Below are 144,179 nucleotides of genomic sequence, written 5' to 3'. Positions count from 1 at the left end.
CAACTCAGTGAGTTAGTTCGTCAGTCACTCGGTCAATCAGGGAGATAGTTAGTCGGGGAGTGAGGCGGTCATTCAATCAATTACTCAATGAGTTAGTTCGTCAGTCACTCGGTCAATCAGGGAGCTAGTTAGTCAGTGAGTGAGGCGGTCATTCAATTAACTCAGTGAGTTAGTTCGTCAGTCACTCGGTCAATCAGGGAGCTAGTTAGTCAGTGAGTGAGGCGATCATTCAATCAACTCAGTGAGTTAGTTCGTCAGTCACTCGGTCAATTACGGGGGAGTTAGTCAGTGAGTGAGGCGGTCATTCAATCAACTCAGTGAGTTAGTTTGTCAGTCACTCGGTCAATCAGGGAGCTAGTTAGTCAGTGAGTGAGGCGGTCATTCAATCAACTCAGCTAGTTAGTCAGTGTACGTATATCATTCAAGCATGCGCAAAGAGGACTATAGACTTCCTTTCTCAGAGACAAGTACAGCAAATAACCGCATGTTTGCCTTTTTAGCTTCATGCATAAATTATGAAAAAAAATGGCATGATTTTTTCTTGTTGTTGGTCTTCATTTCAGATTCCAAAAATACCAACAGCAATGGGATGGTGAATCACAAATTTTCTGATTACCATTTTAAATCTGAAGCTAATCTGAATTTAAATCTATAGGAATTAGCAATTAACAACACTTGATAGGTTGTAACGATTGTGAAGCTATCAACTGTTTTTTCTGACACAATCTCCTATGGAAAATATTTCCTTGCTTTGCCATTACTTCAAAACTTGCTGACATCTGTTTTCATTTACAAGACATAATATTGTAAAGAGTTCCAAAAAAACTGACCTGTAGGCCAAGGCCACTGGAAGAAAATATAAAAAAATAATGCTATATATGATCTGAACTAAATACAACCATGAACACTCATTCTGTGTGGTGGGTCTTAATTAATTCAGTATCATAACGCTTTGTAATCTTGCTCTTGATTGCTGTTGAATAAAACGATTTTGTGTATCAGTTTTTGCGAGTGAATTATCTATTTACAACGTGCTATTTTCCTGGTTAGTTGTTAGTTTTACTTTTGAACAAAATTTCCATTCAAACTAAAAAGAAAAAAACAAGAAGAAATGTGAACACTACTTAACGGCAAGACTACTAAAGCAACAAGGGTATAACAGCCTCGGCCCTCCCACTCCGGACGTAGACGTTCATGTCGTTATTTTTCTTTATCACCCAAAAAGATTTTGCTTCTTATACATAATTTTAAAAATTCTCCAGCATTACAAGGTGTTCACTAGAGGCAAAACTTCTTTTCCGGTCAAGGAAAATGCAAGGAAAGCAAGGAAAATGCATCTTTGATTGAATACTTTTGTTGCGATGACTGCAGCAGAAATATAGACTCTGTCCTTCATGCAAAGATTATTATATAATAGATTATGCAAATATGGCGCACATGGCCAATCGAAATCTCGCCAGCAACCCGAACAGCTGATATGTGATTCGTGTTGTTGCTAAATCGGCTGGAACTGGCTTCGGGCCATAGCCGAGAAAAGTGGGGAAAACAGACAGACAGGGCGGGCAGGCGAGGGGTTAAAAGAGAAAGTAGAAGTTGGGATGAACTTTTTAAAAATGTTCTTTCGATATCAGGTTCTATTCAAATTACAAACCACACACACGTAAAATCCAACACTAAATTGTTTAAATTTGTCTTGAAATACGCAAACAGTTGACCGATTTGCAAGAGAAATATAATGGCAGTGACTGATGGGATCCAATTTAAGGGACCTCATTTTCTAGAGGAGGGCACTCAACTGTTTTTACAATTTCAACGCTCCTTTTAGCCCCCCCCCCCCTAAATTCTAAGAAGGTGGGGGATTCACGGGGGAGGGGCATAGGCCATGAGTGGGGGTAGGCCTTACATACGCCACTAGAAAACTCTTGATATACAAAATTGTCGTTTGAATGCCTTGTTGCTGGGTAGGCATATCTACAAAGCAAAATACTTAAACTATAATTTTTTTTTAAATTTTAATATGTTATTGCGAAGATGAACTAGCCAAAAGCAGTTAAAGGTGTATTTCGAGTGTGACCCCGAAAACAAGATGTCATTTTCTATTGCTGTTTTCCTAGCGACATGAAAGTTATTCACTTTTGAACGAGACATCGAACGAAAAGTCCACCAGGTTTAGTTATGGAATTATTTCTTCACAAATTTTTCAGCAATACAAATTGTTGACAAGAGGCAAAGCTTTTTTTCAGTCGGTCGTTTCAAGGTTGGGGGTCATTTGACGCCAGAGGGCGCTTTTCCTCCTTTCCTCATCTGAGTTTCTATAATTAATATTTTACAAATGTAATTGTTGAGAGAAGGGGGATCATGAATCGAGTATTAGTCGTCCTCTTTTGGTTTAACGAGATATAGGTTGATTTCAGCGAATTCTCCGCAGTCCAAATTCAATTGATAGTCGTGTAGTACCGGTATAGGACAACTCTATTTTTTACAAGTTCCGTTCACAGCTGCTTATGATTAATCAAAACCCTGCCCTCTTTCCAGAAGATATTATGATCTTTGCGAATTGATGATTCCAAACATATCAAATAACTTTTCCTGCTTGTATTATCTGTTCATCGCCAAATACTTAGCTAAAATATTAAGCCTAAACATGAAGTGTCTTTTCGTTCTTATATTGAACGGAGTCCTAAACTGCACTATTGCAATTCATTTTTTCCCGACATAAAGTATTTCAAAATGACTATCGCAAAAGATTGTATATATAGTACGGCAGATATGTGGAGGGATTGAGCCTTTGATGATACAAGAATGGCATTTGGCGCACAAACAGAGTATGTTATAAGAAAGATAGCGGCTACCGAGCATAGGGTCATCGCAGATATGTCGTTTGAAAAAAATATAGGTAGAATAACAAGCAATGGCCGTCATTTTGAAAATGGGGGCGTTGTTCAACCGGATGATCATGGGTACTATAAGATAATAGGTGGCGCTTTTCAGGGCGGCACAATAGGCGAGTTCGGTATTCCAACTACGTATGTGCACATCAAGATTTGCCGAATTTTCTTACGGGAAAAAAATCATTATATGCGCGCAAAAGCATAGCGGGGTACCAGCAAATTTGAAGAGAGCATCGTGCTATAAAGTTTTAATATTTTGAAGAAAAAAAACCTTTAGAAAGCAAAGTGTTTTAGGTGTCTTGTGTATGAAAATGATCTTTGCGAACGAAAGTTCCATCTCTTTTCGATTGCCAGAAAAAAATTGCACAGAATAAGACCGATTACTTCACAGGTGTCGTGTGTCCCCTCTCCCTGAAAGCAGTGACGAGAATCTGGCAAATGAGTTCTGCTGTTCCTTCACTGAGAAGATCCAGAAGATTCGCCAAGGTTTCAAGCGTGTTACTACTGATTTGCCGCATGAGGAAGAGCTCTGTGCCTCACATCACCTCACATCATTTCAGCCAGTTACAGAAAATGATGTGTCTAACATTCTCAGTAAATCATCATCTAAATCCTGCGAATTAGATCCAATTCCATCATCCCTGTTTAAGAAATGCTCAGCTTCCCTTGTGCCGGTTTTCACTGGCATCATTAATGACAGTTTACTGTTTGGTGATGTACCGGATGATATGAAAGTTGCTCAGATACGACCTCTTTTAAAGAAGCCGCATCTAAACAAATAGGAAATGAAGAATTACAGACCAGTCTCGAATCTTTCCCTTTTGAGTAAAACCCTTGATAGGGTAGTCTTAATGCAACTCTCATCTTTCTTAATTGAGAACAATCTACATGACCCGCATCAATCTGCCTTCCGTGCTAATCACAGCGTCGAGTCTGCCACCCTCAAAATCCAAAATGACCTGTTGCAGGCTATGGACAAGCGCAGGATATCATTGCTCGTGTTGCTCGACCTATCAGCAGCTTTTCATACAGTTGACCATCCCACATTATTCAGCCGCCTCAACACTCGTATTGGGATAGATGGAGTTGCATTAGACTGGTTTAAATCATACCTTAATGACCGATCTCAATTTGTCCGGGTCAATGATTCAAGTTCATCTACTGTCTCTCTTGATTTTGGGCTACCTCAAGGATCAGTCCTAGGGCCCGTCTTGTTCTCTCTGTATACAATGCCACTTGGTGAAATCATTCGAAAGCATGGTATATCCTATCATTGTTATGCAGATGATACCCAATTATATATGTCAGTAGACCCTCAACAACACAAGGTTGATTCAGCAATCCAGCAGATGGAAACATGCATTGATGACGTACGTTCTTGGATGACTCACAACTGGCTCAAATTCAACGATGAAAAGACCGAATTTATCATCATAGGTTCAAAGCAGCAATCGTGCAAAGTTCATGTTCCATCCATAAGGGTTGGTGATTCAACCATCATGCCATCAAATCAAGTCAGAAATCTTGGTATTATCTTTGATTCATCTCTATCCATGGAACATCACCTTACATCAATCTCTAGATCAGTCTGCATGTCGATCCGTAACATCGGACACATACGAAAATATCTTGACAAACACACAACTGAAATACTTGTTCACGCTTTCATCACATCCACAATTGACATGGGCAATTCACTATCGGACACATACGAAAATATCTTGACAAACACACAACTGAAATACTTGTTCACGCTTTCATCACATCCAAAATTGACATGGGCAATTCACTATTGTATGGCATTAACCTAAATCAACTAAACCGTTTGCAGCGACTACAAAACATCAGTGCCAGACTAATCTCTCTCACTAGTAAACATTCTCACATCACTCCTGTACTAGCAGATCTCCACTGGCTTCCAGTATCATACAGAATTAAATACAAACTTGGCCTATTCGTTTACAAAATCCTCCACAACAATGCGCCGGAGTATCTCATCGATCTCATCAACCCGTACTCAACAGCACGCACCGGACTTCGCTCCAGTGAGCTCATGATGCTTCATGAGCCCAGGACCTCCACTCTGTGGGGTGACAGATCCTTTGCTGCAGCGTCAACCCGAGTTTGGAACCAACTCCCTCTGGCTATCAAATCATCTCCATCCATCACAACATTTAAGACAAACATAAAATTTCACCTGTACAAACAAGCTTACTCTCACAACACACAATCTTAACTTGACTTTCTCCTCGAGCGCCATGAGCGCCTATTTTTGGCGGATACCGGCGCTTTACAAATGTTCTTTTATTATTATTATTATTATTATTAATTAGTTACCACGACCCTCATAGCCTTGTGTGCATTTATCTGCCCCTGTTATCCTGCAAAAAAAAAATCCAATCTTGCTGGGCACTAAAAAAAAAAGCCCGCTGGTGACAAAAAAGGCACTTGTGTACAAAATAAGGGCACTTGCGTAAAAAAGAAGGGCACTCTTTACAAAATATATTTTTTGGGGGAGGGGTAGAGTCCCCCCCCCCCCGTGTTATGATTATGAATTTTTGCTGACACACACTGCCAGCAATAATTACAAGCAAAGTAACGACGTGTTCGAGGGCACTGGTTTTCATAAACTCACTAGAATGGATTACCTCGTAATTGGATATGGTGCTTGTTAATCAATAACGATCTAATTTATGAGGGTCCCTGTTCAATGAAAGATTATTAGACAGTGACAATGGAACGGCAGCCTAATTATCTTTTTGCATCCGTTCCACGAGTTTTCTTGGATGCAAATTGATGAAAATATACCAAAATCTCCCAGGCATGGGAAATAGGGGGATACGGATGTAATACATTGTGTAAGAGTGAACTTTTTTGGTCCATTTAGGCCGCTTGTATTTCAGTGTATTTCATTGTATTTTAGGCCGCTTTATTTGCACGACTTTTTGCACAAATAGACCCGCCCGTTCAGCAGACTTGTTTACGTTCTGTATATTATCGATTATGATCGGGGCAGGGACCAATCCTCCCGGCGTGAACTGAATTATTGTCGGATTACAAATATTTTGAAATGTGTACATTATTTATTCCTTCCCTACACATCGGCTTCATTCGTCCTTTGATTTCTATTTCTCAAAATGGAAAATGCTTGTCTTTCTAGGGACAAAACACAGCAATACGAATCTGCTTGTTTTGTAAAGGGACGAGGTGAACTCAACATTAGCAATGAAAACGCATCTTTCATTGATTAATTTTGTTGTGATGACTGCAGCAGAAATATAGACTCTGTTCTTCATGCAAAGATTGTTATAATAGATTATGTAAATATGGCACACATGGCCGATCGAAATCTTGCCAGCAACTCGCACAGACATTTGATTCGTGTTGTTGCTAAATCTGCTGGAACTGGGTTCGGGCCATAGCCGAGGGGGGGGGGGGAACAGACAGGGCGGGCGAGGGGTTAAAAGAGAAAGTAAAAGTTGGAATGAACTTTTATTTTTTCTTGAGATATCAGGTTTAATTCAAATTACAAACCACACACACTATCCAACACTAAATTGTTTAATATGTCTTGAAATGCGCAAACAGTTGACAGATTTGCAACAGAAATACAATAGGAGTGACTGATGCATCGATGGGGATCCAATTGGACCTCATTTTCTGGAGGAGGGCACTCAACTGTTTTTACAATATCAACGCTCCTTTTAGCCCCCCCCCCCCTAAATTCTAAGAAGGTGGGGGGGGGATTCACGGGGGAGGGGCATAGGCCATGAGTGGGGGTAAGCCTTAGATACGCCACTAGAAAACTCTTGATATACAAAATTGTCGTTTGAATGCCTTGTTGCTGGGTAGGCATATCTACAAAACAAAATACTTAAAAAGTTTTTTTTAATTTTAATATGTTATTGCGAAGATGAAGTAGCCAAAAGCAGTTACAGGTGTATTTCGAGTGTGACCCCGTAAAAGATTTAACTTTCAATTGCTGTATTCCTTGCGACATCATAAGTTATTCAATTTCGAATGAGACATCGAACGAAGAAGTCCACCGAGGTTTAGTTATTGAATTATTTCTGTAAAAAAATTGAATTATTTGCTGCTCGATAATGATTCGGCTTTTGGAGGGCGTTTTCATTTACACGCAAAACAGAAACGTCCATTTGCGAGGGCTGCAGACTCCTCAAATCGGGAGAAAAAAAATTCCCTGATATCAGTAAGGCCAAAAAAAAAAGTCTCCGGTTTCTGGTATGGAGCTATAGTGGTGCGGCGACGCGGCTTTTTTTTTTTTTACCTGACTTTTTTGCTCCAAATGTCGGCTGATGACTGCAAATGGTGCCTGACTAAACTTAGTGCAAATATATGGGAGTCCAGAGAGGCCACATAAAGCTTATTCTCGATCATAACCCCATCTAAAAACACGTTAAAATCGTGCAGCAGCAGTATTCCAGTCAAACCAGTGAGTTTGGCGGTTTTGAGACATCATCTTTCATTGAAAGAAAAAACTTTTTCATTTTGCCGACGCGCATGGCTACGGCGACGCGTGCGCATACCAGAAACCGGAGACTTAGGGGGGGGGGGGCCTAACATACAAATTCAAAGTTTGTTAGAGCACAAGCATACTTTTTTAACTCGAATATTATTTTGTACGTTCATATATTCTCTCGCGCCGTATTCATTTTGTTTCAATCACTTGTTTTAATGAATGGTTCAAATTCTACTTTAGGAAATAAAAAGAGGACTTTACCCATGCAGTCAAATAATTACAAGGCTTTGTAGATTATCATGCATGGATATAGCCGACGCCAAGTGAAGATCCCAGGGATCCAAAGCGTCTTGGATGATGTACCAGCAGGTTTCTCCCCTGAAATGATAAGGGAACTAATTACTGCATTGGAATTTTTGTCCTTGCATTTTATAATGCGGGATAGCGAAAAAAAAGGATATTTTCACTTGTGTAGGGCCGGGGGGTGGAGAACAAGATAGTCCAGGTCATTTTATGCTGTTTATTTTTGTGGATTTTTGACAAAACTGGGCCTTAAAATGTCAGATCCGTGCTCTATGATACGTCTCCGTTTACAGTTCAACAGCACCCCAAGTGTCAAGTAATCATAGCTGCCTCTGGACAAAATTCCGGCGACGTTCATGCCGATGGGATTTGGAAGGGTTCGGGGTGATTCGAAGAAAACGGGAAATGGTGTAAAAATGATGAAACACCGGGCGCGGTTCCAGAGGGGGGTTTGGGGGTCAAACGGGATTACACAAAACGGTGGAGGGGGGGTCTCAACTGAATATTTAGTGTAAAATACTTTGTTTTAATATTAACTGTAAAGTCGAAAAGATTAATTTTGAGTTACTGATTTCATGGTAAATATTTCCAAATTACCTTTTACTGATAAGAATAATTATAGGAAATGACATTTAATCGACTCTTGTGATAGAGAAGACGTGTCTTTTCATTACACAATATCAAGATTAAATTGTAATTTTGTTCTTTGCCTCTGATAGCCCAACACAGGAACCGGGTGTATGCATGTCATCAAAGGTCTCAAATTGGGGGGGGGGGGCGGCCGGCCGGTCCAAACTAAAAATATCCACAGGTTCTGCAGGAGTTGCAGTTATTTCCAAAAATAAATATGAAAATGGGGTAACGTATCTGTTTGTTCTTAACAAGAGTATTTGAAAAACTTAACTTTAAGGAATGCTGATGATCGCTTCATTGTTTTTCGAATAGTTTATTGTTTATTTTGTCATTTCTTGGACGGAAAGTTAAGTTTTTTGATGAGTCATCAACCAAGAAACCACGATCTATAGGCTAATCCATTAAGCCCCGCCCACTGAACACGTGGGCAACAACACGTGACCCCATCCAATGCCACACTGCATGTTCCAGCTCGTGCGTCAAACGCACGCGCACGCATGGCGGACTTTAGTGCACGCATGTCAATATTTAATCGCAGCTGTAACTGGTCAAGAAATCGTGTCAATGGATCGGTGTTTCAATGGAGTTCACATCTTATAATTTTCAGCCAATCACGAACGTCTGCTGATTCTCCTCACACGCTATCGGTCCTTCGATACCACTATCGTAAGCTCTGCACCGTCCATTTACATCCAAAAAGTATAAAAAGTCTGTTTCGTTCTTCAAATAGTCATTCCGGCGATTGTCGTCAACTAGCAAGCTTATCTCTACTTCAGGAGCACAACAGCATCAACTTCATGTAAGTAGCTTACTTTGTCAGTATTTTCAATCCATCGTCGAAATCCGCCCTACCTTTCACGGCTAAAACGACGCGACAGCTTGCATTGTGTTAGCTTATCTGTATAAGATGCCAAAACGTTCGTCTTACAGGCCTGTCACGACCAATACACGACTCCATAAGAATTACCAGTAGGTAACTGGTTCGTTCAAGTGGTTTCAACTGGTTCCTGTTGATTCCATCAGAATGACCAGTTATTACTCGGTCGTTCAACTGGTTTCAACTGGTTCCTGCTTATTCCATCAGAACTACGTACAGTTATTATTGGTTTGTTCAGTTGGTTTCAACTGGTTCCTGCTGATTCCATCAGAACTACCAGTTATAACTGGTTTGTTCGGTTGGTTTCAACCGGTTTCTGTTGATTCTATCCGAATTACCATCTGCCTTTATCCGAGTTAACTCGGGGAAGCTATTCGAACGAATTCATTTAGGGAATAGACCCTAGACATGATGACGTCACGATTTGCTAACGCGCGCTTTCCTATGGGTGCCAGTTCTGGACGAGCTCTATTTTAAGCCATCGTGAGAATAATGCACCCGCGAGTACGGTGGTAGGTTTTCCACGTTCCCGCCGTCCTCCGAGTCTGCTAGTCACCGCTGATCTCGTTCATGTTCGCTGCAAAGCTAGATTGTGAAAAGTCCATCCTCTGCAACATTAAATTACATTTGCACGCACCGGCGAGTGTCTGCGTACAAAATCCGTCCAATATGAGAGCACGAAGAAAATTTGAGTTGACCTGCGCGCACAGCGATGGATGGATTTTGGTACCTTTCGGGGATTTCGTCAGCTTTTGCACCGTGTACTAGGTGATTCAGTTTCCATTGTGAACATGTATTAAGTCACAAGTGTATTTACGTTGATCGTTAACCTGATATTCGTTCAGTCCAATAGCTCTCTTTAAATCATTTGATTTGACGCCATAGATGCTGGAGTCGCGTTTTCGGAATTTGTAGATCAAGATATCTGCAGATACAGATTTCAATTTATCTTGTTAACCACCAGCTAAACTGAGTCATTACACCTCTGGCATTATCATGATTAAGACAACATGGCAGGAAAACCCATTGATGCCCGATGCATGCAGGTATATGGAACTAGTACCGTTCTTGTTGTGTATATTTGTATTATTCTGGGTTACCGTATCTTTATGCAGTCAAGATGAAGGCTTATATCTGCTTGGTCGTTCTGGTGTGCCTGGGCTCTGTCCTCGCGGCCGAAACTAACGAAGGTAACATTTTCTTTCTATTTCTCGTTTTTGTTTTTGTTTTGTTTTTGTTTCGCCGCTTTGAATGCGGGCAAGTTAAACCACGATGGCCTTGGTGAAAGGCTATGGTCGCTGCTGATTGTAGATGAGCAAAATGGAAAGAACAAAATTAAAGCAAAACTTACAAACTGAATTCGAAAATCTATAGCACCCCGTGGAAGTTGTGAAAATTCTACCTTAATTCAATAAAGATCCTTGTTTTCTGTGTAAGAAATTTTCTGTGTAATATCTAGCGTTACAATTTGTTATCCAAATGGACGCACTGAACTTTCTTTCTTGCTTTCTTTTCAGCCGACGAGTTTGGTGTCAAACAATATTTTTGTAAGTTTCTGCAGTTGATTTCTTCTTAATTTTCCTGTTAATCAGATTTAATGTTCACATTCAACACGCTTCCAATGTACCGATGCATTGTATAATATTGCGATGAACTTCATATTTCAATCCGATTGCTTTATTCTCAGTCTGTGACATCAATAATCAATGGCCGTACCAGTGCCCTCCCGGCTCGATCTGTGTGCCAGCACCCACTCCCACGGGGGGCAAGTGCGCGGCTTTTAAGAAGAGAATGGCAAATGTTGAAGGTAAATTTCACTTCTCCCGAAAAATTGACTTAACAGTCGTTATAGGGGTGTTATTGTTACCAAGACGTAAATTTCCGATAATTATTCAATATTAATATGAGGATTTTTTTTGGGGGGGGGGATGTTTTGTTTCAAAACTGGGATTTACTGTAATTGACTTACCTTGAAGCCAATGGAACCCTATTTTAAAATAGAATCATTGGAAAGCAACAGTGTGTCCCGTTTCCTTTATAAAGAGCACGGGGCACGCATCTGTAACGCAGTGAACATAAAAGGTGAACAGTCAACATCTTCCCGCTTCATTGCTCTTCAGTTGACAAGTTGGGGCAGCTCAAGCGGAGTAGTTTCTCGGCTTATTTTCCTCTTTTTTGAAGTATGTTCCTTTAAACGGATGCAGCTCAGTTGAACCACATCCATATTTAGCATCAATATACAATCCACCAATCGGACCAGTAGTAAAGTATTGACACGTTTTAGTGGCCATTCGACCTTACCTTAATAAAGGTCCTTGTAATTATCTGTGTAAGATTTAGTGTTGACATTTTTTTTCATCCAAACCGACGCACTGATCAGGAATAAAATGTACTTCCCTCTCTCTTTCTTCCTTTCTTTTCAGCCGACGAGTTTGGTGTCAAACAAGATCGTAAGTTTTTGCAATTGATTTCTTCTTAATTTTCCTGTTAATCAGATTTAATGTTCACATTCAACACACTTCCAATGTGCCAATGCATTGTATAATATTGCGATTAACTTCATATTTCAATCCGATTGCTTTATTCTCAGTCTGTGACATCAATAATCAATTGCCGTACCAGTGCCCTCCCGGCTGGCTCTGTGTGCCAGCACCCACTCCCACGGGGGGCGAGTGCATACGTTTTAAGAAGAGAATGGCAAATGTTGAAGGTAAATTTCACTTCTCCCGAAAAATTGACATAGCAGTCTTTATAGGGGTGTTTTTGTTACCAAGACGTAAATTTCCGATAATTATTCAATATCAATATGAGGATTTTTTTTGGGGGGGGGGATGTTTCAAAAATGGGATTTACTGTAATTGACTCACCTTGAAGCCAATGGAACCCTATTTTAAAATAGAATCACTGGAAAGCAACAGTGTGTCCCGTTTCCTTTATAAAGAGCACGGGGCACGCATCTGTAACGCAGTGAACATAAAAAGTGAACAGTCAACATGTTCTCAGTCTCATTGCTCTTCAGTTGACAAGTCTGTTTGTTTAAGTTTGTATCAATATAGTCTGAAACATGTATTCCCCCTGCTAATTCGTGTTTCATCCCGAAAGTAGATTTTTTTTCAATTGCTATTTTCCCTCGAGTATAAAACAAAGACACACCGAAATCAACCGACGTTTAGTTTATTGAATTATTGCTTTAACAAATTCGACTTATTTAGGACCCGACAATAACTCGGTTCCATAAAGCTCAATTAAATTAAGTTTAATATAGCTCTATGGTCGCAGCTGATTGTAGATGAGCAAAATGGAAAGAACAAAATTAAAGCAAAATTTACAAACTGAATTCAAAAATCTATAGCACCCCGTGGAAGTTGTGGAAATTCTACCTTAATTCAATAAACCTCCTTGTTTTCTGTGTAAGAAATTTTCTGTGTAAGATCTATAGCGTTAAAATTTGTTATCCAAAATGACGCACTGAACTTTCTTTTTTTCTTCTCATTGCTCTTCAGTTGACAAGTAGGGGGCTGCTCAAGCAGAGAAGTTTCCAGGATTATTTTCCTCTTTTTGAAGCTATTATTCCCTTTAACGGATGCAGCTAAGTTGAACGACCCTTATTTAGCACTGAAGTAATGACACGTTTTAGTGGACATTGAAATGAACGAAAAAGCCAACGTAAAAGTGGAATATCTTCTGCATGCATTCCACCCATCGGACCAGTCGAGTACGTTTTCGTGGACATTCGACCTTAATTCAATCAAGATTGCTGTAATTTTCAGTGTAAAATCTAGCGTTAATACCGTTTTTTCATACAAACGGACACACTGACCAAGAATAAAATAATTTCGCCCCCTCTCTTTCCTTTCAACCGACGAGGTTGCTGTGAAGCAATATCAAATATCCAGTTCTTAAAGCTGTATTCCCCGAGCTAATTCGTGTTTCACCCCGAAAGTAGATTTTTTATTTCAATTGCCATTTTCCCTCGAGTATAAAACAAAGACATACTGAAATCAACTGACGTTTACTTTATTGAATTATTGCTTTAACAAATTCGACTCATTTGCGGCCCGACAATAAGTCAGTTCCATAGAGCTAAACCAATACCGAAAAAGTGATTTTATTTTCCTCATTTATTGTTTTGTTTTTGGTCTTCATTTCAGAGTCCTAAATGCCAACAGCCTCGGGATGGTGAAGTCGCAATTGATTAATTATTACGGTGAAGGGTTTAAGTTGTATTGTCTTTGCCTTGTTCGAGTTAAATGAGACTTTTTAAATTAACATGTAGTTGAAATTCCTCCCAAAGGAAGAAACTGTTGACAAAGCTATACTACCATGAGTAAATCACACATTGTCAAAATTACCATTTTAATCTGATCCTAATCTGAATCTTTATCTGGAAATGAATATTAACAACACCCGATGGGTGTCACGATTGTGATGCTACCACTGCGAGTTTTTCTGACACAATTTGCTATGGGAAATGTTTCCTTTGCATCGCATTCATGTATCATTTTGTGTTGTTATTAATAAGCCAATGAGGCCTTCCTTTTAACCCTAAAAGGGCCGGGGCGGAATCCACCCCGCCCCCTCAACTTTTTCCGCGATAGCCTTGAATTTTTTTTTCGCGAGACGAGCTGTTCTGACTTTTTAGCCTCGAGTCTTGCGCATCTCTTGATTCCAAAAACATAAAATTCGGACCACGGGTTGCCACGCAGCGAAACTGAATATCCCCATATACGTATAGTGTACACAAAAAAGCAGAATTACTATTCGTACATATGAATAATTAATTAGCCATAATTCCAAAACCCTTTGACCTATAGTCATAACATTTCTTGGGTATGTTTACGATAAGTTGTTCTATGCGTGTTCCAAGTTTCATAATTGTTCGTCACTCGATGGCTGAGATCTTAGAGAGATGTTTGATTCCGGCTGGGATAATAACCCGGCCCTTTTAGGGTTAAACTTGCGATGTAGGCTAATGGAAAATCATACGCTAATATCTGAACTAAACAAACGCATGAAAGTCATTCTAGGTGGTGGGTTTTAATTCGTTCAAATGTAATCACATTTAAGATTTCTGTTGAATAAATGCTGTTGGCATGGTATGAGCTCCTGCGACTAAAGTTATCTCGTTGTAGCCTGGGTTTTTATTGGTCACATATAAATATGTCCTTTTAAATAATTGTAGAAACTGTAGAAGTTAGCAAAGTTGCCGTTGTCGTGTAAAGCCAACCGAGCAATGTACTAACTGAGCTGGCTGGAGCATGAAATATGTGGCTTCGATCGCCATCTTCAAGCATAATTTGTTCGCCTGTAAAATGTTGTCTATTCAGTCTAAAAAGTCCCTGATCACATTTGACCCTAGCCTTTCGCCAAGTCCATCGTGGTTTAACTACTGGGGCGGGACGAAACGACTGGGGCGGGACGAAACGACTGGGGCGGGAGACCACACACGCGAGTAGCAAATCCACGAGGCCTTTTCCAACTTGTCAAGATTTTCTTACGTTTTTCTTTGTAATCTCGATTTTTGCTACCCTAAAAGGGTCATTAGCCTTTTAGGGCGCACGTGGCTTCAACCCAGGCGCGCGCGCACCCCGGATGCTGACACAAAATTAAAAAAAAAAAGCGAGTCTAGTGTTCATTTTCCACGAGATCGTGACTGCGCAATGGTTCTTTCATTATCTTATTACAATTTTACTTATATAAGCATTTCAAGAAATTATTTTAGTGTATGAACTTATTTTGTTTAGTTATTTCCTCTTACGTTTTTTCGAAAATCACCCTTCTTTCACAAATGGACGCAACTCGGCAAAATCTGCGTTGTGATTGGTTAACCTTTCAGCACTCTACTTATTTGCATAAAAAAATATGAATAATTCAACAAAACAAGTTAGAAAAAGCATCGTGGCTTCGCCACTCGTGCGTGCTGTATTAGCCTTAAGCCACAATAGCCTTGGCGAAAGGCTAATTTCACCCGGAATGCGAGCCATATGATACCTTCCCGGGTCTCATTGAAAATGTTCCGGGTCAAATGATCCAAAAAACTGATCGAGAGAAGTATCATTGCGACCTGGACAAGTATCGCTTTGACACGAAAAGTATTATTTTGACCGAATGTAACCTGACTTGGTATTTTTTCTGAGTGTTTAACAATAGTGTTGTATCTTTTTGTTAAGATCACACAAAGGTGATCATCTTTGGATGGAATTTTCTCCTAAAAGTCATACAAAATTAAAGATTCGTAAGATGATAAAATTAAAGATGATGAAAAAAAATTAAATTCGAAGTGTGTCTCAATAATTTTGGAAAGTGCGCGTAATTGCACTGAGGTCTATGTCAGTCTATTTACTGGTCTGCGCAACCTTTAATTAAAAATGGCTGCCTCCATGATGATGCAGTTACAGTGAGGTCGCTCTTTCTCATAATGACAATTTTCTGGTGAAGGGCAAAATTTGGATCCTTGATGGACACTGAGAATTTGTTAGGGGGTGTCCCCCCCCCCCGCGAATCTTTCTTTTTTTCAAACAACAACCGCCTTCCATCTTCTGATTGGTCCATTACATGCATATATAATGCCTTGTTCTCCACAACAAACCCAAGATAGGCTTTTACGTCTTGTGAGAAATGTTCCTTCTCCACTTTAGTTATTTAAGGTAAAATGAGAGGACGTGAACAACGCTCACTGGGGATCGAACTCGGATGACCTGATTAGAAGTCAGGACTACTTCCAACCCGTCCACAAATCCGGGGTCAATCGTCGGAGATTTAAACACCATTATTCCTTGTTATTCTCTAAAGCCTGGACATCATGAATATACATAACGCAGAAAGAGCGCCCTCTCTTGATATTGTCCGATCTCGTTTGGGAAAAAAAAAATCGCCCCGGCTACGTAAGGAGCTGCGAGGTAACATAGTTTAAACCTAAGAGGGAATTTAGACTCCAATTAGAGAGCGGGAAATCTTAATGTAAACTTCATTACACAGCGAGGCGTACAAGCTGTTGAATGTTCAAGCCTGTTTAGACATTTGTTTTATGAAATATGATTCATGGGTCCTTCCTTTTGCCTGAAATGTGGCCTGGTTGAAAATTGCAAGGTTTTGCTAAATGAAGGGGTGAAGGCCAGTAAATAGGCCCGAAATTGCCTACGCCTGCCAATTCACGATTTGCATGCCCTCAGAGCACTTTCAGGGCTGTTTTTTTAGTTCACGTCGTTATTTTTTTTAATCACCGAAAAAACCTTTTGGCTTTTTATATAAAATTATACTAATTGTCCAACAATACACACATTGTTCACCAAGGGCAAAACGTTTCCCTGTCAGTCGTTGAAGGTTGGGGGTCATTTTCACGCCAGAGAGCGCTTTTCCTCTTTTGCTCATCTGACTTTCTATAATTAATATTTGACAAATGTAATTGTTGAGAGAAGGGGGATCATGAATCACACCGAGTATTAGTCGTCCTCTTCTGGTTGAACCAGATGATATGGGTTGACTTCAGCGAATTCTCCGCAGTCCAAATTCATTCGGTAATCGTGTAGTTGAGGACACCTCTATTTTTTTTTACAAGTTCCGTTCAAAGCTTATTTGTGATTAATCAAAGCCCTGCACTTATATATCCAGAAGATATTACGCTTCTATGATCATCGCCAAATATTTAGGTTTGAAATCCTAAACATGAAGTGTCTTTTCGTTTTTATACTGAACTGGGTCCTAAACTACACGATTACAATTCATTTTAATTCATTTTTTCCCGACATAAAAGTATTTCAAAATGACTATCGCCAAGTATGTAGGGTGGCAGATAGGCCAATGTGGAGGGATTGTGCATTTGATGATATGATACAAGTATGGCATTTTGGCACACAGTCAGAGTATGTGATAAAAAAAGATATCGGTTGTAGGGTCATCGCAGATTTGTCCTTTGAAAGGGGGCGGGGGCTCGTACCATACTTTCAATGGGGGCGCTGTTCAAATCCGACGATTATTAACACTATATTGCAGAATAGTGTACATATACACCCTAACCAAGCTGGCTCTGTCAGTATTTTGTGCAAAGGCGGACATTATTACCAGTATCATTTTTTGGATGTCAGAGCAGGGGGGTGTTTTGCATTATTTGTAATGAATTTCTGTGAATTTGTTTTTTTGACATAGCTGTTTCTTTTTAACCCCCCCCCCCCCCGGATCCGAGCCTGGAAGGAGGTTAAACTCAAAAAAAGCAAGGAAAATGCATCTTCGATTGATTAATTTTGTTGTGATGACTGCAGCAGAAATATAGACTTCATGCAAATAATTGAATAGATTATACGAAATTAATATGGCGCACATGGCCGATCGAAATCTCGCCAGCAACCCGAACAGACATGTGATTCGTGTTGTTGCTAAATCGGCTGGAACTGTTTTCGGGCCATAGCCGAGAAAAGTGGGGAAAGCAGACAGACAGGGCGGGCGGGCGAGGGGTTAAAAGAGAAAGTAGAAGTTGGGATAAACTTTTTTTTTTTTGATATCAGGTTTTATACAAATTACAAACCACACACTCACAAAATCCAACACTAAATTGTTTAAATTTGTCTTGAAATGCGCAAACAGTTTAAAGATTTGCAACAGAAATATAATGGCAGTGACTGATGGGATCCAATTTAAGGGGCCTCATTTTCTGGAGGAGGGCACTCAACTATATTTACAAGATCAACGCTCCGTTGAACCTCCCCAAAATTCTAAGAAGGTGGGGGATTCACGGGGGAGGGGCATAGGCCATGAGTGGGGGTAAGCCTTTATATACGCCACCAGGAAACTCTTGATACACAAAATTGTCGTTTGAATGCTTTGTTGCTGGGTGGGTTTATCTTCAAAACAAAATACTTCAACTATATTTTTCTTATTTTAATATGTTATTGCGAAGATGAAGTAGCCGAAAGCAGGTACAGGTGTATTTCGAGTGTGACCCCGAAAAAAGATGTTATTTTCAATTGCTGTTTTCCTAGCGACATGAAGGTTATTCACTTTTGAATGAGACAATAATTAGGTTTGAAAGCCTAAACATGAAGTATCTTTTCGTTCTTATATGGAATGGTGTCCAAAACTGCACTATTGCAATTCATTTTTTCCCGACATAAAACTATTTCAAAATGACTATCGCCAAAGATAGTTCGGTAGATATGTGGAGGGATTGAGCCTTTGGTGATACAAGAATGGCATTTGGCACACAGACAGAGTATGTTATAAGAAAGATAGCGGCTACCGAGCATAGGGTCATCGCCTATGTCGTTTGAAAAAAAAAAAAAATAGGTAGAATAACAAGCAATGGCAGTCATTTCGAAAATGGGGGCGTTGTTCAACCGGATGATCATGGGTACTATATATAATACAATAGGTGGCGCTTTTCAGGGCGGCACAATAGGCGAGTTCGGTATTCCAACTACGTATGTGCACATCAAGATTTGCCGAATTTTCTTACGAGAAAAAAATCATTATATGCGAGCAAAAGCATAGCGGGGTACCAGCAAATTTGAAGAGAGCATCGTGCTATGAAGTTTTAATATTTTGAAGAAAAAAAACTTTACAAAGCGAAGTGTTTTGGGTGTCTCGTGTATGAAAATGAACGAAAGTTCCATCTCTTTTCGATTGCCAGAAAAAAAATACACAGAATGCAGAATTAGTTACCACGATCCTCATAGTCTTGTGTGCATTTATCTGCCCCTGTTATCCTGCAAAAAAAGTCCAATCTTGCTGTGCACTAAAAAAAAGCCCGCTGGTGACAAAAAAGGCACTTGTGTACAAAATAAGGGCACTTGCGTAAAAAAGAAGGGCACTTTTTACAAAATATATTTTTGGGAGTGGTAGAGTTCCCCCCCCCCCCCCCGTGTTATGATTATGAATTTTTGCTGACACACACTGCCAGCAATAATTACAAGTAAAGTAACGACGTGTTCGAGGGCACTGGTTTTCATAAACTCACTAGAATGGATTACCTCGTAATTGGATATGGTGCTTGTTAATCAATAACGATCTAATTTATGAGGGTCCCTGTTCAATGAAAGATTATTAGACAGTGACAATGGAACGGCAGCCTAATTATCTTTTTGCATCCGTTCCACGAGTTTTCTTGGATGCAAATTGATGAAAATATACCAAAATCTCCCAGGCATGGGAAATAGGGGGATACGGATGTAATACATTGTGTAAGAGTGAACTTTTTTGGTCCATTTAGGCCGCTTGTATTTCAGTGTATTTCATTGTATTTCAGGCCGCTTTATTTGCACGACTTTTTGCACAAATAGACCCGCCCGTTCAGCAGACTTGTTTACGTTCTGTATATTATCGATTATGATCGGGGCAGGGACCAATCCTCCCGGTGTGAACTGAATTATTGTCGGATTACAAATATTTTGAAATGTGTACATTATTTATTCCTTCCCTACACATCGGCTTCATTCGTCCTTTGATTTCTATTTCTCAAAATGGAAAAATGCTTGTCTTTCTAGGGACAAAACACAGCAATACGAATCTGCTTGTTTTGTAAAGGGACGAGGTGAACTCAACATTAGCAATGAAAACGCATCTTTCATTGATTAATTTTGTTGTGATGACTGCAGCAGAAATATAGACTCTGTTCTTCATGCAAAGATTGTTATAATAGATTATGTAAATATGGCACACATGGCCGATCGAAATCTTGCCAGCAACTCGCACAGACATTTGATTCGTGTTGTTGCTAAATCTGCTGGAACTGGGTTCGGGCCATAGCCGAGGGGGGGGGGGAACAGACAGGGCGGGCGAGGGGTTAAAAGAGAAAGTAAAAGTTGGAATGAACTTTTATTTTTTCTTGAGATATCAGGTTTAATTCAAATTACAAACCACACACACTATCCAACACTAAATTGTTTAATATGTCTTGAAATGCGCAAACAGTTGACAGATTTGCAACAGAAATACAATAGGAGTGACTGATGCATCGATGGGGATCCAATTGGACCTCATTTTCTGGAGGAGGGCACTCAACTGTTTTTACAATATCAACGCTCCTTTTAGCCCCCCCCCCCTAAATTCTAAGAAGGTGAGGGGGGGGGGGGGGATTCACGGGGGAGGGGCATAGGCCATGAGTGGGGGTAAGCCTTAGATACGCCACTAGAAAACTCTTGATATACAAAATTGTCGTTTGAATGCCTTGTTGCTGGGTAGGCATATCTACAAAACAAAATACTTAAAAAGTTTTTTTAATTTTAATATGTTATTGCGAAGATGAAGTAGCCAAAAGCAGTTACAGGTGTATTTCGAGTGTGACCCCGTAAAAGATTTAACTTTCAATTGCTGTATTCCTTGCGACATCATAAGTTATTCAATTTCGAATGAGACATCGAACGAAGAAGTCCACCGAGGTTTAGTTATTGAATTATTTCTGTAAAAAAATTGAATTATTTGCTGCTCGATAATGATTCGGCTTTTGGAGGGCGTTTTCATTTACACGCAAAACAGAAACGTCCATTTGCGAGGGCTGCAGACTCCTCAAATCGGGAGAAAAAAAATTCCCTGATATCAGTAAGGCCAAAAAAAAAAGTCTCCGGTTTCTGGTATGGAGCTATAGTGGTGCGGCGACGCGGCTTTTTTTTTTTTTACCTGACTTTTTTGCTCCAAATGTCGGCTGATGACTGCAAATGGTGCCTGACTAAACTTAGTGCAAATATATGGGAGTCCAGAGAGGCCACATAAAGCTTATTCTCGATCATAACCCCATCTAAAAACACGTTAAAATCGTGCAGCAGCAGTATTCCAGTCAAACCAGTGAGTTTGGCGGTTTTGAGACATCATCTTTCATTGAAAGAAAAAACTTTTTCATTTTGCCGACGCGCATGGCTACGGCGACGCGTGCGCATACCAGAAACCGGAGACTTAGGGGGGGGGGGGGCCTAACATACAAATTCAAAGTTTGTTAGAGCACAAGCATACTTTTTTAACTCGAATATTATTTTGTACGTTCATATATTCTCTCGCGCCGTATTCATTTTGTTTCAATCACTTGTTTTAATGAATGGTTCAAATTCTACTTTAGGAAATAAAAAGAGGACTTTACCCATGCAGTCAAATAATTACAAGGCTTTGTAGATTATCATGCATGGATATAGCCGACGCCAAGTGAAGATCCCAGGGATCCAAAGCGTCTTGGATGATGTACCAGCAGGTTTCTCCCCTGAAATGATAAGGGAACTAATTACTGCATTGGAATTTTTGTCCTTGCATTTTATAATGCGGGATAGCAAAAAAAAAGGATATTTTCACTTGTGTAGGGCCGGGGGGTGGAGAACAAGATAGTCCAGGTCATTTTATGCTGTTTATTTTTGTGGATTTTTGACAAAACTGGGCCTTAAAATGTCAGATCCGTGCTCTATGATACGTCTCCGTTTACAGTTCAACAGCACCCCAAGTGTCAAGTAATCATAGCTGCCTCTGGACAAAATTCCGGCGACGTTCATGCCGATGGGATTTGGAAGGGTTCGGGGTGATTCGAAGAAAACGGGAAATGGTGTAAAAATGATGAAACACCGGGCGCGGTTCCAGAGGGGGGTTTGGGGGTCAAACGGGATTACACAAAACGGTGGAGGGGGGTCTCAACTGAATATTTAGTGTAAAATACTTTGTTTTAATATTAACTGTAAAGTCGAAAAGATTAATTTTGAGTTACTGATTTCATGGTAAATATTTCCAAATTACCTTTTACTGATAAGAATAATTATAGGAAATGACATTTAATCGACTCTTGTGATAGAGAGGACGTGTCTTTTCATTACACAATATCAAGATTAAATTGTAATTTTGTTCTTTGCCTCTGATAGCCCAACACAGGAACCGGGTGTATGCATGTCATCAAAGGTCTCAAATTGGGGGGGCCGGCCGGCCGGTCCAAACTAAAAATATCCACAGGTTCTGCAGGAGTTGCAGTTATTTCCAAAAATAAATATGAAAATGGGGTAACGTATCTGTTTGTTCTTAACAAGAGTATTTGAAAAACTGAACTTTAAGGAATGCTGATGATCGCTTCATTGTTTTTCGAATAGTTTATTGTTTATTTTGTCATTTCTTGGACGGAAAGTTAAGTTTTTTGATGAGTCATCAACCAAGAAACCACGATCTATAGGCTAATCCATTAATTTTCCTGTTAATCAAATTAAATGTTCACATTCAACACGCTTCCAATGTACCGATGCATTGTATAATATTGCGATAAACTTCATATTTCAATCCGATTGCTTTATTCTCAGTCTGTGACATCAATAATCAATGGCCGTACCAGTGCCCTCCCGACTCGATCTGTGTGCCAGCACCCACTCCCACGGGGGGCAAGTGCGCGGCTTTTAAGAAGAGAATGGCAAATGTTGAAGGTAAATTTCACGTCTCCCGAAAAATTGACTGAACAGTCGTTATAGGGGTGTTATTGTTACCAAGACGTAAATTTCCGATAATTATTCAATATTAATATGAGGATTTTTTTTTGGGGGGGGGGGTTTTGTTTCAAAACTGGGATTTACTGTAATTGACTTACCTTGAAGCCAATGGAACCCTATTTTAAAATAGAATCATTGGAAAGCAACAGGGTGTCCCGTTTCCTTTATAAAGAGCACGGGGCACGCATCTGTAACGCAGTGAACATAAAAGGTGCACAGTCAACATCTTCCCGCTTCATTGCTCTTCAGTTGACAAGTTTGGGCAGCTCAAGCGGAGTAGTTTCTCGGCTTATTTTCCTCTTTTTTGAAGTATGTTCCTTTAAACGGATGCAGCTCAGTTGAACCACATCCATATTTAGCATCAATATACAATCCACCAATCGGACCAGTAGTAAAGTATTGACACGTTTTAGTGGCCATTCGACCTTACTTCAATAAAGATCCTTGTAATTATCTGTGTAAGATTTAGTGTTGACACTTTTTTTCATCCAAACCGACGCACTGATCAGGAATAAAATGTACTTCCCTCTCTCTTTCTTCCTTTCTTTTCAGCCGACGAGTTTGGTGTCAAACAAGATCGTAAGTTTTTGCAATTGATTTCTTCTTAATTTTCCTGTTAATCAGATTTAATGTTCACATTCAACACACTTCCAATGTGCCGATGCATTGTATAATATTGCGATTAACTTCATATTTCAATCCGATTGTTTTATTCTCAGTCTGTGACATCAATAATCAATGGCCGTACCAGTGCCCTCCCGGCTGGCTCTGTGTGCCAGCACCCACTCCCACGGGGGGCGAGTGCATACGTTTTAAGAAGAGAATGGCAAATGTTGAAGGTACATTTCACTTCTCCCGAAAAATTGACATAGCAGTCTTTATAGGGGTGTTTTTGTTACCAAGACGTAAATTTCCGATAATTATTCAATATCAATATGAGGAATTTTTTTTTTTTTTTGGGGGGGGGGTGTTTCAAAAATGGGATTTACTGTAATTGACTCACCTTGAAGCCAATGGAACCCTATTTTAAAATAGAATCACTGGAAAGCAACAGTGTGTCCCGTTTCCTTTATAAAGAGCACGGGGCACGCATCTGTAACGCAGTGAACATAAAAAGTGAACAGTCAACATGTTCTCCGTCTCATTGCTCTTCAGTTGACAAGTCTGTTTGTTTAAGTTTGCATCAATATAGTCTGAAACATGTATTCCCCCTGCTAATTCGTGTTTCATCCCGAAAGTAGATTTTTTTTCAATTGCTATTTTCCCTCGAGTATAAAACAAAGACACACCGAAATCAACCGACGTTTAGTTTATTGAATTATTGCTTTAACAAATTCGACTTATTTAGGACCCGACAATAACTCGGTTCCATAAAGCTCAATTAAATTAAGTTTAATATAGCTCTATGGTCGCAGCTGATTGTAGATGAGCAAAATGGAAAGAAAAAAATTAAAGCAAAATTTACAAACTGAATTCAAAAATCTATAGCACCCCGTGGAAGTTGTGGAAATTCTACCTTAATTCAATAAACCTCCTTATTTTCTGTGTAAGAAATTTTCTGTGTAAGATCTATAGCGTTAAAATTTGTTATCCAAAATGACGCACTGAACTTTCTTTTTTTCTTCTCATTGCTCTTCAGTTGACAAGTAGGGGGCAGCTCAAGCAGAGAAGTTTCCAGGATTATTTTCCTCTTTTTGAAGCTTTTATACCCTTTAACGGATGCAGCTAAGTTGGACGACCCTTATTTAGCCCTGAAGTACTGACACGTTTTAGTGGACATTGAAATGAACGAAAAAGCCAACGTAAAAGTGGAATATCTACTGCATGCATTCCAACCATCGGACCAGTCGAGTACGTTTTTGTGGACATTCGACCTTAATTCAATCAAGATTGCTGTAATTTTCAGTGTAAAATCTAGCGTTAATACCGTTTTTTTATACGAACGGACACACTGACCAAGAATAAAATAATTTCGCCCCCTCTCTTTCCTTTCAACCGACGAGGTTGCTGTGAAGCAATATCCAATATCCAGTTCTTAAAGCTGTATTCCCCGAGCTAATTCGTGTTTCACCCCGAAAGTAGATTTTTTATTTCAATTGCCATTTTCCCTCGAGTATAAAACAAAGACACACTGAAATCAACTGACGTTTACTTTATTGAATTATTGCTTTAACAAATTCGACTCATTTGCGGCCCGACAATAAGTCGGTTCCATAGAGCTAAACCAATACCGAAAAAGTGATTTTATTTTCCTCATTTATTGTTTTGTTTTTGGTCTTCATTTCAGAGTCCTAAATGCCAACAGCCTCGGGATGGTGAAGTCGCAATTGATTAATTATAACGGTGAAGGGTTTAAGTTGTGTTGTCTTTGCCTTGTTCGAGTTAAATGAGACTTTTTAAATTAACATGTATTTGAAATTCCTCCCAAAGGAAGAAACTGTTGACAAAGCTATACTACCATGAGTAAATGACACATTGTCCGATTACCATTTTAATCTGATCCTAATCTGAATCTTTATCTGGAAATGAATATTAACAACACCCAATGGGTGTCACGATTGTGATGCTACCACTGCGAGTTTTTCTGACACAATTTCCTATGGGAAATGTTTCCTTTGCATCGCATTCATGTATCATTTTTGGTGTTGTTATTAATAAGCCAATGAGGCCTTCCTTTTAACCCTAAAAGGGCCGGGGCGGAATCTACCCCGCCCCCTCAACTTTTTCCGCGATAGCCTTGAGGGTTTTTTTTCGCGAGACGAGCTGTTCTGACTTTTTAGCCTCGAGTCTTGCGCATCTCTTGATTCCAAAAACATAAAATTCGGACCACGGGTTGCCACGCAGCGAAACTGAATATCCCCATATACGTATAGTGTACACACAAAAAAACAGAATTACTATTCGTACATATTGTAACGGGAATCCGGGGCTCGATATACCCAGGGGTACAACGAATCCCTAAAAACCCGCCGGGATTAATAACCAGGAGAAATCGGTGATGTATGGCTGAGCTAGTGCTTGACCGGGACCAGCGTTGAGGGCGCCGTCACAATCTCAGGACGTCAACCTGACCCAAGTGGAGTTCGTCTGGTAGCGTAGCTTTCTTCAAGGCCTCGATGACTTTATGGATAGGGGAAGGGTAAGGGGAGGGGTTGGACTATAACTTGGCGCGCAAACGCAATAGAAAAGGGAAGGCTGGGGTGGAGGAGGCAATATAATTTGAGTCTGTCCTATAGGCCTAAAGTCTGGCTCTTAAGTCTTTCCCTATAAAGTCTGACCCTAAAGTCTTGCCTAAAAGTCTGACCTAAAGTCTTGCCCTAAACCTTTATTCTGAGGCAGATTACTTAAAAAGACAATAACTGACATAAATCAGTCAGGCAGCAGAGACAAGTGGCTATAATTCACAATCAAACTTCTTGTTTGTTTTAATCAATCACCATCAAATAATAATAATTAAACACTTCATCAGATTGGGTCACTTTAGTTTGCATACGCACATTCTAATTGCTGCCGCTTAAACACAGTGCGCAATTGGACTGATAGCAAGTCTAATTAAGCATGTTTTGTGCGCGGATATGTACACACAGTACATGGCGTATATGCATGGGCTGTCGTTGGCCGTTGTACGTTGCTTCCTTTTCCGTGTGGACATCGGTATTATTCTTCTTCGTGCTTCGTCTCTTCTTATCTTCTTCCTCAGGCTACTTCTTCAATTCCTCTTGTTTCTTCATCTTCTTGCTTGTTCCCTCTTGCTTGTTCCTTCTTCTTCTTCCGAATCCTGACATCCGCTTTGTTTTTCCCACAGGGCTTGTTCTGGAGGCGAACAGAGCGCTCGATTGCTGTTCCAGCTCGCCTTTTATGCACTTTTGGCAGGGCTGAATCTGGGGCGCAGTGAGCGCGCGCGTCCCAATAGGCTAAAAGTGCGCGTAGCGCGTATCGCGTATGCAAAACGAGTCACCAACCCTGATGATGAAATCTCTGCATTAGTTAAGTACATCATTAACCTGTGTACAAAAGTCAATAACACACAAACAATGGGTGCATTCAATAACACTTTGCACATACGTCAAATGCCTTGAACGTTATAAAACTTGCATAAGTACCTGGAAGAAACAACAGTGTAACGCAAAGTTAATGGCTTCTTCACATCATTGTGGAATTATTCTATAAATACTACGAATATTTGGTAAGTCTAGTAGGTGAATAAAGTTGGATTTGAGGGCTGAAAATGGCCTAAAATCAACAAGTTTCATCTCCATTCTGTAGTCCGAGATTCATTTAAGGAAACCAGACTATTCTCTAGTACGGAAAGATTATTTAAAGGAAAAGCTGATTTTTGTCACAATATGAATAATTAATTAGCCATAATTCCAAACCCTTTGACCTATAGTCATAACATTTCTTGGGTATGTTTATGATAAGTTGTTCTATGCGTGTTCCAAGTTTAATAATTGTTCTTCACTCGATGGCTGAGATCTTAGAGAGATATTTGATTCCGGCTGGGAGATGGTCAAAATAAACCGGCCCTTTTAGGGTTAAACTTGCTATGTAGGCTAATGGAAAATCATACGCTTTATCTGAACTAAACGAACGCATGAAAAGTCATTCTAGGTGGTGGGTTTTAATTCGTTCAAATGTAATCACATTTAAGATTTCTGTTGAATAAATGCTGTTGGCATGGTATGAGCTCATGCGACTAAAGTTATCTCGTTGCAGCCTGGGTTTTTATTGGTCACATATAAATATGTCCTTTTAAATCATTGTAGAAACTGTAGAAGTTAGCAAAGTTGCCGTTGTTGTGTAAAGCCAACCGAGCAATGTACTAACTGAGCTGGCTGGAGCATGAAATATGTGGCTTTGATCGCCATCTTCAAGCATAATTTGTTCGCCTGTAAAATGTTGCCTATTCAGTCTAAAAAGTCCCTGATCACATTTGACCCTAGCCTTTCGCCAAGTCCATCGTGGTTTAACTACTGGGGCGGGACGAAACGATTGGGGCGGGAGACCACACACGCGAGTAGCAAATCCACGAGGCCTTTTCCAACTTGTCAAGATTTTCTTAAGTTTTTCTTTGTAATCTCGATTTTTGCTACCCTAAAAGGGTTATTAGCCTTTTAGGGTGCACGTGGCTTCAACCCAGGTGCGCGCGCACCCCGGATGCTGACACAAAATTTAAAAACAAAATAAAGCGAGTCTAGTGTTCATTTTCCACAAGATCGTGACTGCGCAATTGTTCTTTCATTATCTTATTACAATTTTACTTATATAAGCATTTCAAGAAATTATTTTAGTGTATGAACTTATTTTGTTTAGTTATTTCCTCTTACGTTTTCCGAAAATCACCCTTCTTTCACAAATGGACGCAACTCGGCAAAATCTGCGTTGTGATTGGTTAACCTTTCAGCACTCTACTTATTTGCATAAAAAAATATAAATAATTCAACAAACAAGTTAGAAAAAGCATCGTGGCTTCGCCACTCGTGCGTGCTGTATTAGCCTTAAGCCACAATAGCCTTGGCGAAAGGCTAATTTGACCCGGAATGCGAGCCATATGATACCTTCCTGGGTCTCATTGAAAATGTTCCGGGTCAAACGATCAAAAAAACTGATCCAGAGAAGTATCATTGCGACCTGGAAAAGTATCGCTTTGACACGAAAAGTATTATTTTGACCGAATTTAACCTGACTTGGTATTTTTTCCGAGTGTTTAACAATAGTGTTGTATCTTTTTGTTAAGATCACACAAATGTGATCATCTTTGGATGGAATTTTCTCCCAAAAGTCATACAAAAATTAAAGATTCGTAAGATGATCAAATTAAAGATGATGAAAAAAAAATTAAATTCGAAGTGTGTCTCAATAATTTTGGAAAGTGCGCGTAATTGTCACTGAGGTCTATGTCAGTCTATTTACTGGTCTGCGCAATCTTTAATTAAAAATGGCTGCCTCCATGATGATGCAGTTACAGTGAGGTCGCTCTTTCTCATAATGACAATTTTCTGGTGAAGGGCAAAATTTGGATCCTTGATGGACACTGGGAATTCCTAAGGGGGTGTCCCCCCCCCCCGCGAATCTTTTTTTTTTTCAAACGACATCCGCTTCCCATCTTTTGATTGGTCCATTTACAAACCCAAGATAGGCTTTTACGTCTTGTGAGAAATGTTCCTTCCCCGCTTCACTTATTTAAGGTAAAATGAGAGGACGTGAACAACGCTCGCTTGGGTTCGAACTCGGATGACCTGATTAAAAGTCAGGACTACTTCCAACCCGTCCACAAATCCGGGGTCAATCGTTGGAGATTTAAACACCATTATTCCTTGTTATATAACTTATTCTCTAAAGCCCTGGGCATCCTGAATATGCATAACGCAGAAAGAGCGCCGTCTCTTGATATTGTCCGATCTCGTTTGGGGAAAAAACCAAATCGCCCCCGGCTACGTAAGGAGCTGCGAGGTAACATAGTTTAAACCTAAGAGGGAATTTAGACTCCAATTAGAGAGCGGGAAATCTAAATGTAAACTTCATTACACAGCGAGGCGTACAAGCTGTTGAATGTTCAAGCCTGTTACTAACTAGACATTTGTTTTATATAAATATGATTCATGGGTCCTTCCTTTTGCCTGAAATGTGGCCTGGGTGAAAATTGCAAAGTTTTGCTTAATGAAAGGGTGAAGGCCAGTAAATAGGCCCAAAATTGTCTACGCCTGCCAATTCACGATTTGCATGCCCCATAAATTATGCGGGTTTTTTTTTTTTAGTTCACGTCGTTTTTTGTTTTAAATCATCGAAAAAACCTTTTTGCTTCTTTTATAAAATTATACTAATTGTCCAACAATACACACATTGTTCATCGGGGCAAAACGTTTCCCTGTCAGTCGTTGAAGGTTGGGGGTCATTTTGACGCCAGAGAGCGCTTTTCCTCTTTTGCTCATCTGACTTTCTATAATTAATATTTTACAAATGTAATTGTTGAGAGAAGGGGGATCATGAATCACACCGAGTATTAGTCGTCCTCTTCTGGTTGAACTAGATGATATGGGTTGACTTCAGCGAATTCTCCGCAGTCCAAATTCATTCGGTAATCGTGTAGTTGAGGACACCTCTATTTTTTTTACAAGTTCCGTTCAAAGCTTATTTGTGATTAATCAAAGCCCTGCACTCATCTATCCAGAAGATATTACGCTTCTATGATCATTGCCAAATATTTAGGTTTGAAATCCTAAACATGAAGTGTCTTTTCGTTTTTATACTGAACTGGGTCCTAAACTACACGATTACATTCATTTTAATTCATTTTTTCCCGACATAAAAGTATTTCAAAATGACTATCGCCAAGTATGCAGGGTGGCAGATAGGCCAATGTGCATTTGATGATATGATACAAGTATGGCATTTGGCACACAGTCAGAGTATGTGATAAAAAAAGATATCGGTTGTAGGGTCATCGCAGATTTGTCCTTTGAAAGGGGGCGGGGGCTCGTACCATACTTTCAATGGGGGCGCTGTTCAAATCCGACGATTATTAACACTACATTATACAAATATTGAATGCTTCGAGTGGTGTAGTAAAACTAGCCTCCCTCGGTGATCCATGGACCATTCTATTTTCCCGAGGCGAAGCCGAGGGAAAATAGAATGGTCCATGGATCACCGAGGGAGGCTAGTTTTACTTCACCACGAGAAAAAGCATTCAATATTTGTTTTATAACACTTCACCCACAGATTCTGCTTGATTTTAATATTTTACATTATTTAAATCTGAACACAGTTGAAATAAACTTCAATTTCAATACAAAATTGGTGGAAAATGTATTTCTCTCTTAAAAACTAACCCTTCACGAAATGTTTGAACCCAAGTCTGCGGCGCGCTCTCTTTGGAATAATACGCGCTACGCACAACGCGCAACGCGCACACCAGCATGCATCACTGAGAGATCAGTGGCATGCATTTGCACACAAATACCGCGCCGTGGAAATAGTACTTTGGTTGCTAATGGTATAGTACTTCGGTTGCTATGCGCATAGTGCTTTTGGCCGTGCACAGAAAGATAGCAAAATTAGAAAGTAACATGTGACTCGCTCTCGGCCAATCAAGACACAGAATCTGTGGGTGAGGTGTTATAATACAGATTATCTTCAAGCAAACTTGATTCCTCGATCCTGATTGGTCGATCCATGGCAACAAGCCGTGCTACAATAACCATACCGCACGGCCCATAGATATAGAACTTACAAAAGTTTTTTTAAGTTCTATATCTATGGCACGGCCACGGTCCATACCGCACTCCGCGTATTGCGCTATTCTAAGCATAGATATAGAATAAAAAGACAGCCTACGTGACGCGATTAGTGCTGCACAATATTCACTGTGAATTCAAAAGTTGCGCGTAGGTTACAGCATGCGTGTTCTAACTTTACTGTGCGTCAAGTTTGCTTGAAGATAAATTCGTTATCACGCTCGCGCTCGTGGAACACGGAAAATGTAGTGCGTCTGTGTCCCACATACCACTCGGCCTTCGGCCTCGTGGCATTTGGGACACAGACGCACTACATTATTCCGTGTTCCACTCGCGCTCGCAAGATAACTCATAGTGTACATATACACCCTAACCAAGCTGGCTCTGTCAGTATTTTGTGCAAAGGCGGACATTATTACCAGTATCATTTTTTGGGTGTCAGAGCAGGGGGGGGGGGGGGTTGCATTATTTGTAATGAATTTCTATGAATTTGTATTTTTGACATAGCTGTTTCTTTTTACCCCCCCCCCCCCGGATCCGAGCCTGGAAGGAGGTTGAACTCAAAATTAGCAAGGAAAATGCATCTTCGATTGATTAATTTCGTTGTGGTGACTGCAGCAGAAATATAGACTTCATGCAAATAATTGTATAGATTATACGAAATTGATATGGCGCACATGGCCGATCGAAATCTCGCTCGCAACTCAAACAGACATGTGATTCGTGTTGTTGCTAAATCGGCTGGAACTTTTCGGGCCATAGCCGAGAAAAGTGGGAAAAGCAGACAGACAGGGCGGGCGGGCGAGGGGTTAAAAGAGAAAGCAGAAGTTGGGATCAACTTTTTTTTCTTTCTTTGTTTTGATATCAGGTTTTATACAAATTACATACCACACACTCACAAAATCCAACACTAAATTGTTTAAATTTGTCTTGAAATGCGCAAACAGTTGAAAGGTTTGCAACAGAAATACAATGGCAGTGACTGATGGGATCCAATTGAAGGGACCTCATTTTCTGGAGGAGGGCACTCAACTGTATTTACAATATCAACGCTCCGTTGAACCTCCCCAAAATTCTAAGAAGGTGGGGGATTCACGGGGGAGGGACATAGGCGATGAGTGGGGGTAAGCCTTTATATACGCCACCAGGAAACTCTTGGTACACAAAATTGTCGTTTGAATGCTTTGTTGCTGGGTGGGTTTATCTACAAATAAAATACTTCAACTATATTTTTCTTATATTAATATGTTATTGCGAAGATGAAGTAGCCAAAAGCAGGTACAGGTGTATTTCGAGTGTGACCCCGAAAAAAGATGTCATTTTCAATTGCTGTCTTCCTAGCGACATGAAAGTTATTCACTTTTGAATGAGACAATAATTAGGTTTGAAAGCCTAAACATGAAGTATCTTTTCGTTCTTGTATGGAACGGTGTCTAAAACTGTACTATTGCAATTCATTTTTTCCCGACATAAAACTATTTCAAAATGAATATCGCCAAAGATAGTCCGATAGATATGTGGAGGGATTGAGCCTTTGATGATACAAAAATGGCATTTGGCACACAGACAGAGTATGTTATAAGAAAGATATCGGCTACCGAGCATAGGGTCATCGCCTATGTAGTTTGAAAAAAAATATAGATAGAATAACAAGCAATGGCAGTCATTTTGAAAATGGGGGCGTTGTTCAACCGGATGATCATGGGTACTATAAGACAATAGGTGGCGCTTTTCAGGGCAGCACAATAGGCGAGTTCGGTATTCCAACTACGTATGTGCACATCGAGATTTGCCGAATTTTCTTACGGGATAAAAAAAATCATTGTGGGGGGCCTATGCGTGCAAAAGCAAAGCAGGGTACCAGCAAAATTGAGGAGAGCATCGTGCTCTGACTTTTTAACATTTTGCAAAAAATACTTTGGAAAGCGAAGTGTTTTAGGTGTCTTGTGTATGAAAATGATCTTTGCGAACGAAAGTTCCATCTCTTTTCGATTGCCAGAAAAATTGCACAGAATGCAGAATTAGTTACCACGACCCTCATAGCCTTGTGTGCATTTATCTGCCGCTGTTATCCTGGGAAAAAAAATTCCCAGGCGTGGAAAATAGGAGGATACGGATATATTACATTTTGTACATGTGTACCTTATTGCTCATTTACGTCGTTTGTATTTAGATTTTAGAGTTTAATGGCAATTGTTTTATTGTATTGTTGTTCTTGGGTTTTTTTGGTGTGGGGACCTTTTTGGGATACTACTCCCGTGATACGGATTTTGCTTCTCCTGATGATTTTTCAAATTTTATGTCCTTTTATGTCTGCAACCCTTCTGAATAAGGGATTTTATTTACACTACTTTTTGCACAAATAGATCCGCCCGGCCAGCAGACTGGTTCACGTTCCGTACATTATCGATTATGATCGGGGCGGGGACCAATCCTCCCGGCGTGAACTGAATTATTGCGGGCTGCAAATATTTTGAAAAAAGGCACCTGTGTACAAAATAAGGGCATTTGCGTAAAAAAGAAGGGCACTCTTTACAAAATATATTTTTGGGGAGTGGTGGAGTTTCCCCCCTCCCCCCGTGTTATGATTATGAATTTTTGCTGACACACACTGCCAGCAATAATTACAAGTAAAGTAACGACGTGTTCGAGGGCACTGGTTTTCATAAACTCACTAGAATGGATTACCTCGTAATTGGATATGGTGCTTGTTAATCAATAACGATCTAATTTATGAGGGTCCCTGTTCAATGAAAGATTATTAGAAAGTGACAATGGAACGGCAGCCTAATTATCTTTTTGCATCAAACATTTTCCACGAGTTTTCTTGGATGCAAATTGATGAAAATATACCAAAATCTCCCAGGCATGGAAAATAGGGGGATACGGATGTAATACATTGTGTACAAGTGAACTTTTTTGGTCCATTTAGGCCGCTTGTATTTCAGTGTTAAATGGCAATTATTTTCTGCATTTTATTTAATTTTTTTTGGGGGGGGATTTTTTTTGGATATTTACTCCCATGCTACTCTACGGATTTAGTTGCTTCTCCTAACGATTGTTCTAATTTTACGTATTTTGTCTGCAACCCTCTGAAATAGGCATTTTATTTGCACGACTTTTTGCACAAATAGATCCGCCCGTTCAGCAGACTTGTTTACGTTCTGTACATTATCGATTATGATCGGGGCGGGGACCAATCCTCCCGGCGCGAACTGAATTATCGTCGGATTACAAATATTTTGAAATGTGTACATTATTTATTCCTTCCCTACTCATCGGATTCATTCGTCCTTTGATTTCTATTTCTCAAAATGGAAAAATTCTTGTCTTTCTAGGGACACAACACAGCAATACGAATCTGCTTGTTTTGTAAAGGGACGAGCTGAACTCAAAATTAGCAATGAAAATGCATCTTCCATTGATTAATTTTGTTGTGATGACTGCAGCAGAAATATAGACTCTGTTCTTCATGCAAAGATTATTATATAATAGATTATGCAAATATGGCGCACATGGCCGATCGAAATCTTGCCAGCAACTCGCACAGACATCTGATTCGTGTTGTTGCTAAATCGGCTGGAACTGGGTTCGGGCCATAGCCGAGAGGGGGGGGGGGGGAACAGACAGGGCGGGCGAGGGGTTAAAAGAGAAAGTAGAAGTTGGAATGAACTTTTATTTTTTCTTGAGATATAAGGTTTAATTCAAATTACAAACCACACACACTATCCAACACTAAATTGTTTAAATTTGTCTTGAAATGCGCAAACAGTTGACAGATTTGCAACAGAAATACAATAGGAGTGACTGATGCATCGATGGGGATCCAATTGGACCTCATTTTCTGGAGGAGGGCACTCAACTGTTTTTACAATATCAACGCTCCTTTTAGCCCCCCCCCCTTAATTCTAAGAAGGTGGGGGGGATTCACGGGGGAGGGGCATAGGCCATGAGTGGGGGTAAGCCTTAGATACGCCACTAGAAAACTCTTGATATACAAAATTGTCGTTTGAATGCCTTGTTGCTGGGTAGGCATATCTACAAAACAAAATACTTAAAAAGTTTTTTTTAATTTTAATATGTCATTGCGAAGATGAAGTAGCCAAAAGCAGTTACAGGTGTATTTCGAGTGTGACCCTGTAAAAAATTTAACTTTCAATTGCTGTATTCCTTGCGACATCATAAGTTATTCAATTTTGAATGAGACATCGAACGAAGAAGTCCACCGAGGTTTAGTAATTGAACTATTTCTGTAAAAAAATTGAATTATTTGCTGCTCGATAATGATTCGGCTTTTGGAGGGCGTTTTCATTTACACGCAAAACAGAAACGTCCATTTGCGAGGGCTGCAGACTCCTCAAATCGGGAAAAAATTCCCTGATATCAGTAAGGCCAAAAAAAAAAGTCTCCGGTTTCTGGTATGGAGCTTGCCCAAAAAGTGGTGCGGCAACGCGGCTTTTTTTTTTTTTTACCTGACTTTTTGCTTCAAATGTCGGCTGATGACTGCAAATGGTGCCCGACTAAACTTAGTGCAAATATATGGGAGTCCAGAGAGGCCACATAAAGCTTATTCTCGATCATAACCCCATCTAAAAACACGTTAAAATCGTGCAGCAGCAGGATTCCAGTCAAACCAGTGACGCCAAGTGAAGAGTTTGGCGGTTTTGAGACATCATCTTTCATTGAAAAAAAAAACGTTTTCATTTTGCCGACGCGCATGGCTACGGCGACGCGCGCGCATACCAGAAACCGGAGACTTTTTTTTGGGGGGGGGGGCCTAACATACAAATTCAAAGTTTGTTAGAGCACGAGCATACTTCTTTAACTCGAATATTATTTTGTACGTTCATATATTCTCTCGCGCCCTATTCATTTTGTTTCAATCACTTGTTTTAATGAATGGTTCAAATTCTACCTCAGGAAATACAAAGAGGACTTTACCCATGCAGTCAAATAATTACAAGGCTTTGTAGATTATCATGCATGGATATAGCCGACGCCAAGTGAAGATCCCAGGGATCCAAAGCGTCTTGGATGATGTACCAGCAGGCTACTCACCGAAAATGATCAGGGAACTAATTACTGCATTGGATTCTCTTTCAACCTCGGTATTACGTAATTTTTGTCCTTGCATTCTATAATGCGGGATAGCGATGAAAAGAGGATATTGTCACTTGTGTAGGGCCGGGGGGGGTGGAGAACAAGATAGTCCAAGTCATTTTATGCTGTTTATTTTTCTGAATTTTTGACAAAACTGCAAGAAAGGGGCCTTAAAATGTCAGATCCGTGCTCTAAGATACGTCTCCGTTTACAGTTGAACAGCGCCCCAAGTGTCAAATAATCATAGCTGCCTCTGGACAAAATTCCGGCGACGCTCAATGCCGATGGGAGTGGGAAGGGTTCGGGGGGATTCGAAGAAACGGAGAATGGTGTAAATGAAACACAATGAAGTAGATATTATGTGTTTCTGTGTTTTTTTCCCATGTCACCATCCAAGGTGGGTTTCATGAACAGTTTCTCTTTCATTACACATGCCTGCATATCACAGATAACTTGAACATTCCAATAGTTCGTAGTACGCCCTTGTCGATAATAACACACAGTTCACATGACATATAATATGCTAGATACGTCACAAAACGGGATTATACAAAACGGTGGAGGGGGGGGGGGTCTCAACTGAATATTTTGTGTAAAATACTTTGTTTTAATATTAACTGTAAAGTCGAAACGATTAATTTTGAGTTACTGGTTTCATGGTAAATATTTTCAAAATTACCTCTTACTGATAAGAATAATTATAGGAAATGACATTTAATCGACTCTTGTGATAGAGAAGACGTGTCTTTTCATTACACAATATCAAGATTAAATTGTAATTTTGTCCTTTGCCTCTGATAGCCCAACACAGGAACCGGGTGTATGCATGTCATCAAAGGTCTCAAATTTAGGGGCAGGCCGGCCGGTCCAAACTAAAAATATCCACAGGTTCTGCTGGAGTTGCAGTTATTTCCAAAAATAAATATGAAAATGAGGTAACGTATCTGTTTGTTCTTAACAAGAGTATTTGAAAGTCTTAATTTTAAGGAATGCTGATGATCGCTTCATTGTTTTTTCGAATAGTTTTTTCGAAATATTGTTTTTTTTTGTCATTTTTTGGACGGAAAGTTAAGTTTTTTGATGAGTCATCAACCAAGAAACCACGATCAATAGGCTAATCCATTAAGCCCCGCCCACTGAACACGTGGGCAACAACACGTGACCCCATCCAATGCCACACTGCATGTTCCAGCTCGTGCGTCAAACGCACGCGCACGCATGGTTGACTTTAGTGCACGCATGTCAATATTTAATCACAGCTGTAATTGGTCAAGAAATCGTGTCAATGGATCGGTGTTTCAATGGAGTTCACATCTTATAATTTTCAGCCAATCACGAACGTCTGCTGATTCTCCTCACACGCTATCGATACTTCGATACCACTATCGCAAGCTCTGCACCGTCCATTTACATCTCCAAAAAGTATAAAAAGCCTGTCTCGTTCTTCGAATAGTCATTCCGGCGATTGTCGTCAACTAGCAAGCTTATCTCTACTTCAGGAGCACAACAGCATCAACTTCATGTAAGTAACTTACTTTGTGAGAATTTTCAATCCATCCTCCCTAATTTCCACGGCTATTACGAAGCGACAGTTTACATTGCGTTAGCCTATGTGTAGATGCCAAACGCTCGTCTTACAGACCTGCCACATACAATACGTGGCTCCATTAGAATTACCAGTAGGTTTCTGGTTTGTTCAACTGGTTCCCATTGATACCATCAGAATTACCAGTTATTACTGGTTTGTTCAGTTGTTTTCAACTGGTTCCTGTTGATTTCATCAGGATTACCAGTTATTACAGGTCTGTTCAGTTGGTTTCAACTGGTTCCTGTTAATGTTGAGTCCATCAGAATTACCAGTTATTGACTGGGTTGTTCAGTTGGTTTCAACTGGTTTCTGTTGATTCCACAGGATTACCATCTGCCATTATTCGCGTTAAATCTGGGAACATATTCGAACGAACTCATCGGGCAATAGACCCTAGACATAATGACGTCACGATTTGCTAACGCGCGCTTTGCTATGAAAGCCAGTTGGGGACGAGCTCTATATATTAAAAACGTTATTTTAAGACGTTTATCATTCGAATTCACCGTTTCTAATATTCATTTTCGTCCGTCACCATCGATTTAGTGCACTTCCAACGTTTAATTTCGTCTTTTGTGTGTGACAGCATAAAATTCAGTTCAAGCAATTCAAACAACAAGTACACGTTTTCGGACCGGAGTATCGATTTCGTCTAGTCTACGCCAAACCTTTTTAGTCAAGAAATTACATTAATTTATTATCAACGATTTCTAAATGCTGCCATTCGGCAACAGCTTAGACGAATTTGATCTGTAATGATCTTTTTTTCAAAGGGAAGTTGAAAGAAGTGTTATCTGGCAAGCGCTCATTGCGTGCGAAAATGGTTCTCACTGTATCAATAGAGGGCCCTGTTTCTTATTTATTTTTTTCTCATGCAGAATTGTCGGCGTTTTTATCCCAGATTTTCTCATTCCCAAACAAACTATGGATCGGGAATCAATGTTTTTTCGATATGGTACATCATGATCTACATGTCTGTGAAGTTTTTTAAAATTCGGCGGACCAGATCGCGTATCTCGAAAACTAAAGCGTTTTCGGCCTCTCGTCCAACGGACTATCAGTCTAGCAGCCATTTTTTAAATCATTTGATTTGACGCCATAATTGCTGGAATCGTGTTTTCTGAATTTTTAAATCTAGACATCTGCAGATATGGAGAATTCAATTTATCTAGTTATTCACCAGCTAAATAGTCATTACAACTTCGGTATTATCAATCACAACTCTTCCTTACGACCATAATCCAATACACAAACTGATACTGTCTATATGTTTAAGTTTGCATCAATATAGTCTTAAACATTTATTCCCCCTGCTAATTCGTGTTTCATCCCGAAAGTAGATTTTTTTCAATTGCTATTTTCCCTCGAGTATAAAACAAAGACACACCGAAATCAACCGACGTTTAGTTTATTGAATTATTGCTTTAACAAATTCGACTTATTTAGGACCCGACAATAACTCGGTTCCATAAAGCTCAATTAAATTAAGTTTAATATAGCTCTATGGTCGCAGCTGATTGTAGATGAGCAAAATGGAAAGAAAACAATTAAAGCAAAACTTACAAACTGAATTCGAAAATCTATAGCACCCCGTGGAAGTTGTGTTGTTGTTGTTGTTTTCTGTGTAAGATCTAGCATTAAAATTTGTCATCAAAATCGACGCACTGAACTTTCTTTCTTGCTTTCTTTTCAGCCGACGAGTTTGGTGTCAAACAATATCGTAAGTTTCTGCAGTTGATTTCTTCTTAATTTTCCGGTTAATCAGATTTAATGTTCACATTCAACACGCTTGCCTTCCAATGTACCGATGCATTGTATAATCTTGCGATAAACTTCATATTTCAATCCGATTGCTTTATTTTTAGTCTGTGACATCAATGATCCATACCCTTACCAGTGCCCTCCCGGCATGATCTGCCTGCCAGCACCCGGACCAACAGGGGGCGAGTGCATGCCTTTTAAGAAGTGAATGGCAAATGTTGAAGGTAAATTTCACTTCTCCCGAAAAATTGACACAACAGTCGTTATAGGGGTGTTTGTGTTACCAAGACGTAAATTTCCGATAATTATTCAATATCAATATGAGGATTTTTTTTGGGGGGGGGGTGTTTTGTTTCAAAAATGGGATTTATTGTAATTGACTTACCTTGAAGCCAATGGAACCCTATTTTAAAATAGAATCATTGGAAAGCAACAGTGTGTCCCGTTTCTTTTATAAAGAGTACGGGGCACGCATCTGTAACGCAGTGAACATAAAAAGTGAACAGTCAACATAAGACAGTAATTAGCGTAAACGACAGGATGTTTTTGTTGGCAAGGCGTATAGTTCCGATCATTATTCAATTTAAAGAGGGATTGTTTTGTCGTTTGTTTGTTTTTCATGTCAAAACTGGATTTTACTATAATAAACTTACCTTAAAACCAGCGGAATACAGGTGTGTTATTTTCTTTTTCTAACGACGGGTGTGAAACACGCCCTGGGCTTGAACTGCTTATGTTGGTGGGTGGGTGGGTGGGTGGGTTGGTGGACAGTTAACTCGGCCATATTTTGTATGCATGAAACTCGAGCTGAACAGCAATGCTTGCGAAGGCCAGTTTTGATAACACTGATGTGCGCGCATGCGTCAGATTTGCATATTTTTGCATATTAGATCATTGTACTCTCGAGGTACCGGTACGGCCCGGGTGCGCGCACAGACGGTGCTGTAAGCCGTCTTTACACGTTACCCAGCCGCCATGGGTTGAACCACTTGGTACTTGTTATACAATCATTGAAACGCAACGTTGTGTCCCGTATCCTTTTTGAAGAGCACGTGGCACAAATCTTAAACACGCTGAACATAAACAAAAATGAAAAGTCAACATTTTCCCCGTGGCCTCATTTCTCATAAGCTGACAAGATGGAGCCAGCTCAAGCGGAGAAGTCTCTAACGCTTCATCTGTTATGCCAGTGCATTTTGAAGAAAAATACTGTAATTGGTGTACAGTCTCCAACATTTCGCGAAAATGTTTTTTTAAGTTTCTTTACTGATCTTATTGGATCTTACAAATTACAATGCCTCTCATTTACGGAAAAAAACGTTTAAACCCCATATGTTTACATTTGACGTGGCAGAATTTTCTACGCTTGATTTTCCTCTATTCATTTTGAAGTTATTTATTAAACGCATGCAGCTAAATTAACCGAAATATTTTTTTAGCAATACGATGCAACCCATGGCGCCAGTATGGTGAAGGAATTTACATTGTTTTGACAGCATTGTGGACGTTAGACATAATACGCATACAACATTCTTGTACTTTTTCTGTGCATTTGATTTTTTGCGCTGACATTTTAAGCAAGATAAAGGACGTGAATACCGAAAACGTATATGTTCCTCTTTTTTTCAGCAGACGAGTTTGGTGTAAGCTTGGCAGTTAAAATAACATTATTTTCTCTTCTTTTGGTCTTCATTTCAGTTCCAAAATGCCAACAGCCGTGGGATGATGAAGTCGCAATTGATTATTTATTACGGTGAAGGGTTTAAGTTGTATTGTCTTTGCCTTGTACGAGTTAAATGAGACTTTTGAAATTAACATGTAGTTGAAATTCCCACAAGGAACAAAATGTTGATTAAATAGCTAACTCCCGTGAGTAAATTAATGACACATTTTCCGATTACCATTTTAATCTGATCCTAATCTGAATCTTTATCTGGAAATGAACAACAACACCCGATGGGTGTCACGATTGTGAAGCTACCACTGCGAGTTTCTCTGACACAATTTCCTACGGGAAATGTTTCCTTTGCATCACATATATTCATCATGTTGTCTTGTTGTTATTCAGCCAATATTAGGCCTCTCTTTAAAACCTGTTGAAATCAGTTTTCACTTACAAGACATTATACAGCGAAGACTTCAAACTGACCTGTAGTCTAATTGAAACTCATAGGCTTACGCATATCTGAACTAAACGAAAGCATGAAAAGTCATTCTGGGTGGTGGGTCTTAATTATTGTAATCACACTTTTAAGATTTTCTGTTGAATAAATGTTGTTGGCATGGTATGAGCTCCTGCGACTAAAGTTATCTCTTTGCATAGCCTGTTATTTTGTCACAGGTGAAATGCCCTTTTTAATCACTGTAGAAACTGAAGAAGTTTGCAAAGTTCCATTGTTAAGCAAAGCCCACTGAACTCTATACTAACTGAGCTGGCTGAGTTCGAGTTACTCTGTGCACGTGATGAACAATCAGTGACGTCACTAAAAATGTCACTATAACAGCACATTATACGTACATGTCAAGTTATAACCAAATCGAACATAAAGGTCTGTAAATCTAGGCCTATACAGAACAAAATGCCCCTTTAAGGGACGTCACATGACATTTGATGATGACATCACTTGGATTTTCATCTATAACACATCTCGGCATTGGTAGGATCACGAATTTCTTCAAGGACTATCTGTGGGTGGTAGTCTAAGTGTGTACCAAGTCTAACGTCGATCGGATTTACAAAAGTGCCAAAGTAGAGTGTTTTCAAACGTGTACAAACCCTATGGTGAAAAATGCATCTTTAATGTGATGTAACCCAACACCTGATGACGTCACGATCACAAATTTCTTCTAGGACCATCTGTGGGTGGTGGTCTAAGTATGTATCAAGTCTGAGGTCGATCAGATTTACGAAGGTGCCAAAGTGCAGTGTTTTAAAACGTGTACAAAACAAATGGGGAAAAATGCATCTTTAATGTGACGTAACCCAACACCTGATGACGTCACGATCACAAATTTCTTCTTGGACCATCTGTGGGTGGTGGTCTAAATATGTATTAAGTCTGAGGTCGATCGGATTTATGAAGGTGCCAAGGTGGAGTGTTTTAAAACGTGTATAAAACCTTTGGAGAAAAAGTCTGAAAAAGGAGAGAAAAAAAACGAGAAATGTGTTTGTGGACAAACACAAGCTGTTTCGGATATTTGAAATACTCTGTGCATGTGATGAACAATTAGTGACGTCACTACAAATGTCATCTATAACAGCACATTATAATTATGTACACATCAAGTTACATCCAAATCGAGCATATAGTTCTGTAGATATAGGCCTTTAATAGAAAAGTGCCCCTTTAATGGACGTCACATGACATTTGATGATGCCATCACTTTAACTTTCATATGTAACACATCTAGGTATGGGTATACATATCAAGTAACAATCCAATCAGAAATATGGTTCCGTAGATATAGGCCTGAGAAAATGCCCTTTTAATGTGACGTCACATGAAATGTGATGACGTCATGATGACGTTACTTCAATTTCCATCTGTAACACATCATCGCGGACCATTTTTGGCTGCTGGTCTTAGTGTGTGCCAAGTCTAAAGTTAATTAGATATGAAAGTGTCAAAGTGTATGGTTTGAAGAAAAACGTGTACAAAACCTATGGGGAAAATGTGCATCTTTAATGTGACGTAACGTGACACCTGATGACGTCACGATCAAGAATTTCTTCTAGGACCATCTGTGGGTGGTGATGTAAGTATGTACTAAGTCTGAAGTCGATTAGATTTACGAAGGTGCCAAAGTACAGTGTTTTAAATCGTGTTCAAACCCTATGGGGAAAAATGCATCTTTAATGTGACGTAACCCGACACCTGATAACGTCACGATCACAAATTTCTTCTAGGACCATCTGTGGGTGGTGATCTTAGTATGTACCAAGACGGAAGTCGATCGGACTTACGAAGGTGCCAAAGTACAGTGTTTTAAATCGTGTTCAAACCCTATGGGAAAAAAATGCATCTTTAATGTGACGTAACCCGACACCTAACGAGTGGGGACGTAGTGGTGGCGACCCCAACGTCTATCGTCCAGATGGGCTTTTTATTCCAGCTTAAGCCTTGTCAACATTAACATCTGTGTGCTTTGAATACAAATAATATTATGGATACTGTGGCGCAACGGTGTGCTTGCAGCGAGTTATTTATAGAGCGAGCTGCAGCGAGCTTGCGCAGCGCCCTCTGTTGTTGGGTCCGTTCGCGCGTTCTAAAGCATGAGTTGATCACAGCGCGTCGTTGAGAACGGACGTGAATTGCGACGTCTCGTGGAGAACGGACGTGTGTGTGCGTTGTCGTGTTGCTGCACTGACGACTGGGCGAGGACAGGAGGTTAGTAGCCGGAGACACACCGGGGATCTGCTCTATGGTCTGTGTGTTGCTACCTCGTGGGCTGTGTCCACTGGGGTCTCGGGAGTCCTGCCGCCGGTAACTTGGGGTTGCCTGATAGGAAGTCGCAAAAGAGCGTGGGGGAGCGCTGCGAATAGTCCACCCTTGACGCAGGTGCCGTTTCATTAAAGAGGTTGTGGAATGCTCGAAGACATCTCCGTCATTGTTCGGGTATATGTAGCCTAAGGTGTATGCTACTGTGCATCGGGAGTCCTGTTTATTACGTCACGATTTACTGTGTTTTGTTTGCTGCCCGCAACGACGACATTTACACAGTTGCACGTTCGGGTCGAAACTGGACCTGAAAAACAGCTCTCAAAAGTACCTTTTGTACTCATTTCATGACAGAAACAATAGTCGTTTTTATTTCATCACACCTTAGGCTACATATACCCGAAAAATGACGGAAAAGTCTTCGAGCATTCCACATCCTCTTTAAGTAATTATTGTTGATTAACTCCTACATTATAATTGAACCAATAGAGAATTAAAGAACTTGATTGTCGTTGTTATCTGATAAATAAAGGTGTCAGTGTCTGTTCCTTCATCGTTTGTTCAGTCTGCCAGTTGGAGTCCCTCCCTTAAGTGTACACCCTTAAGGAGACTACTTTGTACGTGTTGGCGGCATATGGCCTTCCGTACGGACGCATTCCCTAGGTCACCTAGATCACCGCTCGTCTAGGCTTACCAAAGGTTTAGTCAGGAGGCCAGGGCGACCTGAGTTTGGGGAGCCCCGGTTCAATCAGCGCCACAATACTTACACAGAAAAATTAGGGGTTTTGAATTTTCAAAGAGGGAAATCAACCTTCTTTTTTTTTTAAGAGATAGGCCCTACTAGGTACGAAGGTTCCAGGAACACAAATCGAAACTCGGACTTGAATAATTTGATTGTGCTAAAAAACATAAGTCGGATTTTCGTTATAAATAAAGGCTCGATCATCCTGTTGTTCTTGAAAATGTGATCTTCACTAAGTGTTAAGATACAGTGTTTTTTGTATTTAGGTTGAAGGTAACGTTGTAAAGTAAAGTTCTTGTCATTTTTGTCGTAATTGTCTTTTCTCATTTTTTGATAAACATTGAATTAAATTAGAAACAATTTGTGTTTTGACAAAGTATTTTTTTCATTATTGACTCCAATGAAGGTACTATTATTGCGAGTCATATAGTTACATCGTTCTCTAGAGTAGTAAATCTACACATACATCAAAAAAATAATTTTGCAAGTCCGCAGGTGCACAAAAATTCATGAAAAAAATGCCAACCCCCCCCCCCCCCCCGCTCTAACACACAGTCTGCCTTTGGACAAAATAGCGACAGAGCCAACTTGGTTAGGGGGTATATGTACACTATTATGTGATGTAGTGTTGATTTTAACAGCGCCCCATTAAAAGTATGGTAAGAGTTCCCCCCCCCCCTTCACCCACCTATTGGTTTTTGGAGGCAAAGTGCCTGGAGAAAAATCCTTGTCTACATTTAAGATTGTTTTGGCCGATGAAAACCCCATTTGCGAACATTCCTGGATCCGCCCCTGGTCCGCCAACGTGTTACTTTGAGATGCCTAGAACTGTGCTTGAAAAACAGAGTGAAGTATCGGGAGGGGTTGGGGTGTATGTATTCTCGTCCACACACTGCAAGCAAAAAGGCAAAACAAAAATTCTGCGAGAGGTTGACCTTTAAATAGCCTTAGGATCACGAGAGGGCGGGGTTTGATCGCTATTAGCAATAACAACAGAGGGCGCTAGGTGACCTCTCGTTGCACTCACTAGTCATCCTGTAGTTAAGGGTGCAGTGAACAAAATTAATTCAAGTGAGAATTTCTACGCGAGCTGATTAGCATAAAAAGTGACCCCACAGTTTCTTTTGAACACGGAGACCGTTTGGCTTTAAAAACGGTGGAATTGTGTAAATGTAGCCAAGAATCAACTCCCTTGTTTTCGGGCTTCCATCTGAGGGTAGGCTTGATAAAATTACGGTTGAAGAATGGGTCCTATTTGCCTGAGAAAGTGGAAGGATGCCACTAGTATATATGCAGGCTCGGGAACTATCACTTTTCGGGAGGTGATTACGGCTAGTCTACCCAAAATTGAAAAGAAATGAAAAGATGAAGTACAAGACAATAATTTAATTTTTGTTTGAGAAACCCCAGTGTTGTCGGCTTACATGTTATTTCGCCCTGAACTTTGTTGATTTTAAACTCTTTTCAATGGGGCTTGAATTGGCTCAGTGCACCCTTAACCAGGGGCTTTGTCAAGCATGGCCATAATTATGTAAACGACTCTGCCACTTCCCCCATAGACGCATGCGGTACTCCTGGCCGTAGCCACGTTATTCCAACGCGTCCCCACTCAAACGTGTCCGATGATTGCATGCTCCCATTCCAGCTGGTTACACTTAATATGAGGCTTGAGTTGTTGGAAGATTTTTGACAGACAAGTTTAATCAAATATAGCCCTCAACACTCCCCTTAGTATGTCTGAGGGGTGACGTGGGAATTTCGCCACATTTTCCAGTACTGATTGTCAAGACACATGAGTGTCAATATGAATGAATATAGCTTAAAATCGGAAGGATTTTATTACAATACAACAAAACGAATCCTAATATATACTCAGTGGAAGACGCTCAACACAAACAAGTCAGGATTCGAAAACTAATCACATTTGCTTAATTTGTATTAATTTTCACTATTCGGTACCCATTTGCGATTAGTACCCATTCGCGATCATCGTTGCCAAAAATAACATTAGGCATCCTAATGCTGTCACGTCATCAAACCGGAATTTACCTCTATAACCAATTTTACACATTTTTAAATGTTCTTGTATTTTAATATTTCGATACGTTCATTTCATTTTATTTTGAATTAGGTAACCTGTCTAAACCGAATCAGTATTTTATAGCACATATAAAACTGATGACGTCATCAAACCGGAAGTCCCGTGTAAATAATATGTAAAATGAAATATATCGATCCCAAGGAATATGTTGTTCAAATGAAGAAGTTGTTAAACCGGAAAAGGGTTTTAAGATCAATAACTTGCGTTCCTATTTTTGCATGAACAATTTTTACAACCGAAATGGACAATGGCCAATGAAATACTTTCGAGCCCTTTCACCCTGCTACGTTTGTCACAAAACAAAAACATCAAACCTCTGGTTCATTTTGATGTTGAGAAAATAATTATATGCTGTAAAAGTGTGTAATGTGACGGATGCGGTGCCGTTGAAATACAACAAGCCTTGCAAAAAATGCAAAGAAGGAAAAGAAAACAAAGCCTAGTAAAGCTGGTCCCTGACTTATTGTGTCCATTGAATTGGTCATCCGAGTCAACTTCGTGGGAGAAGTGATACTGAAGGAAGTCTAATTCACAAGTTGACGGGGAGTCAGTCAGTCAGTCAGTCGGTGAGTCAGTCAGTCCGTGGGGAGTCAGTCAGTCAGTCAGTCAGTCAGTCGGTCTGTCGGTCGGTCAGTCGGTCGGTCGGTCAGTCAGTCGGGGAGTCAGTCGGGGAGTCGGGGAGTCGGGGAGTCAGTCAGTCAGTCGGTCAGTCAGTCGGTCAGTCAGTCAGTCAGCCATTAAGATAAGTCGACAGAAAACTGCGCAGGTTGAGCTTCGGGGACAAGCAAACATCACGATATAACTACGTGGAAGGTGCTTACCGTGGTTTTGTGTGTAGTTATTCAATATGGGACTTGCTCTGAAACCAATTGCAATATTCTCCGGGAGGGCAGGCCCCTAAATAAAGACAGACTGAAAGGAGAATAATATAAACTAGACTTATGTTTGTGGACAAACAGAGGGCTGTTTCGGTATTTTTTGTGATATATGACATGTAAAGTTTGAAGTACAAGTTCCATCCAGGAAGAATGTGTAGTTCTGTTGATAATAACTGGTGGCATGTAATATGTGATTACATTCCCATAGGGCTTTGAATTATGACGTCACATGTGACATAATGACGTCATGATGACGTCACAACAATTTTCACCTACAACTATATTTTTGTTTGTAAATATTAAATTAGCCATAGCATACATCGTTGAAAGCAAGTTCACATCTTTCACCAATTTTAAATAACAAGGCACTTCCGGTTTCAACTGGAAGGAAGTGTCACGTGATTTTGCACATAATATATAAAAATTAAGATCCTGGATTATTCTATCGATTCCTGCAAACGTCAAGTTCAGGTCTCTCACGGTTGAATTTATATTGATTTTCAAAGATAATATGTGATTACATTCCCATAGGCTTTGAATTATGACGTCACATGTGACGTAATGACGTCATGATGACGTCACATCAATTTTCATCTATAACTATATTTTTGTTTGTAAATAACAACTTAGCCATAGCATACATCGTTGAAAGCAAGTTCGCAACTTTCACCAATTTTAAATTACAAGGCACTTCCGGTTTCAACCGGAAGGAAGGGTCACGTGATTTTGCACATAATATATAAAAATTAAGATCCTGGATTATTCTATCGATTCCTGCAAACGTCAAGTTCAGGTCTCTCACGGTTGAATTTATATTGATTTTCAAAGATCTAATAATCTTTAACGTGACGTCACGTGACCCATGATGACATAATCATAATGTCACTTCAATTTCATCTATAACACATCCCGGTCTAGGTACATACCAACTTTCAACCAAATCGGACCTGTAGTTCAGGAGATATAGGCCTTCAAAATATGTTTATTTTATATGACGTCATATTCATCTATAAGACATCCCGGTCTAGGTACATACCTACTTTCAACCCAATCGGACCTGTAGTTCTGGAGATATGACCCAATCTGTCAGATCTAGCCGAATTCTGCTAGAAAATGGTCACAATAGAAAAATCGCATATAATGTTACGTCACGTGACTCGTGATGACGTCATGATGACGTCAATGTTCGGGGCACATATTCAGATGCTGGTCTAAGTGTGTGCCGAGTATAAAGTCAATCGGATTGATTTTAGTGCCCAAAGTGCCTTCCACTGTAAAAACGTGTACAAATGCTATGGGGAATGGCTGAAAAAGAAGGAAAACTAGAGCTGTATGTCTGTTTGCAAACAGAACACAGGGCTTTTTCGCATTTTACAAATATTTGTTTCGTTTGTCCTTTTGCAGTCACTTTTCAGAATACTTCATGCAGTGAAAGGTTGTTCAAAACGCTTAGAATAATTCCTAAAGTATAATTTTATCAAATGATGTCACTTGCCCTGCAATGACGTCATCCTTAAGACCCTTCTCAATGCACATTTTGTCATTGTGATTTTGGTTTGAACCAAGTTTAATGTCAATCCGATGAAAGAAAGTGCAATTTGTGGAAGTAGAATAAAATTATAAATATCTAAAAATTATAAAAACCAAACGATGACGTCATCGTGACGTCACTTTAAACTTTGTATACTAGTACCATTATTTACCTACCCACTAAGTTTCATGACAGCCAGACCTTTCCTTATATGTATTTTGAAAAATCGCATTTTTATGACGTCATAATGATGTCAGATATTGTTTTCAAAATTTTGTGCAAATACCTTTTACCAAATACTTTTTTTTTTTTTACCTATAACACATCCCGGTCTAGCCACATACCAAGTTTCAACCCAATCAGACTTACAGTTCTGTAGATATAGGACATCATAATATGCACGTAAATTTTCAAAAAATAAGGTGATGACGTCATCATGACGTCATAGTCTAGGCATAATTTTTGTATGAGGGTCTTCCTTGGCTGTAACATTGATGACGATTCCAGATTGCCAAGTTAAAGAAATGGTGGCTTGAAAACGTGTACAAAGTCAATGGGCTAACACGTGTACAACGTTAACGGGCTAAAAAAAATCCCATGCAGAGAAATTGCACCTTTAAATTTGTAATTTGCCTTTGAACTGAAACATTTTTATGAAATATTACTTGATATTCTGACCCTTAGGAATATGTTCAATTGAATGACAGCCCGAAAAAAAACACGATTTCTCTTTCCTTCTCATAGTAATTCTCGGCTGAAGTTCAGAACTACTCAGTAAGATATCAGTGTTGTATAGGAAAAGACTTGTGGAAAATCCCACTGCAGAAAAACTGCACCTTTAAATACGTAACGTAGGGCTTTTCGGCATGATGATTTTTTATTATACGTCCCTGACTATGCGCATGCATGAACATAAAATCTGTCAAAGTTAGCTGAAAATCGGCTAAAACGGTCACTGTGATGTGGACAGGATTTGACCTCGGCAACACGTGCTCTGCAGGCTGACTGACATACGATGTACATGTATGTGCGTAACGTACGTGTATGTACATATAGGCGTTCTGTGCATGTTTTAGAGCAGAGGTATTGTCAACCTGATCAAAGTTTTAAGCGTGCGCAGGGCATGTTCGAGTTCGCTTATTGCCTCGAAGCCTTGAAATGTTTTAGACCTACCCTTAAATCGACAATTAAAGTAAAAACTAACATAAAAACTGCCATGGTTGATTTTTCAGGAATTTTCAAGTGAAAAAGGGTATTTTTATTATAACTTCCGGTCTGATGACGTCATTCGCCTAAAACTTCGCACACACCTTTAGTGGGTCAAGGTCATCATATACACTAATATTTAGGCGATTCCAACAAACTTCGCCACAGACATCTATTCAAAATACATTTTTGCTAATTTTCAACCTGTCGCTAGAGGGCACTCGAAGATTGCATGACGTCATTGGTAGATGATTTGAAGAAAACTTTTAGCCAAGAGACTCACACCGTTAAAAGCAAGTTCATATCTATTACCATTTTTAAATAAAAGGCCACTTCCGGTTTTGGCCTTTTTCGACCGGAAGCAAGGGTCACGTGATTTCACGCACACTGAATGAAATAAAGACCTTAACCTACTCTAACACTTGCCGGTAACAGAATGCTGCGGACGCGTACGGTTGATTTCTTATGCATTTTTAAATATTAAAAGTGTCACAATTTAATTGCCTATAAATAGACACCGGATGACGTAATCATGACGTCATCATTACACAATATTGTTTGAATTAGGGTCTTTGCTTGGACAAAGATTGGTGCAAATGAATTACTGGCAAAGAGTCAAAAATGCCCTTTGAAAATCGACAATTTTTTCTAAATTTCTGTGTACAAAGTCTATGGGAGAAATTAAATATTCAAAAATCTATAATAAATTAGTCGATGACGTCACCATGACGTCAATCTTCGGGACACATCTTTGCTATTGTGACTATGCTTATGCAAACTTAGAATGATGTATGACAAAGATTAATGCCAAAAGTGGAGGCCAGAAAAAACGTACACAAAGTCTATGGGGTTTAGGCGACAAAAAGAAGAAAGAAGATGATGAAAAAAAAAAAAAAAAAAAAATGAGAACAAAAAGAAAGGCTTTTTCGCAAATTTTGCGAAAAAGCCAAAAAATAAAAGACTAGACATATGTTTGTGGACAAACATAGGGCTGTTTCGGCATGATAATTTTTTATTATACGTCCCTGACTATGCGCATGCATGAACATAAAATCTGTCAAAGTTAGCCGAAAATCGGCTAAAACGGTCACGGTGATGTGGACAGGATTTGACCTCGGCAACACGTGCTCTGCAGGCTGACTGACATACGATGTATGTGCGTAACGTACGTGTATGTACATTTAGACGTTCTGTGCATGTTTAAGAACAGAGGTATTGTCAACCTGAAGTTTTAAGCGTGCGCAGGGCATGTCCGAGTTTGCTTATTGCCTCGAAGCTTTGAAATGTTTTAGACCTACCCTTAAATCGACAATTTAAGTAAAACAAACCTTAAAAACTGCTATGGTTGATTTTTCAGGAATTTTCAAATGAAAAAGGGTCTTTTTATTATAACTTCCGGTCTGATGACGTCATTCGCCTAAAACTTCGCACACGTCTTAAGTGGGTCAAGGTCATTATATACACCAATATTTAGGCGATTCCGACAAACTTCGCCACAGACTTCTATTCAAAATACATTTTTGCAAATTTTCAACCTGTCGCTAGAGGGCGCTCGAAGATTGCATGACGTCATTGGTAAATGATTTGAAGAATACTTTTAGCCAAGAGACTAACACCGTTGAAAGCAAGTTCATATCTGTTACCAATTTAAGATAATAAGCCACTTCCGATTTTGGCCTTTTTCGACCGGAAGCAAGGGTCACGTGATTTCACGCATACTAAATGAAATAAAGACCTGAACCTACTCTACCACTTGCCGGTAACAGAATGCTGCGGACGCGTACGGTTGATTTCTTATGCATTTTCAAATATTAAAAGTGTCACAATTTAATTGCCTATAAATACACACCGGATGACGTCATCATGACATCATCATTACACAATGTTGTTTGAGTTAGGGTCTTTGCTTGGACAAAGATTGGTGCAAATGAATTACTGGCAAAGAGTCAAAAATGCCCTTTGAAAATCGACAATTTTTTTTTGATTTCTGTGTACAAAGTCTATGGGAAAAATTAAATATTCAAAATTCTATAATAAATTAGTCGATGACGTCACCATGACGTCAATCTTCGGGGCACATCTTCAGATGCTGGTCTAAGTGTGTGCCGAGTATAAAGTCAATCGGATTGATTTTAGTGCCCAAAGTGCCTTCCACTGTAAAAACGTGTACAAATGCTATGGGGAATGGCTGAAAAAGAAGAAGAAAAAAAGAAGAAAAAAATAAAAATCTTAACGAAAACAAAGGCTGTTTCGGCAAAAGTGCCGAAACAGCCAAAAATAAAAATCTTAACGAAAACAAAGGCTGTTTCGGCAAAAGTGCCGAAACAGCCAAAAAGTAAGGAGTCATCTCAATCAGCATCCAGGACAAGATGTGGAGATGTGTGTCCGACTTAGGCTCATCGTATCGGGTATTAAATGGATTCCTTCCGCAATGAAGTTACACGCAAACTTCGCCACGGGGGCAATTTGAAACATTTGAAATAATTTGTTTTCAATTGCTGCAAACGGGCTGCTAACTGAAAACAGGGAATATTCTGCAATATTAGTGTGATGGGTATGGCTACACATCATACCAAGGACAGAATACCCGCCTGAACAACCCGCATTAGGGGCGGATCTAGCTTTCAGGAATGGCATGGAGACCGGGGGCGGGGGTTGATATTTGAGTGAACGCTTGCTCCTGCTATAGGGGGTGTGGGGGAATGCCACATTTCCCATTCTGAGGAAAGTTCAGAATAAATTGAGGAACTTTGAGTTACTTTTCATTTTTTTGGCCGCATTTTACAATTATCATGAAAATAGTTTCAGCGGCTGAACGGGGTTGGGGTGTGCAACACTCCCCCTCGATCCGCTACTGCACATTCGTTTCACAAAATAATATTCTTAAAGGGTATAGCATGGCAGTGAACTGCTTAAACAAACAAACGAAATCTTACATCGTCCACGGGGCTCAAGATCGTTAATTTTCTCATGAAGTGCCCGAGGAGATTCTGAAATAAAAAAAGTTTTCATTTGAATAACTTGCAATGTCGTGGTGTAATTTGTAAGATCAAAGAAAAACTGATCGGGCTGCAACAATATCACTTCAAGACGCTGTCGGTTTTGTTTTGTGTTTTTACAAATTACCTGGCTTGGCTGCGTCTGCGAAGACGACACCCAGGCACACCAGAAGAACCAAACAGGTAAAAGCCTTCATCTTGACTCTAAGTGTCAAAGGAAATGAAAATCGTGACGAAAAACTGAAACCGGGTTTGGCCATAACATTTTGACAAATCTCAATGAATGAATTTAAACGTAAGCACTATTTTAAACAGAGAGAAGGCGTTGAAATGGAAACCATCAAACCATATACCGGTATTGATATGCCAAGGGTAACTCGACCCTGGGCGATAAAGTGCTAAATAGTTGGACCCCAAACCTTCTCTTTTAAACATTTCGTGTAAATACTTCATAAGTGTCAACGCTAAAAAAAAACTAAAAAAAGAGACTTTTTTAATACTTTGTCGATGAAAGGACTTGGGGAGTAATTTACCAAAATATAATTTTTAAATCCACAGCAGGTCCGTTGCCTTGGTAACGGGCCACTATATGTTCTGGCCATTTGGGGCCAATTTTGAGGCTGTAAAAATTCATTCATTCATTCAAAGGTCATCAGGTCAAAATGCGAAGTAATGTCACAAAAGTAACTATATCGTGACAAAGAATCATCCCTACCCTAATACCAGAAAAATAGAAACATTTTGAAAATTCACCTTTATATTACTTTTAGGCCCTACAATGCAGCATGTTTTTGCAACCAACAAAATTGCCTTTTTTTACCCCATTTCTAACCCTCCAAAATACCACTTGCCAGGGCACTCAGAATAATTTCCTTTTGCCTAAGGCTAGTTCAGACATTCGTGTTTTCATATCTGTTGAGATTTTGGGACATTTTATACCCTTTGTGCAGTAGCTCTCCAAACATGGTGATTTTCACCCCCCCCCCCCCTAAAAGTGTAATTTCATTTTTTTTCTTTGTTTTGAGTAATACACGTATAATTGGAAGTGTTCCTGAATCTAGCACATTTTCACAAACAAAAACACCCTGTGTATCCCTGTCAGACAAATGGATGAGTAGTGGGAGCCATAGTTCCGCCCCCAACACCGTGCTAGGCCCAGCCCAATCCCCCGTGCCAACGAATTTAGATCTTGTCTTTTTATATATTTATAACGAAAAAAATGTAATAAATATGTTTTCAAGTGAACACTTTAAATTACACATACTGCCTTTTCACAACCTCCCCTGCCCCCACCAGGTGCATTGTTTGGAGTTGAGGGTGGGGTGTGACCACCCATCATATAAAAAAACCAGTAATTGTACCGACAAAACCAAGTGATTGGTGGACGGTCATAACCCCAGTCTCAAACCCAAGCAATACCGCTGGGAGCAGGGGAGGCTGTAAAAATGCAGACTGTGTAATTTGTGGACTGAAAAAGTATTTATTTACATTTTTTGTAATGCAAATAACAGACAAGATCTGAATTCGATGGCACGGGGAGTGGGCGGGCCTATTCGGGTATGGGGGGGTTTGGAACTATACGACCTACTCATCCACTGGTCTAACAATGATACACAGTGTGGTTTCGTTTGGAAAATGTGCTAGATTCAGGAATGATATTACTCAAAGGAAATAAACCCCTGAAAATACAACTTTTAAGGTTTTTGTAATAATCATCATTTTGGGAGCGATACTGCACAAAAGGTATACAATGCCCAAATATTTTCTCACTATAGATGAAAACATCAATGTCTGAAGTAACCATATAGCCAAACGGATATTATTCTGAGTGGCATTTTGGAGAGTTGAAAATTGGGTTAAATATGCAATTTTGCTAGTTGTAAAAACATGCTGCATTTTTTCATTTTATTCTGGTAAGGGTAAAATGATTCTTTGTCATGATATAATTACTTTTGTGACATTACTTCGCAAGTTGGCTTCATGGCCTTTGAAAATAAAGCAAACAATTAATTTGAGCAGTCAAAATTGGGCAAAATATTAATTTAAAAATTCTGTATAAATTAATTCGATTTTATAAGCTTGGACACTTATATGAAGTATCTACACGAAATGACTCTTAAATGCCGTGAGAAGAAACGTTACAGGCAAGTCGTATGTATATACGAGTATCGTAAAGAAACCAAGTCAATTTGTAAAAACCAATGGAGAAACCTTTTTTTTGCACAGTGTTTTATGCTATGAAATCTAGTCAAACCGATTACTTTTTTTTCAAGAAGACAATTAATTTTGCTGAATAATTGATTATCAAGCAAACTTGGGTTTCTCACCAGTGGAGTGTCATGGCCTAGCGGTTAAGAGCACCGGACTCATGTTCTGGTGTTTCAGAGGCAACAGTGGCGTGGGTTGGAGCTCAGGTGGACACTTGTGTCCTTAAGCAAGGCACTTCACCATTATTGCTTCGTCTTTCGGATGGGACGTAAAGCCGTAGGTCCCGTGTGTTATGTAAGGCAATGCACGTACAAGAACCCAGTGACATTTATCGCTAAGAGAAGGGGTTTGCCCTGGTGGTTTCTGGCCTCCTGTTAAAACGCCCATGCGGAGTATTTCGGAGAAGAACCAACCAAGAACCAAGAACCAGAATGCCGTTTAAGACCGGCCACGTGACGGGCTCTCGACCAATAGAAATGGGTAAACTGTCTTAGGTATTTATGAATGAATAATCAAATATACGGTAAGCTTATTAAGCTAAAAAGGAAAAGGTGTTTAAAATCAAATGATACTCACATTGCGCTGTTCTCGAGAGCAACTTGGTCGGTCGGAATAACGGCGAGAGGACGAACAAGTGGCTTTTATAAGATTGAGGCAGCCCTAAACAGTGTAGTGGCGAAACTTCGGAGGGGGGGGGGGCGGAGCCTAAGTCATGATGGATCAAAATGTTTCACATAACTGGCTCGCGTGTCATATTATCCTTGATGATGAAATATGGAATGGAACTGCAAACTGATAAAAGAAATATTGAGTATGGACATTTTTTACTAATAAATTCATAATTATGCACGCATGCGCATCAAAAGGCCTATATCGCGGCGAGCTTAACCGTGGCTGAATCATGGGCTGATTCAGCTACGGTGAAGCCCGCCGCGATTCAGTTAGGCGATTCGGCCTGAAATTTGGTGGACAGGTACCTGGAAGCACACAGTTATTTTTTTCCATTCGTGCGGAAAGAGCCCTGCTGATTTCTTTCGTCCTCGTGCGCACAGGACGGAAGCAATTTTGAGAAAAAAATGGCTATTGTGGAAAAGCCAAAAATTGTTATTCTGTGTCCTAAAAAGACCCCACTTAGGACAGAAAGTAATGCCTTTGACGATTTTAATGGCTTTTCTAGATAATAAACCCTACAAATGCTCAAAAATTGAGAGAAAATCACCCGCATATTTAGACACCTGAACATTTTGAATGAAAATGTTTATGCATTATTTTCATATTTTAATTAGCATGAATCCCGCAATAGGGCGACAAGTTGTGCGGGACTTCCCCTACATTAGGGCGACACACCGCAATAGGGCGACAATTTTCTATTGAGGTAACTACCCTTTAGCGAAGGAATGTTGCTGTCGCAAATGGGCTAGATAGAATGCTCGTGGTTTAAAACGTACACATACCAAACTTGGTTGGGATCGGAAAAGGTAAAATTGGGTTAGGTCATATTAAAGTTTGAAAAATTGTGTGCACGTTTCTATGGAAAGGTCGCCCATCATGCAATCCAGAGTTAAATTTATCATTTAATCCGTATCCGTATCAATATTCAAATAAAATTATGCCGATACTGCTACTATTTTTGAGTAGCAGTATGCTTTATGTGCAGCACCAGAAAAGCGCTTCAAAAAGTTAGATTATGTCTTAAATATCTTGTTTGTTTTTGCATCGGCATACTAAACTTCTGCTCTTAGCTGAAGAACTTGTTTCGTGTCTACACGGTACAGAACAATAATTGCCTGCATGATAGGAAAACATGTGAAGTAGGGCCACCTAAAAACATAACCATTTGAAAACACCATTTGGAACCATACGGTACTCCATTTATTGAAAAGCTATAGTCCAACTGATAGTTACTTAAATGTTGACCATAAATTGCTTATTATTTGATACCTGATGACGTAATGATGACGTCACAAGCTTCATCACATCTTCGGACGGAGGTTCAAACTCACACAAGGTTTTTATCATCATCGCGTGAACTGTATTAAAAGAGGTATTTCACCAGAATTACAGCAAATTTGTCACAGGCTCACAAAAAAGAGGGACCACAATTCAGTTCAAAAAGTTGTAAATGAAAGTATTATTTTAATTTTAAACTTTAAATCGCTTGTAATTTGATATACCGTGACGTCATGATGACATCACAAAAGTCCACATTTTGGATAGTTATTTCAACGAGGTTTCGTCTTCATGCCTTGATCCGTATTCGAAGAATTCAGTGTGTGTTATCTTGAGGTCCCCTTCGTTCGTTGGCTCTTGCCTCGAGCTTAATTTTTGGGTCGACTCGACTCGACTTGACTACACACTGTGACTCGACTCGACTCGACCTTCTTGACCTAATGACTCGACTCGACTCGAGTCACTTCTTTAAAATGACTCGACTCGAGTAACAAAAATCAGTGACGCGTTACAACGCTGCGTACTTTAATTATCGAGATTATGTTTCCATTTCTCTTTTTTCCATTTTAGCGTGTGATCCGTGGAATCCACATAGTTGGCCTTACCACCTTGTTTGCGTGCATCCTGGCTTCTGCGGTCGCCAATATGATTAAACACGCCGTCTGCATAAGCCAGATTTCTCCAACGCTGGTCGGCCGACCAGCGTTGTGATGACGTCACAAACAGTGATGACGTCACAAACATGTCCAATTTTTGGACAGTTATTTATGCAAGGTTTCGTCTTCATGCCTTGACCCGTTTAGTAGAATTTCGTTAATAAAGTTGTTTTATATTGAGGTCCCTTTAGATCGTTGGCTCTTGCCATTGTCGACTACAACAATAATTTATGTTCTGAGCATACAGTTATTCAACACATAATCACATGGTGCTGCACATAAAGCTTATGGCTGCTCAAAAATAGAGACAGTACCAAAAGACTTCAATATGGATTTTGACGGAGCCTGTAACGTCCTTGGAGTGTATGCAACAATATGCTCGTCATCTAAAAATAAATGTTATATGGCTTTTTTGTTTTTGCATGGGCATAATAAAGTTCTGCTCTGAGCTGACGAAAGAATGGTTCGTGGCTACGCTGTTCGAAATAATACTTATTTTTAGATGATAAGCATATGCTCGTTTGCAGAAAATATGCAACATATTCTTCTAAATATTTTAGAAAATCTTCTTTATTTCTGTATGTCTTGAATGGGAATACCTAAATTGTGCTCTGAGGGAAGAACCTGGTCCGTGGCTACACGGCACAAAATAATAATAATCATTGCCTGCATTAAGATGTGATGGATAAATATGTGAGGTACGGCCACCTAAAAATAACTTCTGGTCTGATGACGTCACCATTTGGAAACTTTGCATATTAATTTGTTACTCTCCAATGAATGTTCATCACTACTAAAGAGAGCGGCACTATAGGGTGCCCCTTCGAGTGGTGTCACCATGATCTTTTGTTTTAACCGCATTGAACATTTGAATGATTTAGTTTTGATTATAATTTTCTAATAATAAAAGTTGTATTCATTGACCACTGCACTTTCAGTAACATGGAAGTAAAGATTGAGAAGTATTGAGCCCAAAAACTAAAGAAAAGTTTGCAAAAGGCAATATCTAACACTTCACAAGAAGAATAGGCTACTCAAATCAGTTCAAAATTTACAAATGAAAGTAGAGCGTCAATTTTAAACCTTAAATCGCTTGTAATTTCTGTATCGGATCAAAAAATGTGAACAAACTTTCTCACCGTTTTTGTACCTAAGTTATTACAACAATAGTTTGTTTTTACTCAACCCACTTATTATTGGTATAAGATGACGTCATAATGACGTGACACTACATCTTGCTTTCAAGGTTAATGTAAACACCAATTTTCAGCTTTAGGCGTCGATCCGTTAAAAAGGAAAAATGCTGAAAAGTATTGGCCAGAAAAAAAACAGAAAGGAGAAGCAGCACTAAACAAATATGTGATGGGGAATCAGCCCCATTTCCTCAAAAGTCAAACATTAATTTCAAAACGGTGATCGGATTGATGATGGATGACCCCATGACACCGTGAACAACGAACGAAGGGACCGCAATAAACACAATATAAATGGATACCTGTTGACGTCATGATGACGTCAGGAAAAGTATCACGTCTTTGGATGGACGTTCAAGTTCATACCAGAATTGATCGTCATCCCGTGAACCGTTTTGAAAGAGGTTTTTCGCCGAAATGAAAAACAAATCTGTCTAAGGCTCACAGAAAAAGAAGAGGGAAATCAATTTAGTTCAAACAGTTATAAATGAAAGTATTGTATTAATTTGAAATTTAAATTCGCTTGTAATTTGATATACGGTGACGTCATGATGAAGTCACAACATGTCCACATTTTTGGACAGTTATTTCTACAAGGTTTCGTGTTCATTGTTTGCCCCGTTTAGAAGAATTCCGTTTGTATCATGTTGAGGCCCCCTTCGTTCGTTGGCTCTTGCCATTGACTACAACTATAATTTACGTTCTGGACATAAAATCAGCAAGGCATCACTAGATTTTTGAAGCGCCGTTCTGGTGCTGCACATAAAGCTTATGGCTGCTCAAAAATAGAGACAGTATCAGTAGAATTCAATATGGAGTTTGACGGAGCCTGTAACGTCCTTGGAGTATACGCAAACGTATGCTCATCGTCTAAAAACAAATGTTTTATTGATTTTTTGTTTTTGCATGGGCATAATAAAGTTCTGCTCTGAGCTAACGAAAGAATGGTTCGTGGCTACACTGTACGAAATAAATGCATATAGATGATAAGCATATGTGCTGCATCTCCAAAAATATCTTTATTAATTTTTCTGCAAAGGCAACATATGTTTTGTTTGTTTCTGTCTGTCTTTGTAAGGGTCTACACCAATTCTGCTTTTTTCCGAAGAAACTGTTGCGAAACTGTCACCATTTTTGTTACTCTCCAATGAATGTTTAATACCAAGAAGAGCGGGGCTAAGAAAAACCAGCACAAAACGAAAATGTTATGGGGAACCAGCTCCATCTCCTCAAAAATCAAACTTTAATTTCAAAACGGTGATCAGATTGATGATCGATCACCCAATGACACCGTGAGCAAAGAATGAATCGAACAGTAACAAAGGGTGATCGATATCGGCCCGATCACCCAATTCTTACAATTAAAAAAAAATAATATTGGGTTGTGCTGGATCACCCAACAACAAGAAAGAAACAACGAAAACAAAACCAGATTAATTGTGATTGATGATCAACCCGATAACACAATCAATCGAGAGGCTTGCTTACACTCTCCAAAACACTTTAATATTTGCAAAAATAGGCCTGTATTTTGGCCGCGCATATTTTGTATATCATAATAATTATCGAATAATCTCAACAAAATTTGTTTTGTTTTAATTAAAGGTGATTTTCTTATGTTTATGTTTACAGATACTGATGAGTCAGAGGCTGATCTGAAGTTTTGACCGGTGGTGGGATTCATGTTACTCTCTTTATCGAACAATTTATTTGTTGTTTTCCACAAAAATATCAGATATGTACCTCACAATTGTGCCTATAGAAGACAATTAAAAACGCGTAACTGACAGATTTTACTGGATGTAACAACAGTGGGCATGAAATTTATATTCCGTTGAGAGTATAGACTCTTAACAGGATATGAATTTCATCGAATTAAACAAAACACTTCACGTTACACAATTATACCTGAAATGCTGATGAAAAAAATATCCAGACCAAAAAACCTTTAGGTAAACAACATCCATATTCTATAGGAGTCCAAAATTTGAACAAGTTATTTGTCAAGATATCTTTGATTTCCGCTTTAAATTGATTTCAAAATACAATGCATGAGCTCAGCAATGAATAAAATTGATCGAAAAACGTATAAGTTGTGTTGGATTTTGCTTCTTGAGTTTGCGACTCATCTATCAATAGCCAGTTAATATGTATGTAGAAGTGACATGTAAAAGATGTTCTTTTTTCAGTTCTCATGCAGACACAACTTCTGCGCTAATCATCTAAGCCAATCCAGTATGCTTTCTTTCAAAGTTTCAAAGTTGTAGGCAGTAAAATGACAATCCCATTTAGGTGAAGGGCCCATACAGTATAGAGATAATTTCTCAGACGGATTTCTCTTACGCCACAAATACGTTTCCCCACCCCCACCCCACACCCACCCCTACCCCCTCCTACTTTCGGGAAAAATCCTGATGTCGCCCATGTTGAAAGCTTGTTGGAAAGGGACGACCTTAGATAACGGTCATGTCCGCATAGGCCTATCATTAACGTTTATGCCTATCATTAATATTCATCTCGAGCTTCAATCCGAATGCTTAGGCCTTCTTTATTGGCGACATGTTGCTTTGTCATTGTCATTCTAAGGTTTTAACAAAGATTTGGTGAAAAATAGTTATTATACAACTTAAAGATGCATATACCCCGTGCTCTTCAAAAAAAGCTCTTTGTTCTCCTAACAAATTTTTAATTTGTTTCACGTGCAAACTACTGTTTTCCGAGTATTTGCAGAACACCCCCTCAACTCCAAAACCACCTACTAGAAATCAATGGCTACGCAGTCAAAGGAGATTACAAAAAACAAATGAGGGTACACCCGGGATAAAAATTCCCATGGACACCAGTGCTTTGCCCATACCTCAAAATTCTTTTTAAAATACTCAAAACTGAGGTTACATAGGATAATGATGATCGACACGTCATCTTTCATCTTCTTTCCAATTTTTGCTGGGTTGACCATTGACTTTTCGAAAAATTCTAACCCGAAAAAGGCGACCCCTCAAACAAGTGATGTTTTCCAAAGTGGAAAAGAAGCCATCTTGAAAAAGGGCCCCGCCACAATATGGCTAAATAGTGTCTTCAATTCCCCAATTCCATGGCTGTCAGAACTCTCTAATATAGCAGATCTTGAGTGTATAACTTGTATTCATGAGCTCGGTGGACGGATTTTTGGCCTATTAGGTAGGACCCCTAAGTCCCATGTAGGGGATACGGAGTAGGAGCGAGTCGGGGAGGACCGAAGAGAGGGCGCTATTTTCCATTTGAGAAATCCTCCAAGCGAACGATTCAGGGCTTCACACCAAGTACAAAAATTCCTAAAGACACCAATGCCAAATGCCCATACTTCAAAATTCTGTTTTGTTTAGAGTGGCTATTGGGGCCCTAGGCCTAACAAACTGGTATAAAGTTTTACACTCAATATTTTACGAATCCAAGACACATATGTAGTGTTTGTTTTTATTTTGAGGATTTAGGCCCCCTGAAATTGATTTCTTAATATTTGTGCACATGCACATGCTCTCTCTTGGGACCTATTGATTTATTCCAGCTGGGTTTTGTTTTGGTATTGTTTTGTCTGCTGCTGGCTTAAAAATAAATTTAAAACATTCTGGATTTCATGATTTGGGTCAGACCTTTCATAAAAGGACAACAATTCTAGCCTAGAAGACCGAAGTTTCACTTCTTGTTGACTGTAAGTGATACAAATTCTCTCTTGTCTTTATTTGTTATTATAGTGTTCAAATATTTCTTGCCTCGAATTTGCCTCTTTCATTTTGTCGTGGGTTCTGGTTTCAGATGGCGTTTCGTCTAGTTATGATTTTGCTCGTTGCCATGGTAACTCTGGATTCCGTGCGCAGTGATTTCACCAAACTTTGCCCTGAGTTTCCTGGTAATAAAAAGCATTATCAGCAAGAAATATTAAATATTAAAATTTGTAAAGAAGGAGTTGAAGTGAGAGTGTCACTTAACAAGATGCAATCACATTTTCTCTCGAATTTGAAGTTTATACTGTATTTAAAAAAAAACTCATAAGATGGCTATACTGAGTGCATTGTTGCCGGGGTGCGTAATTTATATTCCCAGGACGGTTGGGGCCAATTAGTCATGAATAATTCAGTAGTTTCGATCGGGCCAGTATGTTTATTCATGAGAACAGAACAATGGTATCAAGAGCAATGTTGTTATTTAGTCAACCAGTTACATTCAATTAAAGTACGGTTGTGGTCAAGTTAAACATAGTGGATAGCGAGATGAGCTACGGATGCAAAGATCCCTGGTTCGAACCACGTCGTCGCTGCTCTTTTCATCGAATGTTTCCTTCTCTCAATTTATCGTTGAAATATATTTAGTTTTAGGAAAAAACGAGAACGAGAATAAGTGTCTTGCAACGATACAAAGGAAAAACTGAATAATCCATGACTTGGCACCAACCCTCCTTGGAAAAAAATCAATAAACCGTGACCGCGGCGTTATTTGACCCCGAGGTGGCGCTGTTGAATGAAAAAAGACACTTGTGAAACACGGTGGCGCTGGGTAGAAAACACTGGAAGCTGGTTAATGTAGATGGGTGCAACCCTGCAATAAAAATCTCATAGACACTAGTGCTAAATGTGCATACTTCAAAATTCTTGTAAAAATACTCAGCACTCTCACAGCTATTCAAGCTGTACAGAAAAATGATGATCAACATGCCATCTTTTACTTTCTTTTCATTTTTGGTGGGTTGACCATTGACTTTTCGAGATATTCTCACCCAAAGAAGACGACCCCTATTTTCCCGAAAGCGGAAAAGTAGCCATCTTCAAAATCGATCCCTCCAAAACATGGCAACTTCCGAGCCCAATCACATCCAAAATGCTCAGAATTGGAAGCCCCAAGTCCAGGCCAGAGGTTCATTACCATATCTCTTCAATTCCCCAATTTGATGGCTCTCAAAACTCTCTAAAATATAGAATATTTTGAGGGTATAACTTTTATTCATGAGCTCGGCGGACGGATTTTGGGCATATTTACAGGCATGCACCCAGATGGTTGCAGACCAGAAAATATACTGCCATAGGCCTCGGTGATAAAATACCCCCACTTTTCAATCAGGAAATAAAAAACTCTGAAAGTGATTGAGACACTCATAAAAAATAGAGCTTATTTCAGTTTTAAGGGTGTTTTGGGGGAGAACTCCACCCAAAGAGGATCACCCCTAAAAAAGTAGTCCTGAAGCCCATCGCAATTTTGAAAAATAATGTTCCTACGTTCCATGGCAAAATGAAGCAAAGTTTTTTAGGGCCTAATTTCATCCAAATTTCCCATTCACTGTTGCAGTCCTGATTATTCTTATATCAGGTTAATATACAGCTACAAGCAAGGCTCTTCAGAACAATATCCTCTTTTTTTTGTTTTTGTCTTTCTGCAGGAAGTAGACTTTTCTTAAGCCCTGGGTATTACTCGGACTTGGTGTCAGCCCGGACACGCTGCGATGGATGTGGCATGAAGCTCTGCTCACTCGAGCAGCTGGAGACGGCCTATAACTTATATATGGAGGAAGACGAATGGGGCTGGGTGGACCACGAAGGAACACGCGCGCCTTGCCCTGTGCGGGGTGGGGAGGTGTTTCAATACCAAATTCATGTCGGGGAAGCAAGTTGGTTGGATTCCGTATTCTGACGACGCTAAACTTGAGAGGGCATATTGCTGTAACAAGTCCCTTTGAGCGAAACTATAGTCAAAATAAAAAAGGAAGACAAATCTTCACACTAATGTTGCACTGATAAAATTCTGCTAACAAAATTTTGTTCATTGCCTATCGAAAACATTATTTTACCTCGCGCGCTCATGCATCATCTAAACACCTTTGTTACTTTACACTGGGATACTAATATAATTTGTTAGTAAATAGGTATTACACATTTGTTGGATTTAAGACGTTAATTTTCTGGTCATTCTGACAAGTTAATCTCCAGTTCCTGATTACAAAATGTTTAGCACCGAAATCAAAATTAACAAAGGCTACACAGTTCGATTAAATTTGTTAAACCGCTTTTAGCAACTGTCCAAATAATTTCTTCCTTAAAAATAAATGAGGTTCCTACGGCACCAGGCAATTTCTCATTTTGATATTCTCGTTTTCATTACCTTTTTTATAACAATTTTACTTTTGTAAATTTTATAATTAACACCACGTAGCTTACATTTGAATCTGTTAGAAATGAAATGAGAAGCCAATTGAAATTAAAAAAGTAAAATTGTACAGAAAACACTACGATTCCCTCTATTATTTGTATGAGTTACTTTGTGTGTTGTTAAGCAAAACTAACGCTACTCCCTTCTCCAACTTCTAAGTGGATGTTCGGGGGGGGGCAAAGCCGTCATGTAGACAGAGTCCTATTATTTCTGAGGAATGTCTGTTTGAAAAGCTGCCCTTGTGATCTTCAGCATTCCCTAACCACGTCCAGAATCAGAATTAGCATGAGATACTCTGAACATGCCTGGCGTTGATCGAGGACACGCCACAACAATAATACTTATAGACCTTTCTGCGCTTGGTTGGCAAACTGCATTTTTGCCAACCACGGCCTGCAAAACTATGGAAGGTCCAACACTGCAAAAATGAAGAAGAGTTATTACAGATCACCAAAATATTATTTGATACTTGAAAATACAACATTTTCACCAAAGCTACAAAATAATTTCTACATATGCCTTTTTACTATGTGTTGAAGGCGTTATGAGGATTTTTTTGGAAAAATATGTTGCCAACCACGGCTTCAATTTATGCACTTACGGCAGCCCATACAAAATGGCGCCAATGTTTACAAACAAAAGAAAGGCCTATTAGGTAAATATAATACACATTTGGCAACGTGGGAAATAGGCCTATTGATCGCTGCTGATTTCCGTCTTTTAGCCACTGCAGGGTAACGTACTCAAGAAGCAAAACCGAACGCAACGGGTAAATCTTTCGATAATTTTATTCATTGCTGAGTTCATGCATTGTATTACTACATCAAATTAAAAGCAGAAATAAAGAAATCTGGACAAATAATACAATTATGTTCAAATTTTGGAATACGGATGTTGTTCATCTATAAGAGTATATTTTCTGGATAGTTTTCATTAGCGGCATTTCGGATATTATTGTGAAACTTATAGTGTTTCTTTTTATTCAATTGAACTCATGTCCTGCTGAGAGTATACACCTAGTTTTCACATCCAGTAAAAACTTTTAGTTAAGAGTTCTTATTTTGTTCTGTAGCCGAAATGTTGAGGGACATAGCTGAAATTGTTCCATTAATAGATTAACATGCATCCCACCACCAGAAACAAATAAATCCCGTCGGTCAAAGCTTCATATCAGCGTCTGACTCATCGGTATCTGTGAACATAAACATAACAAATCACCCTTTATTAACAAAAAAATTAAGTAAAAAATAAAGCTTTATTTTGATTATCAGATGATTACTATGATATAGAATAGGCGTGGCCAGCGGGGGGTAAGGGGGTATTTAACCCCCCCCCCCCCAATAATTTTAAAGACTGCCCTTTTCTATTCAAATGCCCTTTTTTCACCCGCGCTTACCCCCCCCCCCCCAATATTTTGTAAAGAGTGCCCTTTTTTTAACAAGTGCCCTTTTTAAAAGTATGCGGTTGCCTTTTTGGTGCCATCGGCCGTTGCGGTGCCTTTTTTTGTTAAATTCCCGCATGTATCTCCTTTAGAAGCACCATATATTGTCCGTTAGTGTGCATAATCGTCGGTTTTGAACAGCGCCACCTTCGACAGATGGTACAAGCTCCCCCCCCCCCCCCCCCCACACACACACACACACACACACATACTTGTTTCACATGACTAGTGTGGACTCTCCATTGCTTTCGTGTAGTTAAGAAAAACCAGTGAAAAAACTCATTTTTCTCAAACTGTGAAAACTCTTTCAACCCAATTTTTTTTCTATGATTCCCTTTAGTGTTTCTCTTCATTCTGCTACAGATAAACCTAACCCAAAAATGCCTCTAAACCTGTTTTCCAGAAATGGGGAAACACTGTGTGGACGTGGGCAAGTCCACACAACGTCGGTGCTACCTACATTATGTGGACGTCTTTTGTTCGGAAGTCCACACTGCGTATGTAAGACAAACTCACACTATTTGATTTTACGGAGGCCAAGTGTCTGGGGGAAAAAAAGTGTCTACATTTCAGCTCGGATGTGCAAGTGCCCTTTTCAAAAAAATTACCCCCACCCCAATAAAAATGACCGTGCTACGCCACTGTATAGGGCCTACACAACTTTGCTTGGCCAAAATGCAGGCTTAGTTTTACCTTTTCTTTTCGACTTTAAAATCTTTAAGGGTTTTTATACTCTGTGAAACTGATTCCAAACTGTGGTCGCAGGGGCGGATCCAGGAATTTTCGCTGCGGGGGGGGGGGGGGGGGGGGGGGGGGTTTCATCATCAAAACATTCTGAAATGTAGTCAGGTTTTATTCTCCGGACACTTGGCCTCCGAAAATCAATAGGTGTGTGTGCGTGAACAAACACTGCCTTATGGGGTACCGGAACAATGGGAGGTACCCCACAAGGAATACCCACCGACTTTGGTACCCCACAAGTTTTTCACGAAATAGATATATGGATTTTATTCAAAAACTAGGAATTTCCAAGGTGGGTTGATCCGTCGCGAATGGAAGAGTTTTAGAAAAGGGATATTAAGTCCGAATTTTAGCCCAGGAAATTAATTCTGGTTAAAATAAGAGCATTTTGACATTAGTGTGCGACATTGCAAAATTTTAGTACACGAGAACAAAGGAAGTACCCCACTTCTATGCCTGTGTGTGTGTGTGTGTGTGGTTGGGGGGGGGGGGGGTAGGGTTAGGTTTAGGGTTAATATACCCCCCTCTGAATCCGCACCTGGGTCGATGAGTGGTATTCTGTGAAAACGATCTTCAAATGCAAATTTGAGAGCATGTTGGCGAGCAAGGTTTTTCTTATTTAGAAAACTTAAGACTTAAAAAAGAGGTTCCGTAATCCATTTGGTTTATGGGGGTCGTCTTAAAGTCAAACTGTTTGGCCAAGGTGAGTCTTAAGCACGCTTAACTACAAGTGACATTCAGTTAGCGAGTCAGTGAGCCAGTTAAGCCCGGCGCACATCTGTCCGTTTTTGCCGGTTCACCGGATCTTCGGGTCATCGTACGGAGGTGTGCGCTAAAAATTTGGACCGATCCGACCCTACATCGGGCGACCGGATGATTTTGTTCGCATCCGATTTCACCGGATCCGATTTCACAGGACGCAATATTTATGTTAACCAATCAGATTTTACGAAGGAAGTCACATGGTTGTCATCATGTGACTGGTCATCATGTGACCGATTTTTGGACGGAATCGGGCATGTGTGCGGGTAACGTTGTGGTCTAACCTCCGGTGAAAAACAATATAGGTCTACCGGTGATGCGGTGATCCGGAAACCGGTAAAATCGGGAAAGTGTGCGCCGGGCTTTATAGTCAATAAGATAAATAGAAAGTAGGCCGAGCTTTCGGGATCAACCAAAATCACGATATTACTATGTGGAAGGCATGCACTTACCGTTTGGTTTTTTTGGCGGCCATCGACGCACTTTATGCAGACGGCGTATTTAATCATATTGGCGACCGCAGAAGCCAGGATGGTTGCAAACAAGGGGGAAAGGGCAACTATGTGGATTCCACGGATCACACGCTAAAATGGAAAAAAGAGAAATGGAAACAACAGTCATCTCAATAATTAAAGTCCGCAGAGTTGTAACGAGTCACTGATTTTTGTGACTCGAGTCGAGTCGAGTCATTTTAAAGAAGTGACTCGAGTCGAGTCGAGTCATTAGGTCAAAAAGGTCGAGTCGAGTCGAGTCACAGTGTGTAGTCAAGTCGAGTCGAGTCAACCCAAAAATTAAGCTCGAGTCAATTCAATGGCAAGAAATATTTGAACACTATAATAACAAATAAAGACAAGAGAGAATTTGTATCACTAACAGTCAACGAGAAGTGAAACTTCGGTCTGATGGGCTATCTGGTTTGGCTTTGGGTCCAGAATTGTTTTCCTTTTATGAAAGATCTGACCCAAATCATGAAATCTAGAATGCTTTAAATTTATTTTTGAGCCAACAGCAGACAAAACAATACCAAAACAAAACCCAGCTGGAATAATTCAATAGGTCTCAAGAGAGAGCATGTGCATGTGCACAAAAATTAAGAAATCAATTTCAGGGGGCCTAAATCCTCAAAATAAAAACAAACACTAAATGTGAGTCTTTGATTTGTAAAAATTGTGTGTGATGCTATATACCAGTTTGTTAGGTCTAGGGCCCATAGCCACTCTAAACAAAACTACGCAAAATAAGCTAATAAATAAAGAAAATCTGGGGCAACTCGGTCAGGGGGCGACATGACACAATCATCTTACCCTCTTATACCCACCCCTTTTCTTTTTTTTTCACTGAATCCGTTCTCCATGCTCGTCTGGCTGCCCTCCGCTCATTTTGTTCTGTTTTTGCCCTTTTGGCTATTTGTTGTATTCGGTTATTCGTTCTTTTGTCATTTAATTGTTTACATTTTGTGCCGTTTTGATTGCTTGTTGCTGTTCTGTTGAGGTCGAATAAATAATAATAATAATAATAATCTCCAGACATGCTTTTTCTTCATCGTTTTCGTCCGATAAATCCCCATGAATATCCTAATTATTCATTATTCACCTAAACACATCAGCTACAGAAAGCCTACCTTTATACCTGCTACTGAAAACCAGAAGTGGACAAATCCTCAATTTTGAGCCAAAAAAAAAAAAATCAAGGAACATGACGGAGAAAAATGTTGCAACTTGACGCCACTTTTTTTTTCATTTCTTATAGTTCGAAGTATTTCAACTAAAGAGCTGCAAGCTGAAAACAGGAACAATTCTGCGATTTTACTGTGATGAGCATCGCTACCTAGTTTTACGAAAAGCATAAATGAACCAAAACCAACAACATACCACCTGGAAAAACCCGCGGTTATTTCACAAAACATTCAAAAAAGGAATAGTATGGCCAGGAACTGCTTAATGAAACAAAGACCAGCGAAAATGGCGGCAACGGTATCTTACCTTGACGGGACTCAAGATCGTCAGTTTTCGCATCAAATTGCCGTGGAGACTCTGAAATAAAATGAAAAGGCTATCTTGTGAATGACGGAGGCAACATTCTACTTTCAATACCGTGATTACAGAAGACCCGATCTAGCTGCACCAATGCCAATTCTATATTCTTCGGTTTTGTTTTGTTTTTACAAATTACCTTCCATGGCTGCGTCTCCGAAGACGACACCCAGGCACACCAGAAGAACCAAGCAGGTAAAAGCCTTCATCTTGACTCTATTGTCAAAGGAAATAAAAACCAAGACGATTAAGCAGCATGGTTTGGCCACAATATCCACAGATCACAAAAAATACATTAAAGCGCAGGCACTATACAAAAAGAGAAGGCATCGGAAGTTCTAAACATTTCGCCCAAACCTTCTCTTTTAAACACGAGTGGTATGAAACCAAGAAGAGCTGGAAGCAAGTCGTGTGTGTATTCGAGTATTGTGAAGAAACGAAGAAAATTTGTGAAATTATCAATATAAGTAATGATAACTTTAATGTAAACCTAAGGAGGAAAGGTATGGCACAGTGTTCCATGCTATCAAATCTACCCTACCTGATGGTCTGAACTGCAACAGACGATTGTTTTAAGCAGACAATTTGCTGAAATGTAGATCATCAAACAAACTTGGGTTTCTCACCAGAATGCTACGTTGGGCGATGATAATGCATAATCAATGGTTTGCTTTTTAAAACACATCTTAAGGCCAAAAAAAAAAATAAGTCGGTCTCTGGTCTGCGCGCGCGTCGATTTTAATCATGCGCGTCAATCTTTTTCTTTTTTTTCTAAAATGTTCCGCGGTAGCTCCAACGGCGCCCTCAATTGCCGCACCTCCTCATTTTTTTTTACCAAAGAGCACCAAGGAATGGGAAATTGCACCAAGGCAAATGATCGAGAGCACCAAGGCAAATTATGGAGGACACCAATGTACACGAGGACACCAAAAAAGCAACATAGTACCCCACCTTGTCTGTACAATCCAAGCTTGAAGAAGAAAAAAAAAGCCGAAGTCCCCGCGTCAATTCAGGAACTTTGATCTGACCAGAGACCGAATATTTTTTTTGGCCTAAAGTAAGAGGTGTTTAAAAATCGAATAACACTTACATCACGCTGTTCTTGAGACCACGTCGGTTCGGAAGAGGAAAAATATATGTGGCTTTTCAGTTGTCGACGGTCGGAATATTGGAAAGCGGACGAATCCGCGGCTTTTATAAGTCGAGGCGGCACTGAACAGTGGCGTGACTGGGGGGGGGGGGGGGGGGGGAGCCAAAGTAACGATGGCTCAAATGTTATGATAAAAGTATCATCTACTTGTAAAACTAATAATATGTCCAATTCTGGGCTATCACATAACTGACTTGCATGTCATGTTATCCTTGATAATGAAATATGGAATGAAACTGCAAACTGATAAAAGAAACAATGAATGATATATTGCCCTGGCGTGAGGTATGCATGGGCGTATAGTAACTTTTCACCAAAGTTGCCCACAGTGGCGTATGCAGGATTTTGTCAACGGACTTCAAACTTTTCGTGCCGCAGGGGGGGGGGGGAAGTGTAGGTGGGGGGATTACCATTACCGAAATGTAGACATTTTTTTTCTCCGAACACTTGCCCTCCCTAAAAAACTCATTATTATGCATAATGCAAATTATATGCCCATTTTCAAGGCGCGTTGTAATGGTTGTATGAGCGGGTTTTATTTTGTGGATTGATGTCAGAACTCTCTTACCATTTTATTAAAATAATTGTTGAAAAAATTACGTGTCAAAAAATCCGCCGGGGAGGGGGGTGGGGGTGGGGGAAGTGTCCCCCTGCCCCCTGGATAGCGACAGCTCTCATTGGTTTTGTACACGATTTGAGATCATGGACGTTCGGTCAATCGTGGACGTATTGTTTGCGCCCACATTCTTTTGTCCTACGTCCACGATTGCCGGTGTTTACACACGCACCCACACACACGCTTACATAGGCATAGAAGTGGGGTACTTCCTTTGTTCTAGTGTACTAAAATTTTGCAACGTCGCACACTTGTGTCAAAATGCTCTTATTTAACCATAGTTAATTTCCTGGGCTGAAATGCGGACTTAATATCCCTTTTCTAAAACTCTACCATTTGCGACAGATCAACCCACCTTCGAAATTCCTAGTTTTTGAGTAAAATCCATATATCTATTTCTTGAAAAACTTGGGAAGTCGGTGGGCATTCCTTGTGGGGTACCTCCCATAGTTCCGGTACCCCACAAGGCAGTGTTTGTACACGCACGCACCCACACGTACGGCAGCACAGCCACGTCTAGCTACGCCCGTACAGACAAACGTATATGTGCTATACTTCTTGGGGGCTATGGTGCCATATATGCCCTAAATACGCTAGCTGTTAAAAGTAGTGAAAACAAAACGTATACATTGTAATGGCAATGACAACGTAATATATCACCAAAGCAACCATTTTGTTGTCATATTCAGTTTCATATTCAAATATAGTGCCCCCGTGAAAACCCCAGTGAAGAAAATATCTGTTACCATTTAATGGGCCATAACCCTTGACTTGGCTTGTCACTAATGTTTCAGTGAGCATGCGCGATATAACCAAAATGGTCTTGAGTAGTGGGGTCCAATGACCGATGTATTTGCAATTATGTTGGCATAGTACTATAGAAGATACATTGATGTTAAGTGTATACACAAAGTTTTAACTGAATCAAACGAATTGTTTTGTGATAATGATGGTCAGTAATGTTCCACGCATACATCCGAGCAAGAGCGCACTTTCATATACGCACCGTCACTAAAAAAAAGAAAAAAAAAAGAAGATTTGCCAGTGCAGTACGCCGGGTCAATATTCGACATTTTGCGTGAACGATAAGAACAATTTATTCTTATGTTTAACCATATACATGAATATTACACAATTGACCTTTGAAATAAACTGTTGCCACTTTTCTGAATGATCACCTATATATGTCAAGGATGTGATACTTTAGGTGGCTTTAAAAGGGAAGTCACACATATACATTGACGCCAATATATATTGACGCCAATATTGCCGCCAATATTCACGACATGGACCGTAGTCGCAAATATTGGCGTCAATATTAGCGTCAATATTTGCGACATGGAGGCCATGTCGTGAATATTGTCGTCAATATTTGCGACTTGGAGACCATGTCGTGAATATTGGCGTCAATATTGACGTCAACATTTGCGACTTGGAGACCATGTCGTGAATACTGGCGTCAATATTTGCGACATGGAGTCCATGTCGTGAATATTGGCGTCAATATTGGCGTCACTATATATGTGCGATGTCCCTTTAAAGCCACCATAGATACTAGCTCTATAGCCTATGATAGTCTGTAGAAACGCATTTATTTGGACTTAAGTCATGCCTGATGCTCATGAAATGGTATAGAAAACCTCGATTGTATACTCAAGAAGCAAATTATAACACAACGGGTGTGTCTATCGATGATCAATGTTCTTATTCATTGCTGAACTAATGCATTGCGTTGGCAATCAGCTTCAATTGGAGCTCCAAGAACCCTTGACAGTTTCCATTTAGGACTCGTGTATAGTTTGGATGAAGTGCACCTATGGCCTGACTGGGGGGGGGGAGGGGAGGGGTGGCGCCAAGTTCACGATGGATCGAATAAGTTTCATAATACTGGTAAAACTAATAACGTGTCCATTTCTGGGCTATCACAACTGACTTGCATGTCATTTTATCCTTCATGATGAAATATGGAATGTAATTGTACACTGATGAAAGAGACAATGAATGATATATTGCCCTGGTGTGAGGTAAAATAGGGATGAAATTCCTCAAGACAGATGGTATATATTTTCTTTTATTGGCATAAGGCCAAAAAAAAGTCTCCGGTTTCCATAGCCATGCCGTAGCCATGCGCGTCTGCAAAATCAACTATTTTTTTTTTCAATGTAAGATGGTGTCTCAAAACCGCCAAACTCACTGGTTTGACTGGAATCTTGCTGCTGCACAATTCTAACGTGTTTTTAGATGGGGTTACGATCGAGTATAAGCTTTATGGGCCTCTCTGGGCTCCCATATATTTTGAACTAAATTTAGTCGGGCACCATTAAGGAGACGGGTGTTTTAATTTTGTAATTGTGCATCTGGAAGCCAGACTGAGGGGCGGTGGTCGTGTATCTGGAACCTGAAACGCTTTTTAATAAGCGCAATATTATGTAAGGGTGCAGACTAATGACCAGCCAGGCAGCACACGGTGTCTTGCACGATGTCGATGTCGCTCTATGGGCATACGTAAATACCATTTTCTCTGATTTTTCTCTTGACTATCCAAATTTACTGAAGAACGTTCGTGCGCGGTTGAGATCGTAAGTGGATGCAGAATTATCAAGCCTTATGGCCTTGTGAGGTCACCTGAAGCTCCACCGTGAAGGACATTTTTTGAGAGTTTTAAGGGGATCGAAGCGCCATCTGCAACATCAGCTGACATTTGAAGAAAAAAAAGTAAGAGAAAAAAATACAGCCGCGTCGCCGCACCACTTTTGGGGCAAGCTCCATACCAGAAACCGGAGACTTTTTTGGGCCTAACAGTAGCTTCTCACCAAAGTTGTCCAGTGGGTACACATGCAGAAGTTTGTCCACGGGGAACCAAGCAGACTTTTCGTGGCACGGGGGTGGGGGTCTTAACCCTAAAAGGGCCGGGTTATTTTGACCATCTCTCAGCCGGGGAGGGGGCGGATTCCGCTCCCCCTAAGATCTCGGCCATCGAGTGACGAACATTTTTTAAACTCGGTACATGCATAGAGCAACTCATCATGAACATACCCAAGACATTTCGTGACTATAGGTCAAAGGGTTTTGGAATTATGGCTAATTAATTATTCATATTTACGAATGGTAATTCTGCTCTGTGTACACAACGTATATGGGGAAATTCAGTTTTCACGGCACGTAGCGCCGGACATTTTTTTTTCAAAGCTATCGCGGAAAAAGTTGGGGGGGGGGCGGATTCTGCCCCGTCCCTTTTAGGGTTAACATCATCTGACTATTAGGAGCGATGATGATCTTGGACACTATCGAACAATAGGTGGCGCTCTTCGTTAGGGCATACACAGTTAGTACTGAGGATCCACCCCAGCAAACAGGAAAAATCCGTCCGCCGAGCTAGCTCATCAATAATGTTATACACTCGAATTATTCTATACTAAAGAGTTCTTATAGAGCCAGCGAATTGATGAATTTAAGAAATATAGTAATGCACCACTGGCCCGGAATTTTGGCTTCACAATTCAGAGCATTTTGGATGCAATTGGGCCCAAACAACTCCCTCGTTTCGGTCCTCACCGACTCGCTCCTACTCCGTATCCCCTACATTGGACTTAGGGGTCCACCCTAATAGGCCAAAAATCCGTCCGCCGAGCTCATGAATACAAGTTATACACTCAAAATCTGCTATATTAGAGAGTTCTGACAGCCATGGAATTGGGGAATTGAAGAAATACGGCAGTGCATCTTTGGCCCGGGCCTGAAAGTGACACTATTAAGCCGTATCCCGGGTGTACCCTCAGGTTTTTTTTTGTAATCTCCTTTGACTGCGTAGCCATTGATTTCTAGTAGGTGGTTTTGGAGTTGAGGGGGTGTTCTGCAAATGCTCGGAAAATAGTAGTTTGCACGTGAAACAAAACAAACCAATTGAAAATTTGTTTGGAGAACAAAGAGCTTTTTTTGAAGAGCACGGAGTATATGCATCTTTAAGTTGTATAATAACTATTTCTCACCAAATCTTTGTTAAAACCTTAGAATGACAATGACAAAGCAACATGTCGCCAATAAAGAAGGCCTAAGCATTAGGATTGAAGCTCGAGATGAATATTAATGATAGGCATATACGTTGATGATAGGCCTATTCGGACATGACCGTTATCTAAGGTCGTCCCTTTCCAACAAGCTTTCAACATGGGCGATATCAGGATTTTTCCCGAAAGTAGGAGGGGGTAGGGGTGGGGGTGGGGTGGCGGTGGGGAAACGTATTTGTGGCGTAAGAGAAATCCGTCTGAGAAATTATCTCTATACTGTATGGGCCCTTCACCTAAATGGGATTGTCATTTTACTGCCTACAACTTTGAAACTTTGAAAGATAGCATACTGGATTGGCTTAGATGATTAGCGCAGAAGTTGTGTCTGCATGAGAAGTGAAAAATAACATCTTTTACATGTCACTTCTACATACATATTAACTAGCTATCGATAGATGAGTCGCATACTCAAGAAGCAACATCCAACCCAACTTATACGTTTTTCGATCAATTTTATTCATTGCTGAGCTCATGCATTGTATTTTGAAAACAATTTAAAGCGGAAATCAAATATATCTTGACAAATAACTTGTTCAAATTTTGGACTCCTATAGCATAGGGATGTTGTTTACCTAAAGGTTTTTTGGTTTGGATATTTTTTTATCAGCATTTCAGGTATAATTGTGTAACGTGAAGTGTTTTGTTTCATTCCATGAAATTCATATCCTGTTGAGAATATAATTTTTATGCCCACTGTTGTTACATCCAGTCAGTTACGCGTTTTTAATTGTCTTCTATAGCCGAAATTGTGAGGGACATATCTGATATTTTTGTGGAAAACAACACTTTTAAATTGTTCGATAAAGAGAGTAACATGAATCCCACCACCAGAAACAAATAAATACTGTCGGTCAAAACTTCAGATCAGCCTCTGACTCATCAGTATCTGTGAACATAAACATAAGAAAATCACCTTTAATTAAAAGAAAAGCATTTTTTGTTGAGATTATTCGATGATTATTATGATATACAAAATATGCGCGGCCAAAATACAGGCCTATTTTTGCAAATATTGAAGTGTTTTGGAGAGTGAAGCAATGCAAGGGATGGCAGGCCATGCACCCAGTATGAAACTGATTTTGAGCGGTTCATAATCATTTATAGCTGGTCGATGAGTGATATTCTTTGAAAATGATTTTCTAATCCGAGAAAATTTGAGAGCAACGTTCACTTGGCGTTCCTGACGGTTTTCAGAAACAATGCTCGGAAAGCGGGTCCCTGATCCATTTGGTTTAAAAGGTCTAGGTGGTCGTCTGAGTCAAAATGTTTGGCCAAGGTGAGTCTTAAGGAAGTGTAATTAACAAGTGACAGTCAGTCAGTCAGTCAGTCAGTCAGTCGGGGAGTCGGTCAGTCGGTCAGTCAGTCGGGGAGTCGGTCAGTCAGTCAGTCAGTCTGTTGGTCGGTCGGTCGGTCAGTCGGTCAGTTGGGGAGTCGGGGAGTCAGTCCGGGAGTCGGGGAGTCATTCGGGGAGTCAGTCAGTCAGTCGGGGGGTAGTCGGGGAGTCAATCGGGGAGTCGGTCAGTCGGGGAGTTGGTCGGTCAGTCAGTCAGTCCGTCAGTCAGTCAATCAGTCGGTCAGTCGGGGAGTCAGTGGGGAGTCGGGGTGTCAGTCGGGGAGTCAGTCAGTCAGTCGGGGGAGTCAGTCGGTCAGTCAGCAGAGATGATTGTATGCTGGCCCTAGGCCCAGCAATAATATTTGTTGTCGGGCTACCGTCATCATCATTATCATTCTGCTATAATCTATGATGGGGGACTATGAGCCGCCCAGACCAAGCGATCAGATGCAGACTGCCACAGCTGTTGCGCTCGTGTCGTGTGGCCTACTTCTAGCTGGCGCATCCAGGGTTTGCAAGGTCGGCCCTGGGTCTCTTCCAGGCAGTGTCAGGGCTACCGTAGTAGTGAGTACATTTCTACTGATCTTCCTGCCAGCAATTATTACAGGTATGCGAACGAAGTGTTCAACGGCACTGGCTTTCATTAAGGGCACTGGCTTTCATAAGCTTTCATGCCAGGAAAAACACTGGCAAGGATTACGTATGGTACTTTGAAATAATGCTTGTAATCAATAATGGCCTTGCTTATAACGGGTTCATGATCGATGAAAGATTAAGTATAGATAGTGATATTGGAATCGCACCCTAATGCGCGTGTTGCATCAAAGAGTTCTGACGGATACTTGGATGATGAAGAAATTCCCTAGAATTGTGCAGGTGTTGAAAATGACGGGGGGGGGTACGGGTATTGACTTCTCTATACCTTTTTGTCCGTATTCTCGCTTGTATTATATTAATTAAAATCTCGGAGTTTACGTTGGAAATAAACTCTCTCCATACACTTTTCAAAATTGGAAGTATTATGTTGGCCTATTTTAATGAAAATCACTTTTTGTTCCTCGTTCGGAGTTTGCACTTGCAAAGAGATCCGCCTTGCCAGCAGACTGATTCCCCGTTCCGAACTCTATAAAGGTTAATAGGGGCGGAGAACAGTCATCCCTGCACTAACTAAATTACAGTCAAGCCGACAGAGTTTGAAATTTGTTAAGTGTTTATTCCATAACTAAGCATGGTCCTATTTCTTCCTTCGATTTCTTTTTTTTTTTCAAGATGGAATATCTTAACAATGTCTATGATTGAAAACAGCGATCAAAATCAGTTTTCGCTGGGTGAAAATCGGATATAGAGTAAAGTACATCTTTGATTTTACAAAATGCTTCGAAGAAATATACATTTTCTCCTGGATACCAAACTTATACGCGATGAAGAAAATATGGTTTCTTTCGCCTTTCGTGGCCGGTCTAGAGCATGCCAGCAACTCCAACAGAAATGTGATTAACAGAAGCGTGTTGCTGCTAAATCAGCTGGAAATGGCTTCGGGTCGTAACCGATGAAGAAACAGAAAAACTAAAACTTTGACAGGGGGATTGAAAAAATGTATGGCAGTGAAGTGACTGGGGTCCAATATTTATGAGACACTTTACTGGAGTGGGAAACTCAAGGTTTTTTTTGCCAATTAATAAAGAACACCCTTCTTTTAACCTCCTCTGAATTCTGAGCTGGTGAGGAACGCACGTAAAGGCACATGCCTCTAGTGGGACGTGTGTGCACTTTTCCCTTAGATACACCACTGCCGAAGCCCGTGATCTACATACATGTCCAAATAATTACATTGTTTTGGTATAAGTATTTCTATCCAAAAAAATAATAGGCCTACTGAAAGGGTCCATGAAATGTTACCGGGAACATATTTTGTGCATTTTTCTACTCCTCTTAAATGCATGAAACTATTTGCCATCCATTTTTGGATTGATATTTTATTGAGAAGTGCAATTTTATTTTAGCATTTAAAATTCCCCATGCTTTTCCTGACAAATAAGGGCGCTGTACTGTGATGTTAATTCAGGAAGACACTGTTCAATTTAGGGGTTTTCTATTCAAATTGGGAACCCAAAACTTTGCTCACTGAAAACATTTGTGAGAAACTTTTGCTCATTGGCTTACTGTCATTTACTGAGACAGCAACGAACCACCAAAGACAAGAACATTTACTGCAGAAAATATCCAAAAGAAAATTGACAATTTTGGTGCTGGAATAGCTGTGACATATAGACTTGGCCAAGTCTGGGTTGCGCTCGGTCTGTGCCTATATACTAAATCCACTCACAGCGCATATCGCATATTACAGTACATAACACACGCCCTCATGCGTCGAATCCGGACCATCATGTTAAAAAACGTACATGTACATGTTATTTTCAAGTGATGCAGCAACCCATTGCTAACTTTAGCACCACATGTATGCACATGCTCTGCAATACATGCACACACATGTACTGTACGTGTAATGCGCATTGTTATACGGCACTGAAGTGGAACGCGCGCTGAAGTGTACCTTGTCGGGCATCTGGAAAGACGTAAACTAAGTGATTTTTGCTACTTTTGTTAAGATACCGACTTAAAGCAATTCCAACTTGAGTCAAGTCTACTGTAACATTGAAGTTTCTACGATTTGTGAGAAAAAATGTGCTCATTAGCTTACTGTCATGAACTCAAACAACAACGAATCACAAGTTGACGAGGAGTCAGTCAGTGAAAGAGTCGGTCAGTGAGAGAGAGTCGGGGAGTCGGGGAGTCAGTCAGTCAGTCAGTTGGGGAGTCGGGGAGTCAGTCAGTCAGTAAGACAGGCGGTCAGTCTGTCTGTCAGTTGGTCAGTCAGTCAGTCAGTTGGGGGGGGGGGGGGGGAGTCAGTCAGTCAGTGTGCAAAGAGGACTGTATGCTTGCCTTCGAGGCCCACCAATAATCCACATTAACAATTTTTTGTGTCGGGTTTCGGTCATCGTCTTTCTCCCAATCCATCATGGGTTTGGGGGGCCGCCCGGACGTACCGAGCGATCAGATGCAGACTGCCACAGCTGTTGCGCTCGTGTCTTGTGGCCAACTTCTAGCTGGCGCATCCAGGGTTTGCAAGGTCGGCCCTGGGTCTCTTCCCGGCAGTGTCAAGGCTACCGTAGTAGTGAGTACATTTCTACTGATCTTCCTGCCAGCAATTATTACAGGTATGCGAACGAAGTGTTCAAGGGCACTGGCTTTCATAAGCTTCCATGCCAGGAAAAACACTGGCAAGGATTACGTATGGTAATTTGAAATAATGCTTGTAACCAATAATGACCTTGCTTATAACGGGTTCATGATCGATGAAAGATTAAGTATAGAAAGTGATATTGGAATTGCACCCTAATGCGCGTCTTGCATCAAAGAGTTCTGACGGATACTTGGATGATGAAGAAATTCCCTAGAATTGCGCAGGTGTTGAAAATGACGGGGGGGGGGGGGGGGTACGGGTATGGACTTTTCTATACCTTTTTGTCGTTTTTCTTGCTTGTATTATATTAATTAAAATCTCGGAGTTTACTTTGGAAATATACTCTCTCCATACACTTTTCAAAATTGTAAGAATTATGTTGGCCTATTTTAATGAAAATCACTTTTTGTTCCTCGTTCGGAGTTTGCACTTGCAAAGAGATCCGCCTTGCAAGCAGACTGATTCCCCGTTCCGAACTCTATAAAGGTTAATAGGGGCGGAGAACAGTCATCCCTGCACTAACTAAATTACAGTCAAGCCGACAGAGTTTGAAATTTGTTAAGTGTTTATTCCATAACTAAGCATGGTCCTATTTCGTCCTTCGATTTTTTTATTTTTTTTCAAGATGGAATATCTTAACAATGTCTATGATTGAAAACAGCGATCAAAATCAGTTTTCGCTGGGTGAAAATCGGATATAGAGTAAAGTACATCTTTGATTTTACAAAATGCTTCGAAGAAATATACATTTTCTCCCTGATACCAAACTTATACGCGATGATGAAAATATGGTTTCTTTCGCTTTTCGTGGCCGGTCTAATGTATGCCAGCAACTGCAACAGAAATGTGATTAACAGAAGCGTGTTGCTGCTAAATCAGCTGGAAATGGCTTTGGGTCGTAACCGATGAAGAAACAGAAAAACTAAAACTTTGACGGGGGATTGAACAAATGTATGGCAGTGAAGTGACTGGGGTCCAATTTGCGTGAGACACTTTACTGGAGTGGGAAACTCAAGGTTTTTATTGCCAATTAATAAAGAACACCCTTCTTTTAACCTCCTCTGAATTCTGATCTGGTGAGGAACGCGCGTAAGGCACATGCCTCTAGTGGGACGTGTGTGCACTTTTCCCTTAGATACACCACTGCCGAAGCCCGTGATCTACATACATGTCCAAATGATTACATTGTTTTGGTATAAGTATTTCTATCCAAAAAAATAATAGGCCTACTGAAAGGGTCCATAAAATGTTACCGGTGAACATATTTTGTGCATTTTTCTACTCCTCTTAAATGCATGAAACTATTTACCATCCTTTTTTGGATTTATTTTTTATAGAGAAGTGCAATTTTATTTTAGCATTTAAAATTTCCCATGCTTTTCCTGACAAATAAGGGCGCTGTACTGTGATGTAAATTCAGGAAGACACTGTTCAATTTAGGGGTTTTCTATTCAAATTGGGAACCCAAAACTTTGCTCACTGAAAACATTTGTGAGAAACTTTTGCTCATTGGCTTACTGTCATTTACTGTGACAGCAACGAACCACCAAAGACAAGAACATTTACTGCAGAAAATATCCAAAAGAAAATTGACAATTTTGATGCTGGAATAGCTGTGACATATAGACTTGGCCAAGTCTGGATTGCGCTCGGTCTGTGCCTATTTACTAAATCCACTCAGCGCATATCGCATATTACAGTACATAACGCACGCCCTCATGCGTCGAATCCGGACCATCATGTTAAAAAACGTACATGTACATGTTATTTTCAAGTGATGCAGCAACCCATTGCTAACGTTTGCACCACATGTATGCACATGCTCTGCAATACATGCACACACATGTACGTGTAATGCGCATTGTTATACGGCACTGAAGTGGAACGCGCGCTGAAGTGTACCTTGTCGGGCATCTGTAAAGACGTAAACTAAGTGATTTTTTGCTACTTTTGTTAAGATACCGACTTATAGCAATTCCAACTTGAGTCAAGTCTACTGTAACATTGAAGTTTCTACGATTTGTGAGAAAAATGTGCTCATTAGCTTACTGTCATGAACTTAAACAACAACGAATCACAAGTTGACGAGGAGTCAGTCAGTGAGAGAGTCGGTCAGTGAGAGAGAGTCGGGGAGTCAGTCGGGGAGTCAGTCGGGGAGTCAGTCGGTCAGTCAGTTAGGCGGTCAGTCTGTCTGTCAGTTGGTCAGTCACATGCCTCTAGTGGGACGTGTGTGCACTTTTCCCTTAGATACACCACTGCCGAAGCCTGTGATCTACATACATGTCTAAATGATTAGAGCGTTTTGGAATAAGTATTACTACCAAAATATAACAGGCCTACTGAAAGGGCCCATGAAACGAATGTTACCGGTGAACATATTTTGTGCATTTTTCGACTCCTCTTAAATCGATGATATTATTTGCCATCCATTTTTGAGTTATTTTGTATTGAAACAGTCATGTCGTCTTCGTTTTCACGAAGAGCCACATAATGTCGACTTTGAAGAAAAAGCGTGTTCAAGATAATCGCAAAAGAAGTTTCTCATATTTTAAAACTGCAAAAAATACCACTTTGCAACAACTTTGTGCATCAAGGAAACCATCAAACGATTCTACTAGAGCTGAATTTTTACATGAACCCAGTAATTAGACTTAATACATTAGTTAATTGGTAAAAACTACTTAGTAAAGATATGTGGCTCTTCGTGAAAACACAAATTTAGGTTTCCGACACTTTGGCCATTTCTGTTCAACGTGTATTTCCATAGGTTCACGTGAGTACGCGCGCGCAGCTGAAAATGTAACAAAGATATGTGGCTCTTTCGTGAAAACGCAAATCTCATTTGACCTACTTTTACGTATTTCCGTGCAATGGGTTTTGTACGCGTTCAAAGGGCCAAAATGTATATGGCTCTGCGTAAAAATGCAAAACGCATATATCGAGATTTCTGCCCCTTGCAACATTAATGTAAATATAAAAATTAATGATGTTTTGCTTACAGAAACATGTCAAAATGGTTAAGTACATTGTTTAAATGCGACATATTGAAAAAAATCAAAATCGAAAAATTGTAATGTTTGACATATTATGTGGCTCTTCGTGAAAACGGTGACGATGTGGTTGCTAGGGCGTATCTTCTGGCATTGTTAGGCAAAGCTAATCCGATTAGACGCTATAATAGAGCAGTAAAATCCATGCGCCCCCCCAAAAAACGTGGCCTTTTGAGCGTTATGTTTCTCAGAAATATGCTCAGTGTGATTGAAATGTTAAATTATTACGGAAGACGACATTCTAAACTTCATGTCAGTGAAAACAAAATCTCGGTCATCGATGCCGAAACCTCAATACTGGTTACTGGTATAGCTGACCTTCAAGTCTGGAAGAAATCGTTCGAAAACTTCCCCAAATGCATATATTAACCTCAATTTCTAGGAATTTGTCCTAGTTGTTATTTCACGAGTAGTTCAACACTTTTACCATCTAAGAATATTCCGAATTTCAGCTTAATCTGTTGTGGTAAATGCTAGTATACAAACTAGAACCATTTGCATGGAAAATTTCGACGAGGATTTTCTGTTGACACAACCGACCTGCATAGCTCAGCAAAGCTCCATAGGCGCTACGGTTGACAGAGTATGGTGGATTAGCATATTCATTAGCTTTTTTGTTTTGGCGTGGGTCTCAGTATCAACCAATGGCAGCCATATGGTTGCTACGGCAAAGCGTCAGTTGTTGTCAGAGAAAGCTGATCCGATTACGTACTAAGACGCTGTTAGTAATAGAGCATTGAAATTCGTGAACCCAAAAAACATGGCCTTTTGAACGTTGTGTTTCTCCGAAAATATGCTCGGTATGATTGAAATGTTACATTCTAACTGAAGAAGAAATTCTAAACTTCTTGTCAATACTGGTTACTGTCCAAGCTGACCTTCAAGTCTGGAAGAAATCGTTCGAAAACTTCCCCAAATGTATGTAATTATCACAAATTCTAGGAATTTACCGAAGTTGTTATTTCACGAGGAGTTGAACACTTATATCATCTAAGCGATTCCAAATTTCAGCCTAATCTGTTATTGCGGACACTAGTGTTACACTTTGAAACATCTCTAAGGAAAATTTCGATCACAAATTATTTGCCGACCCAACCCATGCGCATTGTTCAGCAAAGCGCTATAGGCGCTACGGCTGACCGATTTCGGCCCGGCACACAATGATGATGGGCATATTAGCATATTCATTAGCGTCACTCGGCGTGACGTGGCGTGGGTCTCGGTATCGACCAATGGAAGCCGGCAAAAAGGGTGATATTTGTTGATTAACAACTCGTGAAGGAGGTTTTTATGCAATTGTTTACTGCAGACCGTAATGGATAGGAACCTCAATAATATTTGTGAGTCTTGAAAAGACTGACAGATATTGCAAACGCCAGTCTACCAACTTTCAAAAGTGCACGTAGCCAGGCCTATTTTTCCAATTTCAACGAAAAGTAAGTCATCACAACGATTTTTAGCACATACTTGGATCATAATGAGGGAAGTAAACCCTGAAAGTCGCATGAAGATACAGTCTTCCAAACGGGAGAAATTAATTTTCAAAGATTTCGCCCGCCAACGTAACCATGTGTGTGTACATGTAGTTTCATTCAAAATGAAAATGAAGTGTTACGTAACCTTTTGAAATCGCCCTTAGCAACCATATGACTGGAAAAGTGCAATTTTATTTTAACATTTAAAATTTCCTGTGCTTTTCCTGACACATAAGGGCGCTGTAACTGTGATGTAAATTCGAAAAGACACTGTTCAATTTATGGGTTTTCTGTTCAAATTGTGAACCCAAATATTTGGCTTACTGCTATTTACTGAGACAGCAACGAACCGCCAAAGACCAGAAAATTTACTGAGGAAAATGTCCAAAAACAAATTGACAATTTTGGTGCTGGAATAGCTGTAACATTGAAGTTTCTACCATTTGTGAGAAAATTGTGCCCATTAGCTTACTGTCATGAACTTAAACAAAAACGAATCACCAAAGAAAATGTGGCTGCTGAAATAGCTGTAACGTTGAGGTTTTTGCCTGAAAATTGACATGTCACACTTTTGCTAATAAATATGGAAATTTGCATTAGCATAAGAAAAAAAAAGGCACCAAAATGTCCTTAAATTGGAAATATGAACGTTGAAAATAGGGTTAGGCAAAAAAAAAAAAATGTTTAGCGTCCCGCCCGCTTTCTTTTTTGGAGGCAGCCTCCTTTTTTCCTTTCTTTTTTTGGCCTTTTCTCTGTTGCATCTAGCCCTTATAAAGCTGGGCTGTCATTTCCTGAGTCCAAGTGGCGGCAACCTCGTCCCCAGGGTGTCAAACAGTACGCGCCCATCACTACCTGCCCTCTCACCCCGGTATTGGATCATTTGCATGTGCAAGATTTTTGAACACGTATGCAAATGAGGAATAGTCTGGTGCCTGGATATGCGTGACATTAGCGTTTGTTTTTGTATGCGGTGTCTGGGGTAAAAACAGAGTCAATTCGTCGCGGCGCGAGCACGGCTTGAGTTACAAAAACACGATTGCCACAACATGCAGTATCATATTTCATATTAATATGACCATATTGGAAAGGAAATTAGTATTTTCGAGAAGGCATGGACAAATGATCGCGAAAACACGTACTGCACGTTGTGAATAATAACACCAAGTACACGATAAAAATCCATTACTAGCCAATTGCGGTATCGAATCAGGATACAAGAAGAAAGTTTCCTATCCAAGGTTTACTATTGGAAACCAGGTTGGAAATAAAGTAAGCACTGGGGACGAGGTTGAAGTGGCGGCCATTTAAAAAAAAAGCTGGCCGCCATCTTGAAAATGGCCCGGCCGGTCATTTTGGAAGAAAAAAGTTAGCGCACTTGGCACATATTTTGTTACATTAATTACAATTACACGCTAACGACCGTTTGCCGGGAACAAATAGAGAAAAACGTCCTTACTACTTTTGCTGTACTGTTAATTACATCAGTATTACGTAGCCCGTTGAGAGAAAATCTAGATCAAATGAAAGTTTTTTCCATGCTCTATCTATTACCCGAAAAAAAATCCGAATTTGACCTTTGACCCATTGTTTTTCACCCTAACGACTTTCTTCCGCGCACCCGACGCATGTACTTATCCATATTATTCGTTGTTTATTTACGTTGCTTTTTTGGGGGGGGGGGGTGCAACTCGAAAATAGGGTACGCTTAAAAAGACTCAGTTCCTGAAGTAGGGCACTAAATTTTTAACAATACCAACGCTGCGGCTGCTCCTTTTTAGTCCCATAAGTTCTGAGAAGGTAGGAGATTCAGGGGGCGGGGCGGGGGTATAAGGCTCAAGTGGAAGAGCCTCATTTTTCAGGGACGCCTCAGGGGAAGCCCTTGGTAAATATAATTGCTATTGTTGGATTGGTTTTTGCTACATTAACAAACTATTTAGAATAATATTTTTCTGGTTTAAATATGTTATTACGATGGCGAAAAATCAACCAAACGCCGTTAAACATCCATTTCGAGTGTGAAACCGGAAAAAAAATGTAATATATATGCTTTTTACCTATAGCGGCATGAAAGTTATTCACTTTTGAATGAGACATGGTAGTCCACCAAAGTTTAATTATTGAATATTTTTTTTTACAAAATATGAATTATTTGCGGCTTGACAATGACTTGGCTCTTGGAGGGCGGGTTCATTTACATGCAAAACAAAAACGTCCTTTTGCGAGGGAAAAAATTAAGAGCGCGGGCAAATTTCTTTCACTCGGTCATTATTTTGTACGTGAATATCTTCTCTCGCGCCCTATTCGTTTTGTTTCAATCAACATTTTTAATGAATGGGTCCAATTCTACCCCAGGAAATACAAAGAGGACTTAACCCATGCAGTCAAATAATTACAAGGCTTTGTAGATTATCATGCATGGATATAGCCGACGCCAAGTGAAGATCCCAGGGATCCAAAGCGTCTTGGATGATGTACCAGCAGGTTACTCACCTGAATTGATAAGCGAACTAATTACTGCATTGGATTCTCTTTCAACCTTGGTACCTCGGGATTTCTCCTTGCATTCTATAAGGTGGTAACAGTGCGGACAAGAGGATTGAAGAACAGGGTGGGGGTCACTTGTGCGGAGCCGGGGCTGGGGGAACAAGATTGTCTGAGTAATTTTGGAACTGTTAATTTTTCTGAAATTTTGACAAAACCACCGGAAAGATGCCTTTAAAATATTATGTACTGTCAGATCCGTGCTCTGTACACGGCTTCGTTTAAAGTTGAACAGCGCCCCAAGTGTCAAATAATCATAGCTGCCTCTGGACAAAATTCCGGCGACGCTCATGCCGATGGGATTGGGAAGGGTTCGGGGTGATTCGAAGGAACGGACAAGGGTGTAAATCCCTGGGGCATATATACCCCCAACATTTTTTTTGAGGGGGAAAGGTGGGTCATTGGATCATCCCCCATAAGTGGTGAATATCAACAACAACAACAACAACAAACACACACATACATACATACACACATACAGAAAGAAATTGTAGCCAATTTAAAAAAATCGACAGGAAAATATCAACTATACTCATAAAGTCAGTAATTGAGGTAAAATGCTCATAAACAGCAGTAGCATACACTCATGTCGCTGATTTGTCATCATGCAGTGCTACGTATAGTGACGAATGGTGTTCAGCCCCCCTCCCTCCCGCTAACCGCTTTTTGAATTTTGCTACGTAGGGATGGTTTTAGAATTTTAGGGGGAGTCACCTCCCCCCCCCCCCCAGTCGTCGGCACGGGTTTACGCCACTAAGGGGACGGATATCCAAACGAATATACAGTGCTATATATATCATGGACTCTCCACGAACCTAACTACCATAGGCCTGCTTTTCTTAAACAGCTTCTTAAACTGAGCACCGTGACAGCTCAAATTAAATTTCATTTCTATTCTAAGACTTTTGACGAATTTGTTTGGGGGGAAATCCATGATTTTCGTGGTAGCCAATCGAAAAATTTAATTTAGTCCATCGAATTTAATAATGAAAAAAAAAAGACTAAAAACGCAGAGTTTCTCTTTATTCTGCCTTGAATAAGGGTAAATTTAACCAGCATTGGGTACTAGTAGAATGACTAATTTTAGCCAACTGTTGTTTACCAGGTGAACCGTCCAACAGTTGTTTAAAAAAAAATACCCAACGTTGGGCAACATTGTAAAAATTGGTTTAAATTTTAACCAACTTTAAGGACATAACCTATAAATTGTTAAGTATAGATATAAACCTAAAACAAGAACATTTAAGGCCGTACAGCACTACGACTTTACAAAAAAATTAAGCCCGCCAACACATGATTTTCAAGGAAAATGGTGGTTTAAATAAAGCAGTCTGATCAACCTGACAACGTATCTGATCAACCTGGTAAGTAACGTATCTGATCAGCTTGGTAACGTATTAGTGTCACTTGTCATGTTCAAAAGCTCTGAGCAAGGCGACCAATTCAGTAAAATAAACTTGAAATGATATCCTACTGCAAAAAGGCTTTAAAAAAGTCCAAGAAGGTTATGAAAGGGGGCTAAAAAAAGAAAAGAAAAAAAAAGATAGGCCTTTGTCTTATAGGCGTGCCATTATATTTGTCACAAGATACGTTACATCTCCGAATGTCAGGTGTATACTGTTTCATTGATTCTTTTTGCGACATATTGTGATTACTCGAATCCAAACATTTTGTAAGAGAAAATTATAGGTTTTTTTTAAATTGGACTGAGTATAAAACATAAGATTATGTAAGTGTTCAAGAGCCAGCATTGCAGAATTGTTACGTACTTATTGAGGCAGTCACTTTAAAGCTTTTGATGGTAACTTTTGTGAAGTATTGCGTTCCGTTGTTTGTCCTGATATGTCTGCTTTTAGCGGCCGACAACCATAACAACCCAGTTTACATGATAAATAACTTGCCAGATACGTTAAAAAAAAAGGATTCATACAAAACGAAGTATGTTTTGTCTCAATTGAATCTGTAGTGTAAAATATTGTTTTAATATCAAAATAATGTTCGTCGAAACGATTAATTTCGAGTTACTGGTTTTATGATCAATTACAGTTCGCTGATACGAGTAATTGTAGGAAATGACGTTTAATTGACTCTTGTGATAGCAAAGACGTTTCTTGTCATTGCACAATGTCATCTTTAAATTAGAATGTTTGTCCTTTGTCTCTTATAGACAAATTAACTCTTTTAAGGGTGTACGACTGTACGTATGCCTTGATAGGTATTTCTAAATACAACAAATCAACAGATTCTGCTTGATATACAACTTTTTTCTAAAAATGAATAAAAGGTATCTGTTTGTTTGTAACAATACGTTTTGAAAGTCTATACTTAAGGATTTCTGTTGATAATACTGACATCGTTAAAAGTCGTTGCTTCATCGTTCGTGTTCTGAAACTATTGAAGTTTGCAATATTGAAAGAGATTCCGAATTTTTCTTTTGTTTCGTCATTGGACCAAACTTAGATGCTACGTAAACTGGGCTGAAAGTGAAGTGGGTTTTTTTAGTCACATGAGGTTTTTTGATGAGTCACCATGATCAATAAACCAATCCATTAAGCTCCACCCACTGAGCACGTGGGCAACAGCACGTGACACCATCCGCTGCCCCACTGCACGTGCCAGCCCGTGCGTCAAACGCACGCAAATGCATGGTGCACTTTAGTGCACGCATGTCAGTCTTTAATCGCAGCTGTGATTGGTCAAGAAGCGTGGGTGGGGCTTTCACTGGAGTTCACATCTTATAATTTTCAGCCAATCTGGAACGTCTACTGATACCACTCTCAATTATCGGTCCTTCGTTACCACATTCGTAAGCTCTGCACCGTCCATTTACATCTCCAAAAAGTATAAAAGGTCTGGTCCTTTCTCCAAATAGACATTCCGGCGATTGTCGTCAACTAGCAAGCTTATCTCTACTTCAGGAGCACAACAGCGTCAACTTCATGTAAGTAACTTACTTTATGAGTATATGGACGCGACAGTTTACATTGTGTTAGCCTATCTGTACAAATATGTCAAACGCTCGTCTTACAGACCTGTCACGTAGAATTCATGAATCCAGTAAGACTTACCCGTAGGTAACTGGTTCGGCTATGGTTTCAACTGGTTCCTGTTCCCTGTAATTCCAATGTATCCAGTTCTTACTGGTAAGTTTAACTGGTTTCAACTGGTTCTTATTGGTCCCATCAGGATCACCAGTTATTACTGGTTTATTCAGTTGCTTTCAACTGGTTCCTGTTGATCCCATCAGAATTACCAGTTATTACTGGTTTATTCATTTAGTTTCGACCGGTTCCTGTTGATTCCACACTGTCATTTCGGTTGTGTACTATATGAAACTAGCAACTAGTTGTGTAAAAATATTGAACAAGTTGTGTAATATTTTACACAAGTTGTGTAAAGAACAGTTTACACAACGGGTTGCTAGGTTCAAATAGTACACAACCGTTTGATTTTTACACAACCGAAATAACAGTGCATCAGGATTATCAGTTAATACTGGTTTGGACAGTTGGTTTCAACTGGTTCTTGTTGGTTCCACCAGGATTACCATATCCGAGTTGACTCGGGGAAGCTATTCAAACGAGCTCATTAGGGTACAGACCAGAGACATAATTGACGACACAATATGCTAACGTGCGCTTTATATCCTATGGGAACTTGTACCATGTTACGACGATGATGTTATACATTTTTTTGTCATCAAGACGTCATCAGGTATCAAATAACAAGCGATTTCAGGGCACAATTTGACAAAATAGTTTGAGCAAAATCTCTTAAACTACATAGAATTTCGTGTTCAATTGTTTTCGTGAGGTTGTAGACGGTGCCTTGAGCAACTTATTCATTTCCGGTATTCCCGGGCACAAAACCGCTTGACCTAAATTAATTGTAACTAAAACAAAAGCATTTTACAACAGACAAGTACATTATGAAAGTGTTAAGTGAGGGATGCCAAACACAAAAACATAGTTTTGACGTCATCCCCGAAAGGACACCCTCCAGCGGAACATAAAAACGAGTTTAACCTTTTCAAATTTTAAAGCCCTCAAGCAAAATTCTTCCAAATTGTCCCTATATATTCCGTGAGCAACCACAAATGAATTTGCAGGATTTTATAATCATTACAGGATCAGACCGGAAGTTGGGTGTTATTATTACATACACTTGTAATTTCTATATTTCCGTGCATTATTTTTACTTAATGATAAACAGGTATCCTCCTTGAACTATATCAGTAGTCCCTTGACTGATGACGTCATCAAACTGGAAACAACGTGTACGTGTACCTAAAATGTATACTGAAATTTATCATTCTCTTTAAAAGATGCATTTTTTTTTACAAAATAATTGATTGTACTGGACATTTTGAAGTTCGTGATCCTTTGTTCTGACATAAAAATATTCAAACTTAACTGGGCAGTGTCTAATGAAATAGTTGTCTGCCCGACCACTCTGCGTTTGTAACATTACAAACGCGAACCTCTAGTTTAAACTTATTTTTGTAAGATACCGATTTAAGGCAATTCCAGCTTGAGTCAAGTCTGTGTTCTTGGTGATTCAGTTACCATTGTGTACGTGTATAAAGTCACAAGTGTCTTTACGTTGGATAAGATCGTCGCCACAGTTGCTTGAATATTGTGTTTTTTAATAGAAAGTTCAAATCTAGACATCTGCAGATACAGAATTCAATTTAGGCAACATGGCAGGAAAATCCATTGATGCCCGATGCAGGTATGGAACCACCTTCGTCCTGATTCGATAAAGCAATTTGCTAATAATTGATTGATATCGTGTAGTTGGTGTTGTTATTTCCAACGTACATTACGTGTTTTCACGGTGCTTTGTAATAATAACGTCCACGCCTTCTCAAAAACACTCCTTTTCTTTCCAGTTTGCTTATATTAATATGAAATGTGATATTGGCGGGCCAGATTGTAACATTTTAAGTTAAACAAATTCCGGCGCGACGAATTGATGTTAGTTTTACCCCAGATACCGCATACAAAAACAAACGCTGATGTAATGCACATGCAGGCACCAGGCTATTCCTCATTTGCATGTGTGTTCAATAATCTTGAACATGCAAATGATCCAATACCAGGGTGAGAGAGCAGAGGTGGGCGCGTTCTGCTCGACACCCTGGTGACGAGGTTGGGTATGGAACTGTTCATTGTGGCAAATTTTAAGACACATGAAATAGATGCCATATGAATTAGAGGGCGCTACATAACTTTAACGGGTGCCCAACTAGGCGGCTTTTTTTTAAACGTGCACATTGGGATGAATAGGTATGGCGAGCAATACTTTGCATTACGCCAATGGTGTGCGAATTTTACTTTTAGAGATACGGGTTTTTTACGATTGTACTTGATGAGTTTACAATACAGTAGCTTAGGTGTGCATATATGTTGAGACCACGTGATTAATATTTGAAAATCAACTGTGAGAGATCCATTGAGCTATATAAAATTTATTATAGCTTTATGGAGAGATCTGATTTTGCTGTGTACGGGACTTGCAAACTGGAAGTGCCTTGTAATTTAAAAATTGAAAAAAGATGTGCATTTGCTTTCAGCGATGTTAGTCTCCAGCCAGTTTGTACTTTAGACAAAAAATACCGGTGACGTCATGTTAGAACGGCCTCTAGCGGCAGGTTGAAAAATGTTTGAAAATGATTTTCAGTTGATTATTGTGGCAAAGTTTAAGACATAATGAAATAGATGCCAGCCCGACCACTTTGTGTTTGTAACTCAACAAACGCAAACCTCTAGTTCTTGTTGTGGGTGCCGCTTTTATTATTCTGGGTTAACGTATCTTTATGCAGTCAGGATGAAGGCTTATATCTGCTTGGTCGTTCTGGTGTGCCTGGGCTCTGTCTTCGCGGCTGAAACTAACAAAGGTAACATGTCCTTCTTCTTTTTTTCTTCTCTTTGAGCTTCAGTCCGTCTTTTATTTTTGGGAGAAAGCGGTGGCTGCAATTTACAATCCTTCCCTCGGACCACAATCAATTCTCCGTGCTAATTTGTGTTTCACCCCGAAAATGTTTTTCCCATTGCTAAGTTTTCCGTGGAGTATTAATACAATGTTCCGCCTCTCTTTCCTTTCAGCCGACGAGGTTGCTGTGAAACAATATGAAGGAGCACGTAAGTTTCTGCAGTTGATTTATTCTTAATTTCGAGCTAATTAATCAGATTTAATGTTCACATTTAAACACGCTGCCAATGTATTGATGCACAGTGTTATCGTGTGGTAACACTAACATTTCATATCCAACTGCTTTATTTTCAGCCTGTGGTTATGATTATCCACCGTGCGATCCCGGCTTGACCTGCATGCCATGGGGAGTGTGCGAATATGCTCACAAGAGAATGGCAAATGTTGAAGGTAATTTTTACTTCGTCCGAAAAGTTGAATCGACAATCGTTATAATGTTTATTTCCCGGAAGGGGGGGGGGCTGTTTCAATCAATCAATCAATCAATCATTTAATCAATCTTACTTTATTTACCACATAGCAATACAAAGCAGTATGTCAAGACAATCATAAGATCACAATAATGTGGATGAGGGTCTCAAAAAAGCAAAGCTTGTCGAGTAGTGACCCCACTTTTGTTAAATAGATGTCGTTTAACTTAGGCCAAAAAAAAGTCTCCGGTTTCTGGTACGAAGCTTGCCCCAAAAAGTGGTGCGGCGACGCGGCTTTTTTCCCCGTTTTTTTCTTCAAATGTCGGCTGATGACTGCAAATGGTGCCCGACTAAATTTAGTGCAATGGGAGTCCCTAGAGGCCACATAAAGCTTATACTCGATCGTAACCCCATCTAAAAACACGTTAAAATTGTGCTGCAGCAGGATTCCAGTCAAACCAGTGAGTTTGGCAGTTTTGAGACATCATCTTACATTGTCAAAAAAAACTTTTTCATTTTGCCGATGTGACGCGCATGGCTACGGCGACGCGCGCGCATACCTGAAACGGGAGACTTTTTTTGACCTTAGCTAGTGAGCCCACGTAATGATATATTTCCTTTAACTTAGCTGCACCCGTTGAAGGAAATAATCTTTTCAAAAAGAGGAAAATTTGTCATTCAAAACTGCCTTTTACTGTAATTGACTTACCTCGAAACCGATGTAACACTTTTTTAATAGAATCATTGGAAAGCAATGATGTGTCCCGTTTCCTTTTTGAGGAGCGCGGAGGACGCATCTTTAACGCAGTGAACATAAAAAGTGAATATTCAACATGTTCTCCGTCTCATTGCTCTTCAGCTCAAGCGGCGAAGTTTCTAGGATTATTTTCCTCTTTTTGAAGTTATTCCCTTTTAACCGATGCAGCTTAGTTGAACGACATCTATTTAACATTACGATGCAATCCGCCAATCGGGCCAGTACAGTAGTAAAGTACTGACACATTTTAATGGACATTCGACCATGTTCCAATAAAGATCCTTGTCATTATATGTGTAAGATTTAGCGTTGTGATTTTTTTTTATCTAAACTGACGCACTGATCAGCAATAAAGTAATTGTTCCGCCTCTCTTTCCTTTCAGCCGACGAGGTTGCTGTGAAACAATATGAAGGAGCACGTAAGTTTCTGCAGTTGATTTATTCTTAATTTCGAGCTAATTAATCAGATTTAATGTTCACATTTAAACACGCTGCCAATGTATTGATGCACAGTGTTATCGTGTGGTAACACTAACATTTCATATCCAACTGCTTTATTTTCAGCCTGTGGTTATGATTATCCACCGTGCGATCCCGGCTTGACCTGCATGCCATGGGGAGTGTGCGAATATGCTCACAAGAGAATGGCAAATGTTGAAGGTAATTTTTACTTCGTCCGAAAAGTTGAATCGACAATCGTTATCATGTTTATTTGACGGAAGGGGGGGGGCTGTTTCAAACAATCAATCAATCAATCATTTAATCAATCTTACTTTATTTACCACATAGCAATACAAAGCAGTATGTCAAGACAATCATAAGATCACAATAATGTGGATGAGGGTCTCAAAAAAGCAAAGCTTGTCGAGTAGTGACCCCACTTTTGTTAAATAGATGTCGTTCAACTTAGGCCAAAAAAAAGTCTCCGGTTTCTGGTACGAAGCTTGCCCCAAGAAATGGTGCGGCGACGCGGCTTTTTCCCCCGTTTTTTTTCTTCAAATGTCGGCTGATGACTGCAAATGGTGCCCGACTAAATTTAGTGCAATGGGAGTCCCTAGAGGCCACATAAAGCTTATACTCGATCGTAACCCCATCTAAAAACACGTTAAAATTGTGCTGCAGCAGGATTCCAGTCAAACCAGTGAGTTTGGCAGTTTTGAGACATCATCTTACATTGTCAAAAAAAACTTTTTCATTTTGCCGATGTGACGCGCCTGGCTACGGCGACGCGCGCGCATACCTGAAACGGGAGACTTTTTTTGGCCTTAGCTAGTGAGCCCACGTAATGATATATTTCCTTTAACTTAGCTGCACCCGTTGAAGGAAATAATCATTTCAAAAAGAGGAAAATTTGTCATTCAAAACTGCCTTTTACTGTAATTGACTTACCTCGAAACCGATGTAACACTTTTTAATAGAATCATTGGAAAGCAATGATGTGTCCCGTTTCCTTTTTGAGGAGCGCGGAGGACGCATCTTTAACGCAGTGAACATAAAAAGTGAATATTCAACATGTTCTCCGTCTCATTGCTCTTCAGCTCAAGCGGCGAAGTTTCTAGGATTATTTTCCTCTTTTTGAAGTTATTCCCTTTTAACCGATGCAGCTTAGTTGAACGACATCTATTTAACATTACGATGCAATCCGCCAATCGGGCCAGTACAGTAGTAAAGTACTGACACATTTTAATGGACATTCGACCATGTTCCAATAAAGATCCTTGTCATTATATGTGTAAGATTTAGCGTTGTGATTTTTTTTTTATCTAAACTGACGCACTGATCAGCAATAAAGTAATTGTTCCGCCTCTCTTTCCTTTCAGCCGACGAGGTTGCTGTGAAACAATATGAAGGAGCACGTAAGTTTCTGCAGTTGATTTATTCTTAATTTCGAGCTAATTAATCAGATTTAATGTTCACATTTAAACACGCTGCCAATGTATTGATGCACAGTGTTATCGTGTGGTAACACTAACATTTCATATCCAACTGCTTTATTTTCAGCCTGTGGTTATGATTATCCACCGTGCGATCCCGGCTTGACCTGCATGCCATGGGGAGTGTGCGTATATGCTCACAAGAGAATGGCAAATGTTGAAGGTAATTTTTACTTCGTCCGAAAAGTTGAATCGACAATCGTTATAATGTTTATTTCCCGGAAGCGGGGGGGGGGGCTGTTTCAATCAATCAATCAATCAATCATTTAATCAATCTTACTTTATTTACCACATAGCAATACAAAGCAGTATGTCAAGACAATCATAAGATCACAATAATGTGGATGAGGGTCTCAAAAAAGCAAAGCTTGTCGAGTAGTGACCCCACTTTTGTTAAATAGATGTCGTTTAACTTAGGCCAAAAAAAAGTCTCCGGTTTCTGGTACGAAGCTTGCCCCAAAAAGTGGTGCGGCGACGCGGCTTTTTTCCCCGTTTTTTTCTTCAAATGTCGGCTGATGACTGCAAATGGTGCCCGACTAAATTTAGTGCAATGGGAGTCCCTAGAGGCCACATAAAGCTTATACTCGATCGTAACCCCATCTAAAAACACGTTAAAATTGTGCTGCTAAAACCAGTGAGTTTGGCAGTTTTGAGACATCATCTTACATTGGCAAAAAAAACTTTTTCATTTTGCCGACGTGACGCGCATGGCTACGGCGACGCGCGCGCATACCTGAAACCGGAGACTTTTTTTGACCTTAGCTAGTGAGCCCACGTAATGATATATTTCGTTCAACTTAGCTGCACCCGTTGAAGGAAATAATAATTTCAAAAAGAGGAAAATTTGTCATACAAAACTGCATTTTACTGTAATTGACTTACCTCGAAACCGATGTAATACTTTTTTAATAGAATCATTGGAAAGCAATGCTGTGTCCCGTTTCCTTTTTGAGGAGCGCGGGGGACGCATCTTTTACGCAGTGAACATAAAAAGTGAATATTCAACATGTTCTCCGTCTCATTGCTCTTCAGCTCAATCGGCGAAGTTTCTAGGATTATTTTCCTCTTTTTGAAGTTATTCCCTTTTAACCGATGCAGCTTAGTTGAACGACATCTATTTAACATTACGATGCAATCCGCCAATCGGGCCAGTACAGTAGTAAAGTACTGACACATTTTAATGGACATTCGACCATGTTCCAATAAAGATCCTTGTCATTATATGTGTAAGATTTAGCGTTGTGATTTTTTTTTTATCTAAACTGACGCACTGATCAGCAATAAAGTAATTGTTCCGCCTCTCTTTCCTTTCAGCCGACGAGGTTGCTGTGAAACAATATGAAGGAGCACGTAAGTTTCTGCAGTTGATTTATTCTTAATTTCGAGCTAATTAATCAGATTTAATGTTCACATTTAAACACGCTGCCAATGTATTGATGCACAGTGTTATCGTGTGGTAACACTAACATTTCATATCCAACTGCTTTATTTTCAGCCTGTGGTTATGATTATCCACCGTGCGATCCCGGCTTGACCTGCATGCCATGGGGAGTGTGCGTATATGCTCACAAGAGAATGGCAAATGTTGAAGGTAATTTTTACTTCGTCCGAAAAGTTGAATCGACAATCGTTATAATGTTTATTTCCCGGAAGCGGGGGGGGGGGCTGTTTCAATCAATCAATCAATCAATCATTTAATCAATCTTACTTTATTTACCACATAGCAATACAAAGCAGTATGTCAAGACAATCATAAGATCACAATAATGTGGATGAGGGTCTCAAAAAAGCAAAGCTTGTCGAGTAGTGACCCCACTTTTGTTAAATAGATGTCGTTTAACTTAGGCCAAAAAAAAGTCTCCGGTTTCTGGTACGAAGCTTGCCCCAAAAAGTGGTGCGGCGACGCGGCTTTTTTCCCCGTTTTTTTCTTCAAATGTCGGCTGATGACTGCAAATGGTGCCCGACTAAATTTAGTGCAATGGGAGTCCCTAGAGGCCACATAAAGCTTATACTCGATCGTAACCCCATCTAAAAACACGTTAAAATTGTGCTGCTAAAACCAGTGAGTTTGGCAGTTTTGAGACATCATCTTACATTGGCAAAAAAAACTTTTTCATTTTGCCGACGTGACGCGCATGGCTACGGCGACGCGCGCGCATACCTGAAACCGGAGACTTTTTTTGGCCTTAGCTAGTGAGCCCACGTAATGATATATTTCGTTCAACTTAGCTGCACCCGTTGAAGGAAATAATAATTTCAAAAAGAGGAAAATTTGTCATTCAAAACTGCATTTTACTGTAATTGACTTACCTCGAAACCGATGTAATACTTTTTTAATAGAATCATTGGAAAGCAATGCTGTGTCCCGTTTCCTTTTTGAGGAGCGCGGGGGACGCATCTTTTACGCAGTGAACATAAAAAGTGAATATTCAACATGTTCTCCGTCTCATTGCTCTTCAGCTCAATCGGCGAAGTTTCTAGGATTATTTTCCTCTTTTTGAAGTTATTCCCTTTTAACCGATGCAGCTTAGTTGAACGACATCTATTTAACATTACGATGCAATCCGCCAATCGGGCCAGTACAGTAGTAAAGTACTGACACATTTTAATGGACATTCGACCATGTTCCAATAAAGATCCTTGTCATTATATGTGTAAGATTTAGCGTTGTGATTTTTTTTTTATCTAAACTGACGCACTGATCAGCAATAAAGTAATTGTTCCGCCTCTCTTTCCTTTCAGCCGACGAGGTTGCTGTGAAACAAGATGAAGGACCACGTAAGTTTCTGCAGTTGATTTATTCTTAATTTCGAGCTAATTAATCAGATTTAATGTTCACATTTAAACACGCTGCCAATGTATTGATGCACAGTGTTATCGTGTGGTAACACTAACATTTCATATCCAACTGCTTTATTTTCAGCCTGTTTTTATGTTTATCCATCGTGCGAACGCGGCTTGACCTGCATGCCATGGGGAGATTGCGAATATCCTTACAAGAGAATGGCAAAATATTGAAGGTAATTTTTGCTTCTTCCGAAAAGTTGACAGTCGTTATATTAATGGATGCGGGTCTCTAAACAGCAAAGCTTGTCGAGTAGTGACCCCACTTTTGTTAATGGCGTTCAACCTAGGCTAAAAAAGTCTCCGGGTTTCTGATATGAAGCTTGCCCCAAAAAGTGGTGCAGCGACGCGGCTTTTTTCCCCCGTTTTTTCTTCAAATGTCGGCTGATGACTGCAAATAGTGCCCAACTAAATTTAGCGCAATGGGAGTCCCTTAGAGGCCACATAAAGCTTATACTCGATCATAACCCCATCTAAAAACATGTTAAAATTGTGCTGCAGCAGGATTCCAGTCAAACCAGTGATTTTGGCAGTTTTGAGACATCATCTTACATTGGAAAGAAAAACTTTTTCATTTTGCCGAAGCGCATGGCAAGGGCGACACGGGCGCATACCTGAAACCGGAGACTTTTTTGTTTGGCCATAGCTAGTGAGCCCACGTAATGACAGATATAATCGTTCAACTTAGCTGCACCCGTTTAAGGAAATAATAACCTCAAAAAGAGGAAAATTTGTCATTCAAAACTTCATTTTGCTGTAATTGACTTACCTTGAAACCAATGTAACCTAGTAGACTTCCTTACCTCCCTACGTACAGAGGGAGTCCACGATATGAAGTGCTCAAAACAATAATTTTCTTTTTTTGAGTCGTATTACACAGAGGTCTAAGAACCTGGACGTCAGTCGTAATGCAATGAAGACAATCATCCAACCTGGGCTAGATTTGACACCATTATAGACATTTAACATTCCTGTACTAGTTTCTGTGCATGTGATTTCTAGCACTGACATTTTAAGCAAGTTCTAAGGACGTAAATACCACAAACGTTTTTATTTTTTTCCTATTTTTTTTCATCCAACGAGTTTGGTGTGAGCTTAACAATGAAATTATTTTTATTTTCTCTTGTTTTGGTCTTCATTTCAGATTCCAAATGCCAACAGCCTTGGGATGATGAAGTCGCAATTGATTATTTATTACGGTGTAGGGATTAAGTTGTATTGTCTTTGCCTTGTTCGAGTTAAATGAGACTTTTTGCATCTACATGTAATTGAAATTCCCCCAAGGATTAAAAGTTGACAAAGCTAACTCCCGTGAGTAAATTTATGACATATTTTTCGATTACTATTTAATCTGATCCTAATCAGAATCTTTATCTGGAAATGAACAACAACACCCGATGGGTGTCACGATTGTGAAGCTACCACTGCGAGTTTCTCTGACACAACTTCCTCCTTTGCATCGCATTTATTTAGCATGTTGTCTTGTTATTACATAGGCCTTTCTTTACAGCTTGCTGAAATCAGTTTTCGCTTACAAGACATTAGACAGTGAATTATGAAGACTTAAAACTGACCTGTAGGCAGATGAAACAAATCATACGCTATATCTGAACTAAACAAAAGCATGAAAAGTCATTCTGGGTGGTGGGTCTTAATTATTGTAATCACACTTTTAAGATTTCTGTTGAATAAATGCTGTTGGCATGGTATGAGCTCCTGCGACCAAAGTTATCTTTTCGTAGCCTGTTATTTTTTTGTCGCAATTGAAATGTCCTTTTTAATGCAGAAACCGTAGAAGTTAGCAAAGAACTTGAAATATGTGCCTTGAAGCATCTAATCGCTATCTTCGAGCATAATATCTCCAGTAAAATATCTTCACTCTATCTAAAACGTCCCGGGTCAGATATGCATGTCCTGCGGAATGCGGGTCATATAAGACTAAGTGATACTACTTCGGGTCAAATTGACAATTTCGACCTGGAAAAGTGTCACTTTGACCCGGAAAAGTGCCACTTTGACACGGAAAAGTGTCAGTTTGACGGGATTTAATCTGACTCGGGATTTTTCAGAGTGTTAAACCATTTTAATATCACTTTGTTTAATAAATATCACAATGTCCTTCAAGGATGTAGAACCGTATAAGAGAACAGATTTCATCGGAGTCCAAGTTTCATACGACAGCGGAAAATTACCTCAACAGTTTCTTCATGAATAAGTCATCTATCCCCCACCCGCCCGCCTTACTCCGATTCAAATCGAAGTGAAGAGAAACAATACAAACCTCTATGAAAAGGCCGTTAGTTGGGGTTAAACGCTTGTGCGTGCACACCAGACTAGGACTAACCCATCCTCCGAGCTCATGAATAAAAGTTATACCCTCAAAATATTCTATATTAGAGAGTTCTGAGAGCCATCAAATAGGGGAATTGAAGAGATATGGCAATGAACCTCTGGCCCGGACTATGGGATTCAAATTCTGAGCATTTTTGATGCAATTGGGCTCGAATTTGGCGCTAGTTTTCCGTATTGTGGAGGGCAGGAGGGATCGGTTTGTAAGATGGCTACTTTTCCGCTTTGGGAAAAATAGGGTGTTGGGGTGAGAATTTCTCGAAAAGTCAATTTGCAACCCACCACAAATAAAAAAAAAATGAAAGATGAAATGTTGATCATCACGTTTCTGTTCAGCTTTAAAACCTGTGAGAGTTTTCAGTATTTTAAAAGGAATGTTGAAGTATGGGCATTTAGCACTAGTATCGAGGGGAACTTTAATACAGGGGTGCATCATTGTACCATAATCTGTACGGAAACGCAATGCATTCTGGGCTGCTTACTGTGGGAGACTTTGGTGTGCAAGGGTCATGCACACACGAAAAAGCTGACCTGCGTCAGCTGGCAAAAAAAGCTCCAATGTGAGATGAGGACGCGTTGAACCTTTTGAGAATTTTAATTCGGTTTTCATTTACCTTCAAAAATAGGACAGAGATTGAGGAGCATAGGTCAGACATTATAGTGTTTGCGGAATCGAACACGCTAGCTTCGAAATAACAGACAGATACTGTTCCAAATGACCTACTCAGCCCTGTTCGCGAGGTGTCTTACACAGAGCGTTAAGTAAATGTAAAGTCGTCTTTTACTAACTTCAACCAGAGACAAGGAACGCTTAGTAAAGTCTATTCAATGGATTCAGAACATGAATAGTGGGAAACTGTTCATGCACGTGGCCTTGGTGAGACTTCAGAACAGTAACTCGGTCAATCAGGGAGCTAGTTAGTCAGTGAGTGAGGCGGTCATTCAATCAACTCGGTGAGTTAGTTCGTCAGTCACTCGGTCAATTAGGGGGCTAGTTAGTCAGTGAGTGAGGCGGTCATTCAATCAACTCAGTGAGTAAGTTCGTCAGTCACTCGGTCAATTAGGGAGCTAGTTAGTCAGTGAGTGAGGCGGTCATTCAATCAACTCAGGCCAAGTTCGGGCAAGGACCATTAGTCGACAAGTGGTTGATTTGTGACGTACCTTACGCCTGCGCACTGATAGCAACGTGCGAACGTCTCTAGTCAAACACTGGTCAAAATGTCATCGCAAAACTTCTTGATCCTGGCTCTCTGCTAGCGTTATGAATGCGCGCGGCTATTGGTTACCAGCGAAGCAACCAACCCCAGTAGGCTGGTTCCAAATAGACAACTAGCGTAGTCAACCACCGTTGACTAGACAGAGTTCGGGCAAACGTTAGTTAACCATTGGTCAACTATAGTCCTTGCGCGAACTTGGCCTATGTGAGTTAGTTCGTCAGTCACTCGGTCGGGGAGTTAGTTCGTCAGTCACTCGGTCAATCAGGGAGCTAGTTAGTCAGTGAGTGAAGCGGTCATTCAATCAATTACTCAGTGAGTTAGTTCGTCAGTCACTCGGTCAATTAGGGAGCTAGTTAGTCAGTGAGTGAGGCGGTCATTCAATCAATTACTCATTGAGTTAGTTCGTCAGTCACTCGGTCAATTAGTGAGCTATTTATTCAGTGAGTGAGGCGGTCATTCAATCAACTCAGTGAGTTAGTTCGTCAGTCACTCCGTCGGGGAGGGAGCTAGTTAGTCAGTGAGTGAGGCGGTCATTCAATCAACTCAGTGAGTTATTTCGTCAGTCACTCGGTCAATCAGGGAGATAGTTATTCAGTGAGTGAGGCGGTCATTCAATCAATTACTCAGTGAGTTAGTTCGTCAGTCACTCGGTCAATTAGGGAGCTAGTTAGTCAGTGAGTAAGGCGGTCATTCAATCAACTCAGTGAGTTAGTTCGTCAGTCACTCGGTCGGGGAGGGAGCTAGTAAGTCAGTGAGTGAGGCGGTCATTCAATCAACTCGGGGAGTTAGTTCGTCAGTCACTCGGTCAATTAGGGAGCTAGTTAGTCAGTGAGTGAGGCGGTCATTCAATCAACTCAGTGAATTAGTTTGTCAGTCACTCGGTCAATCAGGGAGCTAGTTAGTCGGGGAGTGAGGCGGTCATTCAATCAATTACTCAGTGAGTTAGTTGTCAGTCACTCGGTCAATCAGGAAGCTAGTTATTTAGTGAGTGAGGCGGTCATTCAATCAACTCAGTGAGTTAGTTCGTCAGTCACTCGGTCGGGGAGGGAGCTAGTTAGTCAGTGAGTGAGGCGGTCATTCAATCAACTCGGGGAGTTAGTTCGTCAGTCACTCGGTCAATTAGGGAGCTAGTTAGTCAGTGAGTGAGGCGGTCATTCAATCAACTCAGTGAGTTAGTTCGTCAGTCACTCGGTCAATTAGGGAGCTAGTTATTTAGTGAGTGAGGCGGTCATTCAATCAACTCAGTGAGTTAGTTCGTCAGTCACTCGGTCAATCAGGGAGCTAGTTAGTCAGTGTACCTATATCATTCAAGCATGCGCAAAGAGGACTATAGATTTCCTTTCTCAGAGACGAGTACAGCAAATAACCGCATGTTTGCCTTTTTAGCTTCATGCATAAATTATGAAAAAAAATGGCATGATTTTTTCTTGTTGTTGGTCTTCATTTCAGATTCCAAAAATACCAACAGCAATGGGATGGTGAATCACAAATTTTCTGATTACCATTTTAAATCTGAAGCTAATCAGAATTTCAATCTATAGGAATTAGCAATTAACAACACTTGATAGGTTGTAACGATTGTGAAGCTATTAACTGGTTTTTTTCTGACACAATCTCCTATGGAAAATATTTCCTTGCTATGCCATTACTTCAAAACTTGCTGACATCTGTTTTCATTTACAAGACATAATATTGTAAAGAGTTCCAAAAAAACTGACCTGTAGGTCAAGGCCACTGGAAGAAAATAAAAAAAAATAATGCTATATATGATCTGAACTAAATACAACCATGAACAGTCATTCTGTGTGGTGGGTCTTAATTAATTCAATATCATAACGCTTTGTAACCTTGCTCTTGATTGCTGTTGAATAAAACGATTTTGTGTATCAGTTTTTGCGAGTGAATTATCTATTTACAACGTGCTATTTTTCCTGGTTAGTTGTTATTTTTACTTTTGAACAAAATTTTCATTTAAACTAAAAAGAAAACAAACAAGTAGAAATGTGAACACTACTTAACGGCAAGACTACTAAAGCAACAAGGGTATAACAGCCTCGGCCCTCCCACTCCGGACGTAGACGTTCATGTTGTTATTTTTCTTTATCACCCAAAAAGATTTTGCTTCTTATACATAATTTTAAAAATTCTCCAGCATTACAAGGTGTTCACCAGAGGCAAAACTTCTTTTCCGGTCAAGGAAAATGCAAGGAAAGCAAGGAAAATGCATCTTTGATTGTTGCGATGACTGCAGCAGAAATATAGACTCTGTCCTTCATGCAAAGATTATTATATAATAGATTATGCAAATATGGCGCACATGGCCGATCGAAATCTCGCCAGCAACCCGAACAGCTGATATGTGATTCGTGTTGTTGCTAAATCGGCTGGAACTGGCTTCGGGCCATAGCCGAGAAAAGTGGGGAAAACAGACAGACAGGGCGGGCAGGCGAGGGGTTAAAAGAGAAAGTAGAAGTTGGGATGAACATTTTAAAAATGTTCTTTCGATATCAGGTTCTATTCAAATTACAAACCACACACACGTAAAATCCAACACTAAATTGTTTAAATTTGTCTTGAAATACGCAAACAGTTGACCGATTTGCAACAGAAATATAATGGCAGTGACTGATGGGATCCAATTTAAGGGACCTCATTTTCTAGAGGAGGGCACTCAACTGTTTTTACAATTTCAACGCTCCTTTTAGCCCCCCCCCCCCCTAAATTCTAAGAAGGTGGGGGATTCACGGGGGAGGGGCATAGGCCATGAGTGGGGGTAGGCCTTACATACGCCACTAGAAAACTCTTGATATACAAAATTGTCGTTTGAATGCCTTGTTGCTGGGTAGGCATATCTACAAAGCAAAATACTTAAACTATAATTTTTTTTTAAATTTTAATATGTTATTGCGAAGATGAAGTAGCCAAAAGCAGTTAAAGGTGTATTTCGAGTGTGACCCCGAAAACAAGATGTCATTTTCTATTGCTGTTTTCCTAGCAACATGAAAGTTATTCACTTTTGAACGAGACATCGAACGAGGTTTAGTCCACCAGGTTTAGTTATGGAATTATTTCTTCACAAATTTCTCAGCAATACAAATTGTTGACAAGAGGCAAAGCTTTTTTTCAGTCGGTCGTTTCAAGGTTGGGGGTCATTTGACGCCAGAGGGCGCTTTTCCTCTTTTGCTCATCTGAGTTTCTATAATTAATATTTTACAAATGTAATTGTTGAGAGAAGGGGGATCATGAATCGAGTATTAGTCGTCCTCTTTTGGTTTAACGAGATATAGGACTTCAGCGAATTCTCCGCAGTCCAAATTCAATTGATAGTCGTGTAGTACCGGTATAGGACAACTCTATTTTTTACAAGTTCCGTTTACAGCTGCTTATGATTAATCAAAACCCTGCCCTCTTTCCAGAAGATATTATGATCTTTGCGAATTGATGATTCCAAACATATCAAATAACTTTTCCTGCTTGTATTATCTGTTCATCGCCAAATATTTAGCTAAAATATTAAGCCTAAACATGAAGTGTCTTTTCGTTCTTATATGGAACGGAGTCCTAAACTGCACTATTGCAATTCATTTTTTCCCGACATAAAGTATTTCAAAATGACTATCGCCAAAGATTGTATATATAGTACGGCAGATATGTGGAGGGATTGAGCCTTTGATGATACAAGAATGGCATTTGGCGCACAAACAGAGTATGTTATAAGAAAGATAGCGGCTACCGAGCATAGGGTCATCGCAGATATGTCGTTTGAAAAAAATATAGGTAGAATAACAAGCAATGGCCGTCATTTTGAAAATGGGGGCGTTGTTCAACCGGATGATCATGGGTACTATAAGATAATAGGTGGCGCTTTTCAGGGCGGCACAATAGGCGAGTTCGGTATTCCAACTACGTATGTGCACATCAAGATTTGCCGAATTTTCTTACGGGAAAAAAATCATTATATGCGCGCAAAAGCATAGCGGGGTACCAGCAAATTTGAAGAGAGCATCGTGCTATAAAGTTTTAATATTTTGAAGAAAAAAAACCTTTAGAAAGCAAAGTGTTTTAGGTGTCTTGTGTATGAAAATGATCTTTGCGAACGAAAGTTCCATCTCTTTTCGATTGCCAGAAAAAAAATGCACAGAATAAGACCGATTACTTCACAGGTGTCGTGTGTCCCCTCTCCCTGAAAGCAGTGACGAGAATCTGGCAAATGAGTTCTGCTGTTCCTTCACTGAGAAGATCCAGAAGATTCGCCAAGGTTTCAAGCGTGTTACTACTGATTTGCCGCATGAGGAAGAGCTCTGTGCCTCACATCACCTCACATCATTTCAGCCAGTTACAGAAAATGATGTGTCTAACATTCTCAGTAAATCATCATCTAAATCCTGCGAATTAGATCCAATTCCATCATCCCTGTTTAAGAAATGCTCAGCTTCCCTTGTGCCAGTTTTCACTGGCATCATTAATGACAGTTTACTGTTTGGTGATGTACCGGATGATATGAAAGTTGCTCAGATACGACCTCTTTTAAAGAAGCCGCATCTAAACAAATAGGAAATGAAGAATTACAGACCAGTCTCGAATCTTTCCCTTTTGAGTAAACCCCTTGAGAGGGTAGTCTTAATGCAACTCTCATCTTTCTTAATTGAGAACAATCTACATGACCCGCATCAATCTGCCTTCCGTGCTAATCACAGCGTCGAGTCTGCCACCCTCAAAATCCAAAATGACCTGTTGCAGGCTATGGACAAGCGCAGGATATCATTGCTCGTGTTGCTCGACCTATCAGCAGCTTTTCATACAGTTGACCATCCCACATTATTCAGCCGCCTCAACACTCGTATTGGGATAGATGGAGTTGCATTAGACTGGTTTAAATCATACCTTAATGACCGATCTCAATTTGTCCGGGTCAATGATTCAAGTTCATCTACTGTCTCTCTTGATTTTGGGCTACCTCAAGGATCAGTCCTAGGGCCCGTCTTGTTCTCTCTGTATACAATGCCACTTGGTGAAATCATTCGAAAGCATGGTATATGCTATCATTGTTATGCAGATGATACCCAATTATATATGTCAGTAGACCCTCAACAACACAAGGTTGATTCAGCAATCCAGCAGATGGAAACATGCATTGATGACGTACGTTCTTGGATGACTCACAACTGGCTCAAATTCAACGATGAAAAGACCGAATTTATCATCATAGGTTCAAAGCAGCAATCGTGCAAAGTTCATGTTCCATCCATAAGGGTTGGTGATTCAACCATCATGCCATCAAATCAAGTCAGAAATCTTGGTATTATCTTTGATTCATCTCTATCCATGGAACATCACCTTACATCAATCTCTAGATCAGTCTGCATGTCGATCCGTAACATCGGACACATACGAAAATATCTTGACAAACACACAACTGAAATACTTGTTCACGCTTTCATCACATCCAAAATTGACATGGGCAATTCACTATTGTATGGCATTAACCTAAATCAACTAAACCGTTTGCAGCGACTACAAAACATCAGTGCCAGACTAATCTCTCTCACTAGTAAACATTCTCACATCACTCCTGTACTAGCAGATCTCCACTGGCTTCCAGTATCATACAGAATTAAATACAAACTTGGCCTATTCGTTTACAAAATCCTCCACAACAATGCGCCGGAGTATCTCATCGATCTCATCAACCCGTACTCAACAGCACGCACCGGACTTCGCTCCAGTGAGCTCATGATGCTTCATGAGCCCAGGACCTCCACTCTGTGGGGTGACAGATCCTTTGCTGCAGCGTCAACCCGAGTTTGGAACCAACTCCCTCTGGCTATCAAATCATCTCCATCCATCACAACATTTAAGACAAACATAAAATTTCACCTGTACAAACAAGCTTACTCTCACAACACACAATCTTAACTTGACTTTCTCCTCGAGCGCCATGAGCGCCTATTTTTGGCGGATACCGGCGCTTTACAAATGTTCTTTTATTATTATTATTATTATTATTATTAATTAGTTACCACGACCCTCATAGCCTTGTGTGCATTTATCTGCCCCTGTTATCCTGCTGGGCACTAAAAAAAAAAGCCCGCTGGTGACAAAAAAGGCACTTGTTTACAAAATAAGGGCACTTGCGTAAAAAAGAAGGGCACTCTTTACAAAATATATTTTTTTGGGGAGGGGTAGAGTCCCCCCCCCCCCCCCCCCGTGTTATGATTATGAATTTTTGCTGACACACACTGCCAGCAATAATTACAAGCAAAGTAACGACGTGTTCGAGGGCACTGGTTTTCATAAACTCACTAGAATGGATTACCTCGTAATTGGATATGGTGCTTGTTAATCAATAACGATCTAATTTATGAGGGTCCCTGTTCAATGAAAGATTATTAGACAGTGACAATGGAACGGCAGCCTAATTATCTTTTTGCATCCGTTCCACGAGTTTTCTTGGATGCAAATTGATGAAAATATACCAAAATCTCCCAGGCATGGGAAATAGGGGGATACGGATGTAATACATTGTGTAAGAGTGAACTTTTTTGGTCCATTTAGGCCGCTTGTATTTCAGTGTATTTCATTGTATTTAAGGCCGCTTTATTTGCACGACTTTTTGCACAAATAGACCCGCCCGTTCAGCAGACTTGTTTACGTTCTGTATATTATCGATTATGATCGGGGCAGGGACCAATCCTCCCGGCGTGAACTGAATTATTGTCGGATTACAAATATTTTGAAATGTGTACATTATTTATTCCTTCCCTACACATCGGCTACATTCGTCCTTTGATTTCTATTTCTCAAAATGGAAAATGCTTGTCTTTCTAGGGACAAAACACAGCAATACGAATCTGCTTGTTTTGTAAAGGGACGAGGTGAACTCAACATTAGCAATGAAAACGCATCTTTCATTGATTAATTTTGTTGTGATGACTGCAGCAGAAATATAGACTCTGTTCTTCATGCAAAGATTGTTATAATAGATTATGTAAATATGGCACACATGGCCGATCGAAATCTTGCCAGCAACTCGCACAGACATTTGATTCGTGTTGTTGCTAAATCTGCTGGAACTGGGTTCGGGCCATAGCCGAGGGGGGGGGGGGGGACAGACAGGGCGGGCGAGGGGTTAAAAGAGAAAGTAGAAGTTCGAATGAACTTTTATTTTTTCTTGAGATATCAGGTTTAATTCAAATTACAAACCACACACACTATCCAACACTAAATTGTTTAATATGTCTTGAAATGCGCAAACAGTTGACAGATTTGCAACAGAAATACAATAGGAGTGACTGATGCATCGATGGGGATCCAATTGGACCTCATTTTCTGGAGGAGGGCACTCAACTGTTTTTACAATATCAACGCTCCTTTTAGCCCCCCCCCCCCTAAATTCTAAGAAGGTGAGGGGGGGGGGATTCACGGGGGAGGGGCATAGGCCATGAGTGGGGGTAAGCCTTAGATACGCCACTAGAAAACTCTTGATATACAAAATTGTCGTTTGAATGCCTTGTTGCTGGGTAGGCATATCTACAAAACAAAATACTTAAAAAGTTTTTTTTAATTTTAATATGTTATTGCGAAGATGAAGTAGCCAAAAGCAGTTACAGGTGTATTTCGAGTGTGACCCCTTAAAAGATTTAACTTTCAATTGCTGTATTCCTTGCGACACCATAAGTTATTCAATTTCGAATGAGACATCGAACGAAGAAGTCTACCGAGGTTTAGTTATTGAATTATTTCTGTTAAAAAATTGAATTATTTGCTGCTCGATAATGATTCGGCTTTTGGAGGGCGTTTTCATTTACACGCAAAACAGAAACGTCCATTTGCGAGGGCTGCAGACTCCTCAAATCGGCTTTTTTTTTTTTTACCTGACTTTTTTGCTCCAAATGTCGGCTGATGACTGCAAATGGTGCCTGACTAAACTTAGTGCAAATATATGGGAGTCCAGAGAGGCCACATAAAGCTTATTCTCGATCATAACCCCATCTAAAAACACGTTAAAATCGTGCAGCAGCAGTATTCCAGTCAAACCAGTGAGTTTGGCGGTTTTGAGACATCATCTTTCATTGAAAGAAAAAACTTTTTCATTTTGCCGACGCGCATGGCTACGGCGACGCGTGCGCATACCAGAAACCGGAGACTTTGGGGGGGGGGCCTAATTCAAAGTTTGTTAGAGCACGAGCATACTTTTTTAACTCGAATATTATTTTGTACGTTCATATATTCTCTCGCGCCCTATTCATTTTGTTTCAATCACTTGTTTTAATGAATGGTTCAAATTCTACTTTAGGAAATAAAAAGAGGACTTTACCCATGCAGTCAAATAATTACAAGGCTTTGTAGATTATCATGCATGGATAAAGCCGACGCCAAGTGAAGATCCCAGGGATCCAAAGCGTCTTGGATGATGTACCAGCAGGTTTCTCCCCTGAAATGATAAGGGAACTAATTACTGCATTGGAATTTTTGTCCTTGCATTTTATAATGCGGGATAGCGAAAAAAAAGGATATTTTCACTTGTGTAGGGCCGGGGGGTGGAGAACAAGATAGTCCAGGTCATTTTATGCTGTTTATTTTTGTGGATTTTTGACAAAACTGGGCCTTTAAATGTCAGATCCGTGCTCTATGATACGTCTCCGTTTACAGTTCAACAGCACCCCAAGTGTCAAGTAATCATAGCTGCCTCTGGACAAAATTCCGGCGACGTTCATGCCGATGGGATTGGGAAGGGTTCGGGGTGATTCGAAGAAAACGGGAAATGGTGTAAAAATGATGAAACACCGGGCGCGGTTCCAGAGGGGGGTTGGGGGGTCAAACGGGATTACACAAAACGGTGGAGGGGGGGGGGGTCTCAACTGAATATTTAGTGTAAAATACTTTGTTTTAATATTAACTGTAAAGTCGAAAAGATTAATTTTGAGTTACTGATTTCATGGTAAATATTTCCAAATTACCTTTTACTGATAAGAATAATTATAGGAAATGACATTTAATCGACTCTTGTGATAGAGAAGACGTGTCTTTTCATTACACAATATCAAGATTAAATTGTAATTTTGTTCTTTGCCTCTGATAGCCCAACACAGGAACCGGGTGTATGCATGTCATCAAAGGTCTCAAATTGGGGGGGGGGGGGGGGGGCCGGCCGGCCGGTCCAAACTAAAAATATCCACAGGTTCTGCAGGAGTTGCAGTTATTTCCAAAAATAAATATGAAAATGAGGTAACGTATCTGTTTGTTCTTAACAAGAGTATTTGAAAAACTTAACTTTAAGGAATGCTGATGATCGCTTCATTGTTTTTTGAATAGTTTATTGTTTATTTTGTCATTTCTTGGACGGAAAGTTAAGTTTTTTGATGAGTCATCAACCAAGAAACCACGATCTATAGGCTAATCCATTAAGCCCCGCCCACTGAACACGTGGGCAACAACACGTGACCCCATCCAATGCCACACTGCATGTTCCAGCTCGTGCGTCAAACGCACGCGCACGCATGGCGGACTTTAGTGCACGCATGTCAATATTTAATCGCAGCTGTAACTGGTCAAGAAATCGTGTCAATGGATCGGTGTTTCAATGGAGTTCACATCTTATAATTTTCAGCCAATCACGAACGTCTGCTGATTCTCCTCACACGCTATCGGTCCTTCGATACCACTATCGTAAGCTCTGCACCGTCCATTTACATCCAAAAAGTATAAAAAGTCTGTTTCGTTCTTCAAATAGTCATTCCGGCGATTGTCGTCAACTAGCAAGCTTATCTCTACTTCAGGAGCACAACAGCATCAACTTCATGTAAGTAGCTTACTTTGTCAGTATTTTCAATCCATCGTCGAAATCCGCCCTACCTTTCACGGCTAAAACGACGCGACAGCTTGCATTGTGTTAGCTTATCTGTATAAGATGCCAAAACGTTCGTCTTACAGGCCTGTCACGACCAATACACGACTCCATAAGAATTACCAGTAGGTAACTGGTTCGTTCAAGTGGTTTCAACTGGTTCCTGTTGATTCCATCAGAATGACCAGTTATTACTCGGTCGTTCAACTGGTTTCAACTGGTTCCTGCTTATTCCATCAGAACTACGTACAGTTATTATTGGTTTGTTCAGTTGGTTTCAACTGGTTCCTGCTGATTCCATCAGAACTACCAGTTATAACTGGTTTGTTCGGTTGGTTTCAACCGGTTTCTGTTGATTCTATCCGAATTACCATCTGCCTTTATCCGAGTTAACTCGGGGAAGCTATTCGAACGAATTCATTTAGGGAATAGACCCTAGACATGATGACGTCACGATTTGCTAACGCGCGCTTTCCTATGGGTGCCAGTTCTGGACGAGCTCTATTTTAAGCCATCGTGAGAATAATGCACCCGCGAGTACGGTGGTAGGTTTTCCACGTTCCCGCCGTCCTCCGAGTCTGCTAGTCACCGCTGATCTCGTTCATGTTCGCTGCAAAGCTAGATTGTGAAAAGTCCATCCTCTGCAACATTAAATTACATTTGCACGCACCGGCGAGTGTCTGCGTACAAAATCCGTCCAATATGAGAGCACGAAGAAAATTTGAGTTGACCTGCGCGCACAGCGATGGATGGATTTTGGTACCTTTCGGGGATTTCGTCAGCTTTTGCACCGTGTACTAGGTGATTCAGTTTCCATTGTGAACATGTATTAAGTCACAAGTGTATTTACGTTGATCGTTAACCTGATATTCGTTCAGTCCTATAGCTCTCTTTAAATCATTTGATTTGACGCCATAGATGCTGGAGTCGCGTTTTCGGAATTTGTAGATCAAGATATCTGCAGATACAGATTTCAATTTATCTTGTTAACCACCAGCTAAACTGAGTCATTACACCTCTGGCATTATCATGATTAAGACAACATGGCAGGAAAACCCATTGATGCCCGATGCATGCAGGTATATGGAACTAGTACCGTTCTTGTTGTGTATATTTGTATTATTCTGGGTTACCGTATCTTTATGCAGTCAAGATGAAGGCTTATATCTGCTTGGTCGTTCTGGTGTGCCTGGGCTCTGTCCTCGCGGCCGAAACTAACGAAGGTAACATTTTCTTTCTATTTCTCGTTTTTGTTTTTGTTTTTGTTTTTGTTTCGCCGCTTTGAATGCGGGCAAGTTAAACCACGATGGCCTTGGTGAAAGGCTATGGTCGCTGCTGATTGTAGATGAGCAAAATGGAACGAACAAAATTAAAGCAAAACTTACAAACTGAATTCGAAAATCTATAGCACCCCGTGGAAGTTGTGAAAATTCTACCTTAATTCAATAAAGATCCTTGTTTTCTGTGTAAGAAATTTTCTGTGTAATATCTAGCGTTACAATTTGTTATCCAAATGGACGCACTGAACTTTCTTTCTTGCTTTCTTTTCAGCCGACGAGTTTGGTGTCAAACAATATTTTTGTAAGTTTCTGCAGTTGATTTCTTCTTAATTTTCCTGTTAATCAGATTTAATGTTCACATTCAACACGCTTCCAATGTACCGATGCATTGTATAATATTGCGATGAACTTCATATTTCAATCCGATTGCTTTATTCTCAGTCTGTGACATCAATAATCAATGGCCGTACCAGTGCCCTCCCGGCTCGATCTGTGTGCCAGCACCCACTCCCACGGGGGGCAAGTGCGCGGCTTTTAAGAAGAGAATGGCAAATGTTGAAGGTAAATTTCACTTCTCCCGAAAAATTGACTTAACAGTCGTTATAGGGGTGTTATTGTTACCAAGACGTAAATTTCCGATAATTATTCAATATTAATATGAGGATTTTTTTGGGGGGGGGGATGTTTTGTTTCAAAACTGGGATTTACTGTAATTGACTTACCTTGAAGCCAATGGAACCCTATTTTAAAATAGAATCATTGGAAAGCAACAGTGTGTCCCGTTTCCTTTATAAAGAGCACGGGGCACGCATCTGTAACGCAGTGAACATAAAAGGTGAACAGTCAACATCTTCCCGCTTCATTGCTCTTCAGTTGACAAGTTGGGGCAGCTCAAGCGGAGTAGTTTCTCGGCTTATTTTCCTCTTTTTTGAAGTATGTTCCTTTAAACGGATGCAGCTCAGTTGAACCACATCCATATTTAGCATCAATATACAATCCACCAATCGGACCAGTAGTAAAGTATTGACACGTTTTAGTGGCCATTCGACCTTACCTTAATAAAGGTCCTTGTAATTATCTGTGTAAGATTTAGTGTTGACATTTTTTTTCATCCAAACCGACGCACTGATCAGGAATAAAATGTACTTCCCTCTCTCTTTCTTCCTTTCTTTTCAGCCGACGAGTTTGGTGTCAAACAAGATCGTAAGTTTTTGCAATTGATTTCTTCTTAATTTTCCTGTTAATCAGATTTAATGTTCACATTCAACACACTTCCAATGTGCCAATGCATTGTATAATATTGCGATTAACTTCATATTTCAATCCGATTGCTTTATTCTCAGTCTGTGACATCAATAATCAATTGCCGTACCAGTGCCCTCCCGGCTGGCTCTGTGTGCCAGCACCCACTCCCACGGGGGGCGAGTGCATACGTTTTAAGAAGAGAATGGCAAATGTTGAAGGTAAATTTCACTTCTCCCGAAATATTGACATAGCAGTCTTTATAGGGGTGTTTTTGTTACCAAGACGTAAATTTCCGATAATTATTCAATATCAATATGAGGATTTTTTTTGGGGGGGGGGATGTTTCAAAAATGGGATTTACTGTAATTGACTCACCTTGAAGCCAATGGAACCCTATTTTAAAATAGAATCACTGGAAAGCAACAGTGTGTCCCGTTTCCTTTATAAAGAGCACGGGGCACGCATCTGTAACGCAGTGAACATAAAAAGTGAACAGTCAACATGTTCTCAGTCTCATTGCTCTTCAGTTGACAAGTCTGTTTGTTTAAGTTTGTATCAATATAGTCTGAAACATGTATTCCCCCTGCTAATTCGTGTTTCATCCCGAAAGTAGATTTTTTTTCAATTGCTATTTTCCCTCGAGTATAAAACAAAGACACACCGAAATCAACCGACGTTTAGTTTATTGAATTATTGCTTTAACAAATTCGACTTATTTAGGACCCGACAATAACTCGGTTCCATAAAGCTCAATTAAATTAAGTTTAATATAGCTCTATGGTCGCAGCTGATTGTAGATGAGCAAAATGGAAAGAACAAAATTAAAGCAAAATTTACAAACTGAATTCAAAAATCTATAGCACCCCGTGGAAGTTGTGGAAATTCTACCTTAATTCAATAAACCTCCTTGTTTTCTGTGTAAGAAATTTTCTGTGTAAGATCTATAGCGTTAAAATTTGTTATCCAAAATGACGCACTGAACTTTCTTTTTTTTCTTCTCATTGCTCTTCAGTTGACAAGTAGGGGGCTGCTCAAGCAGAGAAGTTTCCAGGATTATTTTTCTCTTTTTGAAGCTATTATTCCCTTTAACGGATGCAGCTAAGTTGAACGACCCTTATTTAGCACTGAAGTACTGACACGTTTTAGTGGACATTGAAATGAACGAAAAAGCCAACGTAAAAGTGGAATATCTTCTGCATGCATTCCACCCATCGGACCAGTCGAGTACGTTTCCGTGGACATTCGACCTTAATTCAATCAAGATTGCTGTAATTTTCAGTGTAAAATCTAGCGTTAATACCGTTTTTTTCATACAAACGGACACACTGACCAAGAATAAAATAATTTCGCCCCCTCTCTTTCCTTTCAGCCGACGAGGTTGCTGTGAAGCAATATCCAATATCCAGTTCTTAAAGCTGTATTCCCCGAGCTAATTCGTGTTTCACCCCGAAAGTAGATTTTTTATTTCAATTGCCATTTTCCCTCGAGTATAAAACAAAGACACACTGAAATCAAGTGACGTTTACTTTATTGAATTATTGCTTTAACAAATTCGACTCATTTGCGGCCCGACAATAAGTCGGTTCCATAGAGCTAAACCAATACCGAAAAAGTGATTTTATTTTCCTCATTTATTGTTTTGTTTTTGGTCTTCATTTCAGAGTCCTAAATGCCAACAGCCTCGGGATGGTGAAGTCGCAATTGATTAATTATTACGGTGAAGGGTTTAAGTTGTATTGTCTTTGCCTTGTTCGAGTTAAATGAGACTTTTTAAATTAACATGTAGTTGAAATTCCTCCCAAAGGAAGAAACTGTTGACAAAGCTATACTACCATGAGTAAATGACACATTGTCAAAATTACCATTTTAATCTGATCCTAATCTGAATCTTTATCTGGAAATGAATATTAACAACACCCGATGGGTGTCACGATTGTGATGCTACCACTGCGAGTTTTTCTGACACAATTTGCTATGGGAAATGTTTCCTTTGCATCGCATTCATGTATCATTTTGTGTTGTTATTAATAAGCCAATGAGGCCTTCCTTTTAACCCAAAAGGGCCGGGGCGGAATCCACCCCGCCCCCTCAACTTTTTCCGCGATAGCCTTGAATTTTTTTTTCGCGAGACGAGCTGTTCTGACTTTTTAGCCTCGAGTCTTGCGCATCTCTTGATTCCAAAAACATAAAATTCGGACCACGGGTTGCCACGCAGCGAAACTGAATATCCCCATATACGTATAGTGTACACAAAAAAGCAGAATTACTATTCGTACATATGAATAATTAATTAGCCATAATTCCAAAATCCTTTGACCTATAGTCATAACATTTCTTGGGTATGTTTATGATAAGTTGTTCTATGCGTGTTCCAAGTTTCATAATTGTTCGTCACTCGATGGCTGAGATCTTAGAGAGATGTTTGATTCCGGCTGGGAGATGGTCAAAATAACCCGGCCCTTTTAGGGTTAAACTTGCGATGTAGGCTAATGGAAAATCATACGCTAATATCTGAACTAAACAAACGCATGAAAGTCATTCTAGGTGGTGGGTTTTAATTCGTTCAAATGTAATCACATTTAAGATTTCTGTTGAATAAATGCTGGTGGCATGGTATGAGCTCCTGCGACTAAAGTTATCTCGTTGTAGCCTGGGTTTTTATTGGTCACATATAAATATGTCCTTTTAAATAATTGTAGAAACTGTAGAAGTTAGCAAAGTTGCCGTTGTTGTGTAAAGCCAACCGAGCAATGTACTAACTGAGCTGGCTGGAGCATGAAATATGTGGCTTTGATCGCCATCTTCAAGCATAATTTGTTCGCCTGTAAAATGTTGTCTATTCAGTCTAAAAAGTCCCTGATCACATTTGACCCTAGCCTTTCGCCAAGTCCATCGTGGTTTAACTACTGGGGCGGGACGAAACGACTGGGGCGGGACGAAACGACTGGGGCGGGAGACCACACACGCGAGTAGCAAATCCACGAGGCCTTTTCCAACTTTTTTTCTTACGTTTTTCTTTGTAATCTCGATTTTTGCTACCCTAAAAGGGTCATTAGCCTTTTAGGGCGCACGTGGCTTCAACCCAGGCGCGTGCGCACCCCGGATGCTGACACAAAATTAAAAAAAAAAAAGCGAGTCTAGTGTTCATTTTCCACGAGATCGTGACTGCGCAATTGTTCTTTCATTATCTTATTATAATTTTACTTATATAAGAATTTCAAGAAATTATTTTAGTGTATGAACTTATTTTGTTTAGTTATTTCCTCTTACGTTTTTTCGAAAATCACCCTTCTTTCACAAATGGACGCAACTCGGCAAAATCTGCGTTGTGATTGGTAAACCTTTCAGCACTCTACTTATTTGCATAAAAAAATATGAATAATTCAACAAAACAAGTTAGAAAAAGCCTCGTGGCTTCGCCACTCGTGCGTGCTGTATTTATAGCCTTAAGCCACAATAGCCTTGGCGAAAGGCTAATTAGACCCGGAATGCGAGCCATATGATACCTTCCCGGGTCTCATTGAAAATGTTCCGGGTCAAATGATCCAAAAAACTGATCCAGAGAAGTATCATTGCGACCTGGAAAAGTATCGCTTTGACACGAAAAGTATTATTTTGACCGAATTTAACCTGACTTGATATTTTTTCCGAGTGATTAACAATAGTGTTGTATCTTTTTGTTAAGATCACACAAAGGTGATCATCTTTGGATGGAATTTTCTCCCAAAAGTCATACAAAAATTAAAGATTCGTAAGATGATAAAATTAAAGATGATGAAAAAAAAAATTAAATTCGAAGTGTGTCTCAATAATTTTGGAAAGTGCGCGTAATTGTCACTGAGATCTATGTCAGTCTATTTACTGGTCTGCGTAACCTTTAATTAAAAATGGCTGCCTCCATGATGATGCAGTCTAGTTACAGTGAGGTCGCTCTTTCTCATGATGACAATTTTCTAGTGAAGGGCAAAATTTGGATCCTTGATGGACACTGGGAATTTGTAAGGGGGTGTCCCTCCCCCCGCGAATCTTTTTGTTTTTCAAACGACATCCGCTTCTCATCTCCTGATTGGTCCATTACAACAAACCCAAGATAGGCTTTTACGTCTTGTGAGAAATGTTCCTTCCCCACTTCAGTTATGTAAGGTAAATGAGAGGACGTGAACAACGCTCACTGGGGTTCGAACTCGGATGACCTGATTAGAAGTCAGGACTACTTCCAACCCGTCCACAAATCCGGGGTCAATCGTCGGAGATTTAAACACCATTATTCCTTGTTATTCTCTAAAGCCTGGACATCATGAATATACATAACGCAGAAAGAGCGCCCTCTCTTGATATTGTCCGATCTCGTTTGGGAAAAAAACCAAATCGCCCCGGCTACGTAAGGAGCTGCGAGGTAACATAGTTTAAACCTAAGAGGGAATTTAGACTCCAATTAGAGAGCGGGAAATCTTAATGTAAACTTCATTTCACAGCGAGGCGTACAAGCTGTTGAATGTTCAAGCCTGTTTAGACATTTGTTTTATGAAATATGATTCATGGGTCCTTCCTTTTGCCTGAAATGTGGCCTGGTTGAAAATTGCAAGGTTTTGCTTAATGAAGGGGTGAAGGCCAGTAAATAGGCCCGAAATTGCCTACGCCTGCCAATTCACGATTTGCATGCCCTCAGAGCACTTTCAGGGCTGTTTTTTTAGTTCACGTCGTTATTTTTTTTAATCACCGAAAAAACCTTTTGGCTTTTTATATAAAATTATACTAATTGTCCAACAATACACACATTGTTCACCAAGGGCAAAACGTTTCCCTGTCAGTCGTTGAAGGTTGGGGGTCATTTTGACGCCAGAGAGCGCTTTTCCTCTTTTGCTCATCTGACTTTCTATAATTAATATTTGACAAATGTAATTGCTGAGAGAAGGGGGATCATGAATCACACCGAGTATTAGTCGTCCTCTTCTGGTTGAACCAGATGATATGTATGGAACGCCAAAGAGGCATTTAATGTGATCATCGAATCGGTGATACACTTTTGCAATCGGTGATGCATATTCACGATCGGTGATGGACTTTCGCGATCGGTGATGGACTTTTACTGGTGATGCATATTCACGATCGGTGATGGACTTTCGCGATCGGTGATGGACTTTTACTGGTGATGCATATTCACGATCGGTGATGGACTTTCGCAATCGGTGATGGACTTTCACTGGTGATGCATATTCACGATCGGTGATGGACTTTCGCGATCGGTGATGGACTTTCACTGGTGATGCATATTCACGATCGGTGATGGACTTACGCGATCGGTGATGGACTTTTACTGGTGATGCATTTTCACGATCGGTGATGAACTTTCGCAATCGGTGATGGACTTTTACTGGTGATGCATATTAACGATCGGTGATGGACTTTCGCGATCGGTGATCAACTTTGCAATCGGTGATGGACTTTTGCAATCGGTGATGGACTTTTGCAATCGGTGATGGACTTTTACTGGTGATGCATGTTAACGATCGGTGATGGAATTTCGCGACCGGTGATGGACTTTTGCAATCGGTGATGGACTTTTGCAATCGGTGATGGACTTTTGCGACCGATGATCAACGACCCATCACCGATTGCAAAATCCATCATCGATCGCCAAAGTGCATCAGTTATTGAACTTGCATGCCGCTGTGGCTTAGGGTTTCTCGTGTTGCCCCTGACGGTGATATTTGTTTACGGTGTTTTTGTGTTTGAAAGTGTCTTTCTCATATGTGAACTGCATTTTTTTTTTAAATTAATGTGCGTAAAATGTTTGTTGTTGGTGTATGCCGCTGTGGCTTTGAGCTTTGGTGCTGCCCATATTGCAACCGGTAAATGCCCAATCGATGGTATCCGGAATAAAAACACTCCTCTGTGGATGTGGCATAAACACAGTGATTTGTTTTTATCCAATAAATGGTAAAACAATTTTTGCACCTGATGATTGATGGGTGGGCCATCGGAGACAGCATATGGCGGGGTTATTGGGGGGCCTGACCAGGCATCCAGGGGCCACAGGAATGCAATCACATCATCATCATCATCATCATAAATCCATCTAATAGCCAATCTTGGTATAGATATGTGGGGCCCTCTGGTCACTTAAGCACACTTAAGCGAGCACATGATGGACAGTACACAGAGGAACTTTCCTTGCAAATGTTTTTCCACCACCACCCCTTACATCCGCCAGTTATAGTGCTCCAAGGTTTCAAGAGACTATACAAATTACAAGGATTAAAATGTTCGCAATGTTTAGGATACAGACAGCCTGCTCCTCATATTTATGGGGCAAATGGAACCATTCAATCCATTGTTTTTCTATTTTGTTAGGCTAATTTGATACTTGCCGTAGCGATCTCAGTGTGTCACGAGGCTATGATGTTTTCCTGACTGAATGTACATCTGTGGGAAGCTATTTTTTTGTTATTCAAGTTTAATTTGCATTTGTTGTCATTTATTGCCACATATATCTCATTTTCATATAGGCCTACATGTATTTCATTTATTGTCAAGCATATTGTGTATGCCGTGGCTTTGAGTTTCTTGTGTTGCCCACTATACTGGTCGGGCCTGGTGTTGCCCCTAAATTGTGTTAATACGGTTATATGTTTTATAATATGTCCGTTCTCACTTACGAACTCCATTTTTTGTAATGTCCGTGAAATGTTTGCAGTTAGTGTATGCCGCTGTGGATTTGGGCCTTTGGTGTTGCCCATATTAACATAACCATAACAATTAACAATTCAAACGGTATATGCCATATCACAGGTATCCGGAATAAAACACTCCTCTGTGAATGTGGCATGAACAGAACGGGAGACACTTTAGCGTCACACATTTAGAGGCAAAATATTATCGTCGCAAATAGACTCGATTGCTCGTGGTCGAATTAGTAAAAATTACCCGGCGAATTAAGGTAAAATTGGAGTTACGGGTCATTAAATTTGGGGGAAAAATGTGTGCACTAGTTTATGGGAATGTTCCCCAAATAGCCAATTATGGGTTATTATAAGTTATTATTTTTTTATCAATATTATTATTAACATTATTATTATTTGGGTTGATTATCACCATCAAGCAGCTCAGACGCTGAATTGCACAGTGATTTACAGTAAAAATTAAAATAAATTAAAAATACACACATTTCACGAGAAATCGAAACACATACAAAATGCACAACAATCCATTATTCTCAAAAACATATACACTCGGATAATAGCAATTAAAATTGTATACATTTGAAAATCCTATGTTGAACTATTGATGAGTCTGGGCTATTTCGAAATCTCTTGGATGAACTGGGATGCTCCTTGAGTGTTCTACTCGATCTAAGATTCATAGTGTGCCAACTTTTTGATTGAGGAAACCACTCATTAAATTTGCCTGATTTAAAAGCACCTAGAGCAAAGTTTGTACACATAGTGGTTCTTCTATCATAAAGGTGATCCAGAGATAGAGTAATACGGCAAACTCTTTTGGATCGACTAAATTAGATTGGTCTGTTTGAGTGTAATGCTTGAGTGCCAAACCGGTGTCACGGTCTCACTTCTCCGGCGTGCTAGCTTCTCCGGGTGGATTCGGCGGATAATTGAGCACGTTATAGTGCACGTTACATGAGCACGATTCATGCTCATGTGTCCACTGTGCTTACTTTTCCTAGGGCTGTTGAAGTCTACCAAGCCCATTAATAACACAGTGAAGGACACCTAAGAATGTGTTATGTAACACTTCCTGTGGGTCAAGTCATTCCATGGTCTTGCAAGCATTCTGATTGGTGTTCCCAGCGTCATGCATGTGTGTGTGTTCATGGAGGAATAATTAAGAACGAACTCCTTGGTCCGTGTTCCTTGCTCGTTCGTGGTCCATTTTGTCTTTATTATTGCAACCATGGCTTAAAATAAATGTGCATTTCAAGTCTTTTTTTGTTCGTGGGAGTTAATAGTGCGTGCCACGAAAATTCTGGATTCGACTGATACCCTGTAACCATTCATACAAATAAGATCTTACGTGCACAAGTACAACCCCGAGGAACTCGGCACACTAATACAGTGACGAAAATGTACACTACTGCGCAATTTTGTGCATGCGTGTTGAAGCGAAATTTTCCTTTTGGAGAAGCTAGCACGCCGGAGAAGCGAGACCGTGACACCGGCGATGCGTTTGCTAGGACTGGTCTAACATAGGGTAACAAGTTCTTAGAGTAAAACCAGTTTCTTTCAGTTTCCTGAACATGAATAATTTTCTATTAGCTTTACCAATCATCTCAGCAATGTGTTTCTCATGTCCTTAAATTTGAGTCCGAGTATTTTTTTACCAATACGTGATAAAAGGTTTTTGCATAATATGATGATTGATGTGTGGGTCATTGGAGACAGCATATATGGCGGGGTTATTGAGGGGTCTGAGCAGGCATCCAGGGGGCACAGGAATGCAATCACATCATCATCATCATCATCATCATAAATCCATCTAATAGCCAATCTTGGTATAGATATGTGGGGCCTCTGGTCACTTAAGCACACTTAAAGGGAATATACATCATTTGCCTTTGCTGTAATTTTCAGAAACGAATGGAATTGCAGGGGTTGGAAATATATAGCAAATGTAGTTACACTGACTTTTTTGAGGTTTTGGGTTCGAAAATGCTATAAAAACTAAGAAAAACAATCATTTTCCTGTAGTCTGGTTCCCTGACTCAATATAAGAAGAAACAGAGCAGTTAACATACATTGGGGAATTGTAAGGTCAGGGAACCAGTCTAGCTGGCTTGTACCCGTTCATAGGTGTGTAATCGATTGCAAACAAGTGCGATGGTCAATTGGGGCCAGTATTTGAAAAAAGCCAGTTTTTTCCAACGCTGGTCGGCCGACCAGCGTTGGAAATTGATACAAAAATACCACTTTTCTTGAAAATGACAGTATACCAGGTGCCATGATTTTACAGGATGCTTTACACTGTCATTCACTAACAGTCCAGCAAGGTATTTCAAAATTATTTGGTAGTTTTATTTTTTGATGTTTGCAAATGTTGTATTTTCCCTTTAAGCGAGCACATGATGGACAGTACACAGAGGAACTTTCCTTGCAAATGTTTTCCACCACCACCCCTTACATCCGCCAGTTATAGTGCTCCAAGGTTTCAAGAGACTATATCCATTACAAGGATTAAAATGTTCGCAATTTTTAGGATACAGACAGCCTGCTCCTCATATTTATGGGGCAAACGAAACCATTCAATCCCTTGTTTTTCTAATTTGATACTTGCCGTAGCGCTCTCAAGTGTCACGAGGCTATGACGTGGGAAGTTATTTTTTTGTAATTCAAGTATGATTTTCATTTGTTGTTATTACTGCCACATATCTCATGTTCATGTATTTCATTTATTGTCAAGCATATTGTGTATGTCGTGGCTTTGAGTCTCCGCTGTTGCCCACTACGGTTTGGTGTTGCCGTTATTAATATAACCATAACAATTGATAAGTCGACCGGTTTTCCCTATCATTGGCAATGTGGCTATAAAACACCGTGATTTGTGCGTCGCCAGAATTTTTTGGCAGAGGGGCAAAACATTTTTCTCCCCGAAATACCTGGATTTTTCCAGCATATTCACGATTTATCATTTTTCGAGGGTGGGCATTTTTCAAACAATATTACTTCGCGCCCCTTTTTCTGTCTTCTTCCCCCATCTTTTTTTTTTTTTTTTTTTTTTGGGGGGGGGGGCTTTTCCGGGGGGGAGCGCTCCCGTGCTCCCCCCTTGTGACGCCCATGGGTGATGGTCTTTCACGATCGGTGATCAACCTTGCATGGACTTTTCCTATCGGTGCAGAGTGTTTTTTTTATATTATCAAAGTAAGTGGGTGAAAATATCCCAGCCAACCCCCCCCCCCCCCCAAAAAAAACCCCACTTTCTTCAACTTAAATATGCTGTGATTTCTGGGCGACGGAGGCTGCCGGCGTCATGGGCAGACTAAGCTTTGTTTAGGTTATTATCGGTACATAGGTAACTGTTGCGGTTGTACTCCTTTTGGAAAATTTTAGTGTGTTTTTATTTATACATTATTCAATATTTTCCTTTGATAACTCCGATGTTTAAAAAGACTGTGCACACCGGTGAATAAGTTATTATTCATTAGTTAAAGAATAATGTAACCAATTGGGTTAAATAGCGAATGTCTGTTCTGTTTGTGCACTATACAATTGACAAGGCCACTTAAGACAAGCTCGAAAAGATCTCGGAAGTTGCGGCTCGATTGTAGACCGTTGTAGCCTATACATCATGTACATGATGTAAAGGTATATGTTCTTAAAATTGAAAAGGATTCCATTATTTTGCTGAACGTCAGTTGGTGCATGGAACGCGTTTGCATGTGGAACACCCAATTTGTGAGCCCCCATGTAAAAACGATTGACCTCGATCGTGCCCCAATTCCACGACTGCAAAAAAAAATGGTAGCTGGTAAGTGGAGACCTGAAGCACGTGTTGTTGCGAGGGCTAAAGGGACAAGGTGATTGATTGCCAAAGAAGACATGGCTGGCACAAACCATAAAGCTAGCTCTATTTCCCACAGTGGTCTTAGCAGATTGAGTACCATGCTGCATTACAAAAATGTACACATCGAATCATTGCTCTTTGAAAAAACAATGATAATATTTTCTAATCTTAAAAATGATTAAATTCTAAATTTAATTCTTATCAAACACACACACCATGGTTCGAAAATTACATCGGTTACGCGGAAGTAAAATTTATCATATTTTCGCGAAAGGTATTTAAAAAACAGAAGAGCAAAATAAAGGCTCTGCGCATTTGCAATTAAATTTAAATTGCTCCAGAGCAAGGAACATAGATAAGTATAATACGTGCAAATGATTACGACGCAACACACAGATGCGACGGTCGCGAAAGTCCATCACCGTTTCGGTGATCACATTAAATGCCTCTTTGGCGTTCCTGTTTCGCCAAAAGCGGCATTTAATCGGTGATGGACTTTCGCGATCGGTGATGGTCTTTCGCGATCGGTGATCAAAGCTGCGATGACCAGTCGTTGAGTAAAAGTCCATCACCGATTGCGAAAGTCCATCACCGATCGTGAATATGCATCACCAGTAAAAGTCCATCACCGATTGCGAAAGTCCATCACCGATCATTAATATGCATCACCAGTAAAAGTCCATCACCGATTGCGAAAGTCCATCACCGATCGTGAATAAGCATCACCAGTAAAAGTCCATCACCGATCGCTAAAGTCCATCACCGATCGTGAATATGCATCACCAGTAAAAGTCCATCACCGATCGCGAAAGTCCATCACCGATCGTGAATATGCATCACCAGTGAAAGTCCATCACCGATCGCGAAAGTCCATCACCGATCGTGAATATGCATCACCAGTGAAAGTCCATCACCGATCGCGAAAGTCCATCACCGATCGTGAATATGCATCACCAGTAAAAGTCCATCACCGATCGCGAAAGTCCATCACCGATCGTGAATATGCATCACCAGTAAAAGTCCATCACCGATCGCGAAAGTCCATCACCGATCGTGAATATGCATCACCGATTGCAAAAGTGTATCACCGATTCGATGATCACATTAAATGCCTCTTTGGCGTTCCATAAATATGTATGCTGAATCGATTGAGAGTAATTTTGGTGTGCTGAAGCTTTCCTTGTCTCGGTTTTACGTTCGTCCGTGTAAGAGACTTGCAAACAGTGCTGAGTAGGTCCAATGGAAGAGCATCTGTCTGTTATTTCGAAGCTAGCGTGTTCGATTCCCCAAACACTCATGTCTGACATATGCAACTCAATCTCTGTCCTTTTTTTTGTTTTAAGGTAAGTGAGAACTGAATTACTATTGTAACGTCTCTCTCGGGTGAGAGACATTATCAAATAAAGAGTCAGATACAAATATCTTACACACACACACACACCCATACTTGTTTCACATGACTAGTGTGGACTTTCCAAGTTCGTGTAGTTAAGAAAAACCAGTGAAAAAAATCATTTTTCTCAAACTGTGAAAACTCTTTCAACCCAATTGTTTTTCTATGATTCCCTTTAGTGTTTCTCTTCATTCTGCTACAGATAAACCTAACCCAAAAATGCCTCTAAACCTGTTTTCCAGAAATGGGGAAACACTGTGTGGACGTGGGGTAAGTCCACACAACGTCGGTGCTACCTACATTATGTGGACGTCTTTTGTTCGGAAGTCCACACTGCGTATGTAAGACAAACTCACACAAGTACTTTATTTGAGATTATTTACATCTCAGGTCAATAGAGGGCGCACTATATACAATGTAAAGTTAAGGCGTACATGTGTACATGTCAGGAACTCTGTCGGGGTCAGAGCCCAGAGCAACAATCTAATGCATCATATGCGGGAGCTCTGTGTAGGTCAGAGCTCAGCTCAGGAATCTACTGGGGAAGAGCCCAGTACAACAATGATCAACATTGCCAGTTCTACGCGCTTTATATAGACTTTTGGGGGCGCGTCTTAGCCAATGGGAGCATTGGATTCTGGTAGTTATGAATAATGCATCCTGTACAAAGGCATGGGGAAAGTTCTCTATGGGAGATTTGTACACGACTGACTTGGACAATCTACTGGAAGAAAGTCCAAGAGCAGTGGTTAGCGGGCGGAGTAGGATCACTCGTGGGTGCGTTACGGGGAACTGATCCTCAAGGAAAAGGGAAAGGGAATAACTTCTCGGTACATAGGTTTGTGTACAAGACTTGGTCTCTAGACTAGGTAGGAATCTACACACTAATGCTATGGAGTAAAACTATGAGACGAAGGACGTAACCTGACCTCTAGCTACCGTAGGTCTCGGCCAGTGGGTTAGCGGGACACACTCGCTGGGGTGTACGGGGTCACTAAGGGGTGAATACACGGGTAGGTTTTAGCGAGCCACATTCGCTAAATGCTTGGGGTCAATGTGGGTCGGATGCGAGGTAAGGTGTGTGAGGGGAATTCGCATCGACTCCGGGGAAAGGTGGAGGGAAAATGGCTAAGTACATGTCCCATGGCGGTACATGTTCAATAGCAGTGAGAGCTACATGCATTGCGCGCTATACAATAGCGTACTGAACAATGTGCTGCACACTTGGTGTGCGTCTAAGACTTCGTGGTAAGCTTCGCGCTGTGTGTGAGGGCACACAGGATCGCTGCAAGCATTACGCTGTGCACGGAGTGGAATGGATTGGTTGGGAAAGAAGTAAACTACGCAATCATGCGGGAACTCAACACTATTCTCAAAGATGTCCCATGTTCAACGCGTCCTCGGCTCTCACTGGACACATTGTTTACCCGCTGACGACACTGGTCAGCTTTTCCGTGTGTGCATGACCCTTGTACACCAAAGTCTCCCACAGTAATAAGCAACCCAGAATGCATTGCGTTTCCGTACAGATTTTGGTACAATGATGCATGCCTGTATTAAAATTCCCCCTCGACACTAGTGCTAAATGCCCATACTTCAAAATTCCTGTTTAAATACTCAAAACTCTCACAGGTTTTAAAGATGAACAGAAACATGATGACGATCAACATGTCGTCTTTCATTTTCTTTTCAAATTTTGGTGGTTTGCTAATTGATTTTTCGAGAAATTTGCACCCTAAAAAGACGAAACCTGTTTTTCCCAAAGCGGAGAAGTATAGCTATCTTGAAAAACGATCCCTCCACAACATGGCAAACTAGCGCCAAATTCGAGCCCAATTGCATCCAAAATGCTCAGAATTGGAATCCCAAAGTCCGGGCCAGAGATGCATTGCCATAGCATTTCAGTTTCCCAATTGTATGGCTCTCAGAACTCTCTAATATAGAATATTTTGAGGGTATAACTTTTATTCATGAGCTCGGAGGATGGGTTAGGCCTAGTCTGGTATGCACGCACAATCGATTAAATCCAACCAACAGTCTTTAATGACAGGTTTGTAGTTTCTCTTCACGTCGTTTTGAATTGGAGTGCAGCGGACGGACTTCGCAAACTTCATGAAGAAACTGTTGAAGTAATGTTCCGGTGTCGTGTGACATTGTGATATTTAACAAAGAGATACAAAAATGGTTTAACACTCTGAAAAGCCGGAGTCAGATTAAATCCCGTCAAAGTGACACTTTTCCGTGTCAAGTGACACTTTTCCGGGTCAAAGTGACACTTTTCCGGGTCAAAGTGACACTTTTCCAGGTCGAAATTACACTTCTCTGGATCATTTTTCGGACCATTTGACACGGAAAATTGTCAATTTGACCCGAAGTAGCATCACTGAGTCTAATATGACCCGCATTCCGCAGGGCATGCATATCTGACCCGGGACGTTTTAGATAGAGTGAAGATATTTTACTGGAGATATTATGCTCGAAGATAGCGATTAGATGCTTCAAGGCACATATTTCAAGTTCTTTGCTAACTTCTACGGTTTCTGCATTAAAAAGGACATTTCAATTGCGACAAAAAATAACAGGCTACGAAGAGATAACTTTGGTCGCAGGAGCTCATACCATGCCAACAGCATTTATTCAACAGAAAATCTTAAAAGTGTGATTACAATAATTAAGACCCACCACCCAGAATGACTTTTCATGCTTTTGTTTAGTTCAGATATAGCGTATGATTTTTCTCATCTGCCTACAGGTCAGTTTTAAGTCTTCATAATTCACTGTATAATGTCTTGTAAGTGAAAACTGATTTCAGCAAGCTGTAAAAGAAAGGCCTATGTAATAACAAGACAACATGATAAATAAATGCGATGCAAAGGAGGAAGTTGTGTCAGAGAAACTCGCAGTGGTAGCTTCACAATCGTGACACCCATCGGGTGTTGTTGTTCATTTCCAGATAAAGATTCAGACTAGGATCAGATTAAATAGTAATCGAAAAATATGTCATTAATTTACTCACGGGAGTTAGCTTTGTCAACTTTTATTCCTTGTGGGAATTTCAATTACATGTAGATGCAAAAAGTCTCATTTAACTCGAACAAGGCAAAGACAATACAACTTAAACCCTTCACCGTAATAAATATTCAATTGCGACTTCATCATCCCGAGGCTGTTGGCATTTGAAATCTGAAATGAAGACCAAAACAAGAGAAAATAAAAATAATTTCATTGTTAAGCTCACACCAATCTCGTCGGATGAAAAAAAATGGAAAAAAAATATCGTTTTTGGTATTAATTTACGTCCTTTGAACTTGCTTAAAATGTCAGTGCTAGAAATCGCATGCACAGAAACTAGTACAGGAATGTTAAATGTCTATAATGGTGTCAAATCTAGCCCAGGTTGGACGATTGGATTGTCTTCATTGCATTACGACTGACGTCCAGGTTCTTAGACCTCTGTGGAATACGACTCAAAAAAAGAAAATTATTGTTTTGAGCACTTAATATCGTGGACTCCCTCTGTACGTAGGGAGGTAAGGAAGTCTACTGGGTTACATTGGTTTCAAGGTAAGTCAATTACAGCAAAATGCAGTTTTGAATGACAAATTTTCCTCTTTTTGAGGTTATTATTTCCTTAAACGGGTGCAGCTAAGTTGAACGATTATATCTGTCATTACGTGGGCTCACTAGCTATGGCCAAACAAAAAAGTCTCCGGTTTCAGGTATGCGCCCGCGTCGCCCTTGCCATGCGCTTCGGCAAAATGAAACAGTTTTTCTTTCCAATGTAAGATGATGCCTCAAAACTGCCAAACTCACTGGTTTGACTGGAATCCGGCTGCAGCACAATTTTATAATGTTTTTAGATGGGGTTATGATCGAGTATAAGCTTTATGTGGCCTCTAGGGACTCCGAATGCGCTAAATATAGTTGGGCACTATTTGCAGTCATCAGCCGACATTTGAGGAAAAAAACGGGGGGAAAAAGCCGGGTCGCTGCACCACATTTTTGGGGCAAGCTTCATACCAGAAACCCGGAGACTTTTTTAGCCTAGGTTGAACGCCATTAACGAAAGTGGGGTCACTACTCGACAAGCTTTGCTTTTTAGAGACCCGCATCCATTAATATAACGATTGTCAACTTTTCGGAAGAAGCAACAATTACCTTCAATATTTTGCCATTCTCTTGTAAGGATAGTCGCACACTCCCCATGGCATGCAGGTCAATTCGGGAAAGCACGGTGGAAGATCAAAACCACAGGCTGAAAATAAAGCAGTTGGATACGAAATGTTAGTGTTACCACACAATAACACTGTGCATCAATACATTGGCAGCGTGTTTAATGTGAACATTAAATCTGATTAATTAGCTCGAAATTAAGAATAAATCAACTGCAGAAACTTACGTGCTCCTTGATATTGTTTCACAGCAACCTCGTCGGCTGAAAGGAAAGAGAGGCGGAACAATTATTTTATTGCTGGTCAGTGCGTCATTTTAGATAAAAAAAAAATCACAACGCTAAATCTTACACATATAATGACAAGGATCTCTATCGGAACATGGTCGAATGTCCATTAAAATGTATCAGTACTTTACTACTGTACTGGCCCGATTGGCGGATTGCATCGTAATGTTAAATAGATTTAACTAAGCTGCATCGGTTAAAAGGGAATAACTTCAAAAAGAGGAAAATAATCCTAGAAACTTCGCCGCTTGAGCTGACGAGCAATAGACGGAGAACATGTGGACTGTTCACTTTTTATGTTCACTGCGTTAAAGATGCGTCCCCCGCGCTCCTCAAAAAGGAAACGGGACACAGCATTGCTTTCCAATGATTCTATTAAAAAAGCGTTACATCGGTTTCCAGGTAAGTCAATTACAGTTAAATGCAGTTTTGAATGACATATTTTCCTTTTTTTTAAATTATTATTTCCTTAAACGGGTGCAGCTATTAAGTTGAACGAAATATATTTATCATTACGCTACGTGGGCTCCCTAGCTAAGGCCACAAAAAAGTCTCCAGTTTCAGGTATGCGCGCGCGTCGCCGAAGCCATGCGCGTCACGTCGGCAAAATGAAAAAGGTTTTTTTGCCAATGTAAGATGATGTCTCAAAACTACCAAACTCACTGGTTTGACTGGAATCCTGCTACAGCACAATTTTAACGTGTTTTTAGATGGGGTTACGATCGAGTATAAGCTTTATGTGGCCTCTAGGGACTCGCATTGCACTAAATTTAGTCGGGCACCATTTGCAGTCATCAGCCGACATTTGAAGAAAACAAAACGGGAAAAAAAGCCGGGTCGCCGCACCAGTTTTTGGGGCAAGCTTCATTCCAGAAACCGGAGACTTTTTTTGGCCTAAGTTCAACGACATCTATTTAACAAAAGTGGGGTCACTTATCGACAAGCTTTGCTTTTTAGAGACCCTCATCCACATTATTGTGATCTAATGATTGTCTTGACATACTGCTTTGTATTGTTACGTGGTAAATAAAGTAAGATTGATTAATTGATTGATTGATTAATTGATTGATTGATTGAAACAGCCCCCCCCCCCTTCCGGAAAAAAACATTATAACGACTGTCGATTCAACTTTTAGGAAGAGGTAAAAATTACCTTCAACATTTGCCATTCTCTTGTAAGGATAGTCGCACACTCCCCATGGCATGCAGGTCAATTCGGGAAAGCACGGTGGAAGATCAAAACCACAGGCTGAAAATAAAGCAGTTGGATACGAAATGTTAGTGTTACCACACAATAACACTGTGCATCAATACATTGGCAGCGTGTTTAATGTGAACATTTAATCTGATTAATTAGCTCGAAATTAAGAATAAATCAACTGCAGAAACTTACGTGCTCCTCGATATTGTTTCACAGCAACCTCGTCGGCTGAAAGGAAAGAGAGGCGGAACAATTATTTTATTGCTGGTCAGTGCGTCATTTTAGATAAAAAAAAATCACAACGCTAAATCTTACACATATAATGACAAGGATCTCTATCGGAACATGGTCGAATGTCCATTAAAATGTATCAGTACTTTACTACTGTACTGGCCCGATTGGCGGATTGCATCGTAATGTTAAATAGATTTAACTAAGCTGCATCGGTTAAAAGGGAATAACTTCAAAAAGAGGAAAATAATCCTAGAAACTTCGCCGCTTGAGCTGACGAGCAATAGACGGAGAACATGTGGACTGTTCACTTTTTATGTTCACTGCGTTAAAGATGCGTCCCCCGCGCTCCTCAAAAAGGAAACGGGACACAGCATTGCTTTCCAATGATTCTATTAAAAAAGCGTTACATCGGTTTCCAGGTAAGTCAATTACAGTTAAATGCAGTTTTGAATGACACATTTTCCTTTTTTTTAAAATTATTATTTCCTTAAACAGGTGCAGCTATTAAGTTGAACGAAATATATTTATCATTACGCTACGTGGGCTCCCTAGCTAAGGCCACAAAAAAGTCTCCGGTTTCAGGTATGCGCGAGCGTCGCCGTTGCCATGCGCGTCACGTCGGCAAAATGAAACAGTTTTTTTTGCCAATGTGAGATGATGTCTCAAAACTGCCAAACTCACTGGTTTGACTGGAATCCTGCTGCAGCACAATTTTAACGTGTTTTTAGATGGGGTTACGATCGAGTATAAGCTTTATGTGGCCTCTAGGGACTCCCAATGCACTAAATTTAGTCGGGCACCATTTGCAGTCATCAGCCGACATTTGAAGAAAAAAAACGGGGAAAAAAAGCCGGGTCGCCGCACCACTTTTTGGGGCAAGCTTCATACCAGAAACCGGAGACTTTTTTTTAGCCTAAGTTGAACGACATCTATTTAACAAAAGTGGGGTCACTACTCGACAAGCTTTGCTTTTAGGAGACCCTCATCCACATTATTGTGATCTAATGATTGTCTTGACATACTGCTTTGTATTGTTACGTGGTAAATAAAGTAAGATTTATTAATTGATTGATTGATTGATTGATTGAAACAGCCTCCCCCCCCCTTCCGGAAAAAAACACATTATAACGACTGTCGAGTCAACTTTTCGGAAGAAGTAAAAATTACCTTCAACATTTGCCATTCTCTTGTAAGGAAAGTCGCACACTCCCCATGGCGTGCAGGTCAATTCGGGAAGGCACGGTGGAAAATCAAAACCACAGGCTGAAAATAAAGCAGTTGGATACGAAATGTTAGTGTTACCACACGATAACACTGTGCATCAATACATTGGCAGCGTGTTTAATGTGAACATTAAATTTGATTAATTAGCTCGAAATTAAGAATAAATCAACTGCAGAAACTTACGTGCTCCTGGATATTGTCTCACAGCAACCTCGTCGGCTGAAAGGAAAGAGAGGCGGAACAATTATTTTATTGCTGGTCAGTGCGTCGGTTGAGATAAAAAAATTCACAACGCTAAATCTTACACATAATAATTACAAGGATCTGTATTAGAACAAGGTCGAATGTCCATTAAAATGTGTCAGTACTTTACTACTGTACTGGCCCGATTGGCGGATTGCATAGTAATGTTAAATACATGTCGTTTAACTAAGCTGCATCCGTTAAAAGGGAATAATTTCAAAAAGAGGAAAATAATCCTAGAAACTTCGCCGCTTGAGCTGAAGAGCAATGAGACGGAGAACATGTTGACTATTCACTTTTTATGTTCACTGCGTTAAACATGCGTCCCCCGCGCTCCTCAAAAAGGAAACGGGACACAGCATTGCTTTCCAATGATTCTATTAAAAAAGTGTTACATCGGTTTCGAGGTAAGTCAATTACAGTAAAATGCAGTTTTGAATGACAAATTTTCCTCTTTTTGAAATTATTATTTCCTTAAACGGGTGCAGCTTAGTTGAACGAAATATATCATTACGTGGGCTCACTAGCTAAGGCCAAAAAAAGTTTCCGGTTTCAGGTATGCGCGCGCGTCGCCGTTGCCATGCGCGTCACGTCGGCAAAATGAAACAGTTTTTTTTGCCAATGTAAGATGATGTCTCAAAACTGCCAAACTCACTGGTTTGACTGGAATCCTGCTGCAGCACAATTTTAACGTGTTTTTAGATGGGGTTACGATCGAGTATAAGCTTTATGTAGCCTCTAGGGACTCCCATTGCACTAAATGTAGTCGGACACCATTTGCAGTCATCAGCCGGCATTGAGAAAAAAAACGGGGAAAAAAAGCCGGGTCGCCGCACCACTTTTTGGGGCAAGCTTCATACCAGAAACCGGAGACTTTTTTTTAGCCTAAGTTGAACGACATCTATTTAACAAAAGTGGGGTCACTACTCGACAAGCTTTGCTTTTTAGAGACCCTCATCCACATTATTGTGATCTAATGATTGTCTTGACATACTGCTTTGTATTGTTACGTGGTAAATAAAGTAAGATTGATTGATTGATTGATTGATTGATTTATTGAAACAGCCTCCCCCCCCCCTTCAGGAAAAAAACACATTATAACGACTGTCGAGTCAACTTTTCGGAAGAAGTAAAAATTACCTTCAACATTTGCCATTCTCTTGTAAGGAAAGTCGCACACTCCCCATGGCGTGCAGGTCAATTCGGGAAGGCACGGTGGAAAATCAAAACCACAGGCTGAAAATAAAGCAGTTGGATACGAAATGTTAGTGTTACCACACGATAACACTGTGCATCAATACATTGGCAGCGTGTTTAATGTGAACATTAAATTTGATTAATTAGCTCGAAATTAAGAATAAATCAACTGCAGAAACTTACGTGCTCCTGGATATTGTCTCACAGCAACCTCGTCGGCTGAAAGGAAAGAGAGGCGGAACAATTATTTTATTGCTGGTCAGTGCGTCGGTTGAGATAAAAAAATTCACAACGCTAAATCTTACACATAATAATTACAAGGATCTGTATTAGAACAAGGTCGAATGTCCATTAAAATGTGTCAGTACTTTACTACTGTACTGGCCCGATTGGCGGATTGCATAGTAATGTTAAATACATGTCGTTTAACTAAGCTGCATCCGTTAAAAGGGAATAATTTCAAAAAGAGGAAAATAATCCTAGAAACTTCGCCGCTTGAGCTGAAGAGCAATGAGACGGAGAACATGTTGACTATTCACTTTTTATGTTCACTGCGTTAAACATGCGTCCCCCGCGCTCCTCAAAAAGGAAACGGGACACAGCATTGCTTTCCAATGATTCTATTAAAAAAGTGTTACATCGGTTTCGAGGTAAGTCAATTACAGTAAAATGCAGTTTTGAATGACAAATTTTCCTCTTTTTGAAATTATTATTTCCTTAAACGGGTGCAGCTTAGTTGAACGAAATATATCATTACGTGGGCTCACTAGCTAAGGCCAAAAAAAGTTTCCGGTTTCAGGTATGCGCGCGCGTCGCCGTTGCCATGCGCGTCACGTCGGCAAAATGAAACAGTTTTTTTTGCCAATGTAAGATGATGTCTCAAAACTGCCAAACTCACTGGTTTGACTGGAATCCTGCTACAGCACAATTTTAACGTGTTTTTAGATGGGGTTACGATCGAGTATAAGCTTTATGTAGCCTCTAGGGACTCCCATTGCACTAAATGTAGTCGGGCACCATTTGCAGTCATCAGCCGGCATTGAGAAAAAAAACGGGAAAAAAAAGCCGGGTCGCCGCACCACTTTTTGGGGCAAGCTTCATACCAGAAACCGGAGACTTTTTTTTGGCCTAAGTTGAACGACATCTATTTAACAAAAGTGGGGTCACTACTCGACAAGCTTTGCTTTTTGGAGACCCTCATCCACATTATTGTGATCTTATGATTGTCTTGACATACTGCTTTGTATTGCTATGTGGTAAATAAAGTAAGATTGATTAAATGATTGATTGATTGATTGATTGAAACAGCCCCCCCCCCCCTTCCGGGAAATAAACATTATAACGATTGTCGAGTCAACTTTTCGGACGAAGTAAAAATTACCTTCAACATTTGCCATTCTCTTGTAAGGAATGTCGCACACTCCCCATGGCATGCAGGTCAAGCCGGGATCGCACGGTGGAGAATCAAAACCACAGGCTGAAAATAAAGCAGTTGGATACGAAATGTTAGTGTTACCACACGATAACACTGTGCATCAATACATTGGCAGCGTGTTTAATGTGAACATTAAATCTAATTAATTAGCTCGAAATTAAGAATAAATCAACTGCAGAAACTTACGTGCTCCTGGATATTGTTTCACAGCAACCTCGTCGGCTGAAAGGAAAGAGAGGCGGAACAATTATTTTATTGCTAGTCAGTGCGTCAGTTTAGATAAAAAAATTCACAACGCTAAATCTTACACATATAATGACAAGGATCTTTATTGGAACATGGTCGAATGTCCATTAAAATGTGTCAGTACTTTACTACTGTACTGGCCCGATTGGCGGATTGCATCCTAATGTTAAATAGATGTCGTTTAACTAAGCTGCATCCGTTAAAAGGGAATAACTTCAAAAAGAAATGCGTGCCCCGTGCTCTTCAAAAAGGAAACGGGACACAGCTTTGGTTTCCAATGATTCTATTAAAAAGGTGTTCCATTGGTTTCAAGGGAAGTCAATTACGGTCATCATTGTGGAATAATGATTGGAACTCGGTAACAAAAACATCCTGTTGTTTACCATAACGACTGTCATGAGTTTATAGCATCCTTGTTATATTCTGGAATTCAGCTGTACTTTCAGTCAGTTACCTTTTGTATTTTTTTTCTCTTTTGTACCTTGTCATTATAGTTGTTGTACATGTACGCCAATGTGTTAAATACGGAACCAGACCACGTCCAAGCATTTGCTTTTTGCCTGGTATCTGCCATTGATCACCCACTGTGCAATTTTTGTAAACAACTGTGTATTGTGATGTATGGAAATAAAACAATACCAATACCATAACCAATTCCAGGGCCCGCAATATTCTAGGCTGTACGGAAAAAGAATGTGACAGGGAACCTGCTCAATTCTAAAATTCATGTTTTATATTTTGCTTTCAATTAACGGGAAAACTACTTCTATTTTTCATTTTGGCCATCTTCAATCAGAAGCGACCATACAGCTACATTTTAAATTAATGTGGCGCCATGGAACCGACTTACTTTGTGGGGCCGCAAATAAAGTCCAACCTTTTAAAATCAACAATTCAATCAACTAAACGTCGGTCGATTTTGATGTTTCTTTGACTCCACGGAAAATAACAATGGGAATGTTCGGGGTGAAACACAAATTAGCACGGGGATTTGATTATGGTCGGAGGGAGGCACTCTCTCACAAAAAGAAACGACGGACTGAAGCTAAAAAAAGAAAGAAGGGAAAAACAAGGAAATGTTACCTTCGTTAGTTTTAGCCGAGAGGACAGAGCCCAGGCACACCAGAACGACCAAGCAGATATAAGCCTTCATCTTGACTGCATAAAGATACGTTAACCGAGAATAATACAAATATACACAACAAGAACGGTACTCGTTCCATACCTGCATCGAGCATCAATGTATTTTCCTGCCCTGTTGCCTTAATCATGATAATACCAAAGTTGTAATGACTATTTAGCTGGTGAATAACTACATAAATTGAATTCTCCATATCTGCAGATGTCTAGATTTAAAAAATTCAGAAAACACGATTCCAGCAATTATGGCGTCAAATCAAATGATTTAAAAAATGGCTACTAGACTGATAGTCCGTGGGACGAGAGACCGAAAACGCTTTAGTTTTCGAGATACGCGATCTGGTCCGCCGAATTTTATAAAACTTTACAGACATGTAGATTATGATGTACCATATCGAAAAAAACATTGATCCCCGATCCATAGTTTGTTTGGGAATGAGAAAATCTGGGATAAAACCGCCGAAAATTCTGCATGAGAAAAACATAAGAATCAGGGCCCTCTATTGATACAGTCAGAACCATTTTCGCACGCAATGAGCGCTTGCCAGATAACACTTCTTTCAACTTCCGTTTGAAAAAAGATCATTACAGATCAAATTCGTCTAAGCTGTTGCCGAATGGCAGCATTCAGAAATCGAATTCGTTGATAATAAATCAATGTAATTTCTTGACTAAGAAGGTTTGGCGTAGACTAGACGAAAACGATACTCTGGTCCGAAAACGTGTATATACTTGTTGTTTGAATTGCTTGAACTGAATTTTATACTGTCACACAAAAGACAAAATTAAACGTTGGAAGTGCACTAAATCGACAGTGATGGGCGAATATGAATATTAGAAACGGTGAATTCGAATGATAAACGTTTTAAAATAGCCGGGGAAACCTATATAATCTAATTTAATCCACTCATAATTTATTTATTTATTCTTTTTTGGGGGGATGTAAACCTGCACAGTTGTTACCCACCCGTATACACAAGAAGAATGGTATTTAGATTACATAGGTTTGTTCAATCTGTACTGAATGAGCATTAATTACTTAATTATTTTTAACTGACCAAAACGAGATTATGAGCACATGTACAGGCCGGTTAGATAATTGTTGTATAACTTTTAACATATCAAAAGCCTCATCAAATTGAAGGACCCACTTTTTTGTTTGCAAACTTTAAGAAGAGAAAATTAATGTATATTCCCCTATTTGGAAGCTGTGAGAGGCACTGCAGCATTACCACTGCAATTTGTTTCAGCTGAAACTGTTTTACCGATTTTATTATTTTGAATCTTGTTTTAAGAACCGATTCCTTATTTTGTTGTTGCTCTGTCCGTGAAACCACAAATAACCCAACGGTCCACCCGCTTCCTTTTTGAGGCTGCATCAAATTTGCATTACTTTTTTAAATTTCAGGAATAACATGTCTTAGAGATGGTTCAGAAGTTCAGATGCTCCAGCAGATGCCACGGACTTATATTATTTTTGAAAACATGTTACCCTGAGATAAGAGTTCACAAAATTATTCTGATCTGTGGTTTAACCATACCAATCGATGTTCAGCTAATACATAACATGTAAACATTCGATCTTAAATTTAAAGCGTGATCATTTTCATGTTGGACAAAACTGTAACGAAGATATTTTGGTATCCCGATGACAAATAACAAAAATCTAGAATATAATATATGAAAGAAGTGTCATTTAGCATTGGCCGAGTTTTGGCGGGTCTTGTTCTTGACACGGGTATATAGTTACATACAACGACGGATAGGGGCATGGTGTGAGATCCTGCTCCGAGTACAGTGCTCGTGGGTCGTGTTCTCGCCGTCGAGCGCGAGAACAATAATACTCGCGTCAACTTGAGAACAGACCGCCGGCCCGAACTCAGAGTCGGACAGCCATTGCGTGAGAAAAGGTTTCTGACTGTATCAATAGGGGACGCTGTTTCTTATGTTTTTTTTCTCATGTAGAATTTTCGGCGTTTTTATCCCAGATTTTCTCATTCCCGAACAAACTGTGGATCGGGGAACAAAGATTTTTTTCGATATGGTACACCATAATCTACATGTCTGTGAAGTTTTATAAAATTCGGCGAACCAGACCGCGTGGCGAGCGGAAAAAAAGGCCTCGTCCCATGGACTATGAACGAATGTCAGCTTAACGATCTTAATCAACGTAAAGACACTTGTGACTAAATAAATGTACACTGAATCACTAAGTCCCCTCAAATTGTCATCGTGCTCGCATTGGACGGATTTTGTTCGCAGACACGCCGGTGCGCGCAATTTTACATTCAATGTACAGGGGATGGCCTTCCCACAATCATTTGCAGCTACGCGGCGAACGTGAACGACATCAGCGGTGACTGGCGGGCTCGGGGGACGGCGGGAACGAGGAAAACCGACGACCGTACTCGCGGGTGCATTATTCTCATGAGGGCTTAATATATAGAGCTCGTCCCCAACTGGCTTTCATAGGAAAGCGCGCGTTAGCAAATCGTGATGTCATTATGTCTAGGGTCTATTGCCTGATGAGTTCCTTCGAATATGTTCCCAGATTTAACGCGAATAATGGCAGATGGTAATTCTGATGGACTCAACAGAAACCAGTTGAAACCAACTGAAAAACCCAGTCAATAACTGGTAATTCTGATGGACTCAACATTAACAGGAACCAGTTGAAACCAACTGAACAGACCTGTAATAACTGGTAATCCTGATGAAATCAACAGGAACCAGTTGGAAACAACTGAACAAACCAGTAATAACGGGTAATTATGCCAGTTGAAACCAGTTGAACGAACCAGAAACCTACTGGGAACTCTTATGGAGTCATGTAGTGTATGTGACAGGTCCGTAAGACGAGCGTTTGGCATCTACACATAGGCTAACGCAATGTAAACTGTCGCTTCGTAATAGCCGTGAAAATTAGGGAGGATGGATTGAAATTACTCACAAAGTAAGTTACTTACATGAAGTTGACGCTGTTGTGCTCCTGAAGTAGAGATAAGCTTGCTAGTTGACGACAATCGCCGGAATGACTATTCGAAGAACGAGACAGACTTTTTATACTATTTGGAGATGTAAATGGACGGTGCAGAGCTTACGATAGTGGTAACGAAGGACCGATAGCGTGAGGGTGGTATCAGCAGACGTTCGTGATTGGCTGAAAATTATAAGATGTGAACTCCATTGAAACACCGATCCATTGAGCCCCACCCACGATTTCTTGACCAATCACGGCTGCGATTTAAGACTGACATGCGTGCACTCAAGTCCACCATGCGTGTGCGTGCGTTTGACGCACGGGTTGGCACGTTGGATGGGGTCACGTGTTGTTGCCCGCGTGCTCAGTGGGCGGGGCTTAATGGATTTGTCTATTGATCGTGGTTTCTTGGTTGATGACTCATCAAAAAAACTTCATATGACTCCTAAAAAAAACCTTCACTTTTGGTCCAAAAAATGACAAAATATCAATAAACCATTCGAAAAAAACCCAATAAAGCGATGATCTTTAACGACACCAGAATTGTCATCAGAAATCCTTAAAGTTAAGACTTTCTGTAGTGGATACAAGGACAAGCACATTTTCCATGTACCTTTTCACAACTACTGGTCTCATTTTCATCGGTCTTGTCTTGTATTTGAACCGGGCAGTTAGATTTTGAAAACTCGGTACATGCAGAGAGCAACTCTTCATAAAGATACCCAAGAAATTTCATGACTATAGGTCAAAGGGTTTTGGAATTATGGCTAATTAACTATTCATATGTACGAATGGTAATTCTGGTATGTGTACACGACGAATATGGGAAAATTCAGTTTTCACGGCGCGTAGCGCCTGAAAACTTTTCGCTGCGCGACAACCCCTGGTCTGATTTTTATGTTTTTGGTGTCAAAAGATGCGCAAGGCTTGAGGCTAAAAAGTCAGTACAGCTCGGGTTATTACAACCCTTCATGGTTAAAGGCGAGTGCGCAGAAATAGGAGCGCGTAGCTTTAGGGGGTCTGACGATACATTAACTTTGCATAATGTGTGTGTTCGTTGTTTTTCGTTTAGTGTGTGTAGTGCTATGCACACCCATACATGCATTGAAGTAGACATGGTGCACATGTATTGTACTCGCATTGTAATCACATGTATTGTATGCACATGTGCATTATACATGTACATGTATTTGTGAATCTTTTATTTATTTATTTAGGGTGTCTTTTTAAGAGGTGTCTTATTGGAGTCTTTTTTAGTGGAGTCTTGTTGGGAGACACATGACCATGACAGAATAAATTGAGTTGCTGAAACTGATTGAGTCAGAGTTTTCTGTGGGTGTCCCATCAGCCTGCCTCCCTGCCGTCGCCTGACCAGGGATCCAGATCCCTACCCCCGTTGCTGTACACACATCGACAGTCCAGGAACTACGCAAGTAGTGACCACCACATTTCAAATACTCTTTAGATACGTTACCTCATTTTCATATTTCTTGGAAATGATTGCAACTCCAACAGAATCTGTGGATATTTTGGTGAGGACCGGTCCCTATAATAATTTGAGACCTTTGATGACATGCATACACCCTGAAAGGGTTTCTGTGTTGGACTATCAGAGGCAAAGGACAAAATTACAATTAATCTTGACATTGTGTAATGAAAAGACACGTCTTCTCTGTCACAAGAGTTGATTAAAAGTCATTTCCTATAATTATTCTTATCAGTAAAAAGGTAATTTTGGAAATATTTCCCATGAAACCAGTAACTCAAAATTAATCGTTTCGACTTTACAGTTAATATTAAAACAAAGTATTTTACACTAAATACTCAGTTGAGACCCCCCCCCCCCCACCGTTTTGTATAAGTCCAGTTTTGTGACGTATCTGGCATATTATCTGTCATGTGAACTGTGTGTTATTATCGACAAGGGCGTACTACGAACTATTGGAATGTTCAAGTTATCTGTGATATGCAGGCATGTGTAATGGAGAGAAACTGTTCATGAAACCCACCTTGGATGGTGACATGGGAAAATAACACAGAAACACATAATATCTACTTCATTGTGTTTCATTTACACCATTTTCCGTTTCTTCGAATCACCCCGAACCCTTCCCACTCCCATCGGCATTGAGCGTCGCCGGAATTTTGTCCAGAGGCAGCTATGATTATTTGACACTTGGGGCGCTGTTCAACTCAACGGAG

The 144,179-nt window shown here is 40.1% G+C and overlaps 4 protein-coding genes and 3 long non-coding RNA genes across 14 annotated transcripts; 5 read left to right on the top strand and 2 right to left on the bottom strand.

Moving 5' to 3' along the window:
- The first annotated feature begins 8,934 nt into the window (after window positions 1-8,934).
- LOC119738460 lies at window positions 8,935-13,700 on the top strand. 2 transcript variants are annotated; one of them, XM_038213358.1, is made up of 7 exons: window positions 8,935-9,106; window positions 10,300-10,374; window positions 10,702-10,731; window positions 10,872-10,991; window positions 11,608-11,634; window positions 11,775-11,894; window positions 12,688-13,225. In XM_038213358.1, the coding sequence occupies exons 2-7, from the start codon at window positions 10,305-10,307 to the stop codon at window positions 12,696-12,698; spliced, it is 378 nt and encodes a 125-aa protein (XP_038069286.1). In that variant the 5' UTR covers window positions 8,935-9,106; window positions 10,300-10,304; the 3' UTR covers window positions 12,699-13,225. The 2 variants fall into 2 exon arrangements, with proteins under 2 accessions (XP_038069286.1, XP_038069287.1); XM_038213359.1 differs by lacking the exon at window positions 12,688-13,225 and adding an exon at window positions 13,336-13,700 and having other exon boundaries at window positions 8,960-9,106.
- Window positions 13,701-22,408: 8,708 nt separating this feature from the next.
- Window positions 22,409-25,094, top strand: LOC119737177. The gene is made up of 4 exons (XR_005272345.1): window positions 22,409-22,551; window positions 23,167-23,193; window positions 23,334-23,453; window positions 24,902-25,094. It is a non-coding gene; the product is annotated as an uncharacterized LOC119737177 (long non-coding RNA).
- A 12,294-nt stretch (window positions 25,095-37,388) lies between these two features.
- Window positions 37,389-41,606, top strand: LOC119737173. Its single transcript, XR_005272344.1, has 4 exons — window positions 37,389-37,473; window positions 39,233-39,259; window positions 39,405-39,524; window positions 40,999-41,606. It is a non-coding gene; the product is annotated as an uncharacterized LOC119737173 (long non-coding RNA).
- Window positions 41,607-66,150: 24,544 nt separating this feature from the next.
- Window positions 66,151-71,527, bottom strand: LOC119738530. The gene is made up of 5 exons (XR_005272466.1): window positions 71,448-71,527; window positions 70,497-70,573; window positions 70,307-70,357; window positions 68,777-68,908; window positions 66,151-66,572 (listed from the first exon to the last, which is right to left on the bottom strand). It is a non-coding gene; the product is annotated as an uncharacterized LOC119738530 (long non-coding RNA).
- Window positions 71,528-90,514: 18,987 nt separating this feature from the next.
- LOC119737000 lies at window positions 90,515-101,503 on the top strand. Of its 3 annotated transcripts, none has more exons than XM_038211047.1 (13): window positions 90,515-90,778; window positions 93,662-93,732; window positions 93,941-93,976; window positions 94,122-94,217; window positions 95,378-95,413; window positions 95,559-95,654; window positions 96,815-96,850; window positions 96,996-97,091; window positions 98,243-98,278; window positions 98,424-98,519; window positions 99,671-99,706; window positions 99,852-99,948; window positions 100,917-101,503. In XM_038211047.1, the coding sequence occupies exons 2-12, from the start codon at window positions 93,663-93,665 to the stop codon at window positions 99,944-99,946; spliced, it is 729 nt and encodes a 242-aa protein (XP_038066975.1). In that variant the 5' UTR covers window positions 90,515-90,778; window position 93,662; the 3' UTR covers window positions 99,947-99,948; window positions 100,917-101,503. The 3 variants fall into 3 exon arrangements, with proteins under 3 accessions (XP_038066975.1, XP_038066974.1, XP_038066976.1); XM_038211046.1 differs by having other exon boundaries at window positions 90,517-90,774; window positions 93,658-93,732; XM_038211048.1 differs by lacking the exons at window positions 99,671-99,706; window positions 99,852-99,948 and having other exon boundaries at window positions 90,534-90,774; window positions 93,658-93,732.
- An 11,465-nt stretch (window positions 101,504-112,968) lies between these two features.
- Window positions 112,969-117,736, top strand: LOC119736884. 2 transcript variants are annotated; one of them, XM_038210897.1, is made up of 7 exons: window positions 112,969-113,140; window positions 114,334-114,408; window positions 114,737-114,766; window positions 114,907-115,026; window positions 115,642-115,668; window positions 115,809-115,928; window positions 116,723-117,073. In XM_038210897.1, exons 2-7 carry the CDS (start codon window positions 114,339-114,341, stop codon window positions 116,731-116,733), a joined length of 378 nt encoding a protein of 125 aa, XP_038066825.1. In that variant the 5' UTR covers window positions 112,969-113,140; window positions 114,334-114,338; the 3' UTR covers window positions 116,734-117,073. The 2 variants fall into 2 exon arrangements, with proteins under 2 accessions (XP_038066825.1, XP_038066827.1); XM_038210899.1 differs by lacking the exon at window positions 116,723-117,073 and adding an exon at window positions 117,372-117,736 and having other exon boundaries at window positions 112,994-113,140.
- Window positions 117,737-130,212: 12,476 nt separating this feature from the next.
- On the bottom strand, window positions 130,213-142,072 carry LOC119738763. Of its 4 annotated transcripts, XM_038213714.1 has the most exons (13): window positions 141,964-142,072; window positions 138,941-139,015; window positions 137,798-137,833; window positions 137,558-137,653; window positions 136,360-136,395; window positions 136,120-136,215; window positions 134,920-134,955; window positions 134,680-134,775; window positions 133,471-133,506; window positions 133,231-133,326; window positions 132,018-132,053; window positions 131,777-131,873; window positions 130,213-130,801 (listed from the first exon to the last, which is right to left on the bottom strand). In XM_038213714.1, exons 2-12 carry the CDS (start codon window positions 139,008-139,010, stop codon window positions 131,779-131,781), a joined length of 729 nt encoding a protein of 242 aa, XP_038069642.1. In that variant the 5' UTR covers window positions 139,011-139,015; window positions 141,964-142,072; the 3' UTR covers window positions 130,213-130,801; window positions 131,777-131,778. The 4 variants fall into 4 exon arrangements, with proteins under 4 accessions (XP_038069642.1, XP_038069645.1, XP_038069644.1 ...); XM_038213717.1 differs by lacking the exons at window positions 133,231-133,326; window positions 133,471-133,506; XM_038213716.1 differs by lacking the exons at window positions 136,360-136,395; window positions 137,558-137,653.
- Between the last annotated feature and the right edge of the window lie 2,107 nt (window positions 142,073-144,179).

The sequence above is a fragment of the Patiria miniata genome, unplaced genomic scaffold (assembly GCF_015706575.1).
Source record: "Patiria miniata isolate m_02_andy unplaced genomic scaffold, ASM1570657v1 HiC_scaffold_3, whole genome shotgun sequence".
NCBI lineage: Eukaryota > Metazoa > Echinodermata > Asteroidea > Valvatida > Asterinidae > Patiria > Patiria miniata.
This window is presented reverse-complemented; position numbering and strand designations above follow the sequence as displayed.

Excerpts from the sequence above, each read along its gene's own strand:
- LOC119736884 (XM_038210897.1), top strand. The coding sequence starts at position 114,339 with ATGAAGGCTTATATCTGCTTGGTCGTTCTGGTGTGCCTGGGCTCTGTC. Across the intron at positions 114,409-114,736 it reads CGCGGCCGAAACTAACGAAG|CCGACGAGTTTGGTGTCAAA; the intron begins GTAACATTTTCT and ends CTTTCTTTTCAG. Across the intron at positions 114,767-114,906 it reads TGGTGTCAAACAATATTTTT|TCTGTGACATCAATAATCAA; the intron begins GTAAGTTTCTGC and ends CTTTATTCTCAG.
- LOC119738460 (XM_038213358.1), top strand. The coding sequence starts at position 10,305 with ATGAAGGCTTATATCTGCTTGGTCGTTCTGGTGTGCCTGGGCTCTGTC. Across the intron at positions 10,732-10,871 it reads TGGTGTCAAACAATATTTTT|TCTGTGACATCAATAATCAA; the intron begins GTAAGTTTCTGC and ends CTTTATTCTCAG. Across the intron at positions 10,992-11,607 it reads GAGAATGGCAAATGTTGAAG|CCGACGAGTTTGGTGTCAAA; the intron begins GTAAATTTCACT and ends CTTTCTTTTCAG.
- LOC119737000 (XM_038211047.1), top strand. The coding sequence starts at position 93,663 with ATGAAGGCTTATATCTGCTTGGTCGTTCTGGTGTGCCTGGGCTCTGTC. Across the intron at positions 93,977-94,121 it reads GAAACAATATGAAGGAGCAC|CCTGTGGTTATGATTATCCA; the intron begins GTAAGTTTCTGC and ends CTTTATTTTCAG. Across the intron at positions 99,707-99,851 it reads GAAACAAGATGAAGGACCAC|CCTGTTTTTATGTTTATCCA; the intron begins GTAAGTTTCTGC and ends CTTTATTTTCAG.
- LOC119738763 (XM_038213714.1), bottom strand. The coding sequence starts at position 139,010 with ATGAAGGCTTATATCTGCTTGGTCGTTCTGGTGTGCCTGGGCTCTGTC. Across the intron at positions 137,834-138,940 it reads CTCGGCTAAAACTAACGAAG|CCGACGAGGTTGCTGTGAAA; the intron begins GTAACATTTCCT and ends CTTTCCTTTCAG. Across the intron at positions 134,956-136,119 it reads GAGAATGGCAAATGTTGAAG|CCGACGAGGTTGCTGTGAGA; the intron begins GTAATTTTTACT and ends CTTTCCTTTCAG.